Source organism: Schistocerca serialis, chromosome 7 (assembly GCF_023864345.2).
Source record: "Schistocerca serialis cubense isolate TAMUIC-IGC-003099 chromosome 7, iqSchSeri2.2, whole genome shotgun sequence".
Lineage (NCBI taxonomy): Eukaryota > Metazoa > Arthropoda > Insecta > Orthoptera > Acrididae > Schistocerca > Schistocerca serialis.
Genome location: NC_064644.1, coordinates 486,365,322 through 486,509,500, shown reverse-complemented (window position 1 = coordinate 486,509,500; position 144,179 = coordinate 486,365,322). Strand labels below are relative to the sequence as shown.

At 42.1% G+C, this 144,179-nt stretch overlaps 1 protein-coding gene across 1 annotated transcript; it reads right to left on the bottom strand.

Moving 5' to 3' along the window:
- Positions 1 to 57,092: 57,092 nt before the first annotated feature.
- LOC126413165 (gastrula zinc finger protein XlCGF8.2DB-like) lies at positions 57,093 to 132,162 on the bottom strand. Its single transcript, XM_050083060.1, has 3 exons — positions 131,830 to 132,162; positions 77,766 to 78,152; positions 57,093 to 57,464 (listed from the first exon to the last, which is right to left on the bottom strand). Exons 1-3 carry the CDS (start codon positions 132,160 to 132,162, stop codon positions 57,093 to 57,095), a joined length of 1,092 nt encoding a protein of 363 aa, XP_049939017.1.
- Between the last annotated feature and the right edge of the window lie 12,017 nt (positions 132,163 to 144,179).

The window sequence follows — 144,179 nt, the reverse complement described above, 5'->3', positions numbered from 1 at the left end:
AAGCCAAGTTTATACGCTTTGATTCTTTCAGTTCTGTTAGCGGTACATCGATGATATGTTGATCATATACGAGGGAACTAAAGTTGCAGTAAATCAAATCGTCGAAATATTTTATAACCTTCATGAGGAATTTAGCTATACATGTGAGTTACAAAGAGAAAATCGTTAGCTCAGTTTTTTGGTACCCAACTGACCATATATTTTTCATATATTCCGTAATGCAGAAAGCATCAGCAAACTGCAACTTCTGATTCAACACATCCTCTGTCCCATAATACAGCTTTCTTTCATGCAGGTGTCTATAGAATCGTGGTCACACTTTTATCAGTAGCTAAACTAATGAAAAGATAAATTTGATTGAATCCACAGCCTCGAATTACGATTACGAACCCTCAATAGGTGAAAAAAGTTGTTGAAGCGAAAATTAATGAGAATAACCATCGAAATGAGGATAATGACAACGATAAGCATATTTCAATAACTTATTTGGGGTTCAGTGTCTGTTGGTTAATAAATGTGTATGCGAAGTTGTGTTTTCCACAAATAGCAGTTTACAAAATAATTTAACGCGCATTCATGGAGCATTTATTAATATCAGGTGACACTCCGAAAGGAGTGAATGAGATGACAGTTCTACACAGAGAAAAGAAAGGCTGGAAGCTTCATGTCTTGAAAGAACTTTAGATCTTTATACATGTGATCAGTAAACATGACCACATGTTAAATGAACAGTTGTAAAACAAACTTTTCCCTAACGCTCTGAAGCCGTTGCTCGTAATTACAAAATGTTTAGGGGTGTGTTTTTTTCACTTCTCTTTGGGAAATGTAGTTTTCCCGTTACTTACCAGGCTCCACATTGCCTTAAAGACATCAGTGGCACTGCATTCTGATTAAGCAGGTTTCACATACTGAATATTTTTCTTCTGTGAATATTGAAATATCTTGTTAAAATTTTGCTATAATACATTCTTTCTTAATCTTCATCAACACATCTATTTGTGTTTAACCATCTAATTCATTTCGTGGAATGTATTGTCAAATTCATTTTTTAAGAATTATTTTATTTCTGTAGTATTTTCTTTTACAATGTCCTTGTTTTTACACTATATACAAAATGTTATATCTAAGACAAGTAAATGTGTTACTGCCTTAATTACCCACTTCATAAATTTGAGCTTTTATATGCTAATAGCGCCCTGCAGGCGCCATGCCTGCGCTACTTCTCTTGGCATCATAACTAGTTGCCATATATTTAGTTCAACGTTTCTTCTCATGATGCGCTATGCTTGTGATGTAATTCCTCTTGCTTGTAATGGAGGACTTGATCTTTGATTTCTTCTTACATTTTTAACTTAATGTAAGTTATGTAAGTATCTTTCTCTTCCATGTATTTCAGTTCACTGTCTTAATATAGTGGGTATTTCAAATGATTATTTTGTAATACGTCGAGTACCATACATGTGACCTGATTCCTTCTGACGATTATACTCTAGTGGTATTGAATTCTGTACAGATGTCATTAGAATAAAGTTTATACGACCGAATGGCTGTATACATAATTTCTGAAAGTTTATCTACGATTGCTGCTGTCAGTCACGTTTAAAACTGTGCAAAGTAAGAATTAGGGTGGCGTAAATTTCCTTGCATCGTCGGTACAGACATGTACAATGTGGACTGACCGAATGAAATGTAGCTAGAAAAGGCAGGCGGCTGAAAGTATCGCCAACTGGTATTGGAAGTATTCTTTACTTTTCGACAGTGGTAGGCCCACTACAAATAAAAAGAGTTGTAATTACGTATGACACGAGGATCTACAGGATCTATAAATTTATTTCGGGCTGGCACATAGGAATGGCGCTTTCCACGTGTGGGCAGATTTGACTGTAGAGACAAAGGGACAGACTATCTGTTGAGATAATAGGCACTATCTGTACACTGGCACCATGGTCGAAACTAACCTGTCCGGCGGTGAGTTCGCAGTGTGTACATGTCAGTGGCATGTGATGGTTTGAGGTAAATATTCCAGTCTATGTCATCCTTCAGGTTTTCCTTCTACCCACACTGAACATAATGAAATTTAGTAGACCTTAGTGAACCTCTTCTATTGTTTGTAGTCTTCCAAATACCTTCTTAACTGGCTAAAATTTTTCTGATGCAATATGGCGATGCTAGATTTGCCAGTGAACTTTTTGATACATGTTTTCCAGTAGCTTTCTCTCTCTCTCTCTCTCTCGCTCTCTGTCTATCTGTCTGTCTCTAACCCTCTAGCTCACCCCTTTTGTCACTCTAGTGTCACTGCTATAATTTCCCGATCAGTCAATTAAAAATTCATCTTACATTTAATGTAAGTCAATAATTCTTACTTCCCTCTGATATTGATTTTGTCTTACCATAATGGTCATATTTAAAGTAAAATATCCGGTTTCTGGTGTTAGTGGTAAGAAATGTGTAGTTTTCCTTTCATTTACAGTTTACTTCTAAATTTTGTTTTTAACTATCTATCAACTTTTTATCCTTGTTGTTAATATGAACTTGTGCTCTTAGTCTGTGGTTTACACAGTTCTTTTATTTCGTAATAGCATGCAATGAAACTGCATAATTATGGATATTAAAACGAAGGTTTCTGATCATTGTGAGCATTTAGCTGAAGGCTCATTCCCTGTTGCTAGGAGATCCTACTGAAAATGTTTTCTGTGATAGAGACAAGACATTACTCCCATAAGCAGCGACAATCAAGCCCTTAAACTTCCAAGATATTCATAACGTGTAAATCACATACCTACAAAATGCAGTTTGGAAATTTCTTGACTTATGAAGTTGGATAGAAATAGACCTCCACACTCACACACGTTAATAATTCAGTGCAACGAAATAGAAATGGTGTGGCACAGCTTGTACTATAATATTGCTTACTGAGTAATAATTCGTAAGGGGCAGTGAGTGAAAGTGAATGTATGTTGGCTGTCTGCTTTTAGCATCAAGCACTGAAGTGAGGATGTTTCCCTAGTTTCTTAATGGTTGTCTGAATATATAAAAAATGTATAAGCCAAATAACTCAAAAAGAAATTCATGGATGTCAGTATCACATAGCATACAAATTGTAGGTGCGAAATCAGTCCACACAGAACAGAATCAACGGCAATTGACGAAACAGCTCCCGTTCTTGACCAGACCTGATAGATGTCTGAGTGGTTGTGGATCGTAAAGTGATGCCACCGTGTTCGGTAATATGACACCCATGCAATGTAGCACATTCGTGTCGCTTAATACAAGGAACTGTAGGGTCTGTATTCCAATAAATTGGAAAGAGCTGGATTCATAAGCTATTGTGTTGTAACTGAACACAAGGAAGTGGTTTTAGAAACCCACAGAGGTATTTAAGCCTACAATTACCAGATACAGATTAATGCAAGGAACTGTCGGGTCTGTATTCCAATAAATCCGAAAGCAATTGTGTTGTAACTGTACACAAGGAACTCATATAGGTATTTAAGTCTACAATTACGAGATACAGATTCGCGACAAGCAATTCGAACATCACATTCTCCTCACATTTCCTGAATACGTGAAAACTTAATTCATACTTCAGGAAAGGGTAATGATGTGAAATAAAAATACACAGATATAAAAAAAGTTTATCGTAACCCACAGGAACAATTTTCATCGACGGGAGTAAGTTGGGAACACAATAATTACAAACAAGTCACCCATCGAAAAGTCAAAGAAACAACACTAATACTCGAAGGCTGAATGGGCGTGTAAAAGTTAAAATACCGAGACCTCTAAAGGTCAAGCAAAAGCTTAAGTCATGCAGGGCACCAGAATGTTTAAGTCTGGTGTATCGGCACTGAAACACAAATATTACAAAGTCCAATAGCTGGGCACCATATTGGGGACCATGTCTCTTCAGCGTAGAGGCCATCAACGGTATAGGTCCGCAGCCGACCGTCCCTGGTGCCGAAGGCCGACATGGACGTCGTTGTCGTAGCAGCCACTGCTCCAAAGTTAGATCCTGAGTGTGGAAATGATTTCAAAATCGGTGATTGTTCCAGGAAACTCAGCTGAAGCAACTCTTGGAGCGAATGCTGGGTGCGATCCTAAATACTGCCTGGCTCTAAGATACTTGAGATACTGCTTTTGCTCGCGTGGTCCTTAGAGGGGAAAAAGTCCTTGGAACTGTGATCTCTGGTAGTGCTTAGGTTGCCGCCTGGTGGCCTGGCTGATCGTGCCCACCACTTGAGTGTCACCTGTACACCTGTCTGCGACGGGGCGGTGTCGGTCGTCTTCGTTTTTGTTAACGCTATCGTTCAGTCCACCTACCTAGATACGATTCTGGCTCATGTCCCTTCACTCTGTGCTAGCAGATACGTGCTAGGCAGTGTAAAGCAGCGTTGGTGAAACCACCACCTAATACCTACCACACACAGGCCGCGTAACTCTAGCTGAAAGTCAGTTCCTGAAAGTTCTTGATTAAAAAATCTGCTGTTCGGGATATTCAGTCTACTTGCAGAAAAGCGTTGACGTTTATCTCTGCTTTTTATTCATATTGAAACACATGAAATGGCTATGAAGTCCGTATTTTAATATGGTAAAACGTTATCGTTCAAAGTTCCTGTCTGTATAACAAACATTTAACCAAAAAGCAGCCAGAATTTTAGTGAGTCCGCACCGAATAATTTTCACATTCTACCAGTCCCAGTCCCGCAACTATTCGCGAGTTAAACATTCGGTCGTTTCAGTAGTCTTCCTTGTAAGAGGTGTTCGCCAAAATATTCCGTACAAAGCACGAAACACGCCACGTGCAGTTGTTACTACGACCAGAAAGTTCACTCGCTCATATCTCTCAGACTATTTATTTTAGAAACACCAAACTTTCAATGTTCTTAACTCCAGTCGCTTCGGTCACGATATGTTTGAATCGAAATTAGCTCACTATTTCCTCATTTTGCAGAGTATTTTTAAGGAGCGATCTGACATCGTGTTATCCGAAGACCGGCTAGCAAGCGACTCTCCCCTCGAGGTACTCCCCTATATGCCCACTCCTCTTTTCGCTCGAGAACAGCTTAATTCTGATAGGTTGTTGATCTAAACGACCAATCAGGACGTTCCTTTCAGATCATTCTCGCGGAAAATCTTGCCTTATTCAGTCACCAATTTGATAGTAATTAATGTTAGCAAAACTTCAAATTCTTATATTTTGTTTAATCAAAATAAACGAAATGCTAAATATTCTTCAAATTGATAAATAAACTTATTTCGCTTCTAACTTCCATTCTGGCTGCTTTTATACAAAAGCAAACACATACCGACATACGTCACCTGAATCTTGGTTGCAACATAACTTTCCCACGGTTCGTTAGTACAAGGTTGTACGAAAAATGAAGCATTAAATTTTAACGTATGTCACACATACCCTCTCTCTATCATTCTCACCAATTCACACGGCAAAATATGTAATCAAATAATAATTTTTGCCTATTTTTGTATTACGTAATGCACAGTGATTAACGTTTTAAAAATAAAATTCTGATTAATTGATTTTTATGCATTGATAACTTTGGAATGGCTTCAAATGATAATGAAAGTCAATCTGCTATTGTTCCTAACTTGGTTTTAAAAAACAAGCGTAGGTTTTAGGAGTTTATGGTAATTCTCTTTATCTCCAGACCTGTAATAAATAAATATCTGAAATTTTGACAGCATCATTCCATTAATAACGAAAGGCTGTGTACCAAATTTGAACGAAATCGGATAATAACTAATATGGATTATTTAGATTCGTAGAGGGTACGAATCTTCGTATCGACTGAATGTTACGCTATGCAGTTCTCACGACAGGCATTGTCAGCTGTGTTGTGAGCAAAGCGGAAAAAAAAAACCCAAAGCCATGCTGCAGCCACCGTACAAGACGGATGTATGCCTTACTGCAATGAATGTCACTCGTAATAACTTGCCGCGTTACACTATCCCCTGCGAGACCTGTGACCGCACAGCCCATCTGTATTGTAGGATGCTGCTGAGTAAAAGCAAGGCCTCGACACATCAGGTAACACCTTTGAAGTGGGAGCTTGAGGAAGTAAACAAAAAGTATTGTAGGACGCTATAATCAGCTTCAGTGGAACTAAGGATAAGCAACCTAAAAACTTCCATTCCAGTACGCCCAATCACACAGCCCCATTCCTGCTCATGGCGTGATCGCGAGCAGGCGGTGCTCTCTAAGCTCTCCAGGGTGAGGAAGCTCCACCACAGCAAGCAAACTCCGGGCCACTGGGACCGGGTGTGCAAGGCCTGTGGCGCAAACAGGCGCCATATCCAGAGGGGTGGCAGATCCAACCAACTCATTACGTTCAGACACAATGTGAGCATGTCTGCATACCACTACTATTATTCTCTTAATTGTCTTACAGCAAAAATGTATTTCTAACTGTTGGAAGTTAAATGCAAAACGTCTGCAGGTTGCAGCTACTTTAACAACAGTATGTGCTTGCGAAGGAAATTCCCCGTGTCTTACGTAGAAAGAAGGAGAGCCAGCAATAAGACGTCAGTTACAAGTACTGGGAAATCCCCGTGGTATTTTGCCGTGTACATTTGTCTGGTGTGATTTCGTTCTCCACGCACTTGCTACAGGTCATTCACGCGTACACAAGTCACATATTAACCGTTTATTATTTACTGATACGAGCTATATATATGTATATATATATATATATATATATGGTCAGTTTTTTAATTATTTTTTCTAACTGATAATACTAAATAGCTCCTATTTTACCACGTTACCTGTTGTTAACAATATGTATCTAATAAATCACTGTTTCAGATATTACCCTCGGCCGAACGCAATACATATCATAATACGGTCAGTACAACTCATGTGTGAGATCAAAATTAGCTTTCGCTAAAGCTTAAGAGAAACCTCATTTGATTTAAGTTTTACGTTTTCTTTCCTAAATGCTTTTTCACAGTGAGAACATTTTTAAAGTGATGCTAATTGGGATACGTCATTTCCGCCCCAATAAATCATCTTTTCGTCGAAGTTAGTTCATATGTTAATAACACGGCTAAGCTTTAAAGTAACCTATCGATCGTGGTCTCATTTTAGAGAATATGGGCAAACGTTGGCACTAATATTCATCCGATATTCATGCGAAACTAACATAATTAACTGCGCAATCAGAAACGTAACTCAGCATTTCCGCCTTTTGGTATTAGTTATCTGACCATTCAAAAATGGTTCAAATGGCTCTGAGCACTATGGGACTCAACTGCTGAGGTCATAAGTCCCATAGAACTTAGAACTACTTAAACCTAACTAACCTAAGGACATCACACACATCCATGCCCGAGGCAGGATTCGAACCCGCGACCTTAGCGGTCGCGCGGTTCCGGACTGTAGCGCCTAGAAACGCTTGGCCACTCCGGCCGGCTCTGACCATTCCTGGAATTATACATCCAACATTGTTCTATTGAACTAAGCGTTATCTTGAAGAGGGTGCTTAGAACATGTCTTTATTTTTAAAAATGGGAGTGTTTAAGGACCTAGAGGAAGGCGTATTATGACAATTATTTTGTTTAGTGTCATAGTCGGGGGCAAATCATCTCACAAACTTCATGTTCAGGAATTCAATTTGTCTCGTGTATCTTAAAATACATGTGTTCTAACGATTTAGGTACTGAATGTAAAGAAAGAAATACGGAGACAATTTTTAGAAATTCAAGCATCACCTTCACTGAAGCCACTGGATGACTAACCTCATTCTAGGGAAGTCACACACACACACACACACACACACACACACACACACACACACACACACGCACACAATAAGAATAATCTCATAGAATTGCTGTGTCCGGCTGTGGGCTGATGAAATGAGCAGCCTGTCACTCTATTAGGTAATCTTTTATGGAACGACTATAACTGACTTTCTTGGTTAGATCTGTTGTGCTATTGTTTAAGCATATTGGGGAAAAGTGGAAGGCGTTGGGTTTACTGGAAATGAAAATGAAAGCCCATGCTTCTTGACAGAGCGTATGGGAACGATGCGGGAGACCCGCACCGCCGTACTATGCTAGGTCGTAAAGGAGGTGGTTTGCCGTTGCTTTCCTCCTACCGTTATGGGGATGAACGATGATGACGAACACGACACAACACCCAATCATCTCGATGTAGGTGAAAATCCCTGACCCCGCCGGTAATCGAACCCGGAACCTCCTGCTCGGTAAGCGAGGACGCTACCACAATACCACGAGCGGCGGTTGTTGACTGTAAGGACGCGCTATTTCACGAAGTGGTGTCCAATTGAAAGACTTCCAGTACGCCTTTTATCTCTTTTAGAGCACACTCAGTTTGCATAGTAACTAAGGAAAGGCTTTACACAAGTATAGAGACTAGGACATCTACTTGGGTACTAAAATCATCGTTAACCGTCTGCCCACAAGATGGAGTGGAAAACGAACTGCCAGCCCGATTTGCCATTGTGCGTAAGGACGATGCAGCTCAGGTCTTATACGTAGCTAGTGTATGTATTCTTGTTTTCCGCCTCACTCACAGTATAGGAGGGATCACCTGATCCGTGGAACGTACTAGCGCTGTGGAATTCCACCCGATTTTGTTGTTAACCACCTTCCAATCCACTTTATAGACAGAGATTTAAATTTTGATTCATACAAAAACTCAATACATGAAACACATTCCTCAGCACTGAAGTACTTTATTTTGTGTTAAAATTTGAGAAGATCAGGCAAAGTACGTGGCTGGTAAATATGCAGACGACTGAGCCGGTGAAGTACAGTGGTAGAGGGTCAGGGCTATGCTGAGAGCTGACTACCACCGCGCCGCACTTACCAAGCTGACTGAGGCGGCCGCTAACAGAAATAACGAACTCTGCCATTGCTTACAACCAAAATGCGTCCGCTGGTCATTGCCTATCTCATCTTGTGCGATCTTATAAGGCACACAGTGGTTGCGCGATTGGGAGGTGGTCATTTAAATGTGGCTTAGCTGTTTCCTAAAGATAACTCACTGGGTTATACAAAATGTAATGTAAGCAACTATAATTAGTGAAAATGCACTGTCCGCAGCTCGTGGTCGTGCGGTAGCGTTCTCGTTTCCCGCGCCCGGGTTCCCGGGTTCGATTCCCGGCGGGGTCAGAGATTTTCTCTGCCTCGTGATGACTGGGTGTTGTGTGATGTCCTTAGGTTAGTTAGGTTTAAGTAGTTCTAAGTTCTAGGTGACTGAGGACCATTGCTGTTAAGTTCCATAGTGCTCAGAGCCATTTTTTTTTTTTTTTTTTTGATAATACACCACAACAATCTGTCTTTATAACGGCCTCGCTGGTTTTGTTTAATTTGGCAAGCTCTTTGTTTCAGTTTGTGATTTTATCGAGAATAGAGTAATTATTCAGATAAATGTACACAACAATATACTCCAAAAATCAGTTACTTTGACACTGTTTATGAAGATTATTTCCAACTGTTTCTATGTGACAGCAAAGAAAACCGCTTGAGAGGTGACAATTCTGAGGGAGTTCGTTGCGGTTCATTATTATTGAAAAACAATTACGTGTTTCGCTTAGAGCCGGCCGGAGTGGCCTAGCGGTTCTAGGCGCTACAGTCTGGAGCCGCACGACCGCTACGGTCGCAGGTTCGACTCCTGCCTCGGGTAAGGATGTGTGTGATGTCCTTAGGTTAGTTACGTTTAAGTAGTTCTAGGGTACTGACGACTTCAGCAGTTAAGTCCCATAGTGCTCATAGCCACTTGAACCATTTTTTTCACTTAGAGAGCGGGCTGCACGCACGTACAAATCCCGCGGATACTGTGTTGCATTGCATCCCGCATGAGTTAGGTGAAATTAAAGGCGGACAGCCGCGCTAATTTGCACTTGTACATGGTAGGCAGCAGACAGATTGTAATTTTCTACAGAGTATGCGCGTTGCATTCGTGTATGGTACCTGGAAGAGTCGAGCCCGGCGTAGTGACGGCTGAAGCACTTGGCTGGAAATCCAAGTGTCACGAGATCGAATACGGGTCGTCGGACCATAACAGTTCGATACATCCCATACCGCCCAACGTTGAAAAGTACGTCAGATCGACCATAGTTCGCACTACAAGTTGAGCTGTAGGTCCCCTTTCTCTCGGTAGGGCTACTAGGATAGGTTGGGAGTATGCAAGTCGCCCATGTTGAGTCCATTTGAAAGACTTGTCGCAGGCTTGTGGTTCATCTGACGTTATTATTGTTATTACTATCATTGTGGTGGGTGAAACGGAGACTCCCTGGATTTGGTGTGCGAAAATACATTTTTCTACGAAACACGTCATCCAGATTACAAAAGTGGCGTAATAGGCGGTGACTTGGAGAGAAAGACGCGCAAATTTTGTGTTGTGGCAAAATAGCGGAAACGAAAATGACCGAACTGAAATATATCAGCAGAATTACGACCTATATCATAAAGAATGTAACAGAACATAAATACCTCAGCTCAAACACCGAGATAATTAGTTTTTGAGTTATGTTCGTACATTTAAAACATTTGCTTACTGCACGGTGCAGGCACTGTTTAAAAAATTCAGTTACCATAGATACTTGGAGATGCAGAACTCTCATCGTTAGATGATTATCACACGTACAATGGAATCACAACACACAAATAATGCGGTGGAGTTAACAAACGAACTCAACTTAGTGCCTCTGGAATCGTCTGGTGCTCAACAACTCAGCACTTCAGCTACTGAACCAATTCTTAACGTAATATTTGTTGTTAGTGCACAGTTACTGTGTAATCTTTTTCTGTCCACTTCGCAAGAAAAGATATGCCTTATTAAAAATATAGTCTGTATTTTAGAAAATCATAAAATGAATTAAAATTCTAATAAATAGGATGCTAACCTCAAACAAATTATTGTCTTGACCATGATCCAAAGCGCTTTTTACAGCTCGTTTAATTTTTCTAATATTTGGTACAATAACGTTGTGAATAATTTGGAACAGCTCTCGACAATAACTGAATAAACGATCTTTATATGGCCAAAGCACTATGCAAAGACAGTTAAACTCGTCATAGTGTTCTCGTTTCTAGTTAATTTTGTGCATATGGGTTCACTGTTTCTTAGAGGCAAGCACAAAAAAATTGTGGCAAGAAATGTTCCTCATCTGAACTACTGCTCTTCGACTGGCGAACTCACGACCAGCGTTGCCTAATTGCTGGAACGCCGAGCCCCGGCCGGTGTAGGCTTGACTACCGCCGTCCACGGCGGTCATCACAGCGTTCTGCGCATGCGTTCAGCCGCACTTCAAATCAAGATTTTTAGCAGCAGAACAGTGCAGTGTTAGGCTTATTTATTGCGTTCTCCAAAACAGAGGTCCTCCATACACCCACATACACATACACGTTTATTCACCCATACATACTCCGAAATGCATGATCAGAAATCTAATTTAACTGATTTTTGTCAAAAATCGTCGTTTTTGACTGTACTGCAGAACAAAAAACGCAACACTCCTATGGACGGGCCCGTTTTATTGAGATGTGGTATGATAGGTAGTTCATCGCTCTTGGAGTACATGATAACAAATTCAGGCGTAATGAAACACACTTGTCACAGTAGAGTGTGCCCAAAAAGTCGCATCAGTACACAGATTTTATTTGACTGCCCCTTAAAGTATCAAACTGTTGATGCAACAAAGGAAGTATCGGAATATTAGTTTCATTACCCAGAGTTTGTGACGGATTAAATTGTTGTATTACAGAAGTCAATAAATTCATCAGTATGTAAAATGGCAACGGCCTTGCCGCAGTGGATACACCAGTTCCCGTCAGATCACCGAAGTCAAGCGCTGTCGAGCGTGGTCAGCACTTCGGTGGGTGACCATCCGGGCCGCCAGCCGCTGTTACCATTTTTCGGGGCGCACTCGGCCTAGTGATGCTAATTGATGAGCTACTCGACCGAATAGTAGCGGCTCCGGTCAGAGAAAACCTTCATAAGGACCGGGAGAGCGGTGTACTGATCACATGCCCCTCCTATCCGCATCCTCAGTTGAGGATGATACGGCGGTCGGATGATCCCGATGGGGCACTTGTGGCCTGAAGATGGACTGCATGTGTAAAATAATGTTAAAATATTGGGTTGTTGCATAAGCTCGTAGCGTTTTTCCATAAGTTTAATAGATGCAACAGATACACAAGTTGTTGTTGTTGTTGTTGTTGCTGTTGTTGTCTTCAGTCCAAAGACTGATTTTATGCAGCTCTCAGTGCTACTCTCCCGTGTGCAAGCCTTTTCATCTCCGAGTACCTGCTGCAAACTACATCCCTGTGGATCTGGTTGCTGTATTCATCTCTTGGTCTCCCTCTACGGTTTTTAACCTCCACGCTTAAATCCAGTAATAAATTGGTGATCCCTTGATACCTCAAAATGTGTCTTAGTAACCGATCCTTTCTTTTAGTTAGTTTGTACTACAGATGTCTCTTCTCCCCAATTCTCTTCAGTGCCTCCTCATTGGTTACGTGATCTACGCATCTAATCTTCAGCATTATTCTGTAGCAACACATTTCGAAAGCTTCTATTCTCTTGTTGTCTACATTGTATATCGTCCATGTTTCACTTCCATACATTGCTACGTTCCATACAGACATTTCCTGACACTTAAACCTGGACCCGATATTAACAAATTTCTCTTCTTCGAAAGTGCTTTCTTGCCGATGACAGTATACATTTTATATCCACCCTACTTCAACTATCATCAGTTATTTTTCCAAATAGTAAAACTCATCTACTACTTTTAGTGTCTGATTTCCTAGTCTAATCCCCTCAGCTCACCTTATCTAATTCGACTACATTCCATTACCCTTCTTTTTCTTTTGTTGATGTTTATCTTATATCCTCCTTTCCAGATAGTGTCCATTCCGTTCAATTGCTCTTCCAAGTCCTTTGCTGTCTCTGACAAAATCCCATTGTCACTCGCAAACATAAAAAGTTTTAATTTCTTCTCCCTGGACTTCAACTCCTACACCAAATTTTTCTTTAGTTTCCTTTACTGCTGGCTCAATATGCAGATTGAATAACATGGCACATAGGGTACAACCTTGTCTCACTCCCTTCTCAACCACTGTTTCCCTTTCGTGCCCCTCGACTCTTATAACTGCCATCTGGTTTCAGTACAAATTGTAAAATTTTTTTCGCTACCTGTATTTTCCATCTTTAGAATTTGAAAGAGAGTATTCCTGTCAACATTGTCAAAAGTTTTCTCTAGATCTACAAATGCTATAAACAAAGGTTTGCCTTTCCAAAACCTATCTTCTATGAGAAACGTAGGTTCAGTATTTCCTCGCGTATTCCTGCATTTCTCCAGACTCCCAACTGATCTTCCCCATGATCGGCTTCTATCACTTTTTCCATTCTTCTGTAAAGCATTCGTGTTACTATTTTGCATCCGTGACTTATCAAACTGATAGTTCGGTAATTTTCTCACCAGTCGGCATCTGATATCTTTGGAATTGGGATTATTAGTCTATATTCTTCTTGAAGTCTAGGGGTATTTCGCCTGTCTCATACACCTAGCTCACCAGATGGAAGAGTTTTGTCATGGCTGGCTCTCCCAATGTTATCGGTAGCTCTAACGGAATGTTGTGTATTCAAATGTTCAAAAAATGTTCAAATGTGTCTGAAATCTTATGGGACTTGACTGCTAAGGTCATCAGTCCCTAAGCTTACACACTACTAAACCTAAATTATCCTAAGGACAAACACACACACACACACACACACACACACACACACACCTCCGCCGGGACCAGTCTGTTGTGTATTCCCGGGGCTTTGCTCGACAAGCCTTTCAGTGCTTTATCAAATTCTTCTCGCAATATCGTATCTTCTTTCTCCCTCTACTTCCTCTTTCATTTCCATAACATTGCCCACAAGTACATCTCTCCTGTATAGCCCCGCTGTATAGCCCTTCCAGCTTTTTGCTTTTGCTTCTTTGCTTAGGACTGGCTCCATCAGAGCTCTTGATATTCATACAGGTCGTTGTCTTTTCGCCAAAGGTCCCTTTAATTATCTTGTAGGCAGCAACTATCTTACCCCTAGTTATATAGGCTTCTACATCCTTACATTTCCCCTCTAGCCATTCTGCATAGCCATTTTGCACTTCCTGTCGATCTCATTTTGTAGACGTTTGTATTTCATTTCGCCTGCTTCATTTATTGCATATTTATATTTTCTCCTTTGATCGATTAAATTCAATATCTCTTGTCTTTTCCAAGGACTTCTTCTAAGTAGGGGGACTAAGTATGTACCAGGACACGCTGCATTGTTGCCAAATTTATTCAAGATGGCGGCGATGACGTCATCCAAGATGGCGGCATGTAGACTTGGCAACATCTTTTGACGTCATCCAATATGGCGGATTTTGGCGGGAAAATAGTCCAATTGTGCTACGTCCACTAACCTAACCTCAAGAAAAAACGACGGGAAGTTTGAATTCCAACAGGATAATGTATGCAAAGACTGTACTTGTCTTTATTATTATTATTGATTGTCATTCATTAACATTCATTATTATTATCATTTATTAACATTCATTATCATTCATTGTCATTCATTATCATTCATTATTATAGGCCTACCTCAACTAGAAAATTGCACCAAATTCATATTCCAACACGATATTCTCTCGAAAACTGTACTTCTATGTATTATTATCATGTATTATTTATTCTAGATGTCCGATTTTCTCGGTGAGAAAGCCATTCTCCTTACATCCATAACAAAATTCTATCACAAGTTCAAACCCCCAACACCATAATTGATCACATGTACGAGCTTTCTCCGTCACTTATCTTTTTTCAATGGTAGCCTATCATAATCGCGTTAAATAATAAACTGCACGTATAGTAACGTAATTCACGTCCTTTGATTTTGCAGGGGGGGAGGGACTGAAGACTTTATTTCAAGCAGTACAGTCATCACTTGTTCTTCAACACAGTCAGCGCACACATCTTTGATATCGCAGTGCAGTCACCACGACGTCCGCGCTACAACTGAATTACTTCAAATCCTCGCCACCCCCTGGCCAGCATGCGGAGACACTGCCTATGCCTGTCACGCGAGGCATCCGGCCACTAACGCGGGGGGCGAGCCCAGCGATCGCTCCCACGTCGTAAACATATTATCGCTGGACACGCTGGAACTTGTCGAGTTTGACGTCACAGCAGCCCCTTGTCTGCTCACCATGTGCAATCGTCGCCTCCACACGTTTCCCGCCAAAATTGACTCCCTCGGAACTAAACCACACAACGGTCGGCCGTTTCCCTGCAACACTTTCGGCACCACGTTCAAACCTGCAGATACCGACCTCAATCAGCCTTTCGCCATGTGTCCTTGTGCGATCGAGAATACAGTGCATCACTATTGGCGGCAAAGTTTGCTCGACAGTGGAATCTGCCATGACTATATAACAGCACCTTTGGACCACACTATAATGCCCGCTAATTGACTTGCTCTCGCGCGCGCGTAATAACTGTACAAACGCTGCGCCACCGCCCCGCTTACGTCACACACTCTCCATACACGCGACGGACATAGCCTTCTGCAAATACCGGGAAAATGACTCTTTATTTCAGACATTACGGTCATGGTCACACAGTGAAACTCCAGAGCGCAGCTGACGTACGCGCGACCGGCTGAGACTGCTCCCTGGCCAGCTGACGTCAAGCACACCCGCACGGCTAGCTCGCCAGGTAGGCGAGCGGCGCCTGAGGGCCCCGCCACAAACGGTCAGCCACGTCCACGAGCTCTTAACACCGGATACAATGTTTCCTGTCGACTGTGGCCGGACAAAGGATACGGTTTTTGCCAGAGTGTGACCGACAGTGGAATCCACCATGATCATATAACAGTGCATTTGCTCGTCGCGAGGACGCTCCCTAATTCACTGTCACCACCCCGCTATATTAAATAATTCCATTTACAATTTCATATACATATTCAAACGTGTGCAACTCCCTAATATGAACTACTTTTTGAGGACCAGAACGTCACCTCCCCCTACTAGGAACCAGCGGCAAGTTTGAAATCTGCAAGTAAACAAAGCTCCACCAATCTAAGAAAATTGTTTCAAACTAAGCAACCAGCACTCAACCTCTTCCTACACGTTTCTGGTAAACGGAATGATTTTTCCACCGAGTTGGAAACTTCCTCGACGTCACAATGCGCGATCGACCACGTGGCTCTGTCAGACAAAGAACACTCTCACTAAGTTAACTGATCACCTGATTCTCATTATTTAGCCCACATGCTTCGATTATCTAATCCAGGATCTTGGCGAAAACACGCGTCCGTACACATGAGCCATCGCGCGCACCTAGCTTACTACCTCCGCAAGTGAATGTAACAAGGTCCACATCACTATTTAATTAATCTGACTAATTAATTAACCTCTCTGATGCGGAAAACTGCCACGTCCACCTAGACTTGGAATCAATTTTCGCCACTGCCACACCCACCTGGACTTGAAGTGAAATAGTTAAAGTCCCTACCGACCACCACGTCCTTTTACCGACCCATGTTCGTTGGCTAACATGTACTAATGCTTACTTCCATTTACTATTGTGTACTAACCCACATTACCTTATATCACATTCTGTCTATACACATAAGCCAATCTTCAATTCAGATGGTCAGTTCGTGTTTCGCTACCAAACACAAGAAAATTGGTGCAAACGAAGCCACTAACCTAAGTCACCTGTGATGACTCAAAATCGTCTGCTTGCCTCTCTCACACACCACAAGCGCGAGGCCACCCACATCACAGTGTGGACCTTTATACTATCTTTGGACATAATCCTGTATAAATATTCTAGCTAAACTATGGCCCTAATACAGTTGTTCAATCCACACGGTCTAGCACATGGTCAGAGCACACCCCCAGTACCTAAGCTGAGAACACTGCTCGCCCCATCTTTAGTTAACCGCTGAGAGACGGAGATACGCTGCAATCACATTCCTCCCGCTCTCGTAGCTACTCACCTCAGCAATTCGATCTAACAAACCCTCCAAGTAGAAAAAATAACAACCAACTCGAACTCTCTCATATTCTATATCGTCCCACAAATACTTAACGTACATTTTATTTACGCATCAAGTATACCTATCACTCTCATACAAAAAACACTCGTCCTGATATACTTGGTGTCATGTTGCACAGTCGGCACATGCAAACAGCTCGTAATTTCAGTGCACAGTATCAAACGGCTCCTAAATACTGCATTACACATAACTGTAAACACCATCAGTACTCGTAATCTGTTCAAATAACGCACAGCAAAGTAATTCAACAGATGCGTGCAATCAACCTATCCCACATCAAGACACACGTCCGACAGCTCTCAATTCGCTTAAAGGCCATTGTTCGACCCTTCAAACATGACTTGATGACAGCCGCATTCACACAGAACACCTGAGTAATTCATATCACCTACACGCCCAACATGACTATCCAACCCAGGCCACGCGAGTCGTCTGTCACCGTCCTAACTCAGTGCGGTCCAACACACAGGTTAAGGCCGCATTCCATTGCTCGCCGCCCTATATGTGACACATCTCCACCTTCACGTCTGTTGTCAGAATAGCCGAGAGCGAGTTCACACACACACCGTCCGCACACATCCCAGTGCTTCTCTCCCCTTTCAATCTAAAACGATCATATGAAAACTAAAAAAAAAGTAAGAGCCCAGTCAACCTCTCCGAAATTGTATAGCGCCCCCCAAAAATAGTTAACGCTCGCTTTCGTGTTTTCTAAGCTTATTCGTAAATTCAAATTCTTGCCCTAACAGAACTTGTTCACCAAAATAATACTGAATGCGCTCCCCACCTCCTACCTTTCCAGATCTCAACATACGCAAATGTTCTCAATCCTCCCATATCCCAGCACAACCGATTAATCATTCTTATTCCTTCTTATCGAATTTACTGGTCTACATACTGAGCAGTCATCTATCAATGCTCGCAATGATACTTGCAAAGTAGAGGAGGTATGGTTTAGCTATGACATTGAAATTAGGAAAACATGCTGTTACATAATTGGCCAGTGTGCTTTATTACGAGGACAAGGTACGCGTCGGAATAAGGTTATCATTGGTTTGTGTTTATGTATATAATATTAAATACCCTATCCTCAGTGAGAGGTGTGTGTTTGTCGGTAAAAGTATTTGCCTATTTGATTACATGTATTAGTAATTTAGTACATTTAACTGTTCACCGAATATGGCTGTCTGTGGAAGAAGGAATTATTATGTTCTATTGAGCTGGGTTGTATGTGTGGGTGTAAATGCTTGTTCAAAATTATTATAACAGGGTGGGTGGCATATAAGTAGAACAAGTTCTGTGAAAGCGTGTGTAGAAGGAGTGAGCGAGTGGATGACACAACTCATCTACGACTGTATCATTGGGACATGTAAATAAATGTCGGATAATCTAAATTGAGGTAATTTTTTTTCTTTTTAATCATATGTTTGACTTGTGCTTGGAGTTATGTTTGTCTATTTATTCTAAATGAATACGCATCTTTGCTTAGAAAGTGAGTTTTGACAGAATTGTCGGCGCAACGCGAATGACGATGGGTTCGCTCGCTGGGGGAGACACTGTTTACGTGTCGAGTTGGAGATGCAGGGGAGGATAGAGATCTGCGATATTCAGGAATCCGTCTGTTCAGTGTATGTCGTTAGACAATAGCTGGAGAGCAGGTATAGAGAGAGAGCCCACTATGGCATGCTGGTCCTGGGGCTTAGTGGACGGCTGTTTAGATGGACAGATATGTGGCTTTGACATGCCGCCGGCGGCGCTTGAATTTCAGGCGAATGGTCGAGACAAGGTCCTGTTGCAGTAACTGAGGTCATTCTGCTTGTAGACAGGCTGCAGAAGGTAACTGATATGTCTTTCTCAGACTTAAATTGCGTATATCAGATGCGCAAAGATCTGGAAATGGGATCAGTTGAACGATGTGTAGGGTGCGACTACAGCCAAGTTGGAATTTTAATGTAGCACGCAGGTTCAGGAAAGGTGACACGTTTCGCCCTGGGTGCAGCCATCTTGAATAATGGTAATTCCGGAATCAACTGACGTGATGACAGAGCGTTCTGGTGGTTCTCATAGGAGCTAAACACAATTGAACTTAGAGCCATTTTTGTTAGGTAACATGATATAAATAGTAATAAATAATAATAAATGGTAATAAATAACTGGAGCAGCTGTCCGAATGCAGAGACCTGTTGGGGTGTATGGATCTGTAGGAGCGAACTTTGATGTCCTCTAGATGACCGAATAGCGAAGTAATATTATGTGTTGGGCGGCTTTGGTGATCAAGTCATAATTTGAGAAGATGATTGATTTGGGTTGGAGTGTTATTAGATGGGATGTAGATTGTTCCGTTGACTACTTCTGCACATTTGCTTCCTTTATTTAGGTAAGTGAAGATCGATTGTGGTGTGTTGGATATATGCTTGTCTGTTCTCTAGACCTGGGACAGACCTTAGTTGACGTGTCCTACATGACTGAGACCGGTATTCGAGAGTGGAAATATCATTTTGCGTATGTTTCTTTCTAGTTAGTGAGTGGTTTACAGCATGCTGCACATAGATAAAGTTCGGCGTTTGTAGAGAATTAATTTGAAGTCTATATCTTGGGAATTATGATAAACTAGTGATCGGTAGGGTGTAGCCTATTGCATGATATTCAGAAGTACAGCTAAAATGGTGTAATATTATTGAGAAAGTACATGTGTTCTTGCAGGCTATGAGTCTGAGGATGTTTGAAGAAAAGCGAACAGATAAGGAAGGAGAGACAGTAAGGCGTGTGTGCTGAGGAGGGGACGATACCGAATTTTGTAAAAAAGAGTTCTGAGGGTGACTTAGGTCCGCTGATGTAAGATTAGCTCTGAGTGTCGGGTCTGTAGAGAGAACAGGTTAAAGGTGCTTTCCTAGGATTGGGTAGCATTGCTGTATATAGACGCTGTAGGGATAGTATATTTTTTTCGCTTGCTGTAGAGATATACTGGATAAGTGCACTGTTTTGTGTCAAATGTGTATATACTGTATTGTGAAGTTAATGTGGTTTACATTGTGTAGCGTTTATATATACTGCACTGTAAAGTTAATATTGATTATGTTATGTGATGAGTAGAGAGGAAGTCGTAAGGACGGTAGAGAAATTTCCAGAGTAACAGCGGTCAAGAGCGTGTATTTCCGATACTTAGCACATTGTGGAATGCCAATCAAATGAGACCGCGATCGTAAGATTTAACTGTATAAGTATAATAAGATCAACGACTTCGGTATTAGAGAGTGCGAATATAATTTTTTGGTCTGTTTGTTTCTAGTTATTGAGTGGTTTAAAGGATGCTGTACTTAGAAAAAGAATTGGTGTGTTCTTGTAGTCTATGAGTCTGGATAAGTTTGTAGAAAAAAAGCGAGCAGGCAAGGAAGAATAAGGGAGTTACGCATTTGTGTTGAGGGGAAGTGATTGCCGAATTTGTGGAACAGTTGTGAGAGGGACTTCCGTCCGTTGATGCAGAAGGGCTGATTACCGCTGAGTGAGGCGTGCGTAGAAAGAAAGAGCAGGTACACAGTGCTTCCTTAGGAATTGAGAGAATTGGGGCATGTAGTGGGTATTGTAAAGTTAATGTGGTTTACATTGTGTAGGGTTTGTATATAATGGATTGTAAAGTTACTAATGCTTACGTTATGGGGTGAGTAGAGAGGATGACCGTATGTGTGTGTGTGTAGATTGAGGGGGGCTGTAAAAGTAAGCACAGGAAGCATCAGAGAGAAAAGCAGGATGGTACTCCGATAACGGGTCCTTAGGAAATTAGACCAGTATATTCGGTAAGAAGTAATAAGAATGATTAATCGGTTGTGCTGGGATATAGGAGGGTTGAGAACATTTGCGTATGTTGAGAGCTGGAAAGGTAAGAGGTGGGGAGTGCATTCAGTATTGTTTTGGTGAACAAGTTCTGTTAGGGTAACAATTTGAATTTACAAATAAGCTTAGAAAACACGAAAGCGAGCGTTAACTATATTTGGGCGGCGCTACGCAATTTCGGAAAGGTTGACTGGGCTCTTACTTTTTTTTTCAATTTTCAAATGATCGTTTTAGATTGAGAGGGGAGAGAAGCGCTGGGATGTGTGCGGACGGTGTGTGTGTGAACTCGCTCTCGGCTGTTCTGACAACAGACGTGAAGGTGGAGATGTGTCGCATATAGGCCGGCGAGTAATGGAATGCGGCCTTAACATGTGTGTTGGACCGCACTGAGTTAGGACGGTGGCAGACGACTCGCGTGGCCTGGCTTGGATAGTCATGTTGGGCGTGTAGGTGATATGAATTTCTCAGGTGTTCAGTGTGAATGCGGCTGTCATCAAGTCATGTTTGAAGGGTCGAACAGAGGCCTTTGAGCCAATTGAGAGCTGTCGGACGTGTGACTTAATGTGGGATAGGTTGATTCCACGCATCTGTAGAGTTACTTTGCTGTGCGTTATTTGGACAGATTACGAGTACTGATGGTGTTTACAGTTATGTGTACTGCATTATTTAGGAGCAGTTTGATATTGTGCACTGAAATTAGGAGCTGTTTGCATGTGCCGACTGTGGAACATGACACCAGGTGTATCAGGACGAGTGTTTTTTGTATGAGAGTGATAGGTATACTCGATGCGTAAATAAAATGTACTTTAAGTATTTGTGGGACGATATAGAATGTGAGAGAGTTCGAGTTGGGTGTTATTTTTTCTACTTGGAGGGTTTGTTAGATCGAATTGCTGAGGTGAGTAGCTACGAGAGCGCGAGGGATGTGATTGCAGCATATCTCCGTCTCTCAGCGGTAAACTAAAGATGGGGCGAGCAATGTTCTCAGCTTAGGTACTGGGAGTGTGCTCTGGCCATGTGCTAGACCGTGTGGATTGAACAACTATATTAGGGTCATAGTTTAGCTAGAATATTTATACAGGAGTCTGTCCGACGCTAGTATAAAGGTCCAGACTGTGATGTGGGTGGTCTCGCGCTCGTGGTGTGTGAGAGAGGCAAAGCAGACGATTTTGAGTCATCACAGGTGACTTACGTTAGCGGCTTCGTTTGCCCCAATTTTCTTGTGTTTGGTAGCGAAACACGAACTGACCATCAGAATTGAAGCTTCGCTTATTTGTATAGACAGAATGTGATATAAGTTAATGTGGGTTAATACACGTTAGTAAACGGATGCAAGCATTAGTACATGTTACCCAACGAACATGGGTCGGTAAAAGGACGTGGTGGTCGGTAGGGACTTTAACTATTTCATTTCAAGTCCTGGGGGGTGTGGCAGTGGCGAAAATTGATTCCAAGTCTAGGTGGACGTGGCAGTTTTCCACATGAGAGGTTAATTAATTGATCAGATTAATTAAATAGTCATGTGGACTTTGTTACATTCACTTGCGGAGATAGTAAGCTAGGTGCGCGTGATGTCTTATTTGTACGGACGTGTGTTTTTGGCAAGATCCAGGATTAGATAATCGAAGCATGTGGGCTGAATAATGAGAATCAGGTGATCAGTTAACTTAGTGAGAGCGTTCTTTGTCTGACAGAGCCACGTGGTCGATCGCGCGTTGTGACGTCGAGGAAGTTTCCAACTCGGTAGAAAAAACATTCCGTTTGCAGGATATGTGTAGGAAGAGGTTGAGTGCTGGTGGCTTAGTTTGAATCAATTTTCTTAGGTTGGTGGCGGAAGCGCAAGTGAGCTTTGTTTATTGGCCGATTTCAAACTTGCCGCTGGTTCCTAGGAGGGGGAAGTGGCCATCTGGTCCTCGAAGAGTAGTTGATATTAGTGAGTTGAACAAGTTTGAATATGTATATGAAATTGTAAATGGAATTATTTAATATAGCGGGGTGGTGACAGTGAATTAGCGAGCGTTCTCGAGACGAGCAATCGCACAGTTATATGATGATGGTGGATTCCACTGTCAGTCAAATTCTGGCGCCTGACGTATCCTTTGTACGCTACGCTGTCATCAGGAAACATTATATTCGGTGTGAAGTGCTCGTGGGCGTGGCTGACCATTTGTGGCGGGGCCCCCAGGTGACGCTCGCCTACCTGGCGAGCTAGCCGTGCGGGTGTGCTTGACGTCAGCCGGCCAGGGAGCAGGCTCAGCCGGCCACGCGTACGTCAGCTGCGCTCTGGAGTTTCACTGTGTGAGCATGGAGAAGTCAGTTGGAAAACACCTGCATGACCGTAATGTCTGAAATAAAGAGTCATTTTCCAGGTATTTGCAGAAGGCTATGTCCGTTGCGTGTATGGAGGGTGTGTGACATAAGCAGGGCAGTGGAGCAGCGATTGTATAGTTATTACGCGCGCGCGAGAGCGAGTCAATTAGCGGGCGTTCTAGTGTGGTCCAAAGGTGCTGTTTTATACACTCCTGGAAATGGAAAAAAGAACACATTGATACCGGTGTGTCAGACCCACCATACTTGCTCCGGACACTGCGAGAGGGCTGTACAAGCAATGATCACACGCACGGCACAGCGGACACACCAGGAACCGCGGTGTTGGCCGTCGAATGGCGCTAGCTGCGCAGCATTTGTGCAGCGCCGCCGTCAGTGTCAGCCAGTTTGCCGTGGCATACGGAGCTCCATCGCAGTCTTTAACACTGGTAGCATGCCGCGACAGCGTGGACGTGAACCGTATGTGCAGTTGACGGACTTTGAGCGAGGGCGTATAGTGGGCATGCGGGAGGCCGGGTGGACGTACCGCCGAATTGCTCAACACGTGGGGCATGAGGTCTCCACAGTACATCGATGTTGTCGCCAGTGGTCGGCGGAAGGTGCACGTGCCCGTCGACCTGGGACCGGACCGCAGCGACGCACGGATGCACGCCAAGACCGTAGGATCCTACGCAGTGCCGTAGGGGACCGCACCGCCACTTCCCAGCAAATTAGGGACACTGTTGCTCCTGGGGTATCGGCGAGGACAATTCGCAACCGTCTCCATGAAGCTGGGCTACGGTCCCGCACACCGTTAGGCCGTCTTCCGCTCACGCCCCAACATCGTGCAGCCCGCCTCCAGTGGTGTCGCGACAGGCGTGAATGGAGGGACGAATGGAGACGTGTCGTCTTCAGCGATGAGAGTCGCTTCTGCCTTGGTGCCAATGATGGTCGTATGCGTGTTTGGCGCCGTGCAGGTGAGCGCCACAATCAGGACTGCATACGAGCAAGGCACACAGGGCCAACACCCGGCATCATGGTGTGGGGAGCGATCTCCTACGCTGGCCGTACACCACTGGTGATCGTCGAGGGGACACTGAATAGTGCACGGTACATCCAAACCGTCATCGAACCCATCGTTCTACCATTCCTAGACCGGCAAGGGAACTTGCTGTTCCAACAGGACAATGCACGTCCGCATGTATCCCGTTCCACCCAACGTGCTCTAGAAGGTGTAAGTCAACTACCCTGGCCAGCAAGATCTCCGGATCTGTCCCCCATTGAGCATGTTTGGGACTGGATGAAGCGTCGTCTCACGCGGTCTGCACGTCCAGCACAAACGCTGGTCCAACTGAGGCGCCAGGTGGAAATGGCATGGCAAGCCGTTCCACAGGACTACATCCAGCATCTCTACGATCGTCTCCATGGGAGAATAGCAGCCTGCATTGCTACGAAAGGTGGATATACACTGTACTAGTGCCGACATTGTGCATGCTCTGTTGCCTGTGTCTATGTGCCTGTGGTTCTGTCAGTGTGATCATGTGATGTATCTGACCCCAGGAATGTGTCAATAAAGTTTCCCCTTCCTGGGACAATGAATTCACGGTGTTCTTATTTCAATTTCCAGGAGTGTAGTTATGGCGGATTCCACTGTCGAGCAAACTTTGCCGCCAATAGTGATGCACTGCATTCTCGATCGCACAAGGACACATGGCGAAAGGCTGTGTGAGGTCGGTATCTGCAGGTTTGATTGTGGTGCCGAAAGTGTTGCAGGGAAACGGCCGACCGTTGTGTGATTTAGCTCCGAGGGAGTCAATTTTGGCGGGACACTTGTGGAGGCGACGATTGCACATGGTGAGCAGACAAGGGGCTGCTGTGACGTCAAACTCGTCAAGTTCCAGCATGTCCAGCAAAAATATGTTTACGACGTGGGAGCGATCGCTGGGCTCGCCCCCCGCGTTAGTGGCCGGATGCCTCACGTGACAGGCATAGGCAGTGTCTCCGCGTGCTGGCCAGGGGTGGCAAGGATTTGAACTAATTCAGTTGTAGTGCGGACGTCATGGTGACTGCACTGCGATATCAAAGATGTGTGTGCTGACTGTGTTGGAGAACAAGTGATGACCGTACGGCTTGAAATAAAGTCTTCAGTCCCCCCCCCCCCCCCCCTGCAAAATCAAAGCATGTGAAATATGTTACTATAAGTGCAGTTTATTATTTGACGCGATTATGATAGGCTACCACTGAAAAAAGATAAGTGACGGAGAAAGCTCGTACATGTGATCAATTATGATGTTGGGGTTTTGAACTTGTGATAGAATTTTGTTATGGATGCAAGGAGAATGGCTTTCTCACCGAGAAAATCGGATAGCTTGAATAATTTTTTTTTTTTTACTCATCAGGTTACTGACTGGTTTGATGCGGCCCGCCACAAATTCCTTTCCTGTGCTAACTTCTTCATCTCAGAGAAGCACTTGCAACCTACGTCCTCAATTATTTGCTTGACGTATTCCAATCTCAGTCTTCCTCTACAGTTTTTGCCCTCTACAGCTCCCTCTAGTACCATGGCAGTCATTCCCTCATGTCTTAGCAGATGTCCTATCATCCTGTCCCTTCTCCTTATCAGTGTTTTCCACATATTCCTTTCCTCTCCGATTCTGCGTAGAACCTCCTCATTCCTTGCCTTATCAGTCCACCTAATTTTCAACATTCGTCTATAGCAACACATCTCAAATGCTTAGATTCTCTTCTGTTCCGGTTTTCCCACAGTCCATGTTTAACTACCATACAATGCTGTACTCAAGACGTACATCCTCAGAAATTTCTTCCTCAAATTAAGGCCGGTATTTGATATTAGTAGACTTCTCTTGGCCAGAAATGCCTTTTTTGCCATAGCGAGTCTGCTTTTGATGTCATCCTTGCTCCGTCCGTCATTGGTTATTTTACTGCCTTGGTAGCAGAATTCCTTAACTTCATTTACTTCGTGACCATCAATCCTGATGTTAAGTTTCTCGCTGTTCTCATTTCTACTACTTCTCATTACCTTCGTCTTTCTCCGATTTACTCTCAAACCATACTGTGTAATCATTAGACTGTTCATTCCGTTCAGCAGATCATTTAATTCTTCTTCACTTTCACTCAGGATAGCAATGTCATCAGCGAATCGTATCATTGATATCCTTTCACCTTGTATTTTAATTCCACTCCTGAAACTTTCTTTTATTTCCATCATTGCTTCCTCGATGTACAGATTGAAGAGTAGGGGCGAAAGGCTACAGCCTTGTCTTAACCCTTCTTAATACGAGCACTTCGTTCTTGATCGTCCACTCTTATTATTCCCTCTTGGTTGTTGTACATATTGTATATGACCCGTCTCTCCCTATAGTTTACCCCTGCTTTTTTCAGAATCTCGAACAGCTTGCACCATTTCATGTTGTCGAACGCTTTTTCCAGGTCGACAAATCCTATGAAAGTGTCTTGATTTTTCTTTAGCCTTGCTTCCATTATTAGCCGTAACGTCAGAATTGCCTCTCTCGTCCCTTTACTTTTCCTAAAGCCAAACTCATCGTCACCAAGCGCATTCTCAATTTTCTTTTCCATTCTTCTGCATATTATTCTTGTAAGCAGCTTCGATGCATGAGCTGTTAAGCTGATTGCGCAATAATTCTCGCACTTGTCAGCTCTTGCCGTCTTCGGAATTGTGTGGATGATGCTTTCCCGAAAGTCAGATGGTATGTCGCCAGACTCATATATTCCATATATTCTAGACACCAACGTGCATAGTCGTTTTGTTGCCACTTCCCCCAATGATTAAATAATAAATGATAATAATACATAGAAGTACAGTTTTCGAGAGAATATAGTGTTGGAATTTTAATTTGGCGCAATTTTCTAGTGGAGGTAGGCCTATAACAATGAATGATAATGAATGACAATGAATGATAATGAATGTTAATAAATGACAATGAATGATAATGAATGTTAATGATAATCAATAATATTAATAAAGACAAGTACGGTCTTTGCAAGCATTATCCTGTTATAATTGAAACTTCCCACAATTTTTTCTGAAGGTTAGGTTAGTGGACATAGCACAATTGGACTATTTTCCCGCCAAAAATTCAAACTTCCCGTCATTTTTTCTTGAGGTTACGTTAGTGGACGTAGCACAATTGGACTATTTTCCCGGCAAAATCCGCCATCTTGGATGACGTCATGCGATGTTGCCAAGTCTACATGCCGCCATCTTGGATGACGTCATCATCGTCATCTTGAATAAATTTGGCAACTATACAGTGTGTCCTGGTACATACTTAGTCCCCCTACTCTTCTAGCCTTCATCTTTTTACCTGTTTGATCCTCTGTTGCCTTCACAATTTCATCTCTCAAAGCTACCCATTCTTCATCTATTGTATTCCTTTCCCATGTTGTTGTCAATCGTTCGTCAAAACTCCGTCTGGAACCCTCTACAGCCTCTGGTTGTCTGGTTCTTTCAGTCTATTCAGGTCCCATCTCCTTAAATTCCTGCCTTTTTGCAGTTTCCTCAGTTTTAATATGCTCATCTTAACCAATAAATTGTGGTCAGAGACCACATCTGCATCGGGAAATGCGTTATAATTTAATATCTGGTTCCTAAATCTCTGCCTATCCATCATATAATCAATCTGAAACCTTCAGGCGTCTCCATGTCTCTGGCAGGTATACGACCTTCTCTCATGATTCTTAAACCGAGAGTTAGCTATCCTACCAGGCGATTTCCTCTTTCATTCCTTTCCCCCAGTCCATATTCCCCTACTAATTTCCCTTCTTCTCGTTTTCTTATTATCGAATTCCACTTCCTCATGACTATTAAATTTTCGACTCCATCAACCACCTAAATAATTTCTTTTATCTCATTATACATTTCCCCAATCTCCATCTCATCTACGGACCGAGATGGTATATAAACTTGTACTACTGTGGTATGTGTGGGTTTAGTGCCTGTCTTGGCTACAATATTTCGTTCTGTGTGCTGTTCATAGTACCTTATCTCCTTCCCTACTTTTTTACTTGTTATTAGACCTGCTCCTGCATTACCAGTGTATAATTTTGTATTTATAACCCTGTATTCACCTGACCAGAGGTCCTGTTCCTCCTGCTACCGAATTTTACTAATTCCCACTATATCAAACTTCAACGCATCCATTTTCCTTTGTATATTTTTTAACCTATCTGCCTGATTAAGGTATCTGACATTTCGCAGTTGGAACCGTAAACCCCAGTTTTGTTTTCCTGATAACGACGTCTTCGTGAGTAGAACTATCCGGATATCCGAATGTGGGACTATATTATCTCCGGAATATTTTACCCAAGAGGACACTATCATCATCTAACCACACCGTAGGGGTGCGTGTCATCGGGAGGAATTACGGCTGTAGTTTCCCCTAGCTTTCAGCCGTTCGCAGTGCCAGCACAGCAAGGCCGTTTTGGTTGATGTTTCAAGGCCAGATCAATCAATCATTCAGACTGTTGCCCCTGTAATTAATGAAAAGGCTGCTGCCCCTCTTCAGGAACCACACGTTTGTGTGCCCTCTCAACATATACTGCTCCGTGTCGTTGCACCTACGGTAGCGCCATCTGCGTCGCTGAGGCACGCAAGCCTCCCCAACAAGGGCAAGGGGGGAGGGGGGCGCAGATACACGTAACAGAGACTTTCCTCATCAATAATGTGCACTCATAAAGCATCGACCATACACCGGTCAGCCCAGCGTCGCGAATCGCCATCAAGAAGCCACTGACTCGCCACCAAAGGAGAGAGCGGACAGCGCCTCCTGTCACCGCTGATTTAACCAGCCGCCCAAGCCTCATCGGCGGCAGATCGGTCGCAGACTTTGACAGCATCAATACTGAGTAATAGGAAGACGTTACTTAGCCTTCGTTTTGCGAGCAGTTATAGATAGTGGAAGTGCTTACACATAGGATGTACGAAAAGTTAAAGAATATCCCTCTTCTTTATTTTTTACAGATAATATATGTTTCCCGCCGCCAGCCATCGCAATTTCTACCCTTTCATGTTTCTGTCGGTGCTGATTCCCACAGTACCCGACACAACAATTAATATATTCTACTTCAATGTTTACGACCGTCTGCCAACGCTGAGGTAACTTTCCGGTTCCACGACTGTGGCGAAGAACTCTTCGAGCCATCTTCAGAGCGCATTTTATCCGGAAAGGAAGTTCCTTGAAGATTGTGTGGCCAAGAGCGAACACATATCAAGTGAATAAGATGGGTCGGAATGACTTCCCAATCTAATTCCTGTATAGCGTATTTTGTCTGTTTAGCAGAATGCGGGCGGGCGTTATCGTAGAGCATCGTTATATCAAGCAGTCTTCCTCGTCATTGCTCTTCAACTTTGTCTGAAAGACGTATAAATTGTTGGAACTAAATGTGAGCAGTGATGATTATATTTCGGGGAAGCAATTCGCAGTACACCACACAGTCGCTGTTCCACCAGATGCATATCACTGTCGTTTGTGGATCCGCGAAAGTCTTTCCACGGGGAATTGTTGCTTTGTTTGGGCTCAACATTTCCTTTATTTTCCTTATCTTAGCATAATGATACAATTTCTCGTCACCAGTAACGAAACAGGATAGTAATGGTCGGTGTTGTTCACAAGCCAACTGGTGACGAACAAGCAAAGATGGACATATGCCCAGCTGCTGATTCTAATGATTTTGGCTTAGAGCATGCGATACGCATATACCCGATTTTTAACCTTCCTCATTGCATAAAAATGTTACTCGATGGTATTATGATAACTGTTCATCATGTTTTCCAGTTCATTGTGGATTTAATGTGTTTAGACGAGCTTCATCAGACACCGAAGGTGTTCCTAAACGTGGGGACTCACTGACGTCATAACGATCCTTCTTAAAACTAGAAAAGTAATTTCTCACCGTACTCTGCCAAGTGGCATTATCTGCATCTGCGGCGTAAATGTTTCTGTCTGCCTCTCTGCTGTCATATTTCTACTGTGTTCAAACAGAAGAATGTGTCGGAAACGTTCCAATTTCTCCACTTGCCACTCCATTTTCTTGTGTCCACGGCTCTACTCACTATCTCCAAATGACAATATGTAAACTCAGAAAGGAACAGTGAACTGCAAATAAAAAGTGACAATCGTTAAATAAATTCGTAGGAATCGGAATATCAATATGCAAAACAAAAACGCTACGAACTTATACACCAACTTGATACTTCTCTCCCACTGAAAAAAGCCCAAGGGTTGTCTCTTGTAGTTTTATTGCGAAGTACTGAGTTGCATAGTGGTAGAGGATTGAATGTTCTTATTACTAAGTCATTACTGGACAAGACTGACAAAGAAGACCCTTGTACTTTAATGAATCTGGATTATCATTTCCTTTTGATGGTTGATGAGGTTCAATATCGATTTGTTTTCACAGCTCACTTGACTGTCACCAAAACTTTCTCTCCAGCATCATTTTCTTGATCACAAACCTGGCACAGTCTTGCATTTTCTTTCAACATAAATACAAAAACGAAGAAGCACTTTGGACATTCCTTGTGGTACGATGATACGAGATGCGTCGGAGTGCACTATATTCAAGTTATTATTGAATTTATGCATGATCTAAAATGCTTCTTACAAAAATATCTATCACTGACGTGTTCACGGTAGACTATTACTGCCCAAGCATAGCAGTGCCTTTAGTTTTAATCCACCACAATTTTCCAACAAGTCTACTTCTCATGCTCAGCTAGTCTTCCTTGGTGAAAGTATCTCCATTTGCAGCTCCGATATCATGAGTCAATAGAAAATTATTTACCGCTAAGTAACAAATTTCTTTCCACAGCCGGCAGAAAGTATCTTGAGGTATTCTTGGGGAAAGAGGCGGTAAAAACTTGAGAAATGGCCAGATGGGGACTGTCCTAAATGGTTCAAATGGCTCTGAGCACTATGGGACTCAACTGCTGTGGTCATCAGTCCCCTAGAACTTAGAACTACTTAAACCTAACTAACCTAAGGACATCACACACATCCATGCCCGAAGCAGGATTCGAACCTGCGACCGTAGAAGCAGCGCGGCTCCGGACTGGAGCGCCTAGAACCGCACAGCCACCGCGGCCGGCGGGGACTGTCCTAATCCACGCGTGTGCGAACCCAGCAAACACTGGCATGTAAGGTTGTTTTCCTTGGGGGGGGGGGGGGAGGGGGCAGGCTCGCTGTGACGTGCCCTCAGTCGGTGAACAGTGCGGACAGCTCCCTTGCATCTACTTCCCAGGTCCTGCATCTCACTCGTGCGGCACCGCAAGCGAACGCCGCGGACTGCCTTCTGAACACAATAAAGCTGGAAGTCGTGCAGGAACTTTACCCACGTGCGGTCAGCCTCAAAGGCGACAGTAACGCAAAATGACGGGTATTAGAAAAGAAGATAGTGAGCATTCTATTTAATTGTCAATATATTAAACCAAACACAGACAAAAGTTTACATTAATCTCACATAAAAATTGTTTTATGAGCAGCGAAAGGGTAAAACGTTTTGCGGGTTGAGTTTCCTTATCACTGTAGAGACCGGATTATATTCATTATAAAAACCTTGAAATATGCATGCAAATAAGCATGAGAAATGCTTAAATACGAATGAAATGTCTCGAAATATGCAAGATCAAATAATAAAAAAAACATGGTAACTGCTGCGTGCATTATATCTCGAAGTCGAACCTGTGCATATCAGTTACGAGAAAGAGCGCCGGCCACGCGAAAAATCGGTGCATTTAGAACGATGATACCATTTTACTAATACTTTCTGGTAGAGGTGACTTTTCTGTGATTATTTTCTAAAAATTTACAAAATAGGGACGTACTCGTATACCATGTTTCAAAAATTGTTCCTTCCTTGCTATTGTTTTAGGGGTTGTGATGCGATTGAGTCACAACGAAACAATCGATTATGTACAGGACCAACTTTGAGATACATCGCACTCCATAATATTTTACTTAAAAACCATCGTACAGTATTGTATTTTTTTGTACAGCACTAATTTTTAATTAATGCTATTGGGCCAAAGCGTCATTCACAATCTATTTTACATTGTTCTACTATTGTAAACATAAACGACCAAGTACTGTTCCAAATGTTCGATAGTAAGATTGTGTCTTCGATCACTCAAAACATTTTTATAAGTAGGAAAGGACCATTCGACATCAACTGAGGTAACTAGGCAGTATTCGAATTTGAGTGCTATGTTGACACTTATTGTTTCTGATAGACGTTCACCTGTCCGATTAATAAAACTTTCAATTTGGCACAAGGGTTCAGTGGCTGGGTTACCGTTTAAAACGTTTTCAAACTTTTCTTCAAGTTTTCTTGGGAATACCTCCAGCAATGAGGAGTTCTCTAGAATAATTTTATTCATTAACTAAATAGATCCATTCAACACTAAACCATGACTTGAAGGCTTTTTAATACTTGCAGGTATATGGGAAAATGAGTCCTAATCACAGAAATGTCTTTTTAATACCGTGCCCTGGTGAAGTGCTAAAGCCTCTGCGCTATTAAAATGGCTCTGAGCACTATGGGACTCAACATCTGTGGTCATCAGTCCCCTAGAACTTAGAACTACTTAAACCTAACTAACCTAAGGACATCACACACATCCATGCCCAAGGCAGGATTAGAACCTGCGACCGTAGCGGTCACGCGGTTCCAGACTGACGCGCCTAGAACCGCATGGCCACACCGGCCGGCTCTGCGCTATTAAAGTCATTTACTACCCCTCTAATGGCCACAAAATGTTCACTGTAAAACAACTCATCTTCGATCCACGTACTTCAAAGAGATACCATTGGTTCGGGAGGCAAAGGCACATTTGGTAGCTCTTCTTTGTATGTCGTGATGCGAGCAGGAGCCTTTAGAAACATTTTCTTTCTGGATGAAATCAGTTTATTTACATTCACAAACGTCGAACGTACTTCTTCAGCAAGGCGATGTACTCGATGAGCAAACCACGTCACATGAATGAAATTGGGATAAAATACTCGGAGGGCTATTCCTGCTTTGGTCATATAGGGAGCAACATCTGAAATAAACACAAACATCCTTTCATCTGCTGACTATACTGGAAATATTTTTCTAATACCCTCATTCACAAAATAATCTGACGATCGTAGAGTGATTTACTTTTTCAAGTTATTTACAGGCCGCTAAATGGGAAGAAGAAGGCTCTTATTTTAAGGAATCAACAATTAAATTTTCAATGTAACGGCCACAAGTGTCTGTAGTATTCAGCTGAAATCCAGTCAATGATGTCCTTGAGTACTGCGTATTTCTTCCAGAACATTTACGTAAATTGTCGGTGTGTAATTTTTACGCAGTGTTGATACATCTGTTGTATTTTGATTTAAGCAATACTTGCGTAGGAAGGCTTTGACAATGTGAAGAGGAACATTGCCTGCAATGATTGCTTCACATAGATCCATGTTAAACCGACTTTTCTGGTTACCATAGGACAAATCCCTGCTACTGCAACTTGCTGCTGTCAGAAGTAGTTGTCGTGATCCTTTTATTCTGCATTCCTGCGATATGAAGACTTGTCTTGACATGCAGGTGTACTTGAAACTTTTTTTGCACGAAACGTTTTTTCTCGCAAAGTCGACAATGTAAAACAATTCTCTCATACGTAAATGTTTCAGGATGGTCAGCTATACATGAAACGTTTCTTTTTTCGGGCGACGTGGCACACAACACGTTACACACTGCATGTCTTAAACACGTTCAACTGTGTATAAGTAAATAGTAAGCTAAACTGAAACAATGGACCTGCGACTAAAAGCTTGCGTAGTTTAATGAAATTGTTGCCGACGCGACGGTGCGACAGCGGAGGGGATTAAAACGGGGCGCGGGGCGTAGGAGCATTGACTCTGTCTGCCTGTACCTGCTCCTCTTCTGTAATGATTTCGCTAGGCGGTAGCCTCTCGGTTAGCGATTATAAGCAGTTCTGTGTAGCGGTCAGTCTGTGAGATATCAAAACTAGATCAAGTTAGAGACTGCTCGTCTAAATTTTTAAAATATTGTAAACGTAGACCGAAAGTATGCATAGTCACTAGTTTTTAGTTAAAATATGCAATAAACGGTGAAAAGGAGCCGAATATGCAAATGCATATAATCCAGTTTCTAGTTATCATAAACGAGAGAAGGAACGACAGGGAGAAAAATAGACAAGTTCTACTGTGGACTTCTTAATCAAGTCTCGTAAGGATTGCTTGATATTCTTGGCTCTGTAGCATGAACGTCAGATGCTCTTAATGGTAACAATGATGCAAGTAAAGGTAGTCTTGGTGGATCTTAAGGAAGTGCAACAACAGTTTGACTGTTAATGAAGACCTAGGACTGTGGCCTATTTGTATTAAAAGTCATATTGTCAATATTTTGGTTAAATATAGTTCTCTTTAGGAGCTTAATCACAATTTTCCCATTACTGACGATGTGAGAGAATTTGTTGACATTTGTATCAGAGAAAAAATTAATAGAGTGAGCAGAATGTCTGACTTGAACGGTTTTTGAGATTGGCAACACTTATCTGTAACTCTGGAAAGACATGAAACGAGAGATGACTACAGTGACAATGTGAAGTTGTGGGTGTAGTTCAATAATATGCTTAAAACAAAGTTTGTTTTAAATCAGATGCAACTCAGACTATTGGAGTCGGGAAAAAATGCACTGATGTGATGCATTTATTATCAAGTACTGTTTCTGCCATGAAGTTGTTATTATGAGGAAGTCAGGATTTTCGGGGTTCATCATAAAATATCTGTGATCATGACTTCCTAATGGAAATTTTCTAAATCAGTAGAAGTGATGTCATCTATTGATTCTATTACGTGGGAGTTGTTTCAAATACTGATTTAAGTCAGATGGGTACGGCCAAATATAAGGTCATTTTCAACTAAATTATTGATTTGTTCGGCAGAACGATAAAAATTTGAACAAAGCCAGGGAATGAAGATATTTTGCCATTATGTTAGATGGTACAGCAGACACAAGCCATACGGAACAAATAACCGTAATATTTGTCACGCTCACCTAAATTACACAAATAGAATAGTGGAGGCATACGAAAACTTCACTGGTTTTTGTCCAGTTATCAGTTCAACTAGCCGTTTATTGTATTTTGCTTTGAATCTCTTTTCACAATTATATCTCAACGTTCAAAATTTATGCAAAGTTATGATAATGGCTCAAACATGGGTTGACAACACAACGAACTGCACGAAAAAAGCTGAATACCAATAAGTGTGGATATTACGCTCCATGCTCAGCCAGGAAGTCTTTCTGCTGCTCGACTCGCTGCGAGTTTCACCACCGTTGCGGTTGCTGTTGTCGCTCGTGTACACATCCCCAACATGTCTGGGCGCGCGAAGGGTGGGAAGGTCGCTGCCTCGGTAGAGTTCCTGCTCAAGGTGGTCTGGAACGACCGCGACGGCAAAAAGAAGAAGACGACCAAGGGAGAGCAGTTCTACCGCTGCCAACGTGTTTACGATATCGCCAAGTACTGCAGAAATGTGGCTGCATGCTTGAAATGAGCCAAAGTACGTGACATACGGAACTGCACCAAGACGCAACGGAGCTACGTCATGTGTCATCTGCATGCGGCAAGCAATCGCGGCTGCAGTTATACCAAGAACGGGAACCGCGACAACAAGAAGAAGAGGAGAGGACCGTCCCACGAGGTCGCAAAAGAAAAGCTTGCGGTGCCCTGCAACACTTAGCGAGAGGTGACAGCCGCAGCCCCGACCCGACCCGTGTTGCCGCTGGTCGAAGAGGGGGAGGCGGACGGCGCTGTCAGAAAGACGACGACGACGACGACGACTTTAGCGTAAGGTTGCGCGGTCGCCGACGACGTAGTTGCTGTTGACAAATCCGCCCTGGGTAGGAAGTGGCACGCCTACGGGTGCAACAATTGAACATTTGAGTGAAACACTGGACGACCAGCCTCGTCTGACGCAAGAAGACTTCGCGTCTGCCCAAAAAAGGTTGGGGGTGAACGCCAGCACGCAGACGGAGACCTCCATGGACAATGAAGACAAGCAAGAAGCCATGGAGGTGACACCAGAAGACGAGGAAGGGCACGCTCTCGTCGCTTCCCCCCCCCCCTCCCTAACTAGGGTCTGCAGCCATGGAAGAGGCCGCTCCGAATACAGACCGTTACCAGGAGTCAGCAGCAGCAAAGACGGCCCCGTTTAGTCATTCTACCCAAGGAGAGCTTTCCCTTCGCCACAAGCCATACACCTTCACCTTAACGTAGCTGGAGGCGCTACACAAAGCCCTCCTGCTTGAGCTAATCCAGAAGGTCACCAAACAGTCCATTCTTACTCCTAACTGGTGGAAAATCATCGTGGAGACGATCAGCGTGGACAAGGGAAGCCATAACATGCCAGAGACAGTCCGCAAAGAGTCCAAACGGATGGTCACCCCAGAGTAGGTGCCCGGGGAACCATCCAAGAAAATGAAAAAAAGAAGAAGAAACGGAAGATCGAGGCTGGGGCGTAAAACCACCCTGCCGAGATCACCAGCACTTTATAATAATCAAATGTGTGTGAAATCTTATGAGGCTTAACTGCTAAGGTCATCAGTCCCTAAGCTTACACACTACTTAACCTAGATTATCCTAAGGACAAACACACGGCTAATCCCGCGCGGCTTATACTAATCCCCTAGACTACTAGCACCTAAGAGTTTTTGTATTTTTCAAGAAAATGTCAGGACAATTTAACAAGAGAGGCCACCAACCGTCAAACCCAGAGGAACAGGAGAATCGAAACGCAAGTGTCTAAACTCCATGCCAGCTGGACTAAGGATAGGTCCCCTCGCTCAGCGTCAGTGTTAGCTCCACACTGACGCTGTCTTTAACACAAAAAGGATTACATAGTGTTGTCACCTAAATATTTGGTCACTATTCAGTGATATAAATTGTCTGTCGGACAGCAAAGTTAAATTCGAAACCATACTAAAAAAGTTTTCCGTTGACAATTCCTTTCATTCGGTGGGAAATTTTCTATTTTCGCTTCGTGTAAACGCTAGTGGGAAAGAACTAAAGCATTAAGTCTGTATTAAAAAATTATGCATCTAAAATGAAACATACCACATCATCATGATAAATTATACAAATGATTCACAGGATACGAAACTAACATAACTTTGTTGCGATTTTCCCCCTTAATTTATGGTCTGCAGAGTAATACATAACTTAAGATTTCCCTATATTCACCTATTAAAGAAAGTTTCTTATCGGAGCTAGAATTTAGCACAAGTTGACATTGTTTATTTTTGCTATTGTAGTATTATACTTCATTTGCATCATTATTTCATCGACATGCGAAGTAAACTGCTCTTGTGATATGTTAAGGCTTACCTTAGACTTGTTTCTATGCGATAGTGTATTTACTCTACATTCCTCAAACGTTGTAGGTAATACATAAGTGTCAGTCAAATGAGAATAAGGCAGAATGCGAAAGTAATTAAACTATTTTTTACTGCAAAAGTAATCACCATAACTGTTAATATACTTGCCCTACTGCGATAACAGATGGCGAATGCCTTCATGGAAAAACGATTGTGGTTGCCTCCGGAATCATGATTGTAGTCAGGCATGCACCACTCCATCCGTAGCAAACAGATGGTCACGAATGTCTTTCTTTCAGGGCTCATAAATTTTCGGAAATCACCAGGAAGGGTGGGGGGGGGGGGGGGGGGGGGAAGGGAAGAAAAGGTTTCCCAGCGAAACTTTTGCAGTCTGGTCGAAATAACTTTGTTTTCAGTCTTATTAATACTGTCAGGATATTGATATCTGCGGTATTTACAGCCTGAATGTATAATGAAAGTTATTTTTAGGCTGTGGGAAGGGTCCTGTGTTAAAGTTTTGGTACTTAATAACTGAAGGCTTCAAACATTGATCTCCTGGGGACAGAGCGACTTTGCGTCAATAAACACATGCATATCTGGGGTTATGCTTTTACTCGTAGCTTTTTTTGGAGTAGGTGCTGTTTGTTAAGAAGCATTATTATATTGCCCGTATACCAACAAGGATGCCTGTAATCTCAATTAATATGCTGCATAGATGCACTCCCTCACGAAAAAGTGAAGCACCCAGAAGATTTCATCGGATGTCAGTGTAACTTCGTATACACACCCACCGTCGGTTGTTATGTTATGGTTACAGCTGCAATCATCTGCTAAAGGTATAACGCCCACCAGACTGCTTTAATATTATTCGTGTTTAGGATTGTTACCTAGCCTGGAAGTGCAAGTGAGGGGACTAAACAACTTCGGATGCTGAGTAAAAAAAATGAAGGACACAAAGGTGCTATGTACTCATATGAGACAACGTTATTGGTACCGGATGGACTTTGAGTGGGACGTTATTGTGGGTCTTCATTTGGCCCGCTGGTGGAATCATGCAGCATCCAGCTATATGGGACACGGGGATGTGACAGTGGTTTGATGGTGCAATGAACGGTAACGTGAGTGGAGGTGTACTAAAGCGCTGCAGACGCGTGGCCTATCCGCGTGGCCTGCACGCACTGTGATGTGCGAGTGAAAGAGCGGTTACACTTCGCGGGCGTTGGGTTTGCCGATGCTAATGATGGACGCACGGGTGCATGTACACGTGACTGTCACAGCCGCGAGAATTCTTGGTAGCAGCCATGCGGATTTCATGTGCCTTCTCTCCCTGACCCATAGGTTGCGAATCTGCAGTGGGCATGTTCGTGATTTGCTTCATTCAGCACCAGACTTGGGCGTAATTTATGAGAATGATGAATAACGAATGCAGATATAAATCACGATTCTTCATTCATGATTAACAAATATTATTTCATACATTATTCACTTACAAGAATAAAAACTAGTAGAAGCGGACCTCGGGGAAGATCAGTTTGGATTCCGTAGAAATGTTGGAACACGTGAGGCAATACTAACCTTACGACTTATCTTAGAAGAAAGATTAAGAAAAGGCAAACCTACGTTTCTAGCATTTGTAGACTTAGAGAAAACTTTTGACAACGTTAACTGGAATACTCTATTTCAAATTCTGAAGGTGGCAGGGGTCAAATACAGGGAGCGAAAGGCTATTTACAATTTGTACAGAAACCAGATGGCAGTTATAAGTTGAGGGGCATGAAAGGGAAGCAGTGGTTGGGAAAGGAGTGAGACAGGGTTGTAGCCTCTCCCCGATGTTATTCAATCTGTATATTGAGCAAGCAGTGAAGGAAACAAAAGAAAAATTCGGAGTAGGTATTAAAATTCATGGAGAAGAAGTAAAAACTTTGAGGTTCGCCGATGACATTGTAATTCTGTCAGAGACAGCAAAGGACTTGGAAGAGCAGTTGAACGGAATGGACAGTGTCTTGAAAGGAGGGTATAAGATGAACATCAACAAAAGCAAAACGAGGATAATGGAATGTAGTCGAATTAAATCGGGTGATGCTGAGGGAGTTAGATTAGGAAATGAGACACTTAAAGTAGTAAAGGAGTTTTGCTATTTGGGGAGTAAAATCACTGATGATGGTCGAAGTAGAGAGGATATAAAACGTAGACTCGCAATGGCAAGGAAATCGTTTCTGAAGAAGAGAAATTTGTTAACATCGAGTATAGATTTAAGTGTCAGGAAGTCGTTTCTGAAAGTATTTGTTTGGAGTGTAGCCATGTATGGAAGTGAAACATGGACGATAACCAGTTTGGACAAGAAGAGAATAGAAGCTTTCGAAATGTGTTGCTACAGAAGAATGCTGAAGATAATGTGGGTAGATCACGTAACTTATGAGGAGGTATTGAATAGATTGGGGAGAAGAGAAGTTTGTGGCACAACTTGACTAGAAGAAGGGATCGGTTGGTAGGACATGTTTTGAGGCATCAAGGGATCACAAATTTAGCATTGGAGGGCAGCGTGGAAGGTAAAAATCGCAGAGGGAGACCAAGAGACCATTACACTAAGCAGATTCAGAAGGATGTAGGTTGCAGTAGGTACTGGGAGATGAAGAAGCTTGCACAGGATAGAGTAGCATGGAGAGCTGCATCAAACCAGTCTCAGGACTGCAGACCACAACAACAACAACAAGAATGAAAACACGTATTCGTCATCTGCGAATAAAAATGGTTAATACTACTGGAGAAATCTGTAGCCCAACTGCATTTATAGCTCCAGTTCCTTGTCATTTATTAGACGAATGTATTTTTCGATTCTTTTAAATTTGTCTTCTGACAACCACATTTTTGTAACTTCTCATCAGAAACTTCCATTTGATTTTCGGAGATTTACTGTTGTAACACTAAGAAGATACGTTGTACATACGAAATGCCCTCCTGAATTCGTCTTTAATCTTGACTTCTATGAAGGACTTTCAGCCTATAGTCATCTTCCGCAAAAATGAGAAATCATCAATTGTGCTATATTTTTTGGCAAATAATTCGTTAATTCGTTGTGATTCCACTTCACGTCTCAAATCACTTGCCAAATAAAACCTCCTTTTTATTTCATAATGTCATTCGAATCTCGCGACCCGATTTTTCTGACATTTCTTTGGCTATTATACGTCTGAAGTTAGTTGTAATCCTCCCTTGCTCATGGAATACTTGTCTTTCAATTGTTGATAAGACTTTGATGCACAATTCCAGATGGTATAGAAAAGCGAAAAACGTGTTCCAACCATCTCTTGACACTTTCACAATGAGAATATTTCAAATGTGCTGCGAAATTACGAACTCTTGTATGTACTCAAAGCCGTGTCTCTTCCGAAATTTATGAATCTCGATGCTCTGCATAATGGCATCGACAGATATCGGATCGAAGTACCATTCCATATTCTAACGGAAAGCTCACACAAAATTAACCTTAAAATATCCTTTGAATGACTTTGGATGTGCAGCAGCATTCCATAAATGTTTTAGGAGACTTTAGACTAAAAATTCAGTCATGCCAATTGCTAGGAACCACGGAATTCTTGTTTGGTTCACTCATTTTGTAGCATTGCAATCACAAATTGCCTAACTATATCAAGAGGACGCGCATATCCAATGGTGCTAGCAATCTAACAAAGGTGTTGAAGACTGAGAATGTTTGTCGGCCAGAGCTGTGATGTGCCACGCAAAACAACAAGGGGTGCGAGCCCCCTCCATGAAAAACACGACCACACAATAACACCATAGCCTCCGATTTTTACTGTTGGCACTACACACGCTGGCAGATGACATTCACCGTGCATTCGCTATACCCACACCCTGCCATCGGATTGCCACATTGGGCACCGTGATTCGTCACTCCACACAACGTTTTTCCACTGTTCAATCATGCAATGTTTACGCTCCTTACACCAAGTGAGGCGTCGTTTATCATTTACTGGCGTAATGTGTAGCTTATGAGCAGCCGCTCGACCATGAAATCCAAGTTTTCTCACCTCCCGCCTCACTGTCATAGTACTTGCAGTGGATCCTAATGCAGATTAAATTCCTGTGTGATGGACTGGATAGATGTCTGCCTATTACACATTACGACCCTCTTCAACTTCGGCGGTCTCTGTCAGTCAACAGACGAGGTCGGCCAGTATGCTTCTGTGCTGTACGTATCCCTTCAAGTTTCCACTTCACTATCACATCGGAAACAGTGGACCTAGTGATGTTTAGGAGTGTGGAAATCTCTCGTACATACGTGTGACACAAGTGACAGCCAATCACCTGACCACGTTCGAAGTACGTGACTTCCGCGGAGCGCTCCATTCTGCTCTCTCACCAAGTCTAATGACTACTGAGGTCCTTGACGTGGAGTACCAGGCAGTAGGTGGCAGCACAATGCACCAAATGTGAAAAACTAATGTTTTTGGGCGTGTCCGGATACTTTTGATCACATAGTGTATTACACTGATTCGTTTATTTACTCAAAACATTGTATTTATACTTACGAAATTAATGAATTTCCTTATTATTATCTAAAATGAGATAACTCAATATTTTCAAATATTTGGTTTTATTATAAAGTTCGTTTCTCGTTTCTATGTATCTTCTTAGATATTTAATTTCTACATATTCGAATTTCCAAAAGATCGTCGATTTCTTACCTATTTATAGTACGTTTTAGAGAGTCCAGAAGCACCGTTCGTCTTATTTAGATAATTTATACCGACATCAGTTTCTCTAATCATCATTCTTTCACGATTAATTTAACCTCGTTTTGAATTTAAATGTCCTATGGTGTACTAAATTATGAGTATTTTGCTTAAGAAACGAAATGTTGATACACAACAATTTTATTTACTTTTCGTGTTGAAAACCGTAAATCTACTGGTTTCAGCTTTGTTTTCCTTCCTCTATTAATAAAATATTGGAGCTTCTTGATGACTGTATGTTATAATGCAGTAATTTGGTCAAAACTATCTAACCTCGTTCCTTTGCTAATTCAGTTAAGTAGAAACCTCATTTTGTCGATTTCAGTTCTTGTATTACTCGTACTTTACACTGGACGATCCAAAGGTATTTTGCTGGGTTCTTTTACTTCCTTTCTAAAACGGCATTTGAAACCATTTTTATAAAGCAGGTCATCTAAATGGATGTGTTACCTCGAAAGAAAAGATATACCAGGGAAATTTTATAGTAGTCGTTCATTTCCCACTGATAATCACTATTTATAGCGTTATTTAGCATATTACTGACGGTTTTCCGAAGTTTCAGTTTGTTTCTTTTGCTTGTGTCCTATTAAGACACTTATTTCTTTTACTTTTCTTGTTTATTACTGTTCGAAAAGCATTTTGTATGGTTTGTAACTATAGCACGAAGCGGCTGCCGCCATTTCACGCGTTCTTATAAATATGAGGTTTTCTTTTTTTTCTTTTCGTGTATGTCTGTGGTGTGTTGCGTGATTTAGGACTTGATTAACGTTTGAGATGTTTGATTATGTGTGTAGCTGTGTGGGTAGACACACAGAGAGAGATAGAAAGATGGAGAGAGAGAGAGGGATAGAGAGAGAGAGAGAGAGAGAGAGAGAGAGAGGGGGGGGGGGGCGGGGTGAGAAGGAGGGAGGGAGGGAGGGAATTGAAAGAGTGGGAGGGAGGGAGAGGGAAAGTGAGTTACGGAGAGGCAGGTAGAGTGAGTTGTGTGGCATATGGGGTAGAAAAAATGATTTGAGAGGGTCTCCCTATCCAGTATTAGAGAAGGTATTATTCTTACAGTTCTTATACTGTAGCGAAGATTTCTTTATTGCACAGTGATGTGTATCCGTTTAGTAACTTCCTTTCTTGCGTTACTGATTTTTGGGAATGATAATTTTCTCTTATTGTTAGTTTATGGTACAAGCTGTTACTAGTTTTGAGAATTTTTAATTTAGTTTCTATGTTCGTCTGGTGGTGATTCTGTGTTATTAGGTAATCTGCAAATGTTGAATGGGATCTACTGTTTTTCAGTACCCTGAGTTTTTCTGTGTATCTGGTTCTAAAATTACCACATTGTTCGCCCACGTATACAGAGTAACAGCAACGTATGTTAATTGGTATCTATCAGATTTACTGTATTTGTTAGTGCTGCTGGTATGTGTCGCAAATCTCTTCCTTATTGTGTTGTTCGTTTGATGTGTTATGTTGATTCGTCATCTTTTTAGTATGCTGTCCACTCAGTGTGTAACTTTATTATTGTGTGCCATTGTGTCCCATTTGTTGCTTGCTGCCTGCTGATTTGTTGTATCTTGTATTGTTTCTGTCTGTGTGCTTGTTTTTTGATTATGCATTGCCTGTTCTGCTCAGATCAACTCTCTAGTGCAATTGCTTTGTTGTGTTTAGTTCTTCTATGCAAGCCAGTTTGTACATGGGTGTTCTCTTCAGTCTCTTTAATATGTTGCTAAAATCGGCCTGTTTATTTCTTATGCAGTTTTTGGATTGGTTGCGATTAATTATAGGTATCCTACAAATTGTGAACTCATGTTTGTTGTTTCTCTAATGTATAGTGAGATCTATGAAATTGAATCTTAAATCTGTCTGTGTCTCAGTGGTGAAATGTGATTGTGGATGGATGGTTCCCATGTCATCATGAAGTTCACTTATGTGAAAATTTGGTAACATGACATAAGCAAGTGAAACAACACGGGCAGTGTATTGCAAAGGTAGTGAGAGCGGGCACCTGCAGAATGTTGCTATTGTAATAGTTCACCAGGACCAGTACAGCGTTGCAAGGCAGGTTAGCTTGCTGAAACAGCAGACACAGCGTTACTGCACAGACTGTACTGCAAGGGGCAAGGCGATTTCCATATCGGCAGCGGCAGTTGTATTTTAGGACAAGTGGCTGGGAGCGGTGTATATGCACGAGTGCGCCACTGTAGACTAGGTGTACTGTCATTTTGTGAGGGTCACTCCAAAAGAAATGCACATTATTTTTGTAAGAATACAGTTTTCATTCTGCACGTGTGAAAGTTTTACAGTGTGTAGATACACCCTTCCCGCTTGTTTTCATACTTAGTTCAACCTGTTCCCGTGAGTGGCGCCGTCACAGCATGTCTGCTACACTTGACGTCCGTCAAAAGCAACGTGCTGTCACAGAATTCCTGTGCTGTGAAAATGAGACAGTGGGAAACATCCTCAAGAGGTTGAAAAAGGTGTATGGAGATGCTGCTGTCGATCGCAGTACAATTAGTTGGTGGGCAAACAGGTTACGTGATGAAAGTGGGCATGGCAATATTGTCCTCGCAGCGACAGGCCTCGTACTGCACACACTCCAGACAATGTGCAGAGAGTTAACGAATTGGTAACTGCTGATAGACGCATCACAGTGAACGAATTGTCACGCTACGTTGAGATAAGGGAAGGAAGCTTTTGCAGAATACTGAAAGTGTTGGCGTAAAAAAGATTTGTGCCAGGTGGGTTCCCAGGATGTTGACAGTGGATCAGAAAGAAACAAGAAAAACGGTATGCAGCGAACTTTTGGAACAGTACGAGAATGGTGGAGATGAATTTCTTGGAAGAATTGTGACAGGTGATGAAACATGGCTCCATCATTTTTCACCAGAGACGAAGAGGCAATAAATGGAGTGGAATGATGCAAATTCACCCTAGAAAAAAAAATTCAAACCAATACCTTCTGCTGGAAAAGTTATGGCTACAGTGATTTTCGATTCCGAAGGACTCTTGCTTGTGGACATCATGGCAAATGGAACCACCATGTGACGACACTGAAGACACTTCAAGCTCGACAGAGTCGAGTTCGACCACATCGGCTACAGCAGGATGTTTTGCTGTTGCACGACAATGCACGGCCACATGACAGTCAAAAAACCATGGAAGCGATCACAAAACTCAGATGGACAACGCTGAAGCCTCACAGTCCTGACCTGGCTCCATGTGACTATCTCCTCTTTGGGAAACTGAAAGGCTCTCTTCGTGGAACAAGGTTTGAAGATGATGACTCCCTTGTGCACGCTGCCAGACTGTTGCTCCAAGGGATTGGTCCAGACGCAGGTTCCAAAATGGTGTAAGGCAATTGAGAGGGATGGAAATTATTTGGAGAAATGAAAATATTGTTCCTAAAGGATGTATCCACACACTGTAAAACTTTCAAACATGTAGAATAAAAGACGGATTTAAAAAAAAAATGCGTACATTTGTTTTGGAGTGACCCTCGTATAACGAAATATTCCCGGTATCGTAGCTCCAGGAAGACGGAGGTATGCTGCTTTTGAGTGCTAGCGTTAGTCACAAATCTGAGTTCCTTGTCAGGCAAAACCTCTATGCGCTAAACCACTCCTGGATTCAGTGCCATGTGGCAGCAGGCCGTCCAGGTCTACTTCAGCAACACGTCGAACTCATACCTGCCTGAAAGGAGGGGGAGGTGTTACGCCCCAGTTTAGTATCGTCAGTGGACTCTAAAATTTCGTCCAAGTTTTGCCTTGGCAGCTCCTAGAAGCCGAACCGCCTGTGACAATTATTAGTAGACTGTCAGCTAGTAGAGATACTTAGGAAGATGCAGCAAATCCGGAAACTATCGCAGCTTTGGCAACGACCAAGTTCCCATGCCTGCAGGCTAAGCGTAATGACGTCATGGAAGCCGAGAGAAACCATCATACTAGTGATAAGGCGGTGTCCTAAGGAAGGCTGGGTACAACGCAGCTATAAGTGTTCATGCGCTGCTCCAGAAAGAGTCTGTGAAAGGTGAAGCTGCGGAAGTTTGAAGTCACTAGGATAGCTGACAGCTAGGGAAAACCAGGACACATGACGTCATAGCCACCCCTACCGCCTCAGAACGCACAGGAAGCGTCAATATAAATATCCTACCCTCCTTAGCAAATATCGGACTGCTGAGTGCTGATAGCCGACCACCCAGTGCGTAGTCTCAGGTCTTGTCAGTTGCATGTAGCCAGGGAGATGGCAGGCTATGGAAGTCGACCCTTGGTACATCTACTTGTCTCTGATCGTCAGTGGAAACAGAAGTCCAGCTGGAACGACTCTTCCGCTGGCAGCTGCGCTGCCAACTTCCGAGGGAACGCTGATGGAGTTTGGATGCTACCATCGCTGGAGGCTTGACCTACGTGACCTGGATGCTGTCCATCATTCCATCATTCCATTCCTCATTCCATTCCTGTGGTACACACAGATGCTGCTGACTCCTGTCTCCGAAATGGGGCCTGAGAGTCGACCACTGAAGGCCAGCGAGAACTTCTGGTAGACCTGAGGCGAGACTCCTGAGTGCAAATCTTCGATGTCAACGAGAGCACTTTGCTGATCGATGCATAGAGCTGGAGGCTGCCAGAATCCACATGGCGATGAACACTCCACAACGTAACAGCTGCTAACGGACCCTTCGCTGCCTTAGTGGTACTACCATAGGACGACCGCATGCTGGCCTTCCGCTGTTGATGCTGAGCTGCTCCACCAGCCTGACTGGCGTGGCGCTTTGGAAGACAGTTCTGCATTACAGCCTACAGAAAGCTGTTATTGCCAAAGATGTTTCCTTGGCCCTCTCACGCTTAAGTATGTCCTCATCAATGCGTCCTGCCAGGTCTCTCCTGACAATTGTAAGAATCCAGACTCCTATATCTGGCATCAGGAAGTGGTTGCCCCTGGTAGAGACGTCTACGCCTGGAATCACGATCGCACATCTAGGACAGAAGCAGCAAACCACCTACGTACTTCGACGTGAGGTCAGCCGCTATGATTTGAAGTTCCTAACAGTGTCGTGAACCACTAATATTTGTTTGCTTTCTTTTTATTTATTATCCTGTGGCAATGTTGAGCCGTAGGGACCAGCACTACATGTTAAAAGTGTCGTTTGTTAGACGGCAGGGACCTACAGACTTGTCTCATTTCCTTGGGAACACTAGGTAAGTTAATTTGCAGCCATCGAGGTGTCTACACTGTAATTTAGCTGGGTAACGTGCTCAAACTGGGTCAGATATGCGTAGAAGGATTGGTTACGAAGCACACCAGCGCATAGAATCTCGTTGGGCTATGGAACGGCATACAGATTAAGTTTAGTTTGAACCCTATTTTTTATTTTTATTTTTCCTTTTTTTTGCCTATTGGGTTTGCAATTTAATTTTTTCTGGTATAACGGCAGATGGAGTTTACACAAATGCTACACCATCAAAGCAGTGACACTGAATCAAACGGTGGAAGCTTTGAAGGGACAGCAGCCGAGTTTTTACAAACTACAGCACAACAAGAATAATGCACTGCTTAGGAGAGTAGAGCAATTGGAAGCCGCTGAGGGGCAAGAACTCCTTCATTCAGGAGAAAATAAAACCGTGGCGAGTATACCTGCCCAGTCCAGCAACCCTGCAGCAGCTAACGTCATAGCGCCCCCTTTGGGAAAAGCAACTGACGATATATCTATTTTTATTAGTAATGTAAAGGCTGCCCCCAAGTTGGCAGAATGGTCGGAATAAAGGCTCTTAATATGGTCACATTAAGGTTAGTGGGTGACGCAAAGGTGTACGTTTTATACAACGAGACTCTCAGTAAGGTCCAGCTGTTTGATGAAGTGGAACAGCGCGAGTTTCTTCTGGGAGAAACTCGATGAACTATCGATGAAGCATGGCGAATCAGTGGACTCCTTCTCTGATAGAATTAGGAAACTGAAATCGCAAACGTATGAAGTAACGCAGAATGCGGAGGCCGATGGAATGTTTATGCACGAGGCAGAGAATAGGGCTGTGGATTTTTTGCCAAGAGGAATTTCTACTGATATGTCAAGAAGGGTCACAATAGAGAACCGAAGCGACTTACCTGTTGCCAATAGGATTGCTCTTCACGAAGAGAGTGATCCCGGTGTTTTTTCTTCTGAAGTGATGTGTTTTAGATGCGCGCATACGGATTGCGTCAGGAAACATTGTCGTCACCCCTAGTGTTATGAATGAGGGTAGGTGGTCCAGAAAGCGTGTGATGTCTGTCGGATGACAGCACGGCACAAGCAACTTCCTAATAATTGGTCGATAAACGGGAATATAGGCGCCTCATCCGTCGGACGACATTTCCAATAGAACATTAGTCTCCAGAAACGTATGCTACGCAAAGTAAATGGCGCGGAACATAAATTTCTGGTGGACACATGGATTCAGATGTCACTAGTCACTCTGCATCTCTTGCAGAGAAAGAGACTTCGGTCACCACGGTACAGGTTATGCGGAGTAGCTGATACTGAAGTTATTGGGGACAACGCCGTTCAGTTTTACAGTGAGAAATAAGTGTTTTCGAGAGCACGTAGAAGTATTGCAGTGTGTTGGTGACGGGTACTGAGCGATCATGGGAGTCGACTTTGTTGCTTAACATCATGCAAAAACTGACCTTTTGCAGTGTATGACTGAACTTCGTGGGAAATTATTTCCGCTAGGGGCGACAACTACAAGTATTACACTGTTACAAGATCCACCGATCATGAAGGTGGTACCTAATAAACTGCGAACACAGGCTAGGTAAACGCAACAACTACGGTGCGCCAAAATATATTTAATTAGCGTGTTACCGTTTCTCTGTTTGCCGTGCCTTGTTATAGATTACAATTTAGGTTAATTTTTTTGTTCAGAGTATGCTTATGTTGTACCAAATTTTTGAATGCAGTTCATTATCGCGGTGGTATGGCACTGTGCTGCCTCCTTGAGTGTTGTGCATTCGTGCTAACGACATAGGTATCAACCGTGCCCAGGTAGGGTGACGACTCCAGCGAGCGACCAAATGGTGTAGATTGCTCTGAAGATGACCCCATCGCGGGATGAAACCCGTTGGCGCAAAATAAGTTATGCGATTGTGACTGTTGGCCGGCCGAGCGGTTCTAGGCGCTTCAGTCCGGAACCGCGCGACTGCTACGCTCGCAGGTTCGAATCCTGCCTCGGGCATGGATGTGTGTGATGTCCTTAGGTTAGTTAGGTTTAAGTAGTTCTAAGTTCTAGGGGACTGATGACCTCAGATGTTAAGTCCTATAGTGCTCTGAGCTATATTTTTACTGTCATTTTGAATAATTGATTATAAATAAATCAATGGCTGTTATCTCCTACAATTAAAATTGTTAATAATGATTTTACAGGCACTTAAACCGCATAATGTTATACAAAATGTGGAGCACTGAATGTCTTTTATACTATTCTTTACGAAGTCAGTATAGTGTCATACAAAACAGCTCATGACCTAAATCAAACTGTACAAGAATACTGAAAGATTTTAACGCCCATTCAGAGTACGTATTAAGAATCCTTTATTTGCACCATTACACGCTGCACATCAGCCTCCTTCCGCCACCGCAGAACGAACGCCCAACTGCTGTGAGCTTCCCCGCTATGACACAGCCAAGGCGCCGCCGCGGGCTGCAGCAGATACTGTATCGTCGACCGTGCACGCCGCTGCAGCGAAGTCTCGTTGCCGGCCTACGTACCGAGGCCGCTGGCAAACGGCAGAGGCGCTGCGGTAGGACAGTGGAGCATGCAAGCAGTCGGCGCAGCAGGTCTGAGCGGCCCGCAGGCTACTGATTCTGTGTGCTACGATACACAGCACAGGTGCTTCGATAATCAACGTGTTAATTTTGCAGCCGCCTTCCTGTGTAACCTCCGGGGCTACCCCATCACCTACACCCTCCGCCCGCGTCATTCTGCCACAGAGCAGCCCCTCCTAGCCCCTGGGCCGCTGTAGTTTGATGTGAGAATTAGCGTCGTCGTCATCAGTCAGCACAGTGTCTGGACCACAACCTACAGTGTCATCAGGGTGCGGTGGATGGTGAACCATTTGGTTCCCTCTTGTAGAGTGTAGTAGACATAGAATCATGACGTGGCTATCATCGTAAGTTTAAGGTTACCTTCTTCAGTCCGGATGAGCTGACTGACTTATCTGAGTCAAGACGTGATTGTGAAGGGCAATTTTTGGGGTCTATAATGTGTACACAATACAAATTTCTTGGGCATAGGGCAACGTGCACTGTGTCAGTGCTTGTAACCTACATACAAATTATTATTATTATGGTCATATTCCAAGGCAGTGTACAGAGTCTAGGTGTGTGTCTATGTGTGTCACGATAAGACGTAAAACCTAGTTTGCGATGATATTTTGGAGTTGTGATCTAGTTTTGTATGCTTTAACGTTCTAAATAATAAGACAATAGAGTACCAACAATCAATGGGCAAATTAGTGTGAGCCTGGGTATTGTACACTACTGGCCATTAAAATTTCTACACCAAGAAGAAATGCAGATGATAAACGGATATTCATTGGACACATATACACTCCTGGAAATTGAAATAAGAACACCGTGAATTCATTGTCCCAGGAAGGGGAAACTTTATTGACACATTCCTGGGGTCAGATACATCACATGATTACACTGACAGAACCACAGGCACATAGACACAGGCAACAGAGCATGCACAATGTCGGCACTAGTACAGTGTATATCCACCTTTCGCAGCAATGCAGGCTGCTATTCTCCCATGGAGACGATCGTAGAGATGCTGGATGTAGTCCTGTGGAACGGCTTGGCATGCCATTTCCACATGGCGCCTCAGTTGGACCAGCGTTCGTGTTGGACGTGCAGACCGCGTGAGACGACGCTTCATCCAGTCCCAAACATGCTCAATGGGCGACAGATCCGGAGATCTTGCTGGCCAGGGTAGTTGACTTACACCTTCTAGAGCACGTTGGGTGGCACGGGATACATGCGGACGTGCATTGTCCTGTTGGAACAGCAAGTTCCCTTGCCGGTCTAGGAATGGTAGAACGATGGGTTCGATGACGGTTTGGATGTACCGTGCACTATTCAGTGTCCCCTCGACGATCACCAGTGGTGTACGGCCAGTGTAGGAGATCGCTCCCCACACCATGATGCCGGGTGTTGGCCCTGTGTGCCTCGGTCGTTTGCAGTCCTGATTGTGGCGCTCACCTGCACGGCGCCAAACACGCATACGACCATCATTGGCACCAAGGCAGAAGCGACTCTCATCGCTGAAGACGTCACGTCTCCATTCGTCCCTCCATTCACGCCTGTCGCGACACCACTGGAGGCGGGCTGCACGATGTTGGGGCGTGAGCGGAAGACGGCCTAACGGTGTGCGGGACCGTAGCCCAGCTTCATGGAGACGGTTGCGAATGGTCCTCGCCGATACCCCAGGAGCAAAAGTGTCCCTAATTTGCTGGGAAGTGGCGGTGCGGTCCCCTACGGCACTGCGTAGGATCCTACGGTCTTGGCGTGCATCCGTGCGTCGCTGCGGTCCGGTCCCAGGTCGACGGGCACGTGCACCTTCCGCCGACCACTGGCGACAACATCGATGTACTGTGGAGACCTCACGCCCCACGTGTTGAGCAATTCGGCGGTACGTCCACCCGGCCTCCCGCATGCCCACTATACGCCCTCGCTCAAAGTCCGTCAACTGCACATACGGTTCACGTCCACGCTGTCGCGGCATGCTACCAGTGTTAAAGACTGCGATGGAGCTCCGTATGCCACGGCAAACTGGCTGACACTGACGGCGGCGGTGCACAAATGCTGCGCAGCTAGCGCCATTCGACGGCCAACACCGCGGTTCCTGGTGTGTCCGCTGTGCCGTGCGTGTGATCATTGCTTGTACAGCCCTCTCGCAGTGTCCGGAGCAAGTATGGTGGGTCTGACACACCGGTGTCAATGTGTTCTTTTTTCCATTTCCAGGAGTGTATTATACTAGAACTGACATGTGATTACATTTTCACGCAATTTGGGTGCATAGATCCTGAGAAATCAGTACCCAGAACAACCACCTCTACCCGTAATAACGGCCTTGATACGCTTAGGCATTGAGTCAAACGGAGCTTGGATGCCGTGTACAGGTACAGCTGCCCATGAAGCTTCAACACGATGCCACAGTTCATCAAGAATAGTGACTGGCGTATTGTGACGAGCCAGTTGCTCGGCCACCATTGACCAGACGTTTTCAGTTGGTGAGAAATCTGGAGAATGTGCTGGCCAGGGCAGCAATCGAACATTTTGAGTATCCAAAAAGGCCCGTACAGGACTTGCAACTTGCGGTCGTACATTATCCTGCTGAAATGTAGGGTTTCGCAGGGATAGAATGAAGGGTAGAGCCACGAGTCATAGCAACGTCTACTGTTCAAAGTGCTATCAATGCGAACAAGAGATGACCGAGACGTGTAACCAATGGCACCCCACACCATCATGCCGGGTAATATGCCAGTATGGCGATGACGAATACACGCTGGATTCATCCGAAAAAATGACGTTTTGCATTTGTGCACTCAGGTTCGTCGTTGAGTACACCATCGCAGTCGCTCCTGTCTGTGATTGCAGCGTCAAGGGTAACGGCAGCCATGGTCTCCGAGCTGATAGTCCATGCTGCTGCAAACGTCGTCGTCGAACTGTTCGTGCAGATGGTTGTTGTCTTGCAAACGTCCCCATCTGTTGACTTGGGGATCGAGACGTGGCTGCACGATTCGTTACAGCCATGCGGATAAGATGCCTGTCATCTCCACTGCTAGTGATACGAGGCCGTTGGGATCCAGCACGATTCCATATTCTGCTAAGAGTGATTGGATCTCGACCAACGCGAGCAGCATTGTCGCGATACGATAAAACGCAATCGCGATAGGCTACAATCCGACCTATATCAAAGTCGGAAACGTGATGGTACGCATTTCTGCTCCTTACACGAGGCATCACAACAGCGTTTCACCAGGCAACGCCGCTCAGCTGCTGTTTGTGTATGAGAAATCAGTTGGAAACTTTCCTCATGTCAGCACGTTGTAGGTGTCGCCATCAGCGCCAACCTTGGGTGAATGCTCTGAAAAGCTAATAATTTGCGTATTACAGCATCTTCTTCCAGTTGGTTAAATTTCACGTCTGTAGCATGTCATCTTCGTGGTGTAGCAATTTTAATGGCCAGTAGTGTACTACAGCAGCACTGACAGCAAGCAAGTGTACGATGTTCTCACTGTAATAATTCAACAACACCGGCGCAATTTGGCAAGGCACCTTATCATCCTGATACGACAACTCAGGGGTAGTGTACAAACATGTGCGGAAAGGGGGCAAGGCGGATTTTCACACTAACTGTGGCAGTGATGTTTGATGATACGCGCCTTGTGTTGTCACCCACTATGCACACGAAGCGCACAGTTGGCGGATATAAGTAATGGACACGTATGCTTACATGACGTGACTGATGGCAGACGGCGGTCACTCCGCGTCAGCAACGCGGAGCATGCATGCAACCAGTCCAGCATAACTCAGCGGCCAGACGGCCACAGACACCGCGGATTCTTCGAAAAAGAACGTGTTAACTTGGCAGCTGCCTTCCTCCGGATCCTCCTGGGCTCCCCTGGACTCGAATATCCTCTCGCACCACCCTGCCTCCAGGTGCCCCTCCCTGCACTGGTTCACACTGAACAATATATAGTTACTTTCATCCGGAAATTCACGAAAAATGGAAAATAGATAGTATTTTACTCTTTGTGCAAATTACAAACTGTAGAATGTGTACTACAATTAAAGCTACCGTGATACGTAACTAACAGTGTCATGTCAAGTATATATATATATTACTTGCAAATCCTTACATACTACACTGTCCACTCGTATTGCTGTGACCACCTGTCAAAAGCATAAATAACCACATTCAGCAGCATGGACCCCTACGAGACGTGCTGGAAGAAATTCAGTGAGGTTCTCAAAGGTACCAACAGACACGTGGAACCACGCCGGCTCAAGTGCTGTGGCCAGCTGCGCTGTGTTTCTTGGCTGATGATTCATTGCGCGAACAGACAGACCGAGGTGGTGCCACAAACTTTCGACTGGGTGTAAATCTGAGGAGTTTGGTTTTCCCTAGCAGTCTCTGGTCATCGGGTCTCAGTTCGGAGTCGTACTAATCTCTGAAGACAATTCAAATGAAAGTCGATGCCGTAGACATGTCTGGAGATGCCGCAGACCGCAGTGGGATACCAGACTTACTGTCGCCGGCCATGCTGCCCGAAAACCAGGAGTGGTGGCCTGGAGTGCCTTTCTTTCCATAGCGGGATCTCTTTGGTGGTCATCAGCGGCATCCTTACAGCACAGCGGTACGTCAACGGTATTCTACGCCTAGTTTGTTGCCCTTAATGCCAAGCCAAATCAGGCTTCCATATCAGTAAGATAATGCCCATCAGCAAACGCCGGTAGTTTCTACTCCTTCACTTCGTGTTTGTGTATCCCTACCTTGACCAGCAAAGTCGCCGGATCTCTTCCCATGTAAGAATGTTTGGAGAGTTGTGGACGGGGTCTCCAAACATTTCGGAGTTGGACAGAATTTGGCACAGTATCGCTCAGTAGGGAATACAACAACTGTGTCAATCAATGGCAAGCCGAATCGCTGCTTGCATAAGGGCCAGAGGTGAACAAACGCGTTACTGACTTCCTCAATTAGTGAATGTCTTCCCCTTGAATAAATTACCAAATTTTTCTGAAATTGTAATCATGTGATTTTCTGTGATTGTACATAAGAGAGTTGGCCGCATTCTATATTGATTGTGACAAAACAGTAAGCAAGATTTATTAATGGCAAGTATGTTACACAATCTGTAGTTTACGGGTTACATAAAGGTAATGTTTCTTAATCTTCTCCGATGTTACGTGGGCTGTGATGATACTTTCTCAGTCTGAGTGAGATGAGAACTGTGGTTGTTTTCCAGTTAAGAAAAGAATCCAAACAAATTCATAGATGTTCATTTCCTTTGCTCTTTTTGGTATGGATAATTTTCTTAGTGAAGGAAACTTGAAGCATGTGTATTCGCTCCAAAACTTCCAAAATAAAATGATGTAGTTGTGATACCGAAAGAAAATTATACATGACAGTTTCCTTTGATTCAAGTATTAAGTAACATGTGACAAAGTACGCAAAGAAATACAGTTATTCAGAAACAATACACTGGAAAACAAGCAAGGAACTGCTACTGCTATGTTTTCCAATTGGGTGCGCAAAGTCATATCTACCTCCACCAGTTATGTGCAGAACCTTTCAAAGTACCCATTCAAAGATATTGTGAGTGACGCGAAGTGCACGCTGATGGAGTAGCATTGAAGAGATCGATGAATACAATACACGGATACTGGGAATGTAGATTCAGAAGTTCTTTTACGTGTACAAGAGGAATATGTAATAGCAATAAGGAATGAGAAATATATACAGAATTGTTTGCTTAAAATGCTTGCTGGAGACTCGACTATTTTCTGGTTTTGATATGACCTGATTAATGTTTGATTTTTTGGTTTTAATGTGGAATTTCTTGTCTTATCTTTCTCTCTCTCTCTCTCTCTCTCTCTCTCTCTATCTCTCTCTCTCTCTCTCTCCCTCTCTCTCTCCTCCGGTCCATGTGGCAGAGCGGTTCTAGGCACTTCAGTTCGGAACCGCGCTGCTGCTACGGTCGCACATTCGAATCCTGCCTCGGGCATGGATGTGTGTGATGTCCTTAGGTTAGTTAGGTTTAAGTAGTTCTAAGTCTAGTGGACTGATGACGCCAGATGTTAAGTCCCATAGTGCTTAGAGCCATTTGAACCATTTTTTGTCTCTCTCCCTCTCTCTCTCTCTTTCTACTTGTGTTGTCATTGACGTTTAGCTACCTGAGATAATGTAATTCGTAGACAATTTTTGTCGTCTCTGTCGTTTCGTTACATGGTACTTAGGTATTTTATATTAACTTGTGGATGTATTGCTGACATTCCACTGCTAAATTCTAGTTCGTTAAGGAAGGGGATGAGAGCAGTAAAGTAGAGCTCATGATTGGCATATCACACGCCTCTGCAGACAAGCCTGTTGAGTGAGGAATCTGTTTTCGGCCTAGGTTTCAACTACTAGGAGCCTAATAATTCCATGTGTGCCCCTCATATATAGAATTCACTAACTATTAACAAAGAGTAGAAAATGACAGTGGTCAAGTCTCCTGCTGTACGACATTATGACAGCAGCTGATTGTGCGATATTTTGCTGAGTACAAGAACTTCTTTACACTTCCTTCGTTATTATTTTCGCTTCTACGCGGGAAAACCAGCGTAATAGTCGGTCCAGAAATTGATTAAAACGTTGTGTACGTCGTCCTTTTACCCGTCAGCAGTGCATGCCAGAGAGAAGCACCATAAATGACGTCTGGTTGGCTCTGAGCACTATGGGACTCAACTTCTGAGGTCATTAGTCCCATAGAACTTAGAACTAGTTAAACGCAACTAACCTAAGGACATCACACACATCCATGTCCGAGGCAGGATTCGAACCTGCGACCGTAGCGGTCTCGCGGTTCCAGCGCCTAGAACCTCACGGCCACTTCGGCCGGGATAAATGAGGTCTTCCCCGAAATTTCTGACAGGGTTTCGATGGCATTATCCTTCATATAGAGTGCCGCCTACGTTCGCTTCCGTGAGATTACGTGGCATCGAACTCTGATACGCCGACGGCGACGTTCTGGGACGGTAGCGACAGCACCGGTGCTGGCTGTGGCGGCAGCCGCGGCGGAGGCGGAGGTAGGTGCGACGCCGCGCTGGAAACCGCGGCGTTGAGGATCGCAGGCGGCGGCGTGCTGATGATGACGCTGGAGCTGCGCGACGGAGGCGGCTCCTCAGACAGGCGGCCGCCGTCCACTGCGACGGCGCCAGCGTGGCAGGCGACGTGGGAGCGCAGCTGGTGCTTCTGCGCGAAGCTGCAGCCGCAGTGCGCGCACACGTACGGCGGCAGGCCCGCGGGCGACCTCTCGTGTACCGGCAAGTGGCTGCGCTCCGGCGAACGCTTGCCGCTCTCCTGAGAAACAAGTCACGTTAAGGGACAGCCGTGTAGCGCGCGCAGCGTGTCACGTAATGTTTGGTATTGACCAAACGGCACTGCTACTCTTTGTTCGCTTATACGCTCTCTACAATGCCTATGTGTTTCACGAGATATCGTGATGGACTGCTGTGAAGAACAGCTGCAGGCTTTCTGCAGCTAGTCGCCACTAGCTCGTACTTGAAAAACTCATATTTTAAAGACTAACAGCTAGTGACAAATAGTTCATTATTATTGTTGTTGGTGTTGTGGTCTTCAGTCCAGAGACTGGTCTGATGCAGCTCTCCATGCTACTCTATCCTGTGCAAGCTTCTTCATCTCGCAGTGCCTACTGCAATCTACATCCTTCTGAATCTGTTTAGTGTATTCAAAAATGGTTAAAATGGCTCTGAGCACTATGGTACTTAACATTTGAGGTCATCAGTCACCTAGAACTTAGAACTACTTAAACCTAACTAACCTAAGGACTTCACACATATCAATGCCGGAGGCAGGATTCGAACCTGCGACCGTAGTGGTCGCGCGGTTCCATACTGTAGCGCCTAGAACCGCTCGGCCACACACCGGCCGGCTGTTTAGAGCATTCATCTCTTGGTCTCCCTCTACGATTTTTACCCTCCACGCTGCCCTCGAATACTAAATTTGTGATCCCTTGATGCCTTAGCTTATTCCCTACCAACCGATCCCTTTTTCTAGTCAAGTTGTGCCGCAAATTTCTCTTCTCTCCAATTCTATTCAATACCTCCTCATTAGTTATGTGATCTACCCAACTAACCTTCAGCATTCTTCTGTAGCACCACATTTCGAAAGCTTCTATTCTCTTCTTATCTAAACTATTTATTATCCACGTTTCGTTTCCGTACATCGCTACACTCCATACAAATACATTCACAAACCACTTCCTGACACTTAAATCTATAGTCCATGTTAACAAATTTCTCTTCTTCAGAAACGCTTTCCTTGCCATTGCCAGTCTACATTTTATATCCTCTCTACTTCGACCATCATCAGTTATTTTGCTCCCCAAATAGCAAAACTCATTTACTACTTTAAGCGTCTCATTTCCTAATCTAGTTCCCGTAGCATCACCCAATTTAATTCGAATACATTCGCTTATCCTCGTTTGGCTTTTGTTGATGTTCATCTTATATCCTCCTTTCAACACACTGTCCATTCCGTTCAGCTGCTCTTCCAGGTCCTTTGCTGTCTCTGATATAATTACAATGTCATCGACGAACCTCAAAGTTTTTATTTCTTCTCCATGGATTTTAATTCCTACTCCGAATTTTTCTTTTGTTTCCTTTACTTCTTGTTCAATATTCAACCCTCTCTCACTCCCTTCCCAACCACTGCTTCCCTTTCATGCCCCTCGACTCTTATAACTGCCGTCTGGTTTCTGTACAAATTGTAAATAGCCTTTCGCTCCCTGTATTTTATCCCTGCCACCTTCAGAATTTGAAGGAGAGTATTCCACTCAACGTTGTCAAAGGCTTTCTCTAAGTGTACAAATGCTAGAAACGTAGGTTTGCCTTTCCTTAATCTATTTCCTAAGATAAGTCATTGGGTCAATATTGCCTGACGTGTTCGAACATTCCTACGGAATCCAAACTGATCTTCCCCGAGGTCGGCGTCTACCAGTTTTTCCATTCGTCTGTAAAGAATTCGTTCTAGTATTATGCAGCCGTGGCTTATTAAACTGATAGTTCGGTGATTTTCACATCTGTCAACACCTGCTTTCTTTGGGATTGGAATTATTATATTCTTCTTGAAGACTGAGGGTATTTCGCCTGTCTCATACATCTTGCTCACTGGATGGTAGAGTTTTGTCAGGCCTGGCTCTCCCAATGCTGTCAGTAGTTCTAATGTAATTTGTCTACTCCCGGGGCTTTGTTTCGACTTAGGTCATTATTAGCAAACGATTTTCATCTGTAAGTAGGCTGTTTAGGTTTTTTTTATTGGTAACGCCACCTCTGTATGAAAATCACTGGCTGTGCTGTGTGCAGTCTGTGGCTGCTTTGCATTGTTGTAATACTCGCCATTGTAGTGTTAGGCAGCTGGCTGTGAACAGCGCGTAGCGTTGCGCAGTTGGAGGTGAGCCGCCAGCAGTGGTGGATGTGAAGAGAGAGATGGCGGAGATTTGTAATTTGTCATGAACTGCTATATTTATACATGATGATATCAAGGTAAATACATTGTTCGTTCTCTATTAATATCTTTCATTTGCTAACTATCCCTATCAGTAGTTAGTGCCTTCCATAGTTTGAATCTTTTATTTAGCTGGCAGTAGTTACGCTCGCTGTATTGCAGTAGCTTGAGCAGCGAAGATTTTTGTGAGGTAAGTGATTTGTGAAAGGTATAGTTTAATGTTAGTCAGGGCCATTCTTTTGTAGGGAATTTTGAAAGTCAGATTGCGTTGCGCTAACAAAATATTGTGTGTCAGGTTAAGCACAGTCTTGTATAATTGTTCAAAGGGGACGTTTCATATGTCGACCCTTAGCCGAGGATACCTCACTGGAATCTTCTGATTTTTTGTTGTAGTTTGTGTAATTAGTGTAGATTTTGTTTATTGCTAGCGCGTAATTGTAGAGAAAATCTCCTTTGTAGTTGCAGTCTTTCATTGTTGTACAGTAAAACAGTTATGGCATGCATGTAGATTTGCACCAAGTATTTCGCAGCTGCAATTAACTAGATATTATTTTCAGTGTTATGTTAATGTGTTCTCTTATTTTTGCTCTTCAAATTGTGCTTTTCTGTGTTGTCGTGTGAAATATTGTGACAATAATGGCGTGTGAAAAACGTAATACTAGGCTCCAAAGTAAACTGAGAAATGACAGTGAAAATGAAAGCAGTGTGTTAGCGCCACCGAGTAATGAATTAACTGATGTTCAAAGTAGTAATTTGGTAATTGTGCATAGGGAAATGGAGCGGGCTGCAAACAATAGTATAGACAGTGAAACAGGTAGTGAACAGGGAAGCATTATCGATCGATCGGTCGGCAACAGCTCGCCTCAGGAATCCGAAATGACAGGACACAATTTCGCAAATACTGTAGATTCAGGTTTTGGGTTATCACCGTTTTCTCAAATAAGTCAAGACGCATTTTCTGCTTGTCAAAATGTGAATGTTGCCGGTGCAAATGCACTGCCGAAAAGCGTAGAGAAACAGATTCCAGACACTAATACATTATTATTGCAATTAATGCAACAAATGGAACAAAATCAGAGACAAATGGGACAAAATCTTCAAAAGCTAGACACAATGGAACAAAATCAGAGACAAACACAGCAAAAGCTTCAAAAGTTAGACACCACACTTGAAAAAACACGTGAAGGTTTAACTACTGAGTTACATAACATTGAATCGAAATGTCAAAAAGTCTGTAATGACGTAAAAACACAAATTTGTGAGCATTTTCAACCTATTTTTTCGCGGCATGAAAATATATTACAGAAACACGAAGCAGCCATAAAAGAACTGCAAACCATTGTTCATGAAAATCACGACACCTTGCAAGCTAAAATTGACTCAGTTGCATCTACCGATTCGGTTACGCAACTTGCAAAAACTCACGAAAACTTAGAGGACACAGTAGATACTCTGAAACTTGGTTCAGAAAAACATACAGAGGAAATAATTTCACTATCGGATAAAGTAGCTGAACTTTCAGATCAGTTCACTAACTTATCTACAAAGGTAGATGATGATCTGAATGACACAAGACCCGTAGCCTTCACTGACACAGAAGAGTATGAACAAATCAGAAAATTCAAACAAAATCAGAATCAAATTAATACACAACACCAAAGAGAAATCCGGGAAGTACAAGATCAGCTGACACAGGTAATACAAGAATTACGTATTTCAGAGGACACTCGCGCTCCAACACGGGAAGAGGGACTTAGAAACACGGAAAAGCCGCAACATAATAACACAGGGCATTTCGGAAGTTATGAAAGAAATTGGCAATGTGCATCGAATTTTGAAATGGAACGGCCGACACGACCTAACAATGACCGATATGCGACTCGCCGACATGACGATTTTGACTATAAGCTGTTCATTACTACACGTAAATTCAAAACATTTAAGAATTCTGGCAACGACATTCATCCACAAGCATGGCTCCATCAATTCTCTCATTGTTTTCCTCCCAACTGGTCGTTGGAACACAGATTAGAATTTATGTGTGGCTACTTAGAGAATGAACCAGCTGTAAGAATGCGATCGGTCATTCACGATTGCCACAGTGAAGGAGAATTTTACCATGCCTTCCTCTCAGCATATTGGTCTCAAGCTACACAAGACCGTGTAAAACATGGCATCATAATGATGAAACATTTCGAACAATCTGAATTCTCCAGTCTTGTGAAATATTTTGAAGACATGTTGCACAAGAATCAGTATCTTTCAGACCCATACAGCCCCTCAGAACTCATCCGCATTTGCTTAATCAAACTGCCTGAACATTTACGACATATTATTTTGGCAGGACGTTGCAAAGACGACATTGAAGCTTTTCAGGGACTGTTACAAGAACTGGAAAGTGACACTGACAATCGCGGAACGCAGGAGCACAACAATTACAGGTCACATCCATCACAATTCCGTGACGACAGAAACAATAACCGGACACGACTGGTCTATTCTCACAACACAAATCGTGACCAAAACAGACACCACCCGTATGACAACCACTGGCAGAGTAATAATAGCTACAGGGAAAGATCACCTCTCCGTGGTAATGACTATCACAGAGACAATAAGAGAAACAGACAATATGGGAACCAAAATAAATACTATCAAGGGAGACAGAATAACTTTAGACGCAACGGATCAGCACGCAGTTACGATTCAAGGAGAAATTCTCCACCATGTGACCGACAAGAAAGAAACTATGGAATCTACCGACATGACGACAGACGATATATTCGTAACGACAGACCTGAATTGTATCAGAACTGGCGGGATTCAAACAGAGCAGGGCACTTTCGACAACGTGAATTTGTAGAAGCTAGGTCTCCTAATCCCAATAACGGCGCGCGCCAACAAAGAGACAGACAATGACTCGCACAGCAGGCAGCCGCGTGCGCCCGCTGGCTCAGGGAAAAATAACAAAGACGCTAGCCTTGAGAAAAGATTTAGCATTCTTTACCAATGTAAACAACATGATAATTGCTTTGAAGTTGAAAGTCTGCGTACTAGGAAGAGTAAAGGATTGCACCACACTTCACATGTAAAACCGCTTACTGAGAGATAATCTGCTTTTTAACTTTGTCTTTGCCATAAAATTTTTCGCTTCACATTACTAATATGCTTTGTCAGACTTAGAATCTGTTAACATACAACAATGTTTGAAGTTAAATATCCAATCCAGAACCAAGAGAACTTATTTAAACAGAAATGACGAATGCATTGTTATAGTGAACAGACGTCACAGTGTCATTGTGTGTGTACATTCTTGCTTGTTTGTTGCACGATTACGTAACGATTATAAGGCTCACATACTTAGAACATTTACCAGTACTGCTAATGAGATTTTAATGCAACATTTTGGTTTATTTGAAAATACATTCTGAATTTAAAGTGCTTTCTGAGAGATACCAGATGACACAGAGGTTAGTTTATGTGACAGCTACACGAGTTTTATCACGACGCTACTAATGAGTGAAAATTTACAATGTTGCTTTTGCAGTGTTTCTGTTTTATATCTGCACAGTTTTCTGAATTCTTCTGGAAAGAAAAACATGTTTTAGTAGTAACTTTTGTAGTATAGCTACAATGAGACTGCCTTTTCCATAGCACAACAATACGTTACAGTACAGTACTTTCTTCATCACGGCAATAAGCGTAATAACTAAGACATTTATACGCAAAGCATTTCACTTTTGTGTATTATGAGGTAAGTACATTGACTTCTGCAGAACTTAGCTTTCGGAGGACGATAACTACGACACTTCCACACAGATTATGTTGCAACAAGACGCACATTTAGCGCTACAGGACACGTATTTGAGTCATTAATTTTGTACTTAAAACATTTATTTTTAAAGATTTTTGAATTACAAAGAAAGTTTTCCTTGATACATTTCATTCCATTGCTGTAATCTGTAACACCTGAGGGTATAATTACATTAATCCTCAGGGGGGTACACGCCTACTTTGTGTACCATGTGTTTGGCAACCACAAGGAACCCTAGCTAATATGGTATTTGCTTATACAACTTTACACATCGGTACCATATTTCTCTAACACACAAATTACACAGCTATCTGATCATTTAACTGAGAGATAAACATTTTTTTTCTACATCAGTGACACATGTTTACGCAATTTCACAGTTGGGTAACTTCACACTTATGAAATTGTATTTTTTCTGTACTTTGTGAAATGCTCATATTTTTCGGACCCATTGTGATACTATGAGAGCTTTGAATGATGTATTTGGTATGAGATCATGATTTTTAAAGTACGTTTGAGGTAGATGACACTATTGAAATGAGCAGAGAATTTTTTTTTACGTTTTGAAATTATTGGAGGAAGTTACGACGATTTTGAGATTTGACTGAAGTGTTATGATGTTATTATTACGACGACGATGTGTACTATGCTGTTGAGGTATGTTTATGATAAATAAGCTGATGCTAAATGAGGAATCTGATTATGCTATGTAGTTATTATGATGAAATATTGAAGACGTGTTGATGAATATGAATATGTATATGTGTAATAAGGTAAGGAATAAGGAGTAGGGGTTAGGGACTCTGATTTATGAAAAGGTTGTTGGAAACCAAGAATCGTACTTTAAGAGTTATGAAATGTGTGTGTATATGCATGAATATATTACAATGCAGACGAAAATTTTTTGACACTGTTATATCAATGGCATTTTGTTTCTACAGATTTGCAACGCTAATTCTTGACCTGTGAAATATTTCTATGTGAGACTGTCACTGTAGCGGAAACTGCTGTCGTAAATATTTCCGTACGAAAGTTAAGTGACCACCTGCACGTAATGCGTTGTGGCGCCCAGCTGGGCCAGCCACCCGGAGAAAAAGCCATTAGGTGGAGAAAAAAAAAAAAAAAAAGGCCATGAACCTCGCTTCTGACATTCCTTTGTAGAAAACATCGCAAATACGACACGCTAATAATAACTTGGAAATATTCGTACATCTGCACACCTGATTATGACAAGTGTCTTTCTCCGAGAGTTGAATGCTACTGACTTACGAAATGCCACATAGCTATTGAATGATGTTTTTATGCTTTGGTTTGCGTAATTGCTTATTTCATTTGATATCTGGTTTCCAGCTGTGTTGCAGCATTGCTTTTATAAAATGAAATGCATTTGCTAATGTGAACACTTTCTGTCAACAGATCTATTAAATAATTATTTTATGATCCACATTCTTTAAAAAAGGAGCACTTGGAAAGGAAAGAACAATAAGAAGGAACTAGTACCAGTAACTGCATCTATAATTTTCTTTTCAAGTACTTGGTAATTTCTTTTGTAGAATAATTTGTGGTGCACCACTTTAATTACATAGACATTAAGATGTGAATATACATTTCCCTTATCTGCATTGTTATCTTTAGTGTATTATTTTTTCTGCTTTAGCTATGTCATGTTTAGGTAGAAGTTATTTAATTTTCTGCTGCTGTTTGCCAGGCATAGTGCTACTGAACTTTAATTTGTGTTACTCTGCTAAGCCAGAGTTATTTTTTTGTTGCTGCACATTGGCTCATATTAGTTGTAATGTTACATTGCTTGGTAATTTAGATTTACTGTAGCTTGCTTTGCAATTTTCCAATTTTTTGGTCATTGCTGTTTGTGTTACTTATTTTGTGCTGCTGCATTGCCTCGTCCCTTAGTTTAGCATCTGAGCTCAGTAGATTTAAGTTAGCTTAAGAGGGGGTAGCCTCTAAGAGAATGAGTTGCGATGAATTGGAAGAAATGCATTGAGAAAACAGGTTTAGGTAGGATTTTCTTGGAAATAAATGTTGAGGTGAGAAATGTGTGAACATATAAATACGGAAAGCATGCTTAGATAGAATTTTTTTGGTGGAAACAAAGGATGAAATAAGAGGAAAGATATATGAAGTTTTGGGTTGGACTGCAGTACCAAATGTTACACTGAAAACGAACCCTGTCCTTTCCCATTGGTGTTATCCCACTATGTGTTTGTGTACCCTTGTGTATTTGTTTTCTTCCTGTCTCTGTGTAGTTTCATAGAATTTTTTCTTCTTTTAATATTAAGCTACATTCACTATGATGAGGAATACTGTTATCCTCGAATATAATTGGCATTAATAATATGTTATTTACTTTGTAAAGATAATAGACATTATTAATTCTGTTCTGTCTAATGCTCACATGTGAAGGTGATGTTTCAAAAGTTCTTGTGATCTTTATGTATTTACTTATGTCATAATTCCTGTAACACTGATGTATATGTCTATTTCTATTCTTTTGTAAAGCCTGTACTACAAATGTTATCTGTATTGTTATGTTTTTAATGATGTATTTTGTATTTTGTTATTGTATTCTTATGTTATAAAATTGTAATTGTCACCAGTTCATGATATTATTAACTTGTTAGTTACATTTCACTGCACACGTTTCTGTTGGTCATAGTATATGGACAATATGTGAGAAGTTGGGACTGTTAGTGTTTGCACGTGTGTTAATAACTCAGCAAGGGACTGGATAACAGCATTGCTGGTTCTAAGGACAATTCCAAAAACTTTGTGAGTGCACAAGTGGTGGTTTATGGACTTGCTATGTTCTCCGCAAGACTCTTCGATGGTGAATGTGCACCTGCACAATCGCAACAGATGGCTGCTGGACATCTCTACAAGGACTACAGTGGGTCTGCACCTCTGGTGGCCCACCAATACCATTATCTCTACAAGGACTACAGTGGGTCTACATCTTTGATGATCCATCAATACCATTATTTCTACAAGGACTGCAGTGGGTCTGCACCTCTGGTGGCCCACCAATACCACAATCTCTACCAGGACTACAGTGGGTCTGCTCTGTGATGACCTACCTACCAATATTCTTCCAAACTACGACTGACTCTGCTGTGGGTTTGCTCTGTTGTGGCCCATTATCTGTCAGCATGTCAAGAGTCAGCACTGTCTTTCCGTTGGAAGGACAACGCTACTTCTTCAAGACTGCATGGAAATCCACTACTTCCATGTGCATTTTCTTTTACTGCTCAGACTTTGAGAAAAACACTGCTATTCTACTGTTATGTACGATTAGGACTGTCTTTATGGACTGTGAGAAAATTTTAGCTTTTGACCAACATTGTATCAATAAGTGTGTGCATTTGATATCTTTGTTATTGTAATTATGAAAAATTTTTTTCAAATCTGTATTGGCCACTGCCCAATCCAATTTGTAAAAATTTTTGTGGGGAGCATGGGGGCTAGCTATTGAATGATGTTTTTATGCTTTGGTTTGCGTAATTGCTTATTTCATTTGATATCTGGTTTCCAGCTGTGTTGCAGCATTGCTTCTATAAAATAAAATGCATTTGCTAATGTGAACACTTTCTGTCAACAGATCTATTAAATAATTATTTTATGACCCACATTCTTCGATAAAGGAGCTCTTGGAAAGGAAAGAACAATAAGAAGGAACTAGTAACAGTAACTGCATACATAATATTCTTTTCAAGTACATGGTAATATTTTTTTTACAATAAGTTGTTGTGGTGCACCACTTTAATTACATAGACATTAAGATGTGAATATACACTTCCCTTATCTGCATTGTTGTTTTTACTGTAATATCTTTTCTGCTTGAGCTATGTCATGTTTAGATATAAGCTGCTATTTGCCAGGCATAGTGCTACTGAACTTTAATTTGTGTTACTCTGCTAAGCCAGATTTATTTTTTTGTTGCTGTACATTGGCTCATATTAGTTGTAATGTTGAATTGCTTGGTAATTTAGATTTACTGTAGCTTGCTTTGCGATTTTCCATTTTTTTTATTGCTGTTTATATTAATTGTTTTATGTGATGCTGCATTGCCTCGTCCCTTAGTTTAATATCTGAGCTCAGTAGATTTAAGTTAGCTTAAGAAGGGGTAGACTATATAAGAGAATGAGTTGCGATGAATTGGAAGAAATGCATTGAGAAAACAGGTTTAGGTAGGATTTTCTTGGAAATAAATGTTGAGGTAAGTAATGTGTGAACATATAAATACAGAAAGCATGCTTAGATAGAATTTTTTTGGTGGAAACAAAGGACGAAATAAGAGGAAAGATATATGAAGTTTTGGGTTGGACTGCAGTACCAAATGTTACACTGCAAACGAACCCTGTCCTTTCCTATTGGTGTTATCCCACTATGTGTTTGTGTACCCTTGAGTATTTGTTTTCTTCCTGTCTCTGTGTAATTTCATAGAATTTTTTCTTCTTTTAATATTAAGCTACATTCACTATGATGAGGAATACTGTTATCCTCAAATATAATTGGCATTAATAATATGTTATTTACTTTGTAAAGATGTTAGACATAATTCCGTTCTGTTTAATGCTCATGTGTGAAGTTGATGTTTCGAAAGTTATTCTGATCTTTTATGTATGTACTCATGTCATAATTCCTGTAACACTGATGTATATGTTATATCGACTCTTTTGTAAAGCCTGTAATACAATTGTTATCAATATTGCTACATTCTTTAATGATGTATTTTGTACCTTTGTTATTGTATTCTTATGTTATAAAATTGTACTTGTCACCAGTTCATGATATTATTAACTTGTTAGTTATATTTCGCTGCACACGTTTCTGTTGGTCATAGTATATGGACAATATGTGAGACGTAGGGACTGTTAGTGTTTGCACGTGTGTTACTAATTCAGCAAGGGACTGGATAACAGCATTGCTGGTTCTAAGGACATTTCAAACAAATTTTTTTGTGAGTGGACATGTGGTGGTTTATGGACTTGCCATATTCTCCACAAGACTCTTCGAGAGTGATTGTGCACCTGCACAGTCGCAACAGATGGCTGCTGGCCGTCTCTACAAGGACTACAGTGGGTCTGCACCTTCGATGGCCCACCAATACCGTAATCTCTACATGGACTACAGTGGGTCTACATCTTTGATGGCCCAGCAATACCATTATTTCTACAAGGACTGCAGTGGGTCTGCACCTCTGGTGGCCCACCAATACCGTAATCTCTACCAGGACTACAGTGGGTCTGTTCTGTGATGACCTACCTACCAATATTCTTCCAAAGTACGACTGACTCTGCTGTGGGTTTGCTCTGTTGTGGCCCATTATCTGTCAGCATGTTGCTATTCTCCTGTTATGTACGATTAGGACTGTCTTTATGGACTGTGAGAAATTTTTAGCTTTTGACCAACAATGTATCAATAAGTGTGTGCATTTTATATCTTTGTTACTGTAATTGTGAAAAATTTTTGTCAAATCTGTATTGGCCAGTGCCCAACACCATTTGTAAAAATTTTTTGTGGGGAGCATGGGGGCTATGTAAGTAGGCTGTTTATGTTTTCTTTATGTAAGTAGGCTGTTTAGGTTCTTATGTAAGTAGGCTGTTTAGGATTTCTTATTGGTAACGCCACCTCTGTATGAAAATCACTGGCTGTGCTGTGTGCAGTCTGTGGCTGCTTTGCATTGTTGTAATACTCGCCATTGTAGTGTTAGGCAGCTGGCTGTGAACAGCGCGTAGCGTTGCGCAGTTGGAGGTGAGCTGCCAGCAGTGGTGGATGTGGGGAGAGAGATGGCGGAGTTTTGAAATTTGTCATGAACTGCTATATTTATATATGATGATATCAAGGTAAATACATTGTTTGCTCTCTATTAATATCTTTCATTTGCTAACTATCCCTATCAGTAGTTAGTGCCTTCAGTAGTTTGAATCTTTTATTTAGCAGGCAGTAGTGGCGCTCGCTGTATTGCAGTAGCTTGAGCAGCGAAGATTTTTGTGAGGTAAGTGATTTGTGAAAGGTATAGTTTAATGTTAGTCAGGGCCATTCTTTTGTAGGGAATTTTGAAAGTCAGATTGCGTTGCGCTAAAAACATTGTGTGTCAGTATAAGCACAGTCATATATAAATTGTTCAAAGGGGAAGTTTCATATGTATGTACGATTAGGACTGTCTTTATGGACTGTGAGAAAATTTGAGTTTTTGACCAACGTTGTATCAATAAGTGTGTGCATTTGATATCTTTGTTATTGTAATTGTGAAAAAAATTTTAACAAATATGTATTGGCCAATGCCCAAAAAAATTTGTAAAATTTTTTTGTGGGGAGCATGGGGGCTATGTAAGTAGGCTGTTTAGGTTTTTTTTATTGGTAACGCCACCTCTGTATGAAAATCACTGGCTGTGCTGTGTGCAGTCTGTGGCTGCTTTGCATTGTTGTAATACTCGCCATTGTAGTGTTAGGCAGCTGGCTGTGAACAGCGCGTAGCGTTGCGCAGTTGGAGGTGAGCCGCCAGCAGTGGTGGATGTGGGGAGAGAGATGGCGGAGATTTGTAATTTGTCATGAACTGCTATATTTATACATGATGATATCAAGGTAAATACATTGTTCGTTCTCTATTAATATCTTTCATTTGCTAACTATCCCTATCAGTAGTTAGTGCCTTCCATAGTTTGAATCTTTTATTTAGCTGGCAGTAGTTACGCTCGCTGTATTGCAGTAGCTTGAGCAGCGAAGATTTTTGTGAGGTAAGTGATTTGTGAAAGGTATAGTTTAATGTTAGTCAGGGCCATTCTTTTGTAGGGAATTTTGAAAGTCAGATTGCGTTGCGCTAACAAAATATTGTGTGTCAGGTTAAGCACAGTCTTGTATAATTGTTCAAAGGGGACGTTTCACATCTAGAGATCATCATCGGGTGTCACTGATAACCCCTTCGTCACCCATTACAATCGAGTTTCATTTCTGCACGTGGGGCTACTCTACATATTTAGATAGAGCAATATGTATCTAAAGGATGTCTACTGGTAAAGGTGAAACCCGACTGCAATAGCAGACGGGCCGGCCGGAGTGGCCGAGCGGTTCTAGGCGCTACAGTGTGGAACCGTGCGTCCGCTACGATCGCAGGTTCGAATCCTGCCTCGGGCATGGATGAGTGTGACGTCCTTAGGTTAGTTAGGTTTAAGTAGTTCAAGGTTATAGCGGACTGAAGACCTTAGGAGTTAAGTCCCATGGTGCTCAGAGCCATTTGAACCATTTAATAGCAGAGGAAGATTAATTGTGGTGCTTGATCTGAAGATGTTGTAAATAGATAATCATTCATCAGTAACTATTAGTGCTTGAAATTTGTTGTTTGTGATAACCAAAATTCTCTTAGAGAGAAACCGTTGAGGGGGAACTGCCTAAATCCAATATTAGGCCTAAATCTCCTGTACAAACTACCTAATTAAAAGTATCAGGACATTAATATGCCGTGTGTCCACCGTTTGCCTTTACGACCGTTTGCGCTCTACTTAGGACTCTTTCAATGAGGTACCTGAATGTGCCTGATGAAACACCTTACTATTCTCTCCCAAGAGCCGCACCCAGGGAAGGCTGGATGTCGTGGAGGGGTGGGGGGGAGTTGGGAGTTGGAGGAAGTCTATGGTGAAGTTGACGTCCTAACCTATCTCAAGACGTATGCCTTTGGGTTCAGATCGGGAAGCTGAACAGGACACTCCATTTCAGAACTGCCCACCTATCATTGTGTGATAGATGCTGCACTGTGCCATGGTCTATTGTCATGGTGATACAATCATCATCTTCGAATTGCTCCAGTACACAAGGCTGACAGAGCGAGGTCGCTCAGTGGTTCGCACAGTGGACTCACATTCGGGAGGATGACGGTTCAAACCCGTTTCCAGCCATCCTGATTCAGGTTTTCCCTGATTTCCCCAAATCGCTTCAGGCAAATGCCGAGATGGTCCTTTGCAAGGGCATAGCCGATTTCCTTCCCGATCCTTCCATCACCCGATGGGACCGATGACTTCGCTGTTTGCTCCTCTCCACCAAATCAACCGGCCCACCAACACAATGCTTTAAAATGTGTTCAGATTCTTCAGAATAAAGCGTTTTCTTAAGCGCAATAGGGGGAGCACACAATAACCACCGATAAGTGTCCATACACTAACTGTGGACACAACATATGATGGGCAGATAACGCTCTCCAGGCATTCACCAAATCCAAACCCTCCCATAAAATTACCACAGGATATAGCGTGATCTATCACTTCAAATTGTTCGTTTCTTGTCATCCACCACAAACGTCGCTTAGAAGTGTCTACAGAAACGTATGGCTGATAGGAAGCTATTCGACCATCGTACCCATTCTTTTTTACCCTCTACGCTCCGCCACTGTGCTAGCCGGACTGATACTATAGCTTTAGAACTCACAAATGAATTCCACCGTTGATTTCATGTGATTATTTACAACCACCCTCTGCAGTACTCGACGGTCCCTGTGACCAGTACATGTGGTCTGCCTGGTTTTGCTTTAGCATTCTCTGTTCCTTCACGGTTCAACTTCACAATTACATCGCCGAAAGTCGCTTTCAGTAGACCTGAAAGGTAGAAATGTCCTTGATGGATTTGTTACTTAGGTGACATCGAATGACCAGTCCACGTTCGAAATCATTGAGCTATTCTGATGGACCCATTCTGCTGTTAATACTTATGTGCTGACACCGCAGTACTCTCAGCGTCCTTTTGCAATAGCTAGTGGCCCATTTCGTATTGCATACGGGTGACCGGATACTTTTGATCGGACAGTGTATGCTACCGTACGAAGAAGTAGTCAGGTAGAGCTGTCCTTAAACCGAGCATTGAACACGTTCCTCTTCTTACAGAATCTCTTCTAAGCAACATTTACTGAAAGAAGCTACAGCGGTTTTGGTTAGCTAAATTTACCTCTAACCTATGGCAACGAGGAAGAAATAACTATAACGAGCCGAACTCTCCTTGAGTGATAAGTTTATTATATCGTAACCTGTCTGAGGCCTAAACACAAAGATTGCAGTAAACATATCTTGTTACAACTTGTTTATTTGAAACAGATGCTGCAGACAGGGTCTGATCACAGTATTTGAATAATGATAAGAAAACTAGCGGCTGTATTTCAATCCACAGCGTTTATTCTTTTTAAAACATGCTATCATTTTCGACGCCAAATGGTGTCATCTTCAGATCCCAAGCATAACTTCCCATTCACAATAGTTTTCGTGTGCAATAAACAGCATCGTACGCAGGGAGCCAAAATTCATTGAGTTCCGTACCTCCGGTGGCAGTAACAAGCCCAGCATGGTTAGACAACCTGAAGATGATACCATTTGGTGTCGAAACTGGTAGCATGTGTTGACAAGAAGAAGCGATGTGGATTCATATACAGCGGCTGGTTAAAAATACTTCGCGTCCGGCAGCAGTTGCCGGCAGTTGTGGCCGAGCGCTTCTAGACGCTTCAGTCTGGAACCTCTCGACCGCTACGGTAGCAGGTTCGAATCCTGCCTCGGGCAGGTTTGTTAGGTTTAAGCAAGTCTAAGTTCTAGAGGACTGATGACCTCAGATGTTAAGTCCCATAGTGCTCAGAGCCATTTGATTTGAACCACCAGTAGTCTCACTTTCCTCGTTGTAACAAATGAAAAAGCGATAAATGACAGAAAGAAATCCTAAGATGATAGTCTAGGGATGATAAATCTGCCATTCGATGGAAGGGTGGCTGGTCTCAGTGCTATGTCACTGGAGTCGCATCATCAATGAACTAATTTGTCTGTGATAGTTTCATAAATACGTATTCTCGATATTTGTAAAATTTCTACAACAACCCTATGAAGGCGTTTAAACAGCTAACTCTCGGTACCTGTTATCGAAGCTGCACTTTAAGTCAAACTTCTTACACAACAGTGGGATCTGGTGAATTGTGGCACATTATACGGAGGAAATGACAATCACTCCAACTGTAAAGAGATATACATATTTTCTAAAATTTTAATTAGATTTACATTTCTTGTTATGTATACAAACCTCGCACACGGATCACCGAAGTAGTTGACACATTTGTATTAGAGTGGAGGAGTGGGTATAATAGCGCTTTCTCATCAGTCGCTAAACTGTATTTTGCTCTGTTTTGTTATTATTCCTAATACTTTCTTGCGAATTTCGGTCATGTACAGTACGTTTCAATTTTATAATTTATGACCATCGGTGCTAGGCCTGCTTGCATTATAAAACGAATTTTCAAAATAAAATGGGTGAACTGTAAAAAAAAGGAAACATTACGGTTAATCAAATATTCCTGACTATTATACCGTGGTCGGATGCATTTCACATTAAAACTCAACGTTTCGTCCTCATCTGCGGAAGACATTTTCAAGGCGGATCCTAGCTTCTTTGAGTGTCCACACCATCGATCGATACTGACTGAGGCAAAATTCCGTTGACGCTTGCTCCTGCGCAGTGGCGTGACATCACGTGATTTGAATACCAGCACGCAATCGGTCGTTATCGGCTACTTTCATCAGCTGTTGGAATCACCCCATGGTGTAAGACCTGTACACATCATCTTCAGCACTGGGACACAGATGTCATTCAGTTTCACGACCTCCTCCTTTTCACTGAAGTGCCTGGGGTATCTGACAATCTCTAAGGCCTCTTTGTACAGCCTTACATATCCGCTTGTGTCTGCTAGTACTTGAGTCCTATCAGAATGAATGCGGTGGCTTCCTGGCTGCAGAGCATGTTCGGCAACCGCTTACCTGTCAGTCTCCCAGCTTCTACAATTGCTCTTGCGCTGTTATAATCATTTTTTGACCGATCTTCTTTGTAGCACCCACGTGCACTTCCAAACAAATACATAAAATCCTTTTAATTTCTGCTTTGTGCAACGGTCTGCGAGCATCCTTGGCCAATTTTTGGTGATCACACAGGAAGTTATCGGATTTCGTATAGTTATGGAGACGTGTATGTGGATTCTACAAAAAGAACGGTGAAAGGGCGAATAAAAGAGCGCAAGTGCAATTGTAGAAGGGAGGAGATTAACGATCAGCTGTTGCGGAAAATATCATGCAGTCAAGAGACCATCACATTCATTTTAGTAGGAGTCAAGTACTGGCAGCTACAAGCAGATACCATAAAAGGCTATGCAGAGAGGCCATAGAGATTTTTATGCACCACAGAAATATCAAGAGAAATGAGGGGGGTCCGAAAGTGAATGACATCTGGATCCAAGTGCTGAAGGAGATGTGTACTAGTCTTCCACCATATCCGTAACAGCGGATAATGTTAACCGACAACCGCCGATTGCGCTCGGGTAGTCAAAGTATATGACGTCATGCTACTGCTCGGCAGAACACGTTAATGGAATTTCGTTGCGGTCACTAGCGAGCCACAGTGTGAATTGGACACTCAAAGAAGCTACTATCTTCCATGAGATGCACCCCGCTCATGGGGACGAAATGTTGGGCTTTAACGTGAAATTCTTCCGACCACGTCATTATAACCCGGAAGATTAGGAATTAGGAACATTACTAAATACAAGCATAAATCCACCACCATTCAGTGCTAAGTAAGGAAACCTCAAAAGATACCTTAAACCTCCCATTCCTGTCCTTTTTCTGCTCAATGTGATTAGATCTTATATAATGTTTAATTACGTCATTAACTTTGTTTTGTAAATTGTACAGTCGTTGCCTCACTGAACGTGGTTCCCATGGATTGTTTCGAAGACGCTTCATAAGTTCAGCCTGCGTCGAACATCAGATGTGTGACCAAAAAGATGCCACTTTGCTGACTGCGATGTTTACTGTGATTCAAAGAGTTTACAGTGCCACTTATTAATTGAGATTAGTGACATTATGAACTCAGCGTTATATACTGTCGCCAGATTGTGTAGGATTCAACTTTTACTACTCTTTCTAGTATGTTTATTGTCGTCACCGGATATCCGTATTTGTTGTTCGTAATCTCAATAAATGGAACCATCTTGCATGCAAAATGTTTTTTTGCCAAATGTGGATGCGGCCCTTTGTGTTACACACAACACGAATCTTGGTACGATTCCGTGAGTCCTCCTTTTTCACCTGCACCTACTGTTATTTTTTAGTTTCAGAATAATTGTGTTTCTTAACATTCAGATGTGGTCGCTTAAAGTCAATCATTGGTCCATGTGAACTCGTAAGTATCTAGTGATACAATTCCCATTTCTTTTCCCGTTTCCTCGTCGAATTATCGCCCCGTTTCGTTTCAGCTTCATACTCGTACATAACGTTTCCTTAACACCATGGTTCATTGGCTCAGTTGTGGAGTGTCCTGCGCTCTCATTTCTGCTGAGACTATGACCAATAGCTAGTGTTCATGGCTGTGGTATTATAACATGTGCAGTCTTCGCCGTATGTTCTGGAGTGATTGCCTTGATTGATCCAAAAAGATGTATCATGCATAGAAATCTGTTAGTATCCTTGGTGAATTTTCCCAGTCAGTTTGTGGGTGTCTGTCCGCATCACATTAGATTTGCTATATTTACCACTTTTCTGATTTCTGTTATTTTCATTGCTAGACTTTGACTTTCTAAATGGTTCAAATGGCTCGGATCACTATGAGACTTAACTTCTGAGGTCATCAGTCCCCTAGAACTTAGAACTATTTAAACCTAACTAAGTACAGCACACACATCCATGTCCGAGGCAGGATTCGAACCTGCGACCGTAGCGGTCGCGCGGTTCCAAACTGTAGCGCCTAGAACCGCTCGGCCTCCCCGGCCGGCTTGACTTTCTAAACCCAATATAGCGCATGTTAAGTCTGTGGAGTTGGCTACGAAGCTGTCGTTGCAAATGAGTCTCCTCTGTTACTAGCAAATAAATTGGTCAGTATGTTTTTGGAGCTGTCGATTCTTACCCAAATGTTTGTAAATATTGTTAAATGCAGTTTCTTGTAATTCATCTGTTATTTTGGAGGAAACAAGCACTTTTCTCTCTTATAGTAGTTCACCCAATGCTTGTTTGGGGTATGAGGACTATTTGTGTCACAATATCCAGTAACTTTGGTGAATGAACACCGTCAAAGCAATTACCTATCTTTGTTTTTTTTTTGGTTGGTCAATCAGTGGATTTCATCGGTTAGAAGTTCATTCAATAGAAATGCGCTCCTTCCCCTTCATGTAGTGGCACTGTTGATATGCTTCAACGTCGACGACGGTTTCCATTTTTTCCTAACGTCTTTCAATGTTTTGTGCGTTGTTGCAACGATTGGCTCTGTTTATCTTCTGCAGTAGATAGTCATATTCAATGTTTGCTGTCTCTCACTCACAGAACTGTTTGTACACAATAAATAAGTTTACATTTCCCTAAGTGTACGCAATGGCAACAAAACTCTACTATACGAGGGGCGTTCAGAAAGTAAGCTCCGATCGGTCGCGAAATGGAAACGACTATGAAAATCCGATAAAGCTTTGCACAGATGTGTTGGGTAGTGTCTCTAGTATAACCCCAGTTAGCATCACGTCGCTCTTCTCATTTCTGAGCTCGCAGTGAGTGCGTAAAGATGTCTAGAAAATAGTGTCTGCCGCCAAGTACGAGGGCCTGGTGAGAAATTTCGCCTGAAGCTATGCAGCTAACATTACATAACCGTCGTGCTGTTTCGTCTTCACGACAATTCTCAGCCGCATTCTGCAGGGGCAATGAAGATGCTCCTGCATCGTTTTCAAATGGAAATGTTAGATTACCCACAATACAGTCCGCAACTGTCTCCCCCTGAGTTTCATCTCTGGTCACATGAACCGCTGTCTTTGAAGACAACATTTTGACACAGACAACGAGGTGTAGGCCAGCGTGGAGAATTGGCGGAAAGCACTGGCGGCTGCCTTCTATGATGAGGCTATTGAAAAGTTGGTACAACGCTATGACAAAGTCTAAGTCAGAACGGCGACTACGTAGAGAAGTAGCTGAAAGGTGTAGCTAATTGTTACAAGTAAAACATTTCTGATGTTCACTGTGGTTTCAATATGGCAATCAATCGGAGCTTACTTTCTGAACAGGCCTCGTATTTCTATTCCGTCCCTTATCTTTTGATCTCGTTGGTCAAAATTCACACAAATTGCGGTAATTGCGTTTCAGATGAGGTAATGTGTGTGTTTGTATGTCTGTGTGAGAGAAGGATACACATACACACACACACACACACACACACACACACACACACACAGAGAGAGAGAGAGAGAGAGAGAGAGAGAGAGAGAGAGAGAGAGTCGAAGTATACCTTAAAGCATTAAAAGAAGAAAGTGATGTGTGTACCAGACAGGCGGGAGTCTGCTCTTCGGTGTGGTTCTCCATGTGCTGCCTGAGCAGCGCCTTGCGGTAGAAGGTCTCGCCACAGACGGTGCAGCGGTGCGGCCGCTCTCCGGTGTGTGTACGCACGTGCGTGTTGTAGGCGACGCGCTGGTTGAACCGCCTCCCGCACTCGGTACAGGCGTACTCGCGCTGGTCGCGGTGGATCTTCATGTGGGAGCTCAGGTAGCCCCGGTCGCTGAACACTTTGGCACACACCGGACACGATGCCTCGAACTCTCTCGAACCGGAGTGTAGCGACAGGTGGTAGCGGTAGTTACGGCGTTGGCTGAACCGCTTCCCGCACTGTGCGCACATGTGTGGCTTTTCTCCTGTGTGCGTACGCGAGTGAAGCTGTTGGCAGGCAGAAGATTCACATTAAACAACGTCAGGTCGAAAGCAGTAAAAACAGGGTTATTAGTTAAGGGTCTTCTCATTTTTGAACCATCAAGAGTTCCAGATGAAATAAAATTCACTACCCTAGTTTCCAGTCTACATTCACGTTCCATCTTCCTATGTGCTGCGCAGTTTGCACAATAAAGTATTATTTCTCAGCAGCTCACGGTGTTTCTTAGTTAACCATTTTCAGATAATTACAAACTTTGAGAAACCACGTCCTCAAAATAAATGACATTGATACTTAAAAAGGTAACATGGTTCAAATAGCCTGAATATTTTTATGGTCCAAACAGTAAGCTAATTTCAATCATTAGTCATTTTCAAACAGTTCTCAATAGCCTCTAGCTTCACATCACATTTCAAAAAATAGTCACTACATATGTAAAGACACACGTAGCTCTCAGGTGCATGTGTAGCACAAGTACAATCCAGTTGCGCACTAGATTACATATTTTCGTAGCGAAACGGCCATGTTTTCTTTCTCAAAACATTATTCTCCGATTATACTATCGTTTGCATCAAAGCAATTTCGCCAGACAACTGTAGGAAAATGAAGACTGGGCAGTATTTCTGTTAGCTATGTATAATGACGGATCTCCTTGAATGAACCTTTTACTTCGATTAAATTCAACACACATAGCATCGTAAGGTCAAGGATTCGGCTAGTGCCCATTTGCCAAATTATTGGTAAACCTCTGGAGTCTGCCACACAATTTAAATATGTATTAGTAATACGACGTAGAAATATAATATGGTATGCACTTGTAAAGTCATCAGCGTGGAAGGCGAATGGATGACTAGTTTGATGAGGACATTCTGAGAAAATCTGTTAGATCTGTGAAGTAGAAAGCATACAAGGTACTGTCGTAATTAATCCTGAAATCCTACTCGAAAAATGGCGGAAACCAACATGCAGACGTAAGAGCACATATAAAATGAACTTAGATACAACCATCCAGGATCGTTAAGGACCGAACATGCCATATGAAAGTACAACAGAGACGTTCATTTAAGTGCTAACCTTTGGAATAAAGTCAACGTCGGTCATATGTAATCTGATTATTAGGTGTAGAGCGCTGGTGCTAAGACTGTGCAATAATTTGGCATCGTATATCACGCATACAGATAAGAAAGAATACGTCACGTAGTGAGGTATGTACAGACACTTTCTACTCACTTAATACGAAAGTCAATTGTTGCAAGGAGCTACCAATAATGGTACAAAGAAGTCTCCGTCATATACTCAACAGTGGCTTACAGACTTTCTATGTAGATACAGCTATCAGGTTATTCAGTATTATGGCATTAATTGAAAGACTATTAGCTTATCATTGTTATTCTGGTTACAACAAACAAACGTTGCACATCTTTCATCCTTATTTTACTCAAATGTATTTATGTGCCAGATTACCAAAATTATTGAATTACATGTGCAAAAATTGTTTCTTGCAAATGACGTCAATTCTCTAAATTGTTGTAACTTAGAAGCAATAGGAAAGGAAATCCCTTTTTGCAAACAGACGATTTAATTTCTTTCTTGGTGAATTTCTTTATCAGTTAGTGGGAAACATCTTCATAATTGTCGCTAATGTGGATTTTATTATAATTAATGGCGTAAAATGGAGAGGGTAAAAGTATGCGATAATCGTAACATTAAAAGGGTTGCTAATATTTGTACACAAACGAGCGCATGCGAGATATTTGGAATGTGTGACTACAAGTCGTTAATGACTTCAGCATGGTATATTGTCATAGTTACTTAAAAGTATTTGAAATTCAAACGTTTAGATTCAGTTTCTACTTAATTTGGCTGAAATTCGACGTACTCACATACTGTTCATAACTCATCTCATTAGTAACGCTTCTGAATGAATGTCTGGTTAGGGGTACTTAACTAATTGTCTCATTGAGCCGTGCAATATTACAAGAGAGCTGATGGGGCAGGATACGCTACTACGGTATCTTTGTCAGTACGGGAACAGTAAAGTCAGCACTTTCCAGCATCATAGTATAGCAGACGCAGTTTTTCATGTCATATTCAAAGTCGCTGGTGACACATATTATCGTCGGCTCAGGCAGAGAGCGACGAAGGAGGAATTGGGAGTAGAGTGTAGATCGACCTGCATGCAAAACGAAATGAAACTTCCCCACACCCTCGTTTCGCTTTCATCCAACAAGGATCATTCAAGGTCAGTGCTCTGTATGGAGGAGACCACAGCCTCCAAAACGCAGGAAACAGGCAAATATTTGTATGAAAAACGACCTATTAATGGATAATTAAGGTGACGATACGTTTGTTTCCACACTGTATAAGTATGCACACTTCGCTACCTGACATAGACAGCATATTTGTGTACCCTTCAAAATTAGCTGAGCATTGACATTCCAAGCTCCAACACGTCAGTATGATGTGTAAATGCGACATCTATTAAGGTGAAGTAAAATGAGCAAAAACGTAATGAATAGCGTACGACAATGTGCAAATATACTGCCTAAAATGAATAATAATGTAATGAATGGAGGGTGACGATGTGTAAATAAGCCACCTAAAACGTGTAAACGTAAAGAATGGCGTGCGTAAATACGGCGCCTATTAAGATGAAGTGAAACGCATAACGAATGGTGTGCATTCAAATATCTCTAGAGTTAACATATACAGTGTGCACATTAATAAAATCGACAAACAACAGTGGCGGATTCCTGACAGGAAAAAGAGGAAAGAAGGTTCTATGAACATATGTCCCGAAATGAACGGTGTGTGTGCAACGACAACAAATCGTCGAGGAACACAGTACAGAGCTGTATCGCATCCATGTCACAACAAATGTTTAAAGTGGCTTCCATGGATGCAATGCACACGTTTACATGTCGCATCATAAATTGCCGCTCTTTTTGCATGTGGCGGCCTCTCTCCGAATAGCATCATAGGTGTCATGAATACGCTGTTGAAGGGCTTGCACATCGGGAACTGGTTCAGCATACAAGGTGATTTTGAGACGCCCTTAGAGGTAAAAATTTAGGTGACGTAAGTCCGGTGAAACAGCAGGCCATGCTACAGGGCTTCCGAATCCTACCCAGCGACTGGGGATGATGTTGTTTAGGTGTCAGCGAACTGTAATGCAGAAGTTAGATAGTGGTCTGTCATGCAGAATCCATATAACCTGTCGTATTGCCAGAGTCACATTCTGAAACGACCCAGGCAAAGTATTCTCCATGAAGTCCAGGTATGTTCCTCCATCGAGGCAGTCTGGAATAATAACCAATTCAATTATGTGATTGCCAAGAATCCCTACTGACACATTAATGCTGAGCTGATGCTTATGAGACACCTCAGTCATTACCCGAGGATTATCTGTAGCCCACAGATGACCATTATGCAGATTGATGATGTCCATTCTGGTAAAAATTGTTTCGTCGGTAAAGAGGACTGATGACAGAAATCCCATCATTACGATACTGTGGCGCAAACACTGTAGGCAAAATTCTCCCTGTAGAGGGATATCCTCTACTAATAATCCTTGCACTCGTGGCAAGTGATGAGATAGTAGCGGTTATGGAGGATAAACGTAGTTTGGCTTACATCGTGTTGCCAGGTAACTTGCCTGGAGCTTGCAGTAGCGTTCACGTCAATACCCTGTACAACCTGGTCCTCCAGATCCCCCTTGCTGCACGTTCGTCTACCTGAAAGGACCCATGATCACACAAACGCCCAAAAAGGGGCTGAAGTGTAATGTGGTTGGTCTCTGTGAGGCTAATTGTTTTGGTATTGACATGCTGTCTCACGACCGTTTCCATCGGCTTGGCCGTACACAAATACCATCTTGGCTCCTTCCTGACATGGATAATTGACTATTCTGCTGCTTATAGTATTCTGGGTCGATCACACAGTCTGCGACACGCAAGGAACACATGGCACACTGCCAGAAGAACCTTCATTCGTCAGCGCCATCTGCCATGGCACTGATACATTTCCGGACTCATGATCATAGGACCCTGTTTCGTCCATTTCTAGTCAGAAATACGTCCCTGCACTTTCTCGGATTTATTACGTTCACTCTGTATAGCAGAAAGAACATGATCATTATCTGCATATCTGGCTGAAAAGTGTACTGAACAACATTACACATATAAGACAATGCGGTTTGTTCAAGTAACATGTCGTAGGCATGATGTACTCACTTTGGGAGCCAGCTTTGTGGCATCTATGATACTAAATGTGCGACTGTCAGCAAGCTATGAATGTGGCGTGAGGCACAGTGCGGAAGATATAAGACTGTCACATTGCACATCTTCTGGCAGTGGCCTTGGTGGGATACCAAAAACGTTTGTTGTAATACTTCTAATAAACAAATGAGCGTGTTAGTAACTTCTCAGAGAAAAAGGAGAGAAAATTAGTCGACAGTCCTACATTAAAATAAAACGGGTATAGATACCATATTTTCCAGCATAAGTCTTTCCTTTTAAACATTACGTATATTGCTGCCACGTATATATTAACAGCTGTCGATAAATCGATTATCCAGTCATATGAGAATTTTCGAAGGTAAATAATGTCGAACTGTAATAATCTGCAGTTGCCTCATGTGGAAATTATGCTGTTTAAGCTCAGTTGCAGGTTAAAGAAGAGCGCCCTTAAGCAGGTCATCATGGCAATGGTATCGGGAACGAGTTTTATCCAGCGGTGGTCTCTGAAAACCAGTGAGGTAGCGACGTTCAAGTAGTATTATTCCTAGAGAAGTGGAATCGTCTATGTAGTGTCTCACTACATATTTCTACTTTATTTCATAGAAACATTCTCTCCCTGTAAGTTGTTTTCAGTGATCATGCTATCACAGAAGAAAAATTCCCGCCAACAATTAAAATATTTTGTGAGGGAGAGGGCACTGATTTACAGGAAAGCGCGTTTAAAAATTTCATGTATTTCAGTCACGCAACTCAATATGCTCTAGACTACTGACAAAGCTGACAACCATGTGACTATCGAATCTACAAGAGAATGTGGAGCAAACCATTGGAGACGGCGTCCAAAACGCCTCACCGATCAGAAGAAGTCTTCAGTCAACTCTACTATTCATGTTGCACATCAGTACACGAAGATTTATGAACTAAATGTAGGCACATAACTACAGTCTTTCGTCACTACCTTCATATAGCCTACTGTATGTAAGGGTATATAAACAAAGAATTGTAGCTACAAAAGCTCCCTGTACACTAATGTAATTGTATAGTTGTCACCATCAATCAGCGGATGAAGCACCTCCTCACATAAGCCTTGTAGAAATGACTGGTCCTGCAGTGGTACTCTTAACCAGGAGAAGCAGAAAAATAGTTCGCTACTTTGTGATAATATAAGTGCTTTTCTAGCATGCCTACTGATTTCAGGAAGACTAAAGTTTTTCTGTCACAATTAAAATATACTGAGGGGACCAACTTCAAACACACACACTGTATATATATAATGTTGGTTCCTATGTGAGCTTAGTAAATACGTTTTAAATTCATTCTGTCCCGTCTGAATGTAATCATAAGATTCTCATTATCCCTAACCAGCTACTTCAGAATCCTGGATTATATCTGGTGCAAATAAGACATTCTCCATTTTTTTTTTTTTTTTGCTATGGCATCATCAAACATGAAAATACTGCTTGGATTTACTTTCTCAGGTGGTGGAATGTTAATGCTTCACTAAATGTCTGATAGGTTCCTTGTAATATCCGGTAATTGGGCTGAAATATATATAATATATATATATTCAAAAGCATAGGTTGGGCTGAAATAGTTAGAAGCACTATTTCAGCCCAAATACCAGCTATTACAGGTAACCTGTCAGACTGAGGCAATAATATTCACACATGTCATACACTGTTTTCTAATGTACGAACCGCATTTGTCTATACATTGACAGAAAAATCGAGACCATCAACGCAGAATTAAAGGAAATGGGAAGTCTTATCGAGGCAATAGCTAGAAAATGTGAGATGTTAAATGACAGAGTTCAAGAAGCCAATACAGTACCAATGGATGCATTTATTTTCTTCAAGGCCATAGATATGATGTATTTTTGCGTTATATAATGTTGTGTGTTATGTCGAAAACAGTTTAGTGGACTGCATCATATCGATGACCATTAATAAATTTTTTGATATGCAAAAGGCTATTTGATCAAATTAACGATTGCTAAAATTACAACAGTTGCAAAGAGAAGAATCTGTCTGAGAAACATTTAAAACCACAAGTGAAAGTCTGGAATGGCATAAGAAATTCTGGAATTGTATAAGAGTAGACGAAGAAGAAAAAGGAAGAAGGAAACACAACTATGAATTACTTTGAAGAAAGCAGTGATAGAAAGGTAGATACCACATACGAGGTCAGCAAAGATGGGCCATATAGCGATAATGTTGAACAGCAGTGTCGATTGTCAAAAAATTAATTTTTACAGGAGAGTGAAAGAATACTATCGTTAACTCGATATGAAACAAATGTGAAGTTATTACCATTATAATACATTTCATTAGTAAAATATTAGGTGAAAAAAGATTGGAAAATTAATTTCAGGCCACATCTTAAATATAAATTGATCTAAGATGTTGCTGCGTGAATAAACTGACATATGAGATTGGAATTCAACACCATTAGAGTGTTAGGTAGCCACAATACAGGGTGTCACTAATTAAAGTTCCAGTTCCAAAAGACTCTAAAAAGAGAACCACAGCTAAGAATGATATCAAATTTGCACAGAATATTACTGATGCAGTGAGAAACGCCAAGGAACAAAAAAAAATTGTCGAAAATTTGACCAGCAGATGGTGCTGTAAGCATCAGTCTGTGTACACCAACGAAAGTGCGTCATATGGCTGTTTTTTTAATTTGTTTCCGAGACATCCAACATGACTTACTCCAAGAAGGTTCATTACTGCCTTTTACAACAATGGTGACTGCGTCCTTAACGCTCAAAGGCATGAAAAATAGGCAGTGGTCATATTTCTGCTAAGCATATGGAGAAAATATTAGAAAATTCGTAAAGACAAATTATTTTGAAGTGCAGTGTGACAGAGGGAGGAGAGCAGCTGATCCTACATCTGTTGAAGATGTGGGCAAAATAAAGCAGGAAACGGTGGTGTGCAAACATGCAATACATGGAGAATCGCCTGAACTTTGTAGATGTCTGTGACGATGGTGCATAAAATCATACGAAACATCCTGCTTGCTAGCCGTGGCATATCACCCAGCTTCAGGAGCTGCTTCCTGCTGACCTGTCGGCAAAAGGTTTTGACTCTGAAATTCCTTGCTTGCATAGATGTGGACAGTGAAAGGCCATGGATTATTCTGTGTACAGACAAAACCCATTTCCGTCATTGCGGAATGCGGACAATGGAAAATCTGCATGAACATCAACAAGTCCCTATCCTTTCTCCACAGATTACTGTGTGGTGGGGGCTGATGGCATTATTTTTTCGAGGAGATGAGTTCTCCAGGTCCTGTTACCTGTACCGTCACTGGTAAAAGCTAGTAGATTCTTTTGTGCACCAACGTCATTACAATCCTTCAACAGCAGCAGTTTTTTTTTGCAAGATGGTGCTCCTTCTCACACTGCATTGACAGTGAAGCAGCTGCTGCAGGAACATTTCAGAAATGCTAGGATTATAAGCCGTCGTTTCCCTACAGCCTGGCCCTCCAAATCACTTGATCTTAACCCGTGTAACTTCTGACTGTTGGTTACCTGAAAGATGTGCTCACCACTCCAATTACGAATGTAACTGAATTGAATGCATACTCTGTGCAACGTATCGCGAGCATGACCCGTGAAAAACTTCGATTTGTTGTGAAATGTGACGTTTCTTGATTTCAACTTGTGGCAGAAAACGGTGGACTGAAAACTGAACATGTCTTGCACCAGTCTCACGACAGTTACGTAGCGAGGTGATTTTGCTTTGTATGCGGTTTTTTGTTTCAGGACAAATAAAAGACATTGTGATTTTGCTTTTTATGCTGATTTTGACCTAGGGAGAATTAAAAACTGATTTTTTCCCATCTCATGTATTCTGATCTTGCCATGGTGCATGGGCTTACCTAACTAACAATACCGTAAATGTTGACTGTCGAACTTAAGCACTTAAGCAGTCACACACATTGAACAGTATGGAAGGTGTAATGAGCTACTCAAACCACAGTCATTGTTTTGCTATTCATGTGTCGTTTGTAGGTGAACCCATTTATGTTACTATGCTTACAGCGCCATCAGTTAGGAAAATTTTGGTTAAGTTTTTTTCTATGACGGTTACTCTAATGTCAATAATACGCTGTTCAAATTCGACGTCGTTCTAAGGTGTTGTTCTCTTTCTACAGCGTTTTGAACCTGCAACTTCATTTATGGACATTCTGTACATTTAACCAAGAATGCGGCACCGCTTTGGACCAAAAAATGTAAGAGAATACCAACTTTGTTAGAGCTAGTATTCATCAAAGCTTCATGTCATTAAAAGTATTTACCGAAAGTGAACAAAGCATAGTTGAAATGTTATGTATGACAAGTACAAATACAAAATTTAGCGGTACAAAAGGACGAAAAAAGGCTATAAATGTAAGAAATACATAAATATTATAAAACTCTTTTAAAGGACACAGACACAGTAGATAAACGCAATGATACTCACCATAGAAGATTGAACACGCTATCTCTGCAATGTATATATTAAAATGACCCAAACGAAATTATATCATGACTACAACTACTCACATCATTGGCTACTGCATGCAATACATCACACAACGATGAAATAATATCAATAATTTCAGTGATCTGTGAAAGACTGATCATCAGGAAACTATGGAGACAGTCCTTCAAGAGCTTTAGAAGCCTGAGTATGAAACGTTTCCTCATATAAATGTTATAATACGAGGTTTAGACAATTTATGTAAGATCGGTCTCGTAAATATGAACCAATAATCATCATTAAATAATGGTTTCAAATATATTTTAATGGTCCTAAATACATATTCAAAATTCGCCTTTGCCCTCCCTGTGAAGGCAAAGTTGGCGAAGGAATTTGCAGAGGTGTTTCAACAATTGCTCTTGATGGGGACAAGTTGATGTCCTGTCAACCGTCAAAGGAGGTCAATTTATAACAGACATTTCAAGTTGGTAATGGAACGCTATGGAATAAACTACTAGTCAGCACTCTCCCACATGAAAGCACTAGTCGTCAAACGTTTTATAGGACAATAAAAATCCACATGTGTATGAAATCTAACATTCAGCTGTCATACACGTGGTTAGGAAATCTTCCACAAGTAAGTGAGGAGAATAGTTGAATAAGGCATTGCCGATTAAAATGACACAATTTTGGACATGAAAATTGACTTCTTTTGCAGCATATTATTGTATTAAGCTGACGGATGCATGCAAGCAGACTTTGATGTAGGTGATGTGCTGTATATTTTGAAATACAGAACAGCGCTTTAGATGTCTTAGCTGTGGAACTAATCAAATGAGACATTCGCAACGCACAAACCAAAGCACTTAAATATTAAGGGGCAACTAAGTGAAGAAAATTGCCTGAAGCATTTGCACAGAGAAATTACAGAAGAGCACTGAACTACAGATTGCTCGCTGAGCATGTTATTAAGATGTTTAGGGAGTAAAGGTTTCGTGAAGCAGCTCAGTTTTCCATCGAAATTCAACAGCTGAGTGAACGTTCACGATCTGGAATGTAAACAAAACACATAAACCTCAAACCATGACACGAATGCTAGGGAGCACATGTGAAATGTTGGCGGTATTCTCAATATGCTACCACTGGCATTGTATACCCATGGGTACAACTGTTGTGGACCAGGAAAGTGTCTGCACTATGGCAATAAGGAACATTATACATTAGACATCGCCTGTGACGAGCACAATATTCCTTACACGACAAAACGTAGAGAGGTATGTTGCAGATGAAATATTATATGATGAAACTAGGCTAATACATGGAAGAGAAGACAAAGGCATAGGACAAGGTATTGTGTCATTTTTGGATAATAAAGCAATGCCTGCCAATCTTAAAATCGTTGTTCGAACAAATTTCAAGCAACGAAGCTCATTGTACACTAGAGGAGAAACCTGTAGGGTAGTTAAAAATAAATTGCATGCAGTCTGCAGTGGCTATCGCTAAAAGTGCGTGGAAACGGAAAGAAGAAGAAGAAGAAAGTTTTGCCAATACCTAATTTGCATCGCCAGTGTGTCACAGAGCTATCTGCAGACTGTTCTTTGACTGGAGTAGCTGCTGCGGTAGTTCGAACATTGAAGAATGCTTCAAATGCAATGGAGTAACTACAGGAAGCTAAAATAAATAGAAGAGTAATTTTCGCATAGCTATCAGTAAAAGTCTGTGTTTAAACGTGCACAAGAAAGGGCTTATGCTGTTCATAAAAGAAGCTCATAGCAGTACTGTCAAACAAACTGCTTACAGATACATATCTACTTACTTCCTCCAAGGTCACTGTGAATAAGAATTCCTCTCTCTTCCTTTTGATAGCCTCAAAATGTATAATCTTACGCTTTGAGAATTTGGACCTAGTCTTCTAGTGTGTATATATGTTGGACCATTTTTCTTCAATTATTCCTAATTCAAAATAAATCGGAAGAAACAATGGTCAGACACCAGGACCTTATAATTTATTACGTTTGCTGGAAAATCTGGGTCATGTACTAATGTGAGTAGAACTTTCATATTTTCTTCGCTAATTCTATCAGAATATAAAATTAATGTTTGTTGTTAGAGGCATTATCTGACAAAACTGGCAATATCTTGAAACTTCCTATAATTACTTTACCCATCCCAAACAAGCATAAATCCTTCGTCAGTATTAAAGCAATGGACTCCCAAACTGAGCATATACATATTTCTTTTGTAGTAAGCAGTTGAGATTGTAAGCTTCAGAAAAGGTAAGGTCTTTTTGAGAGCAAATGTACTAGTCCAAACAATATTTAACGTTTTTTCTTTGTCTCTATGGGGTGCTCTTCTAGGCTGCTCAGCACTCTGAATGTTAAGTTCCTTCTCTGCAAAGAACACCATTTCTTCAGTCCTATTTGCTGCACATATTTTGATTTCTAAAACAGTACGGAATCAACAAGAATCTTCATTAGGACACGTAGAGTGCGAATTAAATTTGTTACTAAAATTGTAGTAATACATTTTTCGGTTTACTGGTTCTATTCCCACTCATTGACAGTTTTTCATATAAAGGAGATAAATTTTGTGAAGTGACAGTTCAGGATGAAAACACTTTCTGTCTGTATTATCTGTTCTGGAATAGTAATGCTGTACACCGGAAAGATTTTGTGTTTGCAGCTGCACTTCTATGATCTGTCTTACTCCCTGGGTTATGTTTCCCATCGTTACCTGTGAATGAAAAACAATCCTCTTTCCACAGCGAATGTTAAACAATACGTCACCTCCCTTGTATATATCAAGAAAATACTTCTGCAAGCAATAACATTTTCTTCATTTATCTGAAGATTGTAGTGGTAGACGTAACATTTTGATGTTCCAAACAATGAATACGGTGGGATCTAATACGGCTGTTTCTTTCACTAAGCCCCAAAGATATGTGCTCTGTTTTGAATAATCCCCTAGTTTACAAAATGAGTAGAATGCCATTTTACTTTCTTCGTTGGCAGATTTACGGGATAGCATCTGGGGCAACGACAGATAAAATTCGTATGAAGCGTCTTAGCACTACCATCCGTTCTATGACTGATCCTAGTGGCCACTATTTCGCAGGTCATTCCTAGTAATCTTCTTCAGATTTTGCTTGTGTCGTTTCCACTTTCTCCCACTTTTAACACTTTCAGTTAGACCAGACTGATAATTTATATTGATATATTCTTCAAATGGGGGAAACGCTCCTTCAGACACTGAAACAAATAAAAGCAAACTAAGTAACGTGTAGAAATTAATACCCGACAGTAACGATATTTATATAGCAGTAAAAGGCAATTCTTCATTTATGACAAAGCGGTAGAAGCAGATTGGTGTAATCGTCCACTTACCAAGAGTAGAATCACAAGCGAGATCTCTACTTCTGACGCAGTGAACTTTACGTTTGCTGCTACCAAGTTCAGAAATAGAATCTGAGAAAAATATAAATGGTGGAAAATTATAACCAAGTCTTAGTTGTGTGACCACTTTTGAAACACTGACTAGACCTTAGCTAAAACAAAATTAATGACAATATACATTTGCAATCACTCTGTTGGTATATAAAAAACACCCTATAAATGAGAAAAGCTGTATTTTCATTCCACTAAATATTAAAACTGCTTACTAATTCTGGTTCCCATAAATAGGTCTCAATCTGATGATGTGTCAGATAATGAATTAGATATACGGGGTGTTACAAAAAGGCACAGCCAAACTTTCAGGAAAAATTTCTCCCACATAAAGAAAGAAAATATTTTATGTGGATATGTGTCCGGAAACGCTTACTTTCCATGTTAGAGCTCATTCTGTTACTTCTCTTCAAAACACATTAATCATGGAATGAAAACACCCAGCAACAGAACGTACCAGCGTGACTTCAAACACTTTGTTACAGTAAATGTTCAAAATGTCCTCCGTTAGCGAGGATACATGCATCCACCCTCCGTCGCATGGAATCCCTGATGCGCTGATACAGCCCTGGAGAATGGCGTATTGCATCACAGCCGTCCACAATACGAGCACGAAGAGTCTCTACATTTGGTACCGGGTTTGCGTAGACAAGAGCTTTCAAATGCCCCCATAAATGAAAGTCAAGAGGGTTGAGGTCAGGAGAGCGTGGAGGCCATGGAATTGGTCCGCCTCTACCAATCCATCGATCGCCGAATCTGTTGTTGAGAAGCGTACGAACACTTCGACTGAAATGTGCAGGAGCTCCATCGTGCATGAACCACATGTTGTGTCGTACTTGTAAAGGCACACGTTCTAGCAGCACAGGTAGAGTATCCCGTATGAAATCATGGGGGTGAGAAAGTACAGTACATACTGACGAAACTAAAATGAGCTCTAACATGGAAATTAAGCGTTTCCGGACACATGTCCAAATAACATCTTTTCTTTATTTGTGTGTGAGAAATGTTTTCTGAAAGTTTGGCCGTACCTTTTTGTAACACCCTGTATAATCTTCATCACCATAATAACATCCTTTGGGAGGCATGCTGTTTAACACGAAACACACGCACAGAGTGAACTATGTTCACTATGGCGATGAAAATCGCTTAATAACGTTCAAATTATACAGAGTGGGCGGCATGCTGTGAAAAAGATAATGAGTTACTGACTTAGTGCTTAGTAAATCAGTCTTTCTAGTATCAGACAGCATTTATTGCCAAACTTGCCACAAGTGTCTTGGTCCTCTATGGCTATGAACCATTCAGTTGAACTTCGCAAAACAAAAGGTGAATGTAGTGGATTTTTGCTGTGAGGAAATTACGATATGCCTTTATCTGAAGCAGCACCATGGGCATAATATATGAATATAATGTATTTAGTGATCAGAAAACTTCTCTGCAGGAGAAAAAGAATGCAGTAACCCATGAGAATTTAGGTTTTAAATCGATAGGACTGAAACCTCACAATGACGTCACTCACTATAAAAGCTCCAGTTCAATACGATGACCAGATCATTATTCAGGAATATTTCTCTCACAAACCTTTTGCTTCGATGAGTTTTAATATTAAACATGATATAAGAATTTTTATTCATCATCAAGAATAATTAACAGTTGCCTGTACATGGAAGAGAGATCTGTGACATCAAAGTAACATGGTGGCACCCCAAGAACAGCGGCAGCATCGCTTACAAATAATGCGTTTGCCTTTCTGTGTCAAGAAATAAGATACAAACTTAACGGTCGCAAGCTAGACAACACATGTAATGTTGGAATCACATCGATCCTCTAAACATATGTATGTGTGACAACTTCAGTCCTGAATGCATTAGAAAATGTCGGGTAGTTCGTAGATGGAGTGACAGACAGACACTCTCAAAATGTTTACTGGTTTCTTTGAGGGTCATAAGTGGATTGTCATGAACGTCATACAGGAACTGACTGCAGTTCAATAAGCCAGAGATAAGCATTGTTATCTTCAACAAATACCAGAAGAGGAGTAAAAAACTGTACTGGATAAATTGGTGTGGAGAGTAGCTCATGTATCAGTATCAGTCGATGAGTCTCTGACACTTTTATGTCTGTTGAATGATGATGCTTAACTTCCATGAACATTCCTTCATGAGAACTTCCCGTGACACCACATAAACATGGACGATTAAGACGGCTGTTCAACTAGGAACACTTAGATATATTATTCTAGTGCCGCAAACAGACATGAAGGGAATCCATAAATTGGTTAAATTGTATTTCTCTACAGTAAACAAACCAATGTGTAGTTAAATTCTGAATGTATTCCAAGTGATAACTTACAACTTGACTGGGATGATAACACTATCACTCTACTGCTTGATACACACTAAAGGATTCGCTCCTCTTATAATAAGGGCAAGGAATTTGGTTGTATGATCAGTCATAAAAAATTTAAAGAATTAGTACCCGTAGCAGTAATCTACTGCTCAAAGCAGAATAAGTTAGTGAAATCTGGCATTGGAGATGTACATATTGAATTTGAATCATCACAAAACTTCCCGACTGGCATTGCAGCATATTACTTACTACTACAAGATCGCCTCATAGACTACTCACTTTTCACAGGAACTGTGCAACGTGTACTACAAATGCAGAGGTGTTGCACCATATGCAGCACATTTCATGATAACACCTCGGAGAGTGAACATGGTTGTCGATATACAAGAGTTTACTATGGGCTTGGACGATTTGTGTTTATAGTTGTTGCATCTACTACATTCACGAAAGCTGGACTGGTTGTAACGAGTGTTCTACAATCCTTGCTTCACCCAACCGTTTAGTACAATACACTGTGCTAAGACTATTTAAAGAATTGTATGGGTGATGTGCTATCATATACATCAGGGAGTGTGCTATAAAAATGTGGTGACATTGCTCCAAACCTATGACCACAGAGACATCATAATTTATGTCAAAGGACGTGAAAAAGATTTATGGCTGCATAAGGTCTTGAAGAAAGAATTAATAAGGAATCTTACAGATTACAATGGCCCTTTGGTTCAGAGACTCAAGCAAATGTATGGTGACAACATCAGCAGTTATACATATGCTTCGAGAAAATGTACAACACTTTTATGCTCGATTATCAATTAATGGTATTGTCTTTTAAAATTGTGTATTTTACTTTATTCACACCTCTCTCCATCATTACCCCACTGTCTATGCACTACATAAAACAGGAGATGTAATTTCAGACGTCTTATCTATATGATGTTGGTAGAGGCTGCAGTTGATGGCTACTTGCAGGCAATCGTCTCTTTATACTGAAAAACATAAAACGTGAATTAATGTACACTCCTGATTCAGAACACAAACCTTCTTCTTCTTATCTTCCATGTCCAACCGTTCTCGATTGTCAATAAATGACATGGTCTTTCAAAAAGGTGTGTATTTATTCGCTGAGTGGTTACAAGATAAGTATTCAGACCACACATTGTGGGAGGTATCTTAGCACTCTGTCTCTCAGATAACGTCTCATAAGGCCCGTAGCTCACTTACGCCAGTGGCACAAGTCTCATGTTCAAAGGGCCCATGTGCAACAACGCCTACGAAATATCGTCACACAGATGCACCAAGGCCAGTGTGGTGTCTGGCCCAGCTCATGGTCCTGAGGTATACGCAGAAGAAAAAAACATGACGTGATCACACGCACAGCAGATGATACACATGATGTCAGGATATACATGCTGATGTCTTATATAAATAAAGCAAGTTGATCAGTTCTGTGGGGCTGCAGTCGAAGCATTGACTGCTGTATAAGTACGAAATGTCAGTTCAGCTTTGGTAGTGGTGAAAGTACCTGTATGCACACTCATGTTGACGACTTTGTTCCAAGCGTACCATCACCACTGTTCCATGATGAGACCATGGCATCGCTTATAGACGATATATGGGAGACATAGAGACATAGCCCTAGATGTAAATACCGAACTGGATTATACAATATTGGAGTATAAATGAAGTTAATAAGTGGCTAGCAGCATTTGTGGGCTTTGGTGTAGCACAATGTAAACATCAGATTCATATTGTTAATATAATTTGTGATGAGAGAGGTATATGAATATTGCATGAATGTATGTGTGCAATACTTCCCAATATAGCTTCTTATTTCTTCTTTGTAGGAGTATTGGCACCTTGTGGAGGCGACTTGCAACACTGTGGCCAGTCCAAAGTATGAAGTGCTCATCAACATCATCGTCATTATCATCGTCGTCGGCGTCATAATCGACGTCATCATCCTCATCATCATCATTACCACCACCATAATCATAATTATCATCATCACCACCACATCTCAGACCACCACACTGACGCCCGCAAGCACTACATGTTACCCCACATGCTCTACCGAGACCATTATCATCTGCAAACATTGAGTGTGACCCCGTCACTGCAATCACTGCAGCCTGGAATGTATCTTTGCAACGTCATCACAGTTGGATCCTTGATCTAGCAGCATGATGCATCCTACAGCCTGCCATATTAATGAACACCAGGTAAATCATGCAGTCACAATGAACCACTCCCTAGCTGTTGATGCTTTCAGGGACAGGATTTTGCAATACCACATCGATAACACTAATTCAGGATACTGTGATCCTGCTACTGACCTTCATACTTGCAAAGCAGCGTTTGAAAGGGTACTGCCTAAAATCGTCGACGAACTTGGTATCCCGCAATTAGATAATGCATTAGTTCAGCACACTGAGCTTACACTCACTCCCCTCCCATAAAATACGGCAGTAATGTCGTGGAGGAAAGCGTTGTTAAAATGTTCGGGAAACATGGCGTGATATCACGAAGTGAGGCAATTACAGAGTGATACTGATGCTGGGAGCGACATACTGAACCATGTTTCCCATATTCGGGATAGAGAATTTGGTAAGGCACTCAGTCATGTGATTCACCTTGATGTGTATTTGCAAGCCTTCAATTCACTTAATGGGGGTGTCAACTTTCATCCCTCGTTCAGAGGATATAGTCATGTTGTTGTTGTGGTCTTCAGTCCCGAGATTGGTTTGATGCAGCTCTCCATGCTACTCTATCTTGCGCAAGCTTCTTCATTTCCCAGTACCTACTGCAACCTACATCCTTCTGAATCTGCTTGGTGTATTCATCTCTTGGTCTCCCTCTACGATTTTTACCCTCCACGGTGCCCTCCAATACTAAACTGGTGATCCCTTGATGCCTCAGAACATGTCTTACCAACCGATCCCGTCTTCTAGTCAAGTTGTGCCACAAACTTCTCTTCTCCCCAATCCTATTCAACACTTCCTCATTAGTTATGTGATCTACCCATCTAATCTTCAGCATTCTTCTGTAGAATCACATTTCGAAAGCTTCTATTCTCTTCTTGTCTAAACTATTTATCGTCCATGTTTCACTTCCATACATGGCTACACTCCATGCAAATACTTTCAGAAACGAGTTCCTGACACTGAAATCTATACTCGATGTTAACAAATTTCTCTTCTTCAGAAACGCTTTCCTTCCCATTGCCAGTCTACATTTCATATCTTCTCTACTTCGACCATCATCAGTTATTTTGCTGCCCAAATAGCAAAACTCCTTTACTCATTTCCTAATCTAATACCCTCAACATCACCCGACTTAATTCGCCTACATTCCATTATCCTCGTTTTCCTTTTGTTGATGTTCATCTTATATCCTTCCTTCAAGACACTATCCATTCCGTTCAACTACTCTTCCAAGTCCTTTGCTGTCTCTAACAGAATTACAATGTCATCGGCGAACCTCAAAGTTTTTATTTCTTCTCCACGGATTTTAATACCTACTCCGAATTTTTCTTTTGTTTCCTTCACTGCTTGTACGATATACAGATTGAATAACATCGGGGAGAGGCTACAACCCAGTCTCACTCCCTTCCCAACAACTGCTTCCCTTTCATGCCCCTCAACTCTTATAACTGCCATTTGGTTTCTATACAAATTGTAAATAGCTTTTCGCTCCCTATATTTTACCCCTGCCACCTTCATAATTTGAAAGAGAGTATTCCAGTCAACATCGTCGAAAGCTTTCTCTAAGTCTACAAATTCTAGAAATGTAGGTTTGCCTTTCCTTAATCTAGAATCTAAGATAAGGTGTAGTTATAATTAATGCCAACAGCTTAAGCCTGTGGGTATTATATCCTTCAAGACTACTCACTCCCCATTAAAATAAAGAACGTACCAAAATTTAAGACGCAAAAGCACAATTATTCAGTTCATATTTATTATATGGAGGAAGATAAAGACCAAGCCATCAGATGACGATGAGCACTCTTTTAAACAATGCTCGGCAAATATGAAGGATGGTGTCAGCACCTCAGTATCCTGATTTAGCGTTAGCAATGTCGGAGTAAAAAATCCTGTCTCTGAAAGTGTCAGCAACTATGGAGTAGTTCATTGAACTGTGTGATGTACTTGGTGTTCAGTAGCAAGGCAGGCGTAGGACGCATGAAGCTGCTAACCAAGGATGTTGCTGTGATAACCAATTGCAAAGTGACACTCCAGGCTGGGATGATTGCAATGTATCAAATGATATGCTTACATGCTTCAAATCTCCAGTCACATGTTAGGGATAATCCTGTGAGTCTGTAAAACTTGCTGTGAGTTTTGATCAGATTTATCTTAAGAACACTGCTGTTATCAGACTGCAGAATAATGGTCCCTTATGCAAATAGGCAGCTGACTGTCGTGCTTGTCGGCTACCAATGAAGAGACATGCACGAATTCGGTGTAGAGACCACTGTCATTTAATGGGGAAGTTAGCAGTGCAAATAAAAAATGCATGCTACTTGAAATTCAAATTGCCATGATACACACTTTCTTCTTCCACAATTTGAGTGGGTATGATTCTCACTTTCTTGATGAGCACTTGAGTGATTTTGGGTTGAAGAATGAAAAGGTAGTGCCATACCTGACAATGTAGGAAACTACATTCCATTCCCTGAATGAATCACGTCAAGAATAATGCTGCCCTTCTGGATTTATAACGATTCATGTATAAATCTCTTCATAAACTAGCTGAGACATGGCATCAGGACAATGTGCATATCACATCCTGATGATGCAGTGTTGCAGACTGTGGAAAGAAGGGGGTCTCTTCTTGTAAATACCTGGATATAATGGAGGAATCGATGAAACCATGTTGACCAACAGAACTGCATTCACCAGGAAATTCACAGGCGCTGCCATAATGGATGTAGAGTATAGAAAAGGATTTCAGGTTCATAATTTGGAGGGATAAGCTGAATTGTACATGGAGACAAATGTGCATCTGCTCACAGACAGTTTTGAGAAATTCTGGAGCGTACGCCTGGAGATATACACTGTGGATCCTGCCTTCTACTACACAATGTTAAAAGTTGAAAAAGGCAAATATCAACATTGAACTGTTGACTGGTCCTGAAAAGTTGTTGTATTTGTTGTTTCTTTGGAAAGCAGGTTTTGTTCGGTCTTTGTCAAATTTCCCACAGATGAGAGTGGAGGAATGCAGATCATCTGAAAATTTGATTTTCGGCTTTATTTGTATATAAACAATCTCTACTGGTAGGCCACGGAACAATCTCTGTCATTTGGAGCATTCTCATGGTTGTCTGAAGAGCAAACCATCACATTGGCAAAAGAATTTCAAACGATGGCTGCAGAGGCTGTTGTGGGATATGACCTGGTGGCAGACTTGGAATATACCACCAATTTGCTTAGCTCACATGGATGACAACTCTGGGGGATAACCAGAAATAAATTCTACATTTCAGAGACCTCCAGCAATGTCTAAGGTTGGACGGGAGGGCGGGAGGGGGGGGGGGTTAGGTGAGACTTAGTCATCTGTTGCATCTCCTTCAAGCAGTGTCCCTTCGACACTGCCTGAAATAGTATGATGATGTCAATACCAAGAAGAGAGCTCTCTGGATGTGTGAGTTAGAAAAATACCTTTATAAATTAATGAATAACTTTGTATTGAAAAAAAACCATGGAAAATGTTAGTAATATTCACGAAATTCATTTAGCTTACTTTAGGAAAGGCTTTATAGCATTAGAGGTTACATGCCCAGGGCACATTTCAAGTGAGCCACAATCTTCCATGTAGGACTTGTCGCTATGAAGATGACTAAGACATCAGAGGAGCTCAGGAAACCCGTCTATACCTTTATGGTCATTCTGAATCTACCGAAACAGTATGTGTACCGATTCCACTATTAGTTTGCAGAACCATACTTCCCTGATTCCAAGTTATTTTGTATGGGCATACACACTTTCATCTACTGGATAAAAGGCTGAAATCCATGTGAAAAAGTAAGGTCTGAGGAAATCGTCATGTCTCGGTATGTGGCTCATAATTCTTATGGAATAACACCTCAGAGAATGAGAAGGTTATTGGCCTAATGAAAGACAAGGCGAATGGCTCATAGACTTGTGTTTGTGAGGCTCGGATCCTTAACGTATCTATATTGTACAGGTGCAAGTGCTATCCAAAGGCAGGTATGGGTGTGTATCATGGTGATTCATATGCTATCACAACTGACAACTACAACAAGTACCTTCTTGGGGGTGCTGATCATTCATCACATATAGTGTGCCATATAATCTTTCTGTTGCAGGCTCAGGAGACACATATTGCACTTTGCATTGCGTTGGAAAGTTGGGCTGTTGCGTCATGACGACAAAAAAAATGGTTCAAATGCCACTGAGCACTATGGGACTTAACATCTGAGGTCGTCAGTTCCCTAAGAACTACTTAAACCTAACTAACCATGCCATCCATGCCCGAGGCAGGATTCGAACCTGCGACCGTAGCGGTCGCGCAGTTCCAAACTGAAGCGCCTAGAACCGCTCGGCCACTCCGTCCGGCCATGACGACAAACAATTAATCTCTCCAGATGGGGTCAGGAGCCTCCCATTCTAACATTATTCATTTCTGCATGATGGATGATGGAGATGTGTATTTTGTTTGTTTGTGTGTGTGTGTGTTTGTGTGTGTGCGCGTGCTTTTGTGTCGTTTGTCTCTGCTGGCTATGTGCTGTGAGTCCCCTATACCATATATATATATATATATATATATATATATATATATATATATATATATATATATATACACTCCTGGAAATGGAAAAAAGAACACATTGACACCGGTGTGTCAGACCCACCATACTTGCTCCGGACACTGCGAGAGGGCTGTACAAGCAATGATCACACGCACGGCACAGCGGACACACCAGGAACCGCAGTGTTGGCCGTCGAATGGCGCTAGCTGCGCAGCATTTGTGCACCGCCGCCGTCAGTGACAGCCAGTTTGCCGTGGCATACGGAGCTCCATCGCCGTCTTTAACACTGGTAGCATGCCGCGACAGCGTGGACGTGAACCGTATGTGCAGTTGACGGACTTTGAGCGAGGGCGTATAGTGGGCATGCGGGAGGCCGGGTGGACGTACCGCCGAATTGCTCAACACGTGGGGCGTGAGGTCTCCACAGTACATCGATGTTGTCGCCAGTGGTCGGCGGAAGGTGCACGTGCCCGTCGACCTGGGACCGGACCGCAGCGACGCACGGATGCACGCCAAGACCGTAGGATCCTACGCAGTGCCGTAGGGGACCGCACCGCCACTTCCCAGCAAATTAGGGACACTGTTGCTCCTGGGGTATCGGCGAGGACCATTCGCAACCGTCTCCATGAAGCTGGGCTACGGTCCCGCACACCGTTAGGCCGTCTTCCGCTCACGCCCCAACATCGTGCAGCCCGCCTCCAGTGGTGTCGCGACAGGCGTGAATGGAGGGACGAATGGAGACGTGTCGTCTTCAGCGATGAGAGTCGCTTCTGCCTTGGTGCCAATGATGGTCGTATGCGAGTTTGGCGCCGTGCAGGTGAGCGCCACAATCAGGATTGCATACGACCGAGGCACACAGGGCCAACACCCGGCATCATGGTGTGGGGAGCGATCTCCTACGCTGGCCGTACACCACTGGTGATTGTCGAGGGGACACTGAATAGTGCACGGTACATCCAAACCGTCATCGAACCCATCGTTCTACCATTCCTAGACCGGCAAGGGAACTTGCTGTTCCAACAGGACAATGCACGTCCGCATGTATCCCGTGCCACCCAACGTGCTCTAGAAGGTGTAAGTCAACTACCCTTGCCAGCAAGATCTCCGGATCTGTCCCCCATTGAGCATGTTTGGGACTGGATGAAGCGTCGTCTCACGCGGTCTGCACGTCCAGCACGAACGCTGGTCCAACTGAGGCGCCAGGTGGAAATGGCATGGCAAGCCGTTCCACAGGACTACATCCAGCATCTCTACGATCGTCTCCATCGGAGAATAGCAGCCTGCATTGCTGCGAAAGGTGGATATACACTGTACTAGTGCCGACATTGTGCATGCTCTGTTGCCTGTGTCTATGTGCCTGTGGTTCTGTCAGTGTGATCATGTGATGTATCTGACCCCAGGAATGTGTCAATAAAGTTTCCCCTTCCTGGGACAATGAATTCACGGTGTTCTTATTTCAATTTCCAGGAGTGTGTATATATATATATAAAGTATATTTGGATTTGTATATACAGAGAATAAATCAATAGTAGTAGTAGTAGTATTTTAGATTCTATTAGTACTTATGTGAACAAAAAAATGTATCTCAGCTACCAATATTTGAGAACTAGACGACATTTATTAGTTTTATTAATTCCAAAAATGGTGCATATGGAGCTCTGTTTTTAATATTTTTATGCATCTCCAAGGTGCACAAAAGAGCTAAATAATTACTTTTAGTAAAACCATTAGTTACTTTTTGTTATATTATTGTACCTAGTCTCTACAAGTGAGGAGTTAATTAAAAAAAAGATCTATGTGATATAGCTCACTATTTTAAATAGTCACAATGTGCAGTTACATTTGCAGTGGACGTAACTTTTATACAAGAATAGATGCATTTACATTTCAGCATGAAGTTTTGAATGTTAAACTGCACTGTAATATAAGGAATCTGTTGGGCATGTTGTTTCAGGTGGCTGGCCGTGCGTGTTGCTGGCAGTGACTAACTTTATTCTGGTGGGGAGAGTCAGGGTGAGTTGATGTGGTAGTGGCCATTGTTGTGTAGCGGCATCGCTTTTGCAGGCCTTAATCAGCAGACAGGCTGGTAGCTAAGCCCAACTCTGTGGTCCTTACGTAACTATCCGACTGGTTGGAGCGGTGCTTCCCTCACGCCCCACATGTGGGACTTGACAAGCGCGCCTTGCAGGTGCCAACATCAGTGCCGTGTAGTGTACAGTTACATGTACTAGTCAGTTGACACTCAGCGCAGCTCACTGATGGGTCAGGTGCGCGAGCAGTGACTGTCATGGAACGTAGCGATTGCTTCAATACATTTCAGTAATAGGATGGGCATGGTGTGTTTCATAGTATTATTTCCTTATTGGGAAACACAGACACACACAGACACACACACACACACACACACACACTAACACACACCATCACAAAATAGTTCAGTTTCCTTCTTGCAATAACATACATAGGCATTCCTTCAGTAAATTCAGTTTTGACCGTTTCCTTAACACATACATTTTTTGAACTGATTGAATTCAAGCAGTAATACATAGTTCCCACTAATGCTATCTGCACACAAATGCTCAACAAAGTCACAGTATGCAACTCTAACATATGGATGCCAGCAGCTCAGTTCGTCTTCTGCAATGACTAATGCACGTTCTAGACCATACAAATCCACGACAGGCAAATGTTTTATGTGCGTGTCCTCTGAAATTAATTCAGGCACAGCTTCACTGTAGATATCCATGGTGGAAACCATCCTCGCAAATTTTCAGGTGACTGTTGATGTATGAGACGGATTGTAATCCATCATCATTTTAGTCTGTAAGTACTCCCTCATGCTGCACAGACAGTCCTACTCATACCACGACTACAACACTTTAGTACCAATACATTCAACGTTTTCTGCTTCTGTAGCTACTCCAAAGTCACTGTCAGTTGCTAAGCATATAGAGCTAGATCCACTAGTAATGAAACTAGATGTATTGTCGAATAACTGTGTTCTGCTGGCACTTAGCTGAGACCGATTCCGGCTGCTGCTGCGACTGTGCTACAGCGTACTCCAACAACAACAGGTCCCATAGGTCAGGAAGACATCCTGATGACAGTGGATCTGTTCGGGACCACTTGCATGACCACATTCAGAACCAGATTACGGCCTGTAACAATAATGACAAAACCTTAAATACAACGAAACACACAACATAAAAAAAAAAACTAGTTATTAGAGATGATGGACGAAATAATTACTGAAAAAGTCTTCTTTTGCATTTTGCCAGATCTCTGCTGCTGGGACTTCATTAAGATTCTTTCACATTCGAGTATAAACTTCAAATGATCCCTACTGGGCGGGAGCAAGCTGTTCGAGTTGAGGGGATAAGATGGGGGAGAAGAAAGGCTTCTGTCGCCACTGACCTTTAATACGACAATCACAATTGCGTCGCCTGTTATATGACAATAGAAAGTGCTGACTTTGCTGCTCCTGTACTGGCATAGCTATACTGCTTACAGTCGGTAAACTAGGAGTGATCTTCCAGTATACATTGAGATTGTTCTCCTTGCTCTGTGTTCAATGATGTGATAGACATGGTAGAGTTGAGGCACATTTTCCAACTGATGCTAGATGACTTACTACGCGCCTATACTGTCCGATAGGTAATAAGTCAAGAGTGATCTGTACCTTGGCCTCCACAATCACCTAAACTCAATTCTCCGGGTTTTTGGGTAAGGTCGTCGCAAAAGTGAAGTGTACATCACTCCCGTCGATACGGTAGCAGAACTGGTTCTGTGAACCGTACAATTTTGTCAAGCTTTTCTAAATAATCTTTTTGTGGTTGAAGGAATTCGTAACTAACTGCAGACATCAGACACAAATGCAGTCAAATGCGAAGACGGCATGTGGAATAACTCTTTTAACACGTAGGAGTGTTGAAATTTTAATTTTTTTACGTACTATAAGAACCAACCTGTGTGAGAAAATTGACAGAAATTACAAATATTAATGTTTATCTTAGTAATCAAAGTAAATAGCTCTCGGTCTTTTGGGCTTTCGCAGAATCGCTACTCCGTGCTGTTTATGAAAAACGAATGGGTAAATACATTTTTCTTGAAACGTATCTGTACCTTTTTCTTGCATGAGTTCGGAAAGACGGGAAATAAGTGCAATGTGATTCCTGTTTGCTGGCAATAACTGACCTATTTATTGTGCTCATTTGTCAGTAATTATTTAAAAATTATTAGCCTTTCTCAGTTCTTTCATAAAGAACATAGTTTTCCTTGTATTTTTGTGATTCATAGCAGCAGACAACGTGATGTTGGAGCAAGTGATTTGATGAGGAAACGACAGAATACTATTCGTGTTCTATAGTTCTCTCTTTTTTAATCGTAGGCAGAACTCGTCTGCGATTAATTTTACTTTCGTTTTTTGTCTTACGTAATTTTCTGTGTAAGGCCCATTGTCGGACCACTACTGACACGACGCGCTACTACATCTTTTTTGCTGACGGCGGTACAATTGAATGATAAATAGCCTCATTTCTCGGAATTACCATTTAATTTGCGTTTCATTGTGCTTCCAGGAAAATGAGAATTTCCCATCGTCATTGCAATATACCTTGTTTTCACGATAGTTGACTTATATATCGACTTATATCTCTCTCGAATAGCTTGTATTGTTGTTCATTTGAGAGGTTTTTCAATGTAATATCTCAGTATTCAAGAAAGGAACGTTCCAGCTGGCGCCCAAGCCCAAGGTGGGAGCCAGAGTGGATGAAACTTTTCTTTTTCGTTTGTAATTGCAAGCCGTATTGTTCCTCTTTTGCATGCTGTTCGTTGACCAACACTGGAGGGAAATTCTAAATCAATGACTGGTTGATACAAAACAGACATAACAGTAGAAGAAAATTTTACGTCGAAGCTGGTATAATGATTTTTGGTACTGAAAGCGGCAGAGGTACATCACTGTTAAAGGTAAGGACATTATAATTCTATCGCTTGTACTTCCAAGTCACGATTTCCAAAACATTGCATTGAGTGGTTCAAAAGAAGTTCAAATGTGTGTGAATTTCTAAGGGACCGAACTGCTGAGGTCATCGGTCCCTAGACTTACACACTACTTAAAGCAACTTATGCTATGAAGAACAAACACACCCATGCCAGAGGGAGGATCGGACCTTCGACGGGAGTTGACGCATTGAGTAGGTCGTGACTCGTATTCGGTAGTTAAATTTTTTATCTGCAGAAGTTTTTAATTAGTGGATATCATTGTCGTGATAAATTGAGTGCAAAGCAGGCGATTGTTCGGCGTAAGAACAAGATGGATTGAAGATGCTCTTCTGTTGTTTTATATGTTAATATCCGTTTTTTAATTTGCATGTTACATTAATTTTGCAGCGTGTGATTTGGTTGAATTGTTTAAGTGTTGCAAAATATGTAATTTTAATAACATTACCTGTCATGTCATATGGCTAAGTTGGAAACATTGGTAAAGGTGGATGCGATGAATGATATAGATCACGAATATAATGCCGATGGCATCAGTGTTGCCGATGCAACTATGAGGAAATTGAATCCCGCCACTTCTGAACATGAATCAGATCTGCAGTCGTTAACTGTTGAGGAAGTTCTAGTAATTAATTATTTATCCGTTTACTGAATTATTTAATAAATGAACCACTTTGATAAACGCAAATTTTGGGACTATTAGCGTAGGAACAGGCTTTACAAATAAATACTGCTCGTGACAGAGCTACAATGGAACAGTTGAAAGTAAATTTTGAACGAATTGCCAAAGTGTAAGCTAAACGTGACGATATCACACTTGATTGTGTTGTAGAGGAACAAGCGGCACAGATCAGTGATAGCTTCGAAAGCATTATGAGAGATATGTGATTTAAGCAAATCTATAAAGAAATACCGGAAGCGGTTTAAAAGTTAATATCCAAAGTCAATGTATTAAAAACGGATCACATCACGTTGGAGAATAATGTCAAACAGTCTAGAGAAATTTAATGATTTGACATTAAATAGATATCCAAAATCAACGACGGTCTTGATACACAAGGAATACAATTTTTGGAAGAATTTAATGGTGGATAAACGAAGAAGATTCTCTGACTACCGAAAACATGGAGCTTTAGCTATGTGCAGCTGTGCAGTCTCTTAGTGCAGAAGTCTCATTAGAACCGTGTATTTTAGGTGAGACTATCCGAGATGAATTAGGGCATATAAAGCATGTGGTTATGGAAGACCTACCCGAGTGGTGCAACAGCGTGACTACCCGAGTCACTGACCGGCGTCGCGAGGTTACAATACTGGCAACGAAAGGCACAATGCGTGTTAAGTCACCCTAACCTGCTAACATTAGTGGAATGTATGTGACATGAACTTCTTATAAGAAAGTCTTTCACGGCGAAATAGGGCGAGTCAGCCTGTATACCTAATATTCACATGAACTGGTAGAGGCAGCACCTGCGTTAAGAGCTATACTTTCAGAAGAAAGTCTTCTAAAGCATCACCAATGTCAAAAATCCTTCCCAGAGGAAAAATCCCCATTCCTATTGTTCTTACAAGAGCTTTAGCGGTGTACTGCCCAAGATCGGGAAGGAGGCACAAAACATCACCACTGTTTAATACCAGGGCGATGAAAACCTCGGAGCAACTGAATCTGCAGAAACAGGCACTACCTTTGATCATTTTGATAGAGCGTTTCTAGCTAAATATTAGGATGTGTACAAGAACGATTCCGAATCGTATTCTTCAATCCTGAAGTGCATGATGTGAAGCAAGATAGCCTCAGCGAGAATTTCGAGCGCTATATCAGCAAAACTCTCTATTACGAGTAGCACATAAAGACATGCTGTGAATACCGAGGGCAAAAATACCTATCTGTGTTCTTCAGAAATTGATCAGCTACCAGACAGTGATCTGGAACATTTCTCGTCAGTTTTCGATTCTATAGATGTCATAAAAGAAGATTAGGAATAATAGTGGCAACGGTGGCGCGTCTGCAATTCATTCCAGAGTGTCTACCAACAATCACAGCCAGAGCAGTGAATATCATGGCAGAGATGCAGCACCATACACAGGTCCTGAGAACCGAATCACACATGTAAATATACAAAATTCGTCGCATTTTTTAGACTACGAGGAGTAACAACAAAAGGTACAATTTGGGGTAGAATATTAAACGAAATGGTTCTTACAGATATCGGCGACAACCTCATCATGGGAATCAATGGCAACTGAATTTACGACACCCCCGCCATTCCAAAACAACAACCAAAACGGAAGTAAGCCAACACAAATGCAGAGAAACGGAACTCAACTATAAATAACAAATGAGACTAGACATAACAACATCGCATTCCTTGATGACGGTCACGGAATGACTGGAGCAGCAGTTATAATGAACAACTTCTGATGCTACGCTTTAATGACACCGTTGACATCCGACTTGAACTCTGTGATGACTATGAGTCATGTCGATAGTCCACACAAGAGGTAGTGCTGGCAGCAGTTAATCTTGTTGTGGGAGGAATCCCCATAACAGTGACACTTGACACAGGCGCGAGCATCAACGTGATGATGAGCAACTTTTCTCGAAACACGGACACGACAAAGACATCGACTCATCTGGTACAAAATTGTGTAGTGTGAGGTTCTACTGACGTCACAGGTCAGAATGTGAAAACGCAGATACAGGTGGAAGAAGGAATCGAAGGTGGAGAGCCATAAGATGCATGTTTCTCATGGTGAGAGGCACGCTGTGAATTGTTTGACGGGAGTAGATTTTCTAGGAAGAGGGAAAGCTAGAACTGACCTCGCAAGCGGCAAATGCAGATTAGATTTATTTTTCTAACCAAAGCACAATATGGCAGATTATGCCAAGGAATAAATGTCAAGATGAAAAAAGGTAAAGTGCTTTGTACTCACACTCACCAACGCCGCTTCTGTTATGCACTAGTGTAACAGAACTGTAAGTACACTGTCCACGTGAAAACTGTGGAATCAACGTGTTTACGTCCTCAACGAAAAGCTGAAGTAGCTAATTTAGTATTGCTATATGCGGGAGACTTTTCCAGTAAAGCTGGAATCGAACAAGGATACGGAGAATTTTAAGGATGTTGTCTTAGACACGGCATCTTTGAAGCCTAATTATTTCTTTCGATATGCAGACGATATTTTCGTCGTCTGACCACACGGAAGCTAGAAACTTGAGTTCTTGGAACACTTCAACGGCCAGTTCAGCATTGAGGTAGTGAAAGGCAATACATTCCCTTTCCTAGATGTCCTCGTCCGCCGGAACGAAATGTATGCGATAGCTACAGCATCTATAGAAAACCTACACACACCGTTCTGTCAGACGTGGTCAACATGCCTTATGAGCTGAGCCACCTACGCAAGGTCTTCAGGAACAACAGCTCTAAAGTTCATCAAAGTGATTTCAGCTAAGAATCCTAATAAGACCACTGATGACAAGCAGGGAAACAAACGTGCATTCATGCCTTTCTGTGGGTCCATGTCGGCAAAATAAGCTGCCTACTGTAAGGCATGAAATCTTCAGGCATCCGACAAAAGTCCGTCAACTACTGAGACGAGTTACAGACGCAGTAAGTCTCAGAAGATACTTTGCAAGTGTGTGCAGACAAACAGTACGCGCTGTGAAACAATGCAGGGAGCTCGAGAGGTTTAATCGCCTGTTTCACCCCGAAAAATCCTCCTTGACTGTGCATGCTTTAAAAAACGGTCACCGGATAAAATTTGACGAAACCCGCGTCGTGAATCGCTCTAACAGATTCTGGGACTATATAATTAAAGAAGCTATTGAACTAAAATCACCGACAACACCTAACAGAGTCGGTGGCCTGCAGCTCAGCATGTTATGGGATCCAGCGACCAAGAAGTTCATAAAAGCGGGCTTGTTGAACACTGAGTGAACGTACGTCCACATAGCGACGCTGCGAGCACCAGTGACGTCACAACCGGCAGCTAGTTTATATAAGAGCGTACAAGCGGCCCACTGGTCGTCACACCACTTGACAATGGCCAAGGAGTGCTTAGCTGTAACCTCATGAAATTTTAATCACTTGACGTAGCTGATACTCTGGGAACTTTTTTTCATAAAAGGGTAACAATTTCGTTTGGAAGTGATCCCCCGAAGATAATACTGCCGTACAATATATTCCAACTCGCGGATCTAAAGGGAGGAGGTGAAAAAAGGAAAAAAGAGGAAAAAGTAGAAAATCGCTCACTTCACTGACAGCCACTGTCGGTTGCAGAAGTCAGTTTATGATAAAAAGTTTGTCCTTACTTAGTGTTTTCAAGCAGGTAAGAAAATACTACCGAGGATGCATCCTAAACCCTTTTGTTTGTAAAGGAAAAATAAAGAAGTGATAGTTATTATACACTGGCCCATTCAAAATATACTACTAGCTATTATAATTGCTACACCACGAAGATGACGTGCTACAGACGCAAATTTAACCGACAGGAAGAAGATGCTGTATATGCAAATGATTAGCTTCTCAGAGCATTCACACAAGTCTGGCGCCGGTGGAGACACCTACAACGTGCTGACATGAGGAAAGTTTCCAACCGATTTCTCATACACAAACAGCAGTTGACCGGCGTTGCCTGATGAAACGTTGTTGTGATGCCTCGTTTCCGACTTCGATAAAGGTCGGATTGTAGCCTATCACGATTGCGGTTTATCGTATCGCGACATTGCTGCTGGCGTTGGTCGAGATCCAATGACTGTTAGCGGAATATGGAATCGGTGGGTTCAGGAGGGTAATACGGAACGCCGCGCTGGATCCCAAAAAAATGGTTCAAATGGTTCTGAGCACTATGGGACTCAACTGCTGAGGTCATTAGTCCCCTAGAACTTAGAACAAGTTAAACCTAACTAACCTAAGGACATCACAAACATCCATGCCCGAGGCAGGATTCGAACCTGCGACCGTAGCGGTCTTGCGGTTCCAGACTGCAGCGCCTTTAACCGCACGGCCACTTCGGCCGGCCGCTGGATCCCAACGGTCTCGTATCACTAGCAGTCGAGATGACAGGCATCTTATCCGCATGGCTGTAACGGATCGTGCAGCTACGTCTCGATCCCTGAGTCAACAGATTGGGACGTTTGCACGAACAGTTCGACGACGTTTGCAGCAGCATGGACTATCAGCTCGGAGATCATGGCTGTGGTAACCCTTGAGGCTGCATCACAGACAGGAGCGCCTGCGATGGTGTACTCAACGACGAACCTGGGTGAACGAATGGCAAAACGTCATTTTTCCGGATTAATCCAGGTTCTGTTTACAGCATCATGATGGTCGCATCCGTATTTGGTGACATCGCAGTGAACGCATATTGGAAGCGTGTATTCGTCCTTGCCATATTGGTGTATCACTCGGCGTGATGGTATGGGGTGCCATTGATTACACGTCTCGGTCATCTCTTGTTCACATTGACGGCACTCTGAACAGTGGACGTTACATATCAGATCTGTTATCACCCATGGCTCTACCCTTCATTCGATCCCTGCAAACCATACGTTTCAGCAGGATAATGCACGACCGCATGTTGCAGGTCCTCTACGGGCATTTCTGGATACAGAAAATGTTCGACTGCTGCCCTGGCCAGCACATTCTCCAGGTCTCTCACCAATTGAAAACGTCTGGTCAATGGTGGCCGAGCAACTGGCTCGTCACAATACGCCAGTCACTACTCTTGATGAACTGTGGTATCGTGTTGAAGCTGCATGGGCAGCTGTACCTGTACACGCCATCTAAGCTGAGTTTGACTCAATGCCCAGGCGTATCAAGGCCGTTATTACGGCCAGAGGTGGTTGTTCTGGGTACTGATTTCTCAGGATCTATTCACCCAAACTGCATGAAAATGTAATCACATGTCAGTTCTAGTATAATATATTTATCTAATGAATACCCGTTTATCATCTGCATTTCTTCTTGGTGTAGCAATGTTAGTGGTCAGTAGCGTAATAAGAATCCCACACAAGGGCTGCTACCTTGTAGCATATTTCGATGCCAACGAAACTGAAGGCTTGTATCATCAGAACGACCTGAAAGAACGCATACAATGAAACTTTTGTATTTATCCTAATTTCGTCATCTCCTGCCACATTCAGTGTATTCAATTATTTACATGTATATGCTGTATAATAAAATTTTTCTTCTAAATCACATTACGAAGATATTACTTGTAAATTAAGTGCCTGTATACTCAAAAATCGAATCCAAGCACAACATGTCCATTTCTATATGCTGTATACATATATATGTTGTAGGTTACGAAGAGATTACGTAGTGTGTGAGTGAAGTATTTACGTAATTATCAACTTCACTTTTTGTACATACATTGAGTCAAAAAAGTATTCGTCCAGTTGCAATTTTTTTTAAAAAAGTAAGTACATTTCACTTGAAAGGAAGGGAACATAAAATGTGAAAATGCAGTCATATGCAACTAACCTTGGTAAGTCATTTTTATTGATGAACAAGGAAATAAATACATCCGTAGCGATAGCAAATTTGAGAAAATGGAGAATTTATTCGGGGCTATTTCAAAAAGTATTCGTCCACTCATTTTTTTTTAAATTTACAATCTGGAAATACGATTTCAGTTACAAAAATTAATGTTTAATTTGATTTCCCTTTGCAGCTATCACTGCTTGTAGTCGCCTGGGCATCGACTTAAGTTTGCCGTCAGAGAGGCTGGAATTTGGTCCCAATCATTATGAAGTGCTTCTTTTATGTCTCTCTTGTTAGAAACGTCTTCTCCTGATGCTATCTTCCAGTACCTTCCAAAGGTGTTCAATGGGATTAATGTCTGAGCTCTGAGGAGTGGTGTTAAGTTGTTTTGGGGTATTGTATAGAAGCCATAGCCTTGCATTTAGAGCCGTATGCTTTGAGTCGTTATCTTGTTGAAAAATGTAATTTTTTTGCAGACCTAATTTTTGGCGCTAGGAATCAGATTGTCCTTTAAAATGCTGATATACATATGGTGATCCATTTTACCGTCTACGAAATGTAATTTTCCAACACCTGTAGTACTCATACAGCCCCTCACCCACTGTGTTTAACCGTTGGCACAAGATTGAGTGGCAACATCTCAGCATTCTTCTTACGCCACACCATTCCCTTGCGATCCGACCAGAATAAGCTATATTTACTCTCCTCATAAAATATTGTTCTATTCCAGAAGTCTTCCTTTTTGAATCTATGTTCCATCGCAAAATGAAGACGTTTCTTTCGATTCTGTTCACTGACCCAAAATTTCTTGCGCGCTACAGGGCCGCTATACCCATACGTTTTGAAGGTATTTCTGATGGTGCTGGCACATACCTTCTGTCCCCTACTCTCTAACTCCCCCGTCAACTTAGGAGCGCTGATTTTAGGTTCCTTCTTCATTTCCCTCATGATAAATCTCACGTCTGTATCAGTCAAAGTGTGAGGGCGTCCGGTACGTGGTTGTTTTGTTGATGATTTTGTTGCCCAAAATCGATCTATTATCGACTGAACCATCGATCTAGGTCTACTGACTACTTTAACAAACATGTAAGAAGATTTACACTTATTATGTAAGCGCAGAATAAGTTTCCTTTCGATCAGCGTCGTCTCACAACCCTTACCTCCCATGGCGCTAATTGCACTGTATCGGCGCCGTTCAGAACCAACACAGGTGATAGTGGAGACGGACACAGCTGACTGTATTGTGTGCCGTGGGTCAGCGTTATCGTTTAATCGCTGCGCACAGAATTTCGGCACGTTCAGATGGTGGACGAATACTTCATGACTAGCTCTTGTATTACATTTTCTATTTTGCTAACCTTGCTGTCGATTTGGATATATTTCTTTCCTTGCTTTTCAACAGAAGTGACTTACCCAGGTACTTCTTACATGACTGGCTCTTTAGATTTTATACACATTTCTTTTCATGCTATATAGACTTTGTTTTCTAAAAGATATGCAGCTAGACGAATACACTGCATGTGGACAATCTTAGTATATTTGTATGAAACACTGTCACAAAGGAAAGAAAAACAGTTTACACTGTCTACTAACTTCTTGTGATTACTGATGCAGATATTAAGTGAAAACAGACAGTTCCTCTTTTTTTTCTCTTTAGCCTTCATAGGATACTTTCGCCGTTTGGAGGGTTCAAGGAAAGAGGAAGGTATCGAGTTTGTGCATTAATAATGTGTGTTTACCTTTTTTCTCTTGATTCATCAGTCTCCTGATTGGTTAGACGCAGTCAACCACGAATTCCTCGCCAGTGCCAGCCTTTTGATCTCAGAGTAGCAATTGCGTTCTACGTCCTCAACTATTTGCTCGATGTATCCCAATGTCTACCTTCCTCCCCCGTTTTTATCCTCTACAGCTCTTTCTAGTACCATGGAAGTTATTGCCCAAATTTTTAATAGGTGTCCTATCGTTCTCTTCATTATTCTTATGTCTTTTCCATATATTCTTTTTCTCGTCGATTCTCCGGAGGACCTCTTCATTCTTTACCCTCTGTGGGCCTAATTTTTTATTCATCTGTATCACTACATCTCAAATGTTTGTTCTCTTCTGTTCCGGTTTTCCCACAGTCCCACTGCTGTACAGTACTGTAATCAAAATCTACCCTTTCTTAAGTTAAGACCTATATTTGATATAACAGACCTCTTGGCAAGGAATGCACTCTTAATCTGTGCTAGTCTGCTATTTATGTGATCTGTCTGTCATGGGTGATTTTGCTGCCTAAGTAGTAAAATTTCTGAACTTCGTCTACTTCTTGGTAACCAATTATGATTTAAGTTTCTTGCTTTTCTCATCTCCGTTACTTGTAATTACTTTCGTCTTTTTCGATTCACTCTTGCGTACCTGGTGAATGTGAATCCATGAGTGATGCACACTTCGAGTGCAGTATTACATTTCTGAGGCATGATACGCACTTTTGTAGTGTACCAGAATATTTTTCATTCAAATAATGATTACGTACAAAAAAGAAAGGCAATTCACCTTAGTTTTAAGGCATACAAAAGTCAGAATTTTTTTTTTAACATGTGATGAGCGATGGAGTGTATTTTATATTTTGAGCTAGGTAGAGATGAATAATTAATTTTTGTTTGAAGGAGCTAAGTTATCCTTCATTTTAGTTACATTTAAATATCTTAATTTTATGGTACTAGTTGGAAGGTGGGCTATGAATTATTTACTGCATTTTGGTTTGTAGCTAAGATCAGACATTTAATAATGTGCACGTCGATGCATATTCTCGTTCAAGTGTGCAGTGGACTTTGTTTTATCCACTTTTCATTCGATTAGCTCTGATGCTAGTTAGAATTCGTCATGTGAGTGTGAAGAACAGAGTGGTATCATGAGCATTGAAGTACTTTACTTGATTGTTCAGGGGGGGGGGGTATTTTATTCATAAGTCTGAGGCGATAGAGAGTAATAATACACAGTAACGCTGCAACATATTTCAGAAAATGAAGGCTTTGTAATCTGACCTTTGTAGCTACTGTAAATTTTATTTGGCCATTTGTACCACAAGAAGTTCTGTGATCTGAGGGACTAAAAATGAAGACTACATACGTAAATGAGAATGGACACATGTGGGAATTGATGTTTCTGAACAGAGCTTGTGCTTACTGAAGGGGAGAATAAAGGACCCCCACACAAGTAATACTATGAATCGATGCAGATGGACAGATATTTGAAAATGCGAAGTAAATGTGTACTCACCTCGCCCAAGAGGACGTGCATTCTAATCATGTGGTTAATCCACAGATGCCTTCTTTCATGTGCAAAGACCGAAGGTGGTATTAATTACGAACACTTCTAAGCACACATGAGTACTGTACAGTTGCAGTAATGAATTGAACACTGTCATGCTGGTGGCCAGCCATAATTATTGTTTCTGACATAATTGTTTTCGTGTGTCAATTTACATTCACAATGTGTAAACATTCCAGTGTATGTAAGGCATGCATATCTGTACTAGGTGATGGACACCCATGTAAATAAAGAATGTTAGCAAGCTGTAAACCATTTACAAATCAAAAGAGACTGTTTGGTTTCAAATGATGTAATAGGTTGGACCAACAAACAGGGTTAACTATTAACAAACGATGAAAAATATCAACTCTTGACGACTGAGGTATCTACTAATGTGTGCATAAACAAATGAAATTTTACCATACGATGACTGTATTAACCAGACTTTACTCCATGGCAGCATACCATTCTCAAAATTTTTATGTAAAGTTGATGCTGCCCTATCGACTGTGACCTATCGTCCTGTGATGAGCTATTGAAAATGCAGACAGACGAGCTGCCAGCCCAACTAGGAATACGACCATCGGATGTTTCCTGCAGCTTCAAAACTTTATTCAGGCTGATCTATCAAAGGGCATCAGGAGGGTCAACGACCTGTCGCCTTCTGTCAACGACGAATGTCCACCACGCCTCCTTACCATCATGCCACACATCTGAAGGACAGAGCATGGTGTGCATTGGCGGCTAACTGATGGCCAGTGGGAAAGGATCTCCTTGCCAAGGAAAGCTGACCCAGGGAAATGCTCCAAGGCATGTGCCCAAGTTAGGCGTGACATGACTTCTTGCAAATGGTACCAGTAGTGTGCAAGACTGCCAGATAACTTGCTGGTGATTCCAGCCCCTAGTGTTGGATTTTACCCATGTGAGTGGCATTGTGTGGCACCAAGGAACCCTTACCAACAGAGAAGAGCGAGCAGCGGTGCTATCTCAGTCTCAATCTGCTGCCTGCCAGGGCTGTAGTGATCCTGTTGGTGGCTAAAGAGTGGATAGGTACCAAGTCCTAGGAGGGCGCCTTGGTGCTAGAAGATAGTGTGGTAGAGAGCTCATCGAGATGGGCACTGATGGACTGCTCATACCTCTTCGAAAATTGACTGTCACTTATACTGGCAATTGCTTACCCATTGTGTCAACACATGGCTTCCATCCACATTCAGAACAGCCTGGCCATGCAGGAACAGCTTGGCTCAACCTGCAAGATCCCCATCTTACCCATGCTTCCCCTAGTTTGCCTCCTAACGCATAAACAGTACTCCTGCTGCAACTGGCATGCCGACACCATAGCATCCACTGGCTGTCTATGGCTACCTTTAAACTTCTGGAACTGAGCTGCTACTTTCTCTAGTAATGCCCGAAACACAGTGGTGTTGCAATGATACCTCCCTCACTTGGGTGTCCTGAATCCCAAGTCTCTACTCTGGTCCTGTCTGCAGAAAAAACTCAGCATGAACTGACAACGATATATAATACCTACTTTTGTTTTCTTAAATACTATGTTGATTGAATCGCAAGGTTCAGGAGATGTGAATTTACACTACATATTTTGACTTGTAGATGCAAATTCATATATGCTCCACTGTTCTCCCAAGATTTCCCTTACAACTAATAGGTTACATCTTCCGCTCTAGGTTTTAACAGACAAACAGTCCTCATGAAATCCTACAACGCAATTTATGGCTGCTGTCATCACATTCTGCTTGGAATGTCACCATCAAATTTTTCTGCTCGTCATTAACCACAAATCCATACGTGCTCAATAATGGTTTACAACACTTAAAATACTGGGAAACATATTTCTTAACAGTACTACCGCCGTAATGGTCATGCCCACAGTATTATCTTTGACCCTCATGAAAAAGACACTTAAAAATAGTGACTTTCCCAGAACATCTCACTTCTTTACACATTTACACAGTGAGCCACATTTCTTGCCCACAACCACTGCCTGTTTGAAATGACGCGAACTAATAGACTTTTCCTACAATTCTTAGAATCAGGCATCGTGAAAACTCCATTCACTAAATAAAATAAAACCGCAAAACTAATCAAAAAATGCATGACAGGAAATTAACCATAAAACTACTATCATACTTTTTACCTTAAATTAATTATTCTGAATGGCTGCTCGTAATAATTACTTTATACCCAGAATTGCTGACACGTGGAGGTAGCGCAATGGCGAACGCCACTGAGTTTGTCATGGCAGTGGCGTGGAAGACTGCTGGACGCCAGTCTGTAGTGTTGAATGTCATCCCTGCGAGTGGCGACGAATTGCCCCTAGGCCCCTGTACTTGTGCAGGAGGGTGAGCAGTTGAACCGACCTCTACTGGCTCAGCTATCCTCCAGATCAGGAATCTGACAAACAATGAATATTCATTGACAGCACTCAGCTTCATCTCCTTCATCGCTACAAATGGTTAACATCTTGTATGCCCTTAGACAATGAGTCACACGCCTTGCTCTTGATAACACATATTGCAAAACTAAAATTCTTATTTCCACACCTGCAGAAAGTGTCTGCGACTACATGCCACATCCCGACCAAGAAATGCAATTATACATTTCGCAGAAGACCCATTGACTCTCCATGATACTCGCAGCTGAAGAAAAAAAAACAATAACATTACACTCACCCCACCACGGTGAGGAAACTGCAACGCTGCAATAGTGTCATCTTAGTCATCTATAGATGGCAGCTGTAGACACTGTCGGTCCCTCTTCTGTCACCAAATGAAGTTGATACGAGGTAAAAGGTCACATTATTGCAGGTCTGGATTGTGACAGTGCGTCATGGCGATTGCGCAGAGCTATGGAATCTCAAACAAGCAACTTCAGAAGTCAAATATTGTATTAAAACTCATCTGACTACATCCATATTGTTTTATCTGCAGTCCTACGCCCCTTCGTAGCGCACGGTGAGAATTACCCTTGGTGTGCAGTGGTGGCTGTCTTTCGGCCTGTTGGTCGTGACATCTGCGCCCAGAATTGCTGACACGTGGAGGTATCTCAATGGCGAACGCCACTGAGTTTGTCATGGCAGTGGCGTGGAAGACTACTGAACGCCAGTCTGTAGTGTTGAATGTCATCCCTGCGAGTGGCGACGAATTGCCCCTAGGCGCCTGTACTTGTGCAGGAGGGTGAGCAGTTGAACCGCCCTGTACTGGCTCAGCTATCCTCCAGATCAGGAATCTGACTATTGGTGGAGTCAGCCTGGAGGTGGAGCAGCTGCAGAGAGGCACCAAGTCTTGGTAAGAGGACTTGGCACAGCAAGATGGTGTGATCGTGGCTACTTCCTATTCATTATTGCTCTTGTGCCTGGTATGGGCCTATCACCGTATTAGGCATTGCTGACTGCTGACACCTCTGCAAAAATAGACGTTTCTTTTTGTGGATAGTGGTCTACCCATTGTGCTGACACACAGCTTCCAGACATATTTGGAACAACAAATTCGAGCTTTCCTTAACTTGCAACATCACTGTCTTACATTCGCATTTTTAGGAATGCAGTTATTGGCGTAGTCTGCTTGACATTGGATAAACAGTTCTGTTGCTGCAGTTGGCATGCTGGCTCGCTCTGTCTCCTTGAACAGCAGCAGCTAAACAGATATTTTCCGCAGTGACGCCCAAACCATAGAGGCAACATCACAATCTGAATTAAATCTGTGCTAACTAGGACAATATTTCACACTAAAGTGAGTGGCAGCTCTTAACATCACAATCGCAATTACTTCGCCAGAAACTTTTTTGTGAACCCTTGTGTATGCCACAAGTGGTTGACATAATTATACCCCATACCTTTGCCCAACCAAAGAATGTCTCACACCTACACTTCGCCCCACCCCCAAATGTAGTGTGATGGAAACAGCCCACTTGTGAGAAGGACTATGTGAATGACAAGGAAGATTGTGAGATTGAGTCACGTCAATTTTTTTAAACATTGATGATTATCAATATATTTCAGTTATCAATAGCCCATTCCCACATTCGAACACGCCCAAAATCCTTGATACTGCCACCATCTCCCCTACCACGGTTGCTGGCAGGTGCTACAGAGTCATAGTGCAATTGAGCGATAGCAGGACCCACTCTGACAAGTGCCACCTGAAAAGGGGCTGTAATTGTGTGTATAACACTCGTCAGTTAGCAAGTAAAAGCAATTATTTGTAGACTGCTGTTTGTTGTTATATACAAATTGACATCTTGTAGGTTGAAGTGCATTTTTTTATTTTATTTACACGTCAAGTTCCATAGGACCAAATTGTGGAGCAAATCTCCACGGTCATGGAAGGTGTCAGTACATGAAATTACAACATATAAGTAATAATAGATAAAAAAGGTTCATGAACCCGAGAAAAGTCAGTCGATGAGTTTAAGTAAAAACAATCAACAATATAATAAGAATCAGCTTAATTTTTCAAGGAACTCCTCGACAGAATAGAAAGAGTGACCCACGAGGAAACACTTCAGATCCGATTTGAAAGTGCGTGGATTACTGCTAAGATTTTTGAATTAGAGAGGTAGCTTCTTGAAAATGGATGCAGCAGTATACTGCACACCATTTTGCACAAGAGTTAAGGACGTCCGATCCAAATGCAGGTTTCATTTCCGCCGAGTATTAACAGAGAGAAAGCTGCTTATTCTTGGGAAAAAGATAATATTGTTAACATGAAATTACAGTAAGGAATATATATATTGAGAGGCCAATGTCAAAATACCCAGACTCGTGAACAGGAGTCGACAAGAGGATCGTGAACTTACACAAGTTATTGCCCGAACCACCCGTTTCTGAGCCTACAATATCCTGTTAGAAGGAATGCCACCAACATATTGGAAGCGTGCCAGCAGATGATAGCCCACATCATCAGAACTGCGCCGGGAAGCATCACAATGGAAACAATCACCGCCCCAGACTGCAACCCATTTCCACGACCCAAGCTACTGACGACTCTCTGGATCCTCGCCATGACGGCACACGCCATCGTAGCGAGTTACGCCAAAATATAATACCATACGACATAAGCGAATGAAAATAAGCAAAGTAGACTAATTTTCGTGTCGAACGATCACTTACTTCTGATACTGTTCGAATAGTAGAAACGGTAGTATTTAGTCTTTGAACAATATCCTGAATGTGGGCTTTCCATGACATCCTACTATCTATCTGAACAGCCTTTTCAATAACTTTTGCAAACACTGATGGCATAGAAATAAGTCTAAAATTATCTACATTATCCGTATGTCCCATTGTATAAAGCGGCTACACTACTAAGTACTTTAATCCCTCAGGAAGGTGACCATTGCCGAGTGGTTCTAGGCGCTACAGTCTGGAACCACGTGACCGCTGCGGTCACAGGTTCGAATCCTGCCTCGTGCATGGATGTGTGTGATGTCTTTGGGTTAGTTAGGTTTAAGTAGTTCTAAGTTCTAGGGGACTGATGACCTTAGAAGTTAAGTCCCATAGTGCTCAGAGCCATTTTGAGCCAAAGTGACCATTCCTAAAGGAAAAATAACAAATATGGCTAAATACAGGGCTACCATGTACAGCACAGTACTTTAATATTCTGCTAGACACTCCATTATAACCGTGAGGGTCCTTAGTCTTCAGTGATTTAATTACTGACTCAATCTCCCTCTTGTCCGTATCACAGAGGAGTTTTTCAGACATCAATCTTGGAAAGGCATTTGCCAAGGAAGCTATATGATTTCCTGTGGAAACTAAATTTTTATTTAATTCGCCAGCAATGCTCAGAAAATGGTTGTTAAAAACTGTACATGTATCTGATTTATCAGTAACAGAAATATTTTTACTGTGAACTGACTTTATATTGTCGACCTTGTGCTGCTGACCAGACACTTCGTTCACAACTGACCATATGGTTTTAATTTTATCCTGTGAATTAGCTATTCTATTTGCATACCACATACTCTTCGCCTTCCTAGTAACATTTTTAAGCACCTTAAAATACTGTTTGATGGGCTACTGTAGCTTGATTGTGACTACTTCTAACATTTTGATATAATTCCTGCTTTGTTCTACAAGATATCCTTATCCCACTAGTCAGCCACCTGGGCTGCCTGTTACTGCTAGTAACCCCTTTAGAACGTTCTAATGGAAACAAACTCTCAAAGAGCATGAGAAATATGTTAAGGAAAACACTGTATTTATCACCTGTGTTATCAGCACTGTATACATTCTGCCATTCTTGTTCCTTGACAAGGTTTAAAAAACTCTCTATTCCTGTTGGATTAACTATTTTATATATTCTATAATTAAATATGACATTGGATGAGTACAAAAGTCTTTTAGTGTTCAAATTTGTGCATCGTGGTCTAAAAAGGCATTCACGCTTTTACTAACAGAATACCCCTGTAGTAATGAAGAATGAATAAAAATATTATCTATGGTTGTGCTACTGTTCCCCAGGATCCTAGTTGGAAAAAACGCAGTATGCATCAGATCATATGAATTTATGAGATCTACCAACATCCTTTTTCTTGCACCATCATATACAAAATTGATGTTTTAACAGCTAAGTCTTTGGTGACCGCATGTAAAGACATTGTTGAAAATGCAGAATAATAATAAAGAATTACTAGATAGGTTATTATATGCTGATGGTATTAGTTCCACAAACTTAAACTGTTAAGTTCCTATGCCTCTGGACATGTGGGAATCTGGGTCTACTGAACATAAATATTCCTTTCCATTTTTCATTGCTTTTATCCCATATCTTCACAGAATCGGCATGTTAGCCTGGATTTGGTAATGTTAGCGTAGAGCCTGGCCAACTACTCTTTGTATCGCCATCCCTCCCTCCATCCTTAGCCCAGGACAGGATTTATCTATGCTACCTGCAATTAGTGATATCTCACGTGACTGTATGGGAATGTCTTCAACAAAATGTTTGTGAGTCATGTAACTGAGGCAGGACATGGGCACAAGCCGAGTATTCATCTTGTCAGATGAGGGAAAATGTGAAAGAACTACATCAAAATCCTTATTTTCAAACTTCCATATGGAGTCTACCCAGGCCTTGTGTGTCTCCCTAAATTCTGAAAGATGCATGATAATGTGTGCGAGTGTTGAACTGTGTCACTGCACTTAGAAAAATTATTTATGCCATATTGCAGGAAGTTGAGTCTGGTAGCTGTAGAAGGAAATAACACACACGGAATGTTTAACAGTATCTGTGTTCAGTTCAAAGACCACAGAAAGCAAATACATTTTAAAGTCGAAAATACTTTTAATAATTTCAAAATTTATGTGATAACAAAATGATATTTATAAGTTGGTTTATGTTTTATATTAAACAGTTCTATCACTCGTACTACACATATTGCTGGAGATCACAGGTGATGAATAATTATGGGACTTCATAATTTGCACAGTTTAGTATAAAATGTGGTTCTTTTGTTGTTATGTCTGAGAGGCATTGCAGTTTATACATTTCCCTAGAACACAGAGATGATGGATGCTTATAAGACATAATCAACCCCACGTTTCAATTTTGATATGAATCCAGTTGTTGCTATATTGAAAAGACTCAACAGTTAATACATGCACATGAAAAAATGATTTCCTTGAGAACATAAGTGATTACGAGACGTAGCAGTTCACACAGTTCAGTATTGATAAGTTTACCATTAATGTAGTGTCAGAGAGACTCAGCGGTTTATTTATTTCCCTTGACAACAGCAATATCATTATCAGCACATGCTTTTGTGCTCACTGTTGATTGTTCTGACCTCATGAATCAAGTGTCTCCTTTTCTATGTGGTTACCAGCTTCTATTAAAAACTAATGAAGATGTAAATAGGAGAACTTGTTATCTCGTTTATTTGAACAATCTATCTGCTCTCTGCACTCCCCTTAGGTCTAATGCCCTTGCACTGCTCTTTCACAATTATTTTCTCTAGATTTATTCTAACTCTTCTCATAATACGGACAATGAACGGGACAATACTTTGATTGATACGAGAATAAAGGAGCCTTCAAATACTGAGTTACTCAATGATGAAGACAACCGAGCCATTTTAGGCCCAGAATCCTGTGTGTGCACCAAAAGTCATATGTATCAATATTCTGCTAATCCCTGGCCGTAAGTGTGCTTGTTTAATAACCATTAAGGAAGAACGAAAACACCAGTGTTCCAACAAGCCAGACCCTTGTGGTGTCCGCTATTGCCCTATTCTACCAGTTTTTGGTGTATGTCTTCATCGCCAGGGGGATAGGAAGCATGGAGTATGGATCTGGGACCAATTTCCATGTGACAGACTATAAACATACATGTGAATGTAAAACAAAAAAAATTAGAAATTTCCTGGAGACGCATTATTCAGATTCAAAGAATCGGTTTTCTATCCCAGTTTTGATTGATTTCTCATAATAATCAAAAAGCCTGACATCGCCTCAGTTTGCCCCCCCACCTATGTCTGGAAGCTTAAGCATGTTTAATGACAGAAATCTCACAGTATAAGGTAGTGTACCGTTTTATTATGAGATAATATAGATAATTAAGGATAATAGCAATACCCTGTTCTTAATCATGTTGACACACATTCAAGCACAGAAATGCATTTCATGGTCCTAAACAAATTTTCGTTTCTGACATGCAATGTCTTATTTCTATGAGAACCTTGAAGCCCTATACACTTTGTGGCTTGAGATACCTGCTATTCACTGGGTTCCCAGAACAGTCCATGCCAGCTCGTGATTGGGTGTGGGTGTCAAATCCAGAACACATAAAGTGAGATAGACATGAGTTTTGGAGCTCATGGTAAGAGTTCACTGACCACATTTCTGGGAAAAATATAAACATTTATCTACTGTGTAACGGTAAGGCTTTTTTCATGTGGTGAGAGATGAGTATGAATTGCTACTTATGGTGTAGTTGGCCATGGTCATTACCATACATGTCTGAATTGAGATGATGGTGGGTCTCATATTTGTTGATTCATCATCAAGTTACTCTAGAAAAGATAAAAGGAACCACCAAATAACCGCTGTGTAAATCTAACTTTTCTTTCTAGGAACAATGTGTATAGGATCACATGTATGCATGAACTCAAATTAGGTTATGATGGTGGCTGAATAAAGTGCTCCCTTTTGACTGCTCATGGGATCAATTTCAAATATTAGCGCTGTCATAGCACATAATTAGAGATAAATACAAATGTAATAGTAGTTACTCACTAGTCCATACTTACTAAAATATCCTGTATACAATCAGTCATCTGCTGTTGTAGTAAGTTTGTAGATGCTCGATGAGATGGTTCCTCATGCACTGAAATGCGTCTTCTCCTCAGTCATGTACTGAAAAGAAAAGAATTATCATATTACCATAATGTAAAATATTGAAACATATATGAAATGTTACTTACAGACACCTTCATCTACAGTAGACTACATACAGTTGAGGAGTGCTGATGGGCTGGCCATGTGTACTATCCCATTTTTAATATAGGAGCAGAATTCATAGATCAAGAGCACACATGCACACAGACAAACACACACACACACACACACACACACACACACACACACACAGCCACACACACACACACACACACAGACACACACACACACACACACACACACACACACACACACACACACACACACACACACACACACAAACACGCACACACATGCATACAAATATAAAAAATATTTCAATGGCTATGCTCAGACACTACCTGCTAATGTTGCTGCTATTGACACACAGATGCATATACCCAGTCATCATCTGTAACAATATAGATCACTTACATAAAATGTATTACATCTTGAATTCTTTAGTATGTATTCCAATATTAACACAAATTGTAAGATTTTTCAGTACTTACGCTGTATTTGCTGACTGCTGCTGCAGCTAGCTGTGGTGGTCCTGCTATTCTTCCATTTCGCTATGATAATGATAAATTAACGACAAAACCAACGCCTTTACATACTATAGACTGTACGGGCCTGTAATCTGGATGAAGACCAGCGTTTGTTATGGAGTTATTTGAAATCTGTATCAGATCACAGGGCTCTGGCTCATGAGTGCTGACTAGCTCTTCCAGGATGTGGAGATACACTTAGGGTGAAATGTAATATACACACTATTATTATTTTTTAAAAATCGTTTATTGTTTCGCAATAATTTTTTGAATCAGACATGGAGTTGTTAGTTTTTTTTCTAAAGGCAGAATGGTGCACATCTATATGACTCCCCAGATTCCATACTGAGGCATTTTCATATACTGTATGCATTCATAAAGCAATCAACTGTCAATTAAACAAGTATATCCTAGTCAGACATCCCAATCGTTGGTAGCATATATGTGTAGATTATTCCTGGATAATTTCAGTTTTTTTTAATTATATGTTAATCATATTGGAATTTTTCATGTTTGGATACATTGCACAGCTTTCATTGCCTTTTGTGATACAACTTTTGTACTGATAGTGGTAATAACAAACCACACAGATTTCCATAAACAAGCGCTACATTATTTATAATGAATTTATCACATTTTTCATACAGTCCATGGGTGTTGGCAATGGCTTTTACACTTTGAAATGCCATTGTGAAGTAATTTCAATATGTAGCTACATCCATGCATTTATGCTAGTCCTTCTACTACTCATTTAAGTGGTGAGTAGTTCACAATGCGGTCATGTAATATTAGTGTATATGGTGCAGTGTTTTGGAGGAAATTTTCTAAAGCTTCAAATTATAAATAAGCATCAATAGTATGTGATTTTACAGATCCATTCTGTTGAGTCTTTTACCACAATGGGTGCCATCTCCTGAAAGTTTCCTTCAAAAAGATTGTTATGCTATCAAGTAAGAAACCTTGTACACAAATCTAACAGCAATTTGTACACGTTATAACTCCAGTCTTGTAGTACATTATCATAGGGAAAGAGCACTGAACTGTAGTAAATTCTGGTGTTAGTTAATTTATTATAGTCAAATTCACTAGTATCATCTTTCAAGTTCCCTTCCTCTCAGTCTGCAATGACAGTGTGATGTATCAAGGTACTCTAGTTAAGCTTGTGTTTTGATAGGCGAAGTGTATCACGCAGTGCTCAGTAACACAGGATATTCAGACAGTTTCCATAAAAAGAAACTAGAGGAAATTGTATACAGGTCTCCAATATCTGGATATGAACATTATGCACAAGACATTTTTATTGCCCATATGAGTCAAACCTCTTGAGTGATGATTATTCTGGGGATAAAGAAGGAGAATTCCTGGAAAACTTAGCTGAATACAATATATTGCTGATGCTGAAGTTAGAACATCACATGGGAAGGATTTATTATCTCAGTCACAGGATGCACAATCAGGAAACTTCCAAACTGATGTGAGCTTATTTCATACACCAGTGAAAGTATCTGTCCCAGTGCCGAAATAACTTAGAACACTTCAGGACAAGTGACCACTGGTATCAAAGTGTTAGGTGTTCCAAGATTTAGGTTAGCTTCTGATTTTTGTAGGGAGCTGCCACTTTCAACAGGAACTGCCATAACTTTAATAGACACTCATAAATTTTTCTTAGAGCAGCATATGGAAGCAAGTATAGCAGAAGCAGAATTTCATAATTAAAAATTCATAATAGTAAGTATGTACTGAGTACCAGCAGATAATTTGAATCAGTTCAGGAATTACTTTTTAGCTCTACCAGTCTATTTAACAAAAAAAGTGAGACTTACTGATTGCTGGTGATTTTAATGTAGATTTTTCCAAAACCCTTCCAATCAGTAGCATTGTAATTCAAATTAATTTATACTGTTAATTTTCCAACTAGAGAAGCCTAGGGCTCAAAGGCAGTCATTGATAATATCTTTATAAACAGCCAGTGCTGAAAACCGATGCTGCTAGACATACAGAGATTATTAGCGTCGGTAGTAGTACCTGCGTTAGTCTATGGGCTTCTGCTGCTGTATCTCATCTCAGAACTTCATAAAGATCCGTGGTTGCCGATGTTACAGAGCTGCCTGGTCCTCCAAGGATTTAGTCTGGTACGTCATCCAAGAGCAAAACGTCACAGACAAAGCGTCCACCACTGACGGAGTTGGGAAGCAGAAAGTCTGATAACCTCAACGTCATCCTCTCTGACGTCTCTCATGATTATACTGCAGAGCCAATCACCTTGATGTCGGACTGGAGTAATCATTTTACTCCAACACTGAACCTCCGCCCATTGAGAGCTCCTCTTCCTGGCGGAAAGGAAGCATGAAAGTGCCACCCCAACGATAGGCGGCTCCAATATAACTGTGAAGCATTAATGGGTCCAGGTTCAGGACACTTGTGTAGAAAGTAAAACTCTTGTCATAGGTACACCGTCTTTCTGCTTGTATTTACAAGAAACACATTTTAAGACCATAGACGCCCATGCGATATGGAGCTATATTCTCAACTGAAAGAATGACCTGACTGTGATAAGAGCCAAGGGAGGAGTGGTTGTGTTTGTCAATAACACATAGTACTCCTTTGCTCTGTCTTTGATTACTGATCTGCAAGCAATAGTAATTGCAAGTCATGTGGCTCAGAAGATCAACGTTTGCTCACTGTACTTCCCTCCACAGAATGCAATAGACTATGAGCCTCTCATAGACCTTACTGAACAACTACTCTGCACATTTGTCCTACTGGGCGATTTCAGTGTCCATAATGATTTATGGGGCTTGACGTCGTATCTTGGAGAACATCATGCAGCGTCAGAAACTGTGCATTCTCAATAAAAGCAGTGATAATCAGTCCTCGGCTGATACTGGATTTTCAACCATCGGTATCTCTTTCTGCTCTCCTAACCAGCAGGAAGCAACTGATGGCCTTCATTACAGTGACCACTTGCCCCCTTCTGCACGGAGCACTATCTGAATTACCTGAACAGAAACCACCAAAATGGATGGTCAGCAAAGCTAAATACTAACTTGACGCTGTTCAGTCAGCAGGCTGTGTTTGAACACCACGCCAGTGTCCAGGAATGTGAGAACCACGTTACACAATGCCACTGTCTTATCCGTCCCATGGCCCTAGTTACCTCTTAGAAGGCAACCTGTAGTTTAGTAGACCGGTGAGTGCTGCTCATCAATCTAGGACAGATGCTCAGCTCTTAGACGGTTTAAGTACCACCCAACAGCAGACAGCTTCGCAGCCTTTCAGAATTCTACTTGTTCTACAAAAGTATGGGAAGCCCTCTGAAGGACTTCTGGTAGACACAGTCGTTTACCAAAATCAGCTGTGCTGAAAAAGGAGAGTCTCGAAACAACAACGATGGCAGACCATTTAGCAAAGATTATTGCCAATGCCAGCCAGGGTACTGCGTTTCGCCGCTACTGGACGACTGTAGAGAGGGGCAAGCTGGATATCAGGTTAAACAATTTGGAGTCATACAGTTACCTTTTCTCCATGTTAGAGATGGAACCAGCATTGTCTGAGACTTGTGATACTGCAACCAGTCAGAAACTGAATCAGTTACTGCATGGATCGACATTTTCCTTCAGTATAAAAGGAAATCTTCCTCGAATATTTTAATTTTATATGACGAATAGATTACTTTCCAGACTCTTGGACGGAAGCAGTTTTAATCCCTCTCCTCAAATCAGGAAAGGATTGCACGTCTTTCAGAACTTACATGAGCATCGCCGTAACGAGATTTGTTGGAAAGATCCTGCAGCTAACGTTAAACGTTGTCTGGTCTGGTTGTTAGGGACCTAGCATATCCTCAGCCGCTCTGCGGATGAATTCCGGAGAGTTTGGTCCAGTGTCGACAAAATGAACCTGCTAGAGACAGCTATTCAGCAGGCTTTACTAAGTAATCACGACTGTTTTGATATATTCTTTGATATCAGTATGGCATTTGACGCTGCTTGGAGACAGTGTATTCTAAAGAACTTCATCAATGGGGCTTTCGTGGCCTTCTCCCCATCTTCGTGCATTTTTTCCTGTCTAAACGGTATTTTAGTTTTGCGATGGCGACACACTCTCGGATCGTTTTGAGGAGGAGAATGGTGCTTCTCTGAGCAGTGTTTTAAGTTATCCCCTCTTCGTCATACCAATAAAAACTATCGCATCGATGGCAAGGAGTCCTGTACAGCGCTCATTATTTGTGGGCAACTCTGTTGTGTCTGAAGCAGTTCACACAAGAAGAGAACAGGACGTTTCGAAATATGGTGCCTCGGAAGAATGCTGTTAATCAAATGAGTAGACTGAGTAACTAATGTTGGGGCACTAAGTCGACTTGCGGGGGTAAAGAAAAGTTGATTGCTCCATTTAACTAAAGCAAGGATAGGTTGATAGGACATGTTATATCAGTGGATCATCATTTGAGGGAAGGGTGAAAACTATTGAACGAGACATAGACCTTGCCTTGTCGACGGCATCAGTACAGAGAGAGGGATTAGTGACCATTATATCATCGTGGGGACTATGGTTTACAGAAGTTAAAAATCACTCAAGAAGGCTAGGAAAATATCTCTGCTTGAAAGAGCAGATATGCAGTTGTTAACATTGCACTTAGGTAATGAATTGACATCATTTAGGTCGAGGATGATAGAAGTAGAGGAATTATGGATAAAGTTTAAACAGAACGTAAATTGTGCTTTTGAGAGGTGTTCCGAGTACGTCGGTTCAAGACGGAAAAGCGCACTGTTGTTTCACAAAGGAATTCCGAAAACGCTGAGGAAGCAAAAGCTGTTGCACTCTCAGTTCAAAAGAGAATGCGCAAATGACGACAGTCAAAAGTTAGTGGGAATTGTTGCACCAGTAAAAAATCTATGAGCGAAGCTTAATACTAGTACCGTCATACCTTAGAAAAAGATCTTGCCGGAAACACGAGAAAATTTTTTGATCCTACGCAAAATGCATAAGCATTTCTAAGGCTTGTATCCATTCACTCGTTGATCAAACTGGTGTGGCAGTGGAAGATAGTAACTGAGGGCATAGGAAAAAGTATTCCTGGCGTGGAGAAGCAGTGGAAAAGATGAAAACAAGTAAGTCGCCAGATGAGATGGAATCACAGTTCGGTTTTACAAAGAGTACTCCACAGCATTCATCTTATACGTAGGTTTTGTTTGGCGTGAATCTCTCGCCGAGCGACCAGTAAAAAGGACGGGTGGCTCATGCATGTAGCAAGGTTAAAAGAACGGACTTGCAGAATTACAAATCAATATAGTTAACATCGGCTGCTGCAGAATTCTTAAACATATTCACAGTTCGAATACAACAAATGTCCTTGAAAGAGAGAAGCCTCTGCCCACGAATCAGCACAGTTTTAGAAAGCACCGCTCATACGAAACTCGGTTTGTCCTTTTCTCACATGATGCTTTGCGATCTATGGATGAAGGCCATCAGAGAGGTTCTATACAATATATTTCTAGGTTTTCAAAAAGCATTTGGCAGCTTGCCCCTCTATAGACTGTTAACGAAGGTACAAGTATACAGAATAGGTTCCCAGATACGTTAGTGGCTCGAAGAGTTCATAATTAATACGAGGTGGGACAAATAAAAGTGGCCCAGCGAACAGAGTTCCAGGATAGAAAGAAATATAGCAAAGGAAATGAACTACAGTACTAATTTGACTATATCAGATGTTGAATGTGACCACGAGTCATCTCTTGGAACTCTGGGCCTTGGTCAACAAGTTGCTGAGGGTATATCGAAGCTGGACTGCTGGAATTTCTGCAGTCTCATCCCAAATGTTCTGCTTCACTTCCTGAAGACTATGAGGATTGTAGTGATACACCTTAAACTTGTGGGCTCACCACACCAAGTAATCGAAACACTGACAAATCAGGTGACCTGGTTGGTCAGCTATGCCGTGACCAGACTGACCTTTGCCAATAACTCTGTAAGACGTGAAGATCGGTAAATGTGCTCCAAGATTCGGCTGATTGAATGGTCAATTGCTCCATACTGTTGGAAGTAATTGTAGGTCGTTTCCGCCATCGCTAATGCTGCCACATTTGGTCGTCTAATCGTATCAACTCGTCTGAGCAGCTTTTAATTGTGCCCCACTATAGAACGCAGTATGTGGCGCAAGACGGCCTGTGTTCATCAAAGAAAATGGTAGCGTTGGGAGTGCCCAACGGAAGTGCGACAGGACCACTGTTATTCTCTCTCTCTCTCTCTCTCTCTCTCTCTCTCTCCGCAATCTGCGGTTGTTTGCGAAGATGCTGTGGTGTACAGAAAGATGTACATTTGGAAGGATAAAAGATGACTTAAAAATAATTTCTAGTTGGTTAGGTGAATGGCAGTTCGATCTAAATGTAAAAAACGTAAGTTTATGCTTATGAGTAGGAAAAGGTAACGAGTAATGTTTGAATTCAACCTTAGTACTGTGCTGCTTGACACAGTCTCTTCGCCTAAATATCTAGGCGTATTGTTGCGAAACGATGTGAAATGGGGCAAAAATTAAAGGATTGTGGTATGGGAGGCGAATGTTCGACTATGGTTTATTTGAAGAATTTTAGGAAACAGTGGTTCGACTCTAAAGGAGGCCGCATATTGGATACTGGTGTGATCCATTCGTGAAAACTGCTCGAGTGTTTGATATTCTCGGCTGGTCAAACTGAAGATAGACATAGAGTCTGGTTGCTGTCTGATGTGTTACTTGTAGTTTCGAACAACACGCAAATATTATTGAGACACTTCAGGAACTCAAATGGGAATCCATAGAGGGAAGGCGATATTCTCTTGTACGGACACTAATGAGGAAATTTTGACACCGCGTTTTGAGGCTTGTTGAATAACGATTCTACTCATGCCAACATAAGTTAAACGTAAGGACAATAAAGATGTGATAAGATGACTTAAGGGTCGTTTGGAGACACACAGACAATCGTGTTTTCTTCCATTTCCGAGCGGAAGAGGAAAGGAAATGACTACTAGTAAAGCAGGGTACAATTCACCATGCACTGTACAGTGGCTTGTCGAGCGTGTATATAGATGCTGATATAGAAGTAGATATTCAAATGGTTGTAGGCAGCAGTAGTTATTTGGAGATGAAGAGCCTTACAAGAGATAGCCTATCGTGGACAACAGCATAAAACCAGCTTAAAACTATGTGCCGGACCGAGACTCGAACTCGAGACCTATGCCAGTCGCGGGCAAGTGCTCTGCCAACTGAGCTATCCAAGCACGACTCACGACCCGTCCTCACATCTTTAAGTCCGCCAGTACACTCGTCTGCCAGGACGTTTCATAACAGCGCACACTCCGCTGCGGAGAGAAAATCTTGTTCTTGAAACATCCCCCAGGCTGTGGCTAAGCCATGTCTCCGCAATATCCTTTCTTCCGGGAGTGCTAGTTCTGCAAGGTATGCAGGAAGGCTTCTGTGACGTTAGGAAAGTAGGAGACGAGGGACTGTCGGAAATATATCTGTGAGGACGGGTTGTGAGTCGTGCTAGGATAGCTCAGTTGGTAGAGCATTTGCCCGCGAAAGGCAAAGGTCCCGAGTTCGAGCTCGGTCCGGCACACAGTTTTAATCTGCCAGGAAGTTTCATATCAGCGCACACTCCACTGCAGAGTGAAAATCTCATTCCAGCATAAAACCAAGTCTTCGGACTGAAAACCACAACGCCAACTTACCTTAAGAGAATATCGTGTGGCGAACTTCTTGGAGCATGTTTTGCAAATATGTTCTTTGCCGTGGCTTAGACCGTTTTCCTTGAGGAGTAGTCGCTGCTGATCATTGGGGAGTACCGCCTGCTGTAAGTGCAGCGGTGGTTCGTAGCTCCTTGTATAGGTGGAGTTCACGTTGTGTTCATTCTTTAGTTCCGCGCACCGGCTATCCTGCTGCCCGTCTACTCTGAAAGACATGGCGAACGACACGTTGATTGTAGGCTGGGGACTGGTCTTTGAAGGTAGCAGCTCGGTGAGGACGCGCGGCGGGCTGCTGGCCTGGACGGGTGGCCGCTCCATCTGCCAGACGTCCTCCAGCTGCCGGCCCTGCGGCACCGACTCAGGGCTCCAGGGCGGTGGTTGGACCCTACCGGCCTCGGGCGGCGCCTGCCCTTCGTGTCTGGGGCGCCTCGCAGGCGGGCTGAGGTAGGTGCGCTGCTGCTGCTCGCGCTCGTTGTCGCCTGCTTCTGCCGGTGGTAGCTCGGTTAGCCCTTTACGGGTGGGCTCCTTCAGTGGGTGACCACCTTCTCCCAGATTAACCTGCACAACAATATGGCGACATCACATTTCTATCCAGGGAAACCATTTTGTACCGATACAACAGTTTTTCCTCCAAATCCAAGATTTAGCATTCTATTCAGTCTGTATAAAAAGCGACTCATTTTGCCTCTTTTAATATATGGGAGTGAAATGATTGAAGCGGTATGAAGTGGAATGGTAACATAGCCTCAGTCCTGGGAAAAGGAGACTGTTACTGTTCTCGCTTATTTCCAAGTCCGTATCGATCCCAGTGCTGAGTTTTCACTCAGATGGCGGTCTGGCGTTAGGCAGTGGTTTCCGTGTGTGATCGCTGGCCGGGGCTTAGCTGGAGGCGTGTGAGTGCGGAAGAGGTGGCTGCCTTGGCGTGAAGACAGTTCGGCTCGGCTGGGGTTGTTTGCGTCTGGACGCCGAGTGGGGCCCGATGGGAAGACCGGACCGTGATTTTACGATTAATAGTGTGGACAGCGGCGTGGTGTGCCGTTTAACTTGAATCGCGAGGGTAGCAAAATCTCGCCTATTGTAGTTTGTCGAGCCTGAGTTTGAAATACCTTGTATGTACGGCGGGATGTCATTTCGTCCTCCTGTCTCTCCGTCGCTGGGATTGCTATCCTCATTTCCCGTTCCATGGATGTATATCGATGGGATTCGCTGCTCTCCGTACTCTAGTAGACGATGGTGATGGAAGTGCGTCGTTCAGCGGCACGTTAGTCTGGGTGCTTTATGTTTGATCTTCAAGTGCATAGTCTTCGAGTGGCACTCCTTAGAGTTTGCCTTACGCGGTTGGATTGAAGTTTGTCTTGTGGTGCTTCCGCTTTCCGTCAACGAAGGTTAAGCTTGATTCGGCACTCCGTACGACGCTTGGCACCTTAACAGGCGGGACGGAGCCACCTTCGCGACTAAACGGAAGCCTTTGGACTGAGAGGTCTTGTGTTTTGCATAGTGTTCATAAATTGTTGTTTTGGTATTAAGTTGGCTGAGGTTTCTTATGAATTTCCCGGGATTTGATCTGTTGTCCGGCCCGGACTAGGTCTCGTTCTTTTAAAGGTCGGTCCTTGTTTTGGCTTAGTACGATTTTGGTTTACTGCCTGGTGGTTCTGGTAGTACCCCGGGTCGGTGTGGTTGTGTTGCATTTTGTGTGGGGCTGTGTGCTCGGAGCCGTGGAGTACCATTTGTGTGAACTGCTTCACTAGGGAGTACCGATCGGGCGATTCTCGGTCCTCTGCTGTATATTATTTTAAAGTAACATTATCACTTAAATGATTTAATTCTTGATGCGTTAATTGCAACTTTGTTAATTTCGTGATCTCTAGTGTACTGTTCCAAATATTAAAATGTTTCCGGTAGCTATTACTTGGGTGGAACGCGCGGAACCGCAACGGAGAGAGTAGTTGCGTGCCTTACGTGTCCGTTGTTGGCGCGGCCTGGTGTCCGTTGTTTGTTTTGGTGCCTCCTACCTTGCGGATCCGTCGTGTTCTTCTCATAAACATTTCCTTCAAGGCATTTTAGTTAATTTTATGCTAGTATTTTTTTTTTATTTCTTACATTGGTAAAATTGTTCGGCCTTCATTATGCACACTGTTTGTCATAACGGAGTTGAGACGCCATTGTAATTTATTAAACTCCGTTGTGTGTGCCCTTTATGATACATATTGATTATTGATTGAGTATGGCAATTATAATGTCTCATATATCATGATGTGCATGTGTAATGGTGCAGTAAATGGATGATTGTTATTTCTGTTTTGGCGCCCTTCATGCCTCCTTTCTTGTCCCTATTGGTACGCTATTCTTGTACTTGTGTTGGTAGACCACATTAGAGACAGCTGATTTCTTTTAATTGTCCAACTTTCGTTGCCTGTGCGGCACCTGTAGCGACGAGAGCAATCTTACAGTGAGTAAAAGCTGAACGCTTGACGTGTTCCCGGAGTGTGAATATTTTCTCTATTGTCAGGAGGCTCAATTCTCGTATGGGTTGAAGTGATTGTCGTCTTTTAATTTTAATGCTCTGCCATGAAGAACGTTCTTAGTCACACGGTGGACGAGTTTCAACATTTCAATATAACGATATTTGCACTTTCTAAATCTGTTTCTCCTTCAACTTTCACTAGCTGTCCTCCAAATGTTTCGGTTGTAGTACTGTTTCAGACTGAATATTTGCGTTGTACCTAATGATGGATTTATGTGCTGTAGTAGCCACCAGTGTTAAAGGAATTTAGGAATGCAGCTGTTTTGGAGGGGTTGGTTGAGCCGCGATGGAAGTCGCCCTCAGCCAGATGTGACGAGAATGTGTAAATCACGAGGGGCTGTTGGTCAGTACTTATGTATTAGCTCATCTTAATTTCGATACTAAGATACAGCATTATCTAGTCATCATTTAGCCGTATGTAATTGTACGCCCTAAGGTCATTTACAGGTTTTTTCATTGGTATTTAATGAAGTTTAAAAACGATTATTAAAACATGTTATTGGTAATTTGATGCCATGGCCTACAGAGCGCTTTACCTGTAATGAATCAACAGTATGTACGTGATAAATTACGACAGAAATAAGCTGATTTCGTATTTAATGTAAACTCACTTAAGCAAATATGCTTTTCAGAAATTATTATTGTTGTCATTTTAGCGCTGTGTCTGCCTTTCGTTATTTAACGCTTATTACTCATTATAAGTCACTGTTGATGTCGTCGAAGTACTGTTTAACCTGTCTCAAGGAAAATTATGCTTTTCACGCTGCGTTGTATTCCACAGTTTAACTTAACATTAAATACTCATTAGTATTTAAGCCGATATGTCGCTCCTGAGTTTCCTGAAGCATTTTCTAACCTGCCTTAAGGAAAATTTTATTAAAAGTATTTTTTTTGATTTTGGTGATATATTGTATCCCACAGCTAAGCTTTATCGGTGACTGCTCATTAGCATTTAAGTGTCAATGTCACAGCTGAGGTTGCTGAAGTATTATTCAAATTGCACTTAAAGAAATTTTGATGAAAGTTGTTACTGTCATTTGGAGCTTTGCTACACTCTACAAAGTGTAGTCATTCACTATTGCTATTCTTTCGGATTTTATTAAGGTCTTCAGGCTAAGGACATAACATGTGAGTCGAAGGCAAATATCAATAAAGTCTGATATTCCTGTTAAATAAAAGATTATACTTGGCACCAACCTCTTCCCAGAGAAATTCTCTCCCGCCCCACACATCAGAAGGAATTGGTATCTCTTCCATTGCAAAATTGTTCACACTCAGAAATTATTAATGGATTATACCAACAAGGAATTTAGCAATGGAATAATTTAAATTGTGATCTATGTGTGAAGTAAACATAACCACATAGGCTTTTACTTACAAACAATTTTTGTATAGGCATTTCATAGTCGTGTGCTATAACTATTCTTTTCCTGCCTTCTTATTTTGAACACGTGGCACTTTAGCGTTCAGTTAACTTAACAAACGGTTTAAAAACTTTACAGGTAGTATATACACTCCTGGAAATGGAAAAAAGAACACATTGACACCGGTGTGTCAGACCCACCATACTTGCTCCGGACACTGCGAGAGGGCTGTACGAGCAATGATCACACGCACGGCACAGCGGACACACCAGGAACCGCGGTGTTGGCCGTCGAATGGCGCTAGCTGCGCAGCATTTGTGCACCGCCGCCGTCAGTGTCAGCCAGTTTGCCGTGGCATACGGAGCTCCATCGCAGTCTTTAACACTAGTAGCATGCCGCGACAGCGTGGACGTGAACCGTATGTGCAGTTGACGGACTTTGAGCGAGGCGTATAGTGGGCATGCGGGAGGCCGGGTGGACGTACCGCCGAATTGCTCAACACGTGGGGCGTGAGGTCTCCACAGTACATCGATGTTGTCGCCAGTGGTCGGCGGAAGGTGCACGTGCCCGTCGACCTGGGACCGGACCGCAGCGACGCACGGATGCACGCCAAGACCGTAGGATCCTACGCAGTGCCGTAGGGGACCGCACCGCCACTTCCCAGCAAATTAGGGACACTGTTGCTCCTGGGGTATCGGCGAGGACCATTCGCAACCGTCTCCATGAAGCTGGGCTGCGGTCCCGCACACCTTTAGGCCGTCTTCCGCTCGCGCCCCAACATCGTGCAGCCCGCCTCCAGTGGTGTCGCGACAGGCGTGAATGGAGGGACGAATGGAGACGTGTCGTCTTCAGCGATGAGAGTCGCTTCTGCCTTGGTGCCAATGATGGTCGTATGCTTGTTTGGCGCCGTGCAGGTGAGCGCCACAATCAGGACTGCATACGACCGAGGCACACAGGGCCAACACCCGGCATCATGGTGTGGGGAGCGATCTCCTACACTGGCCGTACACCACTGGTGATCGTCGAGGGGACACTGAATAGTGCACGGTACATCCAAACCGTCATCGAACCCATCGTTCTACCATTCCTAGACCGGCAAGGGAACTTGCTGTTCCAACAGGACAATGCACGTCCGCATGTATCCCGTGACACCCAACGTGCTCTAGAAGGTGTAAGTGAACTACCCTGGCCAGCAAGATCTCCGGATCTGTCCCCCATTGAGCATGTTTGGGACTGGATGAAGCGTCGTCTCACGCGGTCTGCACGTCCAGCACGAACGCTGGTCCAACTGAGGCGCCAGGTGGAAATGGCATGGCAAGCCATTCCACAGGACTACATCCAGCATCTCTACGATCGTCTCCATGGGAGAATAGCAGCCTGCATTGCTGCGAAAGGTGGATATACACTGTACTAGTGCCGACATTGTGCACGCTCTGTTGCCTGTGTCTATGTGCCTGTGGTTCTGTCAGTGTGATCATGTGATGTATCTGACCCCAGGAATGTGTCAATAAAGTTTCCCCTTCCTGGGACAATGAATTCACGGTGTTCTTATTTCAATTTCCAAGAGTGTATCTCAACAAAGTGGATCACTTTGACCTTCAACCATTTTCTAAAGGTTATAAAACATATACATTGAGCCACCGTTTGCCCCCTTCAGACGCTGCGCTGAAATTATATCTATCACGTGAGAAACCACTAGTTCCTTACAGGTGACGTCACCATCATAACGTGGCAAGGCACGCTCCAGCCCTTTTCAAGCCCTATTCACCCTCCCCTTATGTCCTCACCCTCCCTTATCCCAAGTCCATATCCAGCCAACATCAGCACAGAATTGAAACGAAAAGCCCTATAGTAGCATATTACTGTAGTCCAAATTCAAAGGAGATAACAATGTAGTCTGCAGCAGACATGTTGGCTGTGACCAAAACCTTTTGAATGACGTATATTTTCTCTGCACCATTTTCAAAAGAATTTGTACTAAAAATTACGCGAAGGGTCTTGCAGTATTTCCAGATCTATAATATTTCATTAGAGCAAGACACACACACACACACACACACACACACACACACAGGCGCGCGTGCCCGTAAGCGATGTGTATCCCAAGAATTTACAACTTAAGCAGCAGTAGTGAAAATGTAAGGCCTGAAGGATGATTGTGAATTCTCAAATTAAGTGCCTCAATTCTATTTTGCTGCCTAAATACATGTGGCTAAAAATAACACGCTAAAGAAGCAGCTAAATTACAGATCCAAGTTTAAGTTAGACGATGAAGTAAAACTACGTAGACGAAGCTTACAACTGGAGAATACACGTGTTGCTTTAACACTGTGGTAAGCCGAGAAGTAAGCAAATGAACTGTCTTTTTGAATTATTACCAGCTACTATAACAATGTAATGAATTCCATCATTTATTCCTACAGTCTGTGTAAGACACAGTGAACCCTCAAATTAAATGTTTCTTTATCTGTGTGGTTCTACGACACTTCATCAAAGTACTACTATGCTATCTCCATGCTTAAAATATGTGAAGAGTGATGTGATGTTGATCTGTAGATGTGTTGTTGCTGGTTCTTAGAACAAATTGTTATCAGCAAGCGGTTTTACAAAAATCCTCGTCATTCTAAAGGGATGAAGATAGTGCGTCTTGTTCTACACGTGGAAACATAATCGATGTTATTAACATTATTTTCATATGAATTAAATCTACTGGAAGTTAGATACAGAATAAACTATCGAAGAAAGCTGCAATGCATATTGACAGCAACTATGGTGTGAAGGCTTTCTAAAATATCTAGAGAGTTCACTTCCTATACAGAACCGTCTCCAGGGGTTTTGCTGTCTCGTGAGAAAATTTTAAGCGCCGTTTCTCTCCACCTCCCAGAATCCTCTTCATGCATTTTCTTACGTAGTCAAACTGTGTCACAACGTCACTCATCCATGGCGTATTATTTTGCCATATCACACTTACTCATACGTCTTTCTGTCGTTAATACATTCGTAAGACCAGAGCCAGGTGTCGAGTACAAGTCAGAGAAGCAGAAATGTAACGTTTACAGCATAATATATCTCGGGTTCTAGCTCGAAAATTAGTTGTGTCAACCAGAATAAAGTTATTTACTTGTGGAGCATATAACTGTAAAATCGCTCCCTTTTTCTCGATACCTGAGCAGAGCGGAACATGCGATGTGGAGGAGTAACATCGAAGCCGCAGCTGGGAGACCAACAAGCTGATGTTGGGTTGGGTTGTTTGGGGGAGGAGACCAGACAGCGAGGTCATCGGTCTCATCGGATTAGGGAAGGACGGGGAAGGAAGTCGGCCGTGCCTTTCAAACGAACCATCCTGGCATTTTCCTGGAACGATTAAGGTTCAAATGGTTCAAATGGCTCTGAGCACTATGGGACTTAACATCTATGGTAATCAGTCCCCTAGTACTTAGAACTACTTAAACCTAACTAACCTAAGGACATCACACAACACCCAGTCATCACAAGGCAGAGAAAATCCCTGACCCCGGGAACGATTAAGGGAAATCACGGAAAACCTAAATCAGTATGGCCGGACGCGGGATTGAACTGTCGTTCTTCCGAATGCGAGTCCAGTGTGCTAGACACTGCGCCACCTCACTCGGTACAAGCGGAAGTAATTCTCGCAGTACTTTCAACATTCAGGGTCTCATCTTCAGACATTGCTTGCTGTGGTGTAAACAAAGCACAGGAGACACCGGTTTCGTGATACCGCGAATTTACATACTTGTTTATATGCAGATGTGGTACATATTTGTAGCACACCACAAAGACAAGGAAACACACACCTTCCACAGTGCACTGATCTGCTGTTCACTGCAGCCCTGAATAGGGGTCGAAAACTTTGGTAGAAGTTGCAAAAGGCACGAAACGTCCCAAATTATGTCAACGAGTTCCGAGCAGAAATGTGTCTTAGCGAGCAAGGAAAGATAAACAGAACGTGGAATATCACCTCCCATAATGTGGTCGGACAGGCGGGTGAAAGTTGGCAAACCTATTTCGCATTTACATTAAAACATAAGTAGGGCTACCCTATAATAAATCTTTATTAAGTAAATGAATGAAAGTGTACGACATACATAAATAAACCAAAACTAAAATTAACTATAAATGTGTTTTTTACACGATTACCATATATTAAGGTAATTTTCATGCCTTGGTATTATCAAACGTCTGTATTATTTCGTTGAAATCCAATCATTCAGCAAGCTCGTGTTCAGTCGACACCTTGGTAGCCCACACAGTAGTGCCTATCCTACTGTTGATCACTGGTACCTTTTAATCACATTAAGTTTAGGGAAACCTTTTCCACCACTTTCCTCTGTCACCAGTTGTGTTCTCAAAACTCATTAAGGCTACTCTTTACGCTGCGCTTAAATCCAACTCTCTGTATGAGTTTCAGAGTTTCACTTGGTGCGCTACTGGGGTTTAGCAGCGTTGAGATCAGCTTCAGTTCACCTTTAAAAGTGACAAAACTGATGTTGTTAGCCTGTCGATGTCTAAAACTGCCACACAATTGCGAACACATCTCACTTAGAACGTCAGTTGACAAGTGATGGCACACTGCACATTTCACTTATTTTTTATTTATTTATTACAAAGTGTTTTTCTCGGTGATGCTGCTATAGGTGTTTGAGGCTGGTGTATATTAACTGTTAGTTCATCATATGTACATTTATTTTTATTTATGTATTACAAAATTTTTCACTTCTTTTCGAGCTTTCAGGTTTACAGCCGTGTAGCCGTATCGTTGGTAATGAGGTGTCATTACGGCAATCACATACTTTACTATGTTGAAATATGCAGCAAAGATGAGAAAGTCTATTGCTACATTGTTGTCTGCTCCAAAGTATCGTGGATAGTTTCCAGTAAATAATTGATTTTATGAACGATGTGCATTTCAGACTTATTCTGACATACCTTCAGTTATGCTAAACCTTCATTGTCTCCTTAAGTTCATCTTCTTGGAATTAAACTGAATTATAAAATTTTTCGGCCCCAAAAACCTATATCCCTGAGCGGTGATGCAGTTCACCCCACCCCATCCTAGAGTTGGCCCTGTTCCTGTAAGCAGTTATTAAATATCGCTAACTCGAATCAGAATAGACGATGGAAAAACACACACACACACACATACCCACACACATGCGCGCGCTTGTGCGCGCGCGTAACGGAACGTAAGTACAAACGAAATGCCCAAAACACCATTTAGGGAATGATGGAAGTAAATCTTTTGATATGATTATTATTGTGATGAACCACTTAAACTGCATATTTTCTTAGTATACAAAGAGAACTACTCCAAAGTTTACGTTCATCACAACATGGGCAAATGAAACATGGATACTAACTTACTCAGCAGAACAAAACACTTGTCAGGGGAAGGTAAATGACACTTCGATAGAGTAGTATACTGAACGTAGTAATACAAATAGATATAGGTAAGAAACTAGTGTTGTTTTCGTTTCAAAGTCATCTAAACCCTATGGCGACACCATGCAAAGGTATTAATTTTAGCTTGCAGAACAAAACGTTCGTCATATTCTGTTAGTAATGCTAACATGTGCGGTCACGTAGTGGTGAGTACATAACACTTGGAAGACATAGCACACTGAACAGCAGTGATACACATTAATATGAATAATAAACAAAGCTTCCTGGGGTTTCAAAGTGACCTAGGCTTTATAACAACTCCATGCTAGATTACTAATTTTAGCAGTACGAAACGTTTGTCACCTTATGTTGATAATGCTAAGAACGCAATGCAGTCATATATGACACAGACAAATAGGCATTCTAAACTCAAATAGGATTCTACAGAGTGACTATCACCACCCTGACTAAGTACACAATTATGTCTTACCACAGATTCCATTACGTCACCAAGCAAGTACCGAAATTTCCGAATACACCCAAGTTGCTTTGACTGCTTCTAACTAGTTCCAAGAAGCCAAATCTCCATGTTAAAGCAAAACTGTGGCTTATTTCCATTACTCTTGGATACTGTTTGGTGGGGCAATGAGGGTCTGTTAAAAAGTTGATGGCCACTGCCTCCAGGTACCGTGAGGACGCCCAAACATGGTCAGTAGACAAGGTGAAAGTCATTACCCCACAAGTGCGTTTCTCTCGACTTGCTAAAATACGAGATGCTTGGAGATTATATCAGAGTAGATTCACAAATGTCACCAAGTCTAATAATGACGTTAGTTAAGCAACCTGATACTTTTTCTGGCAATCTGAGACTTTTTCCAACTAGCAAAATTGACTCATCAGCAAGCTGAGACTTATGAAATCAAGCCGTTTCCCAAAAAAAAAACAGTAGCTGTCAGCTACTGGATATAAAATGGTATTCTGTAGGTGCAGTGAGTATCAGCTACTTGAGGAGGTACGAGCTACTGGCAGTGTCAGCTAGTCGGTGGTGTCTCAGCTATGGTGAGGGGCGTTAGCTACTAGGGGTATTAGAAGGTGTGGAAGGTGTCAGTTACTGGGGGTGTCAGATACTGAGCAAAACAAATTCCTTTCATTCCTCCCCAAAATACTGTGCTGCTGTTGCATCATGAAAGTAAGCGCTACACGCAGAGAGAGATAGAGAGACAGAGAGAGGGAGATAGAGAGACAGAGTGAGAGATAGGAAAATTACTGAGATACGTAACTCAGAGAGATGATGATGATGAGGCAGATGTGGACATGCTGTACGTAACTTTTTGAAACGTGTACACACATAAACTGCACCAATTTGTCCCAAAATTATATCAGCTCTCCCAAAATTGTTATCAGTTTGCTGTGAAACTGTATCAGCTTGCATCAAGACTGCATCATCTCACCCCCTGAATCTGTATCAAACTCCCTCGAAACTATATACCAACATTCCCGTAAAACTGTGACAACTGTTCTCACAACTGTAGCAGCTTACCCTGACTCTGGAACCACGTAACCCCTGAAACTGTATTAGCTTGCCTCACTATTGTAACAATGTGCCCCACAACTGTAACGCCTTGTCCCTGAAACTGCTCCTTGAAGCTGTGAGAACTTGCCTTGCCACTGTAATAATTTGCTCCTCCACACCCTTACCAATTTGTCCACAACTGTAACAACTGGCAATGAGACTTAACAAATTATCCTAGAACTGTAACAACTTGCTTTCCAAATGCTACAATTTGTCCCACAACTGCAACAACGTACCTCAAAACTAGGCAACTTAGCCCCACAGCTCTAATAAGCTGCTTCACAACTGTAACAACTCGCCAAGAAGAAGTAAGAAGTTTCCCCCTAAGTGTCAAAGTTTGGCTCACATCAGCGACGACTTGCTCCATAGCTGTATTAGTTTGTGTCAAAAGTGTAACAACTTGCCTGGCAACTGTAACAATGTGTACAGCAACTGTAATAATATGTCCCGTAACAGTAAAACTTGCGTCCAGCAACTGTAACAACTTCCCCTACAACTGACACGCAATGCCTTGAAACAGTAACAAGCTACCTTGAAACAGACCTCATAATATTGTGTGGCACAATGATGATCAGTTTGCTACAGTTTGAGGACAGGTTGTAACTGTTGTGGGGTACAGTGCTACAAATGTTGGGGCAGGTTGTAACAGTTGTGATGCAAATTCGTACAGTTGCAGTGCAAGCTGTTACAGTTGAATGGTAACTTGTTACATTTCCTGGGGTTAAGACGTTACACCTTTGGAGAAGAAGCTGATATAGTTGTGAGGAAAAAATTGATATAGTTTTGACAGGCAAGTTAATACAGTTTCTTGAGGAAACTTGATACAGTTTTAGGGCAAGTCGGTACAGTTTCACAGCAAGTTCTTACAGTTTTGGGGGACAAGTTGATAGAGTTTTGGGGCAAGCCGTTACAGTTTAGGGGTCAAGCTGTCATAGCTCTGAGAGAAGGTTCATACAGATTCAGAGCAAATAAGTACTGTTTAGATGTAACATGATAAAGTTGCAGGACAATTTGATAAAGTTTCAGGTGTAAGTTGATAAAGGTGTTGGATAAAATGCCATCCCCAGTTAAACTCCACATTTTATTTTGAAAACCACGATTTTTTTAGAATTCCAAAACCTATTATCCAGTGGTATATGTCACGTGTCATGACATAACAACAAATCATTCTTTGTTCTGTCAAGTTTGTGTGGGCCATGTAGCCCTTATGCCAGATGGAAGACAGGCGAAGATGGCACTAGCGGGGAAACCAAACACCAGACGCCCCATTGGACGACCAAGGCAATGCTGGATGGACGATCTGGTGAAGGACCTAGCAGCCCTGGGGATTGAAGACACCTAGAGGAACCGGGCACAAAACAGGAAGGAATGGAGGCAATTTGTGGATGCAACGCGTGGTCTTCCGGGCCTGTTATCGCTGGATATCTACATATCTATTGTGTCCTCTCAAGTCCAAAATCAATGGTGGTGTTCC

Excerpts from the sequence above, each read along its gene's own strand:
- LOC126413165 (XM_050083060.1), bottom strand. The coding sequence starts at position 132,162 with ATGGAGCGGCCACCCGTCCAGGCCAGCAGCCCGCCGCGCGTCCTCACC. Across the intron at positions 78,153-131,829 it reads CCACACGATATTCTCTTAAG|CTTCACTCGCGTACGCACAC; the intron begins GTAAGTTGGCGT and ends GCCTGCCAACAG. Across the intron at positions 57,465-77,765 it reads AGCAGACTCCCGCCTGTCTG|GAGAGCGGCAAGCGTTCGCC; the intron begins GTACACACATCA and ends CTTGTTTCTCAG.